The sequence below is a fragment of the Hippopotamus amphibius genome, chromosome 13, assembly GCF_030028045.1.
Source record: "Hippopotamus amphibius kiboko isolate mHipAmp2 chromosome 13, mHipAmp2.hap2, whole genome shotgun sequence".
NCBI lineage: Eukaryota > Metazoa > Chordata > Mammalia > Artiodactyla > Hippopotamidae > Hippopotamus > Hippopotamus amphibius.
The window spans coordinates 51,073,933-51,199,587 of NC_080198.1; the positions used below are offsets into that span (position 1 = coordinate 51,073,933).

Consider the following 125,655-nt stretch of genomic DNA (forward strand, 5'->3'; position numbering starts at 1 on the left):
GGCTTCTCTTGTTGCAAAGCATGGGCTCTAGGCACATGGGCTTCAGTAGTTGTGGCACATGGGCTCAGTAGTTGAGGCTTGTGGGCTCTAGAGTGTAGGCTCAGTAGTTGCTGTGCCCTGGCTCAGCTGCTCCTCAACACGTGGGATCTTCCCGGACCAGGGATTGAACCTGTGTCCCTGCGTTGGCAGGCAGACTCTTAACCACTGCCCCACATGGAAGTCCTAAACACCCATCTTGTACTGCATTAAAAAGAAATTTTTTTTTAAACTTGTCAAACACACAATTTTATTTATTTATTTTTAACAAATTTATTTATTTATTTATTTATTTATTGGCTGCATTGGGTCTTCGTCACTGCACGCAGGCTTTCCCTAGTTGCTGTGAGCAGGGGTTACTCTTTGTTGCGATGTGCGGGCTTCTCAGTGTGGTGGCTTCTCTTGTTGCGGAGCACAGGCTCTAGGCTCACAGGCTTCAGTAGTTGCAGCACATGGGCGCAATAGTTGTGGCTCGCGGGCTCTAGAGCACAGGCTCAGTAGTTGTGTCACACGGGCTTAGTTGCTTCACGGCTCATGGGATCTTCCCAGACCAGGGCTCGAATCCGTGTCCCCTGCATCGACAGGCAGATTCTTAACCACTGCGCCACCAGGGAAGTCCGAAGAGAAATTATGCTATGAGAAAAATGTGAGTTTTTAGAGGTTATGGAACGTGTTCATAAGTTTGCCAGTCAGTAAATGCCAGTATAACAGTTCAATTACTTGTGTCTTGGTTTTGTTAAGGCTTTTAAGGGTTAAAAATTATAATATGTAATTAAAGCTACTAAAAATAAGAGAAGCATTTCAGTGTATAAGGCAAGTAGGATATGTGTTGTCAGCAAGAGAAGGTATAAAGAATGGAGATATGTTTTCTGAGGAAAAATGGTGATAATGATCTGTCCTGGTACTGTTTGTTTCTGGATGGCGAAAAATAAGGGACAAATCATATAGATGCAAAAAGTGATAAAACATTTGTGAAAAAGGGGAACTTTGAGAAAATTTGGTACGTTGTCAGGAGGGATTAAGATTAGATTGAATTAGGTAAATAAACTTTGTTACTAATAGTAAACTGGTACAAGACTGGAATTTGTGTTCGTTGTTTCGTTTTCTTCTTTTTTCTCTTGTCCAAGCAGGCTCCTTGGCCCTACTACTGACTGTGGCAACGAGAACCATGAGGTCCGAGGACTGGAAGGAGGCTCCTTTCTTTCTACCCTCCCACCCATGCCAGCTCTAAAAGCCCTATGTGAGCGGGACGTCCCCAAAGACCTGCTCCCTCCTGCAGATGGATCAACCCCCCACTCAGGACCGCTGTCCACCATGCGGCGTCTCACCAGATGTGGGTCAGGCATGAACAGCCGTGGCCGACCCCTTCTTACCACTGTGGCATTTCTCCCGATCCCAGCAGGTTTCCTCCAACCAGCACTTTGGCCATGGCCGTGGGTCTGCAAGCACTCCCCACGCCTCCCAGATCCTCCTCTTCTCAGTGCTCAGTGCTGATGAAAGACACAATCATTAAACCGCAATACGAAGTTGAGTTTCTCAACCCAGGAAGAGTGCCATTTTTAGAAAGGGAAATTTGGATGTCTTGGTGCTTTCCTTTTTGGGTTGTTTTGGGGCGTGGTGTGAGGATAGGGGTGTCGGAATCTCAACAGACAGGACAGCAAGAGCAAAACATTCAGGAAGCCAGGGTCCAGGCGTCTCAGGAGAGGTCCTTCAGCTGGGGGGAGGAGGTGTCAGGAATGAAAGCAACGGGCCCCCTCCTCACAAGCAGGCATGTAGTCGTCAACAATTGATCAGATAAATCCAGATGGAGGCAACTTCTCCAAGATCACGGCCTGGAGACCTCAAAGCTATCAATGTCACAAGTAACCGAAAAGCTTGGGGGAGTGTTCTGAATTAAAGAAGACTTAGCACAACCAGATGCAGTGCAGGATCCTGACGTGGAAAAACAGCAATAAAGGGCATTTTGGGGGTAGCTGAGAAAACTGAAATATGGACTGTGTATTATTAAGGACAATTGTTATGATAAAATTATTCTGGTTATGCAGAGAACGGACCTCTTAGAGACACAGGCTGAAGCATCAGTGGGGAAGTATCACGTCTGCAATTTACTCTCAAAAGTTCATTTGAAAAATAGAGAGAGAGAGGGAGACAGAGAGAGAGAGGAGAGGTGTATGTGTGTGCAGTGTGTGTCGGGGGGAGTGAGAGAGAGAGCGAGGGAGAAAGCTAAAGCAAATGATAGCAAAGCGCTAACTGGTGGATCTAGGCTACAACGGTGTTCACTAAACCACTTTTTCATCTTTTCCATAAATTTAATCTTTTTCAGAATAAAAGGTTGAGGGACGATAAGGTGAAAATTCAGAAATGCAATTCGTAGTGCTTTCCAGACAATTAATAGCAAATAAATAGTGACTCATTCTCCCCTTCCCTGAAATAGCCTAGGACACACACCATATTGCACAGGGTCTTGCGGGGTGGGGGGCAGGGGGGAGTGGTCACAAGCGTGATGGTCTCCACGGAACCAGAAGAACCAGAGCATCTGAGAGCTGAGACTTCTCTGACAAAGGATCCCTCGCCTACTTCAAATTACAGGCCACTCTCCCTCCAGCAGCTGAGACCTACCGCAGTGGGACAGGAAAACAAACAAACAAAACACCTTAGGAACGTCTTCCCTAGTTTTATTTGGAACATGTCCCCTATGGTCCAGTCACCGGTAGCTGTCTCCTGTCCCCTCCACCTGCCCACCTGAAGTGACACTTCCTCTATGAAGTTTGTTCGAATTCTTGGGTCCTTGTCTCCCACCCTCCTTTTGGCTTGGAGCCCTAGAGGCAGGTACCCAGAGCAGGTACCTTGATGGAGTTGAGATACGGATTGACCGGACATGCAGTGAGGGTTTCACATTGTGTCAGCTGGAGAAATGTTTATTAATGGGTTTCAGTGAACTCATTTCCCTGGCCCAATTATTATAAAAGTAATTATTACAAAAGTCCCTGACTTTCAGGTGCTTCCAAATTCATTGTGCAGATGAGACAAACACCCTGACTAATTAGCTGAGGTAGTATTCATTTTCACTATGTCTCAAAACTCAGAGGCAGGAAAATACATAAACCTCAGAATAGGATGAAAAAGATATCCCTCTTTTTCCCTTCACCCACAAATAAAGTAAGAGAAAATAAAAACAAATGAATTCATGAGATAAAATGAATAAAATAAAATCATACAGAGAAAATAAAACCAAAATAAATGCAAAATAAACGAAATTGTCATGAAATAAAATTAGTAAGACAAAATATGAAATGAAATAGTAACTCAAGTAAAAGAACGAAGTGGAATAAGCGAAATGAAAACGAAATAAAAGGAAATAAGTAAAATACATAAAAATAAGTAAAGGTAACACACTCAACATAAGAACATTAGTAAAATGAAAAGGAAGGTAATTAATCAAAGGAACACCATAACGATCGGGGGAAGCTGGGCATGTTTGCGGGGCAGGATCCCATTTTCCCGCCTGCATCGCAGGGCCCCCGGGGGTCGCCCTGAACCAGCGCTTGGCCCTGGGGGCGGCCGGGTCCCTCGTGCGCAGCGCCCTCGCGTGGGGTGGCTTGGCGAGCGGGAAACGCAGAGCCTCGCTGGGGAGGAGGGGTCCCCGGGCGGGCGCTGTCCCGGCTCCTCCGGGGCTGCGGCACCGCGCCGCCGCCGCCGCCGCCGCCGGCAGGAGGCGCTGCGAGCCCCGAGGCCCGCCTGCGGACCCGCTCCCTCCAGGACCGCGCGCGCCCCGCGCCTCTGCTGGCGGCCCGCCGGCCCCCCTTAACCCTCTGGACCTCCCCACCCCCACCCTCCGCCACCTGTGGCCTCTCAGCCGCGCCCTCGGAGGATGAGCCCCAGCAAAGTGCCACATCCAACGCAGGGTTCTTGCCACAAGAACATGAGTGTGCAAAGGGACTGCGGGATGGTTCACGCTTGATCTTCCTCGATGGAATAAACGGTGTCGTATAAAACAACTGAACGCGTGAAATAACATCTTGAAATCGGAGTAAAAAAAAAAAAATCACCTGCCTGGTGCCTCAGATATTCATTCAGAAAGCTCCAGAACAGCTACCTGTAGCTTTAGCAGGGATTCAGTGATGGAAGGGGACATCCTCAGGCGGCCTCTCCTCCGCCGATGCAGCCCCCAGGGAAGCCGTGCTGGAGGTGGGGGGCGTCGGGGGTGGGGACGGGGACCGGGCCGCTCACATGCAAATGCAGCTGTGACAATCCGGCCGGGCGCCTCCGCGCCTCCGGGAGGCCGAGGCTGGAACAAAGCATTAGCATTTTCTCCCTGTGAAAAGCCCGCATTCCTGGGCGGGGAGGCCGCGGGGGCGCCGTCCCCCTCCCCATTCACACGCCGGACCACACAGAGCGCCTCTCGCGCCAAATGTTCGAAGGTTCGCTCCAGCTTTTCTTTCCACTAGGGCGATGCATACGAAATGTAGATATTTCCCTAAACGCCGGCTTTGACATTTAATGCGATCCTAAGTAGCCAGAAATGTGGCCGGGATTAGGAGAAGGCTTGGGGCCCACAGGAACACTTGGCCAAATCCGCCTAAATCCTCCAGGACGATTGTTTGTCACCACACGGATCCCCTTTGCCCCAAAAGAAGGGGCTAATGAACTCTGCTGCCTCCCCCCGGGGCCCTCCCTCTCCCACCTCAGAGCCTGCACGTCGGTCTGGTTCCGCCCAGAGAGGACGGGAAGCCGAGTGTGTAAAGTGCTTGCTGTGTGTAGGTATGTTTGGTTACTTTCGGCTGGGCCGGCTGAGTGTGACCAGTAACCCACCCACCCTGGGTCACTATTTAACTCACTTGATGAGGTTCAGAGGGTCAAGGATGCTGAGGCCCCAGTGAACCCTGGGATTATGTTAATAAGCCGTCCCCACCTTGAAAGAAGTAGTCCCTCTGACACTGCCAGACTTGGAAAGAAAGCACCCAAAATTCTGTTCTACAGACTTTATTGTTTATCTAGAACAAGCCACACACTGTATAACGAACGCACAGCCCTGTCTTCAGCCCTGTCTTCAAAGTACTCACCATCCAGGAAGGGGAAGGAAACAGAGGACAAGGAATGTAACAGAGACTGAGCCTGAAGATCTGCCAGGTTACCATGGGGCTCCCCTGAAAAGCTCACCAGCCCAGAACACACCTCCAGTAAGCATGAGTGGATTGAATGAAGACTTGTGACATAACAGGTATCTCCTTGGGAGTTAGTGTGAGACGGCAGGATCTGTACACACTGAAACGGAACGAAGTTCTAGGGAGGGGAGGAGACTGAAGCAAAGTCCTAGGGATGGGAAATGGTGACTGCTTTTGGGAGAGGTCAGATTCCAGTCTGGATAACACATTCCAGTAAGGGAGGGATTGACAGAAGCTTAATAGAAAGAGGGGAATGGTTACCCTGAAGAGACCCCCGGTGGGAGTCAGGGCTGTGCTGCAGGCAGTCACAGGCCACAGGCCAAGGTGAGGAGGAAAGGGTGGGGAAGGGACCTCTTGTCGTCAAAGGATGAGGGCCTGGGCGAGGCAGGTAAGAATGGAATGAGAACATAGGATGCCAGTATCTACTGAACCACGCCGACGGCCCAGACAACTGGACGTATCCAGAGTGAAGGAGGTGGCTATTTCCCTGGAAGAGTCCCCCTGCTCTCTACCACCCAACTCTGCAGTGTCAGTGGCTCGGAAAAGTCTCTGCTTCGGTTATCCTTCATATTTCACAGTAAAAAAATTATAGAGTTCCCTTTTGAATATTTGCAGTTCATATCCAGCAACAACGTCCAGAACCTTAAAACCTCATTCCAAGCCTGTGAGGTAGGTACTGTTAGTGTCCTCCATTTACAGATGAAGAAACCAAGGCACAAAGAAGCAAAATAAGTTGTTCCACATCAAGCCTGCGTCAGTGAGAGCGCTGATTTGAAGCCAGTCCAAGAATCTGGCTCCAGGGTCCACAGTGTGACTGGTCACCTTTCTCCAGGTGGCTTCCAAGAAGGGGGCTGGGTGGGACCCTGAGAGAGGCGAGGCTGAGGTGAAGGCAGTGTTGAAGGTGACTGGGCTGAGCAGGTCCTTTGGGCAACAGGAGGGTAAGTGAATTCACCTGTAGTCAATGTCCACCGGGTTACCTTTGCATTCATCGTCTCGTTTTAACTTCCACACGAGGCCTTGAGGAAAGTTAGCCTCATTGTGCAAACCGGTCAAAAATCTCAAGAGCGATCAAGTCACTTGGGTTGCACAAGGGTCAGAGCTCTTGGCTAACTTGTCAGTAAGAGGCTCTGTGGGAGGCTTTGTGGGTTAAGGGCTGGGGCAAAATGAAAGACTGCTCCAGCTCTTCTGAGGGTTCATGCCTTGCAGTTTGGGGGATACCCACAATCATGTCCTCTCCGGGTCTGTGAAGGGACCCATGCAGTGAATTTTGCCCCATTTTGCTGGTGATGGAGCTTGAACAGAAGCTAACGAGGCTCGTCCCAGAATTCACAACCCCATCAGATAGGACACCGCCCTCCCCTCCGAGCACCTGTACCTGTTACACTACAGAATACCATATACCATAGAAGAAAAGGTATGATCAAGAGACATAAAGGTGGGGGAGAAACTGGGACAGCTAGGAAAAACTTCAGGGATGTGGTATCCAAAGCCTCTCAGCACAGTTAGGGTTACCTCCATTAGCAGAGGCGGTAGTAATGGATTGGGGCAGGAGAAACGGGTGGGAGAAGCCATCTGGCTGACGGACTCAGTGTGACAAGTCACAGAGGTGAAGCGCTCACACATGCTGTGCTCGGACTTGCCGAGGGCCACGGCGGAAGGCAAAGCTGGGCCGCTGGGACCGTAATTGACAACACATCAGATACAGAGTGCTCTGGCTGTGAAGATACTTCACTGGCCCCCCTGTAAGATGTGCAGGACTGTCCCTGCATCTGCAGCTAAGGACGGCTACGTGACTTCACCTATAAAGGAGATGGAAGCCGAGGTCTGCTGGGGGTTTCTGGGAAGACTTGTTCCTGATGGTCTCCTATCACTACAGGCTGCCTTTGCTTTCTTCTTGCCTTCAGTGCAGATGTAATGCTGGCACATCCTGTGACCGTGGGGACAAAAGCCCAAATGCTGGAGACAGTGGTGTGGGAAAAACAGAGCCGAGTCCTTGACGGCATCACTGAATACGAGCGCCGAGGCCACCAGCTGCCTACGTACCCATTTCTCAAGTGAGAAAAACCACCTCCGTTTAAATCGTGGATCCATTTTGTGTTACTCCTAGCCAGAGCATTCTCATTTAACATAGCAAGGTGGTGCCTAATCTGCCTCATATTCCTGCTTTCCCCCCAAACCAACCAGCAAGCGGGGATAGTTCTAACTTCTTGAGATTTCTCCTCAAGTACAATTACAGGCCTTCCACTACCATATGCCACCCAAGACCCTGTGGGTTACCTGCAATTTATGAAGCGTGTGGACTCTGTCCAGAAAATGCCCTGGCTAAGCGACACGGCTACCATCATGCAGCACACGAGTGGGTCCCACGGTGCTGCTGCCTGTCCTGGGGTTGGGAAAGCAGCACCTGCAGACTTGGACCAACACAGCGCAGCTAACCGGGTCCTACTCCCACCCCACTTGGAAAAGGCTTTGAGAAGCCCGAGGGAGCTGGCTGTTTCCTGTCTCCTCCTGGAAAGAATCTACTCTGTATATAAAACATCTGCAATGTGCCAAAAGAGCAGTCGAGCCCTTTGCACATCCACCCCATGTTCAAGTGAAAGAATTGCGCCCCTTCTCCGGGTCATTTGTGGGCAATGTCTAGTCACATCACAAATACTCAGTTCTGCTGTAGATCCTTGAGTAAACTCTGATTTCAGCAACAGAATAATTCAGATAAAGTTTCGGATAAACTCATATGCTTATCCGAACACTCCCCGCTCCAGTTTGAAACCAAGGAACTGCACAGATTCAGCTAGTGTGTTTCCCTCTCTGAACTTGGTCTCCGAAGTCGGGAGCTGAAGAGATGTCGACAGCGAGGGATGACCCTGAACGGCAAGCTTTGATGAATCTACCAAAAGCGATGTTAACTAGGGGTCACCCCGTTTTCCTAAAGCAAGTCTGTAGTATGTTTTCTTTTTCCTACTTAGTGTATCGAACCCATGGACAAATTTTGGCCATGTCAATCTTGCAACACACACCTGTCTTGGAAAGAAGCTTTTAAGTTCTTGTTTGCATTTGCACTGCATTTCATTACCAATGAACCTTGAACTCCCTGCTAAAAGACTCCAGAACCAGTGCTTCTGCCTATGGCTACGGGGGTGAACAAGACCAGTGTCCTGAACCCTGTTTGTCTTCCTCTGTAACTTTTTAAAAAAAATAAATTTATTTATTGGCTGTGTTGGGTCTTCGTTGCTGCACACGGGCTTTCTCTAGCTGCGGCGAGCAGGGGCTACTCTTCCTTGTGGTGCGTGAGCTTCTCTTTGCAGTGGCTTCTCTTGTTGCAGAGCACAGGCTCTAGGTGCATGGGCTTCAGTAGCTGCGGCACATGGGCTCAACAGTTGTGGCTCGCAGGCTCTAGAGAGCAGGCTCAACAGTTGTGGTGCACGGGCTTAGCTGCTCCGTGGAACATGGCATCTTCCTGAGGCAGGGATTGAACCCATGTCCCCTGCGTTGGCAGGAGGATTCTCAACCACTGCACCACCTAGGAAATCCCTTCATCTGTAACTTTTAAGCAAACAGTTCATTCCTATCATATCAGTCATCTCTTAACCCAATTTCACTAAACCTATAGATTTTATTAGAAGTTCTCTGGCCCTTTTAGTCCTAACTAGGCATATAACACACCAACCTCCCCTCCCCTCTGCCCTGGTCAGCTTTTGGACTGGCTACTCATCTCCTGCTCATGCCGTTCTCTCCATTTTTAAAAATTCAAATCTCAGATGCCAAAGTACTCTAACCGTTGCAAGAAAGACAAAATGTATTGTACAGGCTGTTCTGATATGACTGTATTTTAATCGCCTATGACAGATATATCACATAATGGCTCAAAGTTAATAGTCTAGCAAAGATTAAAGAAAAACAGATGAAAATGAGCTTGTGAATCCTTAATTGTACATAAGCTTCCGGCAAAAGAAAAAATTAGGGGTTAGAATTATTTCAAAATTGTGTCTTCAAAACTAGCACCCTTCACCATCTGTCTTTTATTCATTTTGCTGTGATACGACTAAAAAGGCCTGTAAACACTCCCCTGGGTCTCAGGTAACAGTTTTCCAAGAGCAAAATATCACTTTCTCTGTACAGTAAATGCTGGCATTTGGATGGGCTGGATCGGGTGGACAGGCTGGAACACTGGCTTCTTTCTCATTTCAGAGAGCGTTTTCACTGCAGGGAGAAGCTGATTCCTTTTGATGATCTGTAAGGCCAGCTGGGTATTACCTATAAAAACACTTCCCGTTACAAAAAAAGCATATACCAATACCACCACATACAAGCAAGCCATCAGAATTCCGCAAGGGGGTAAAAGGTGATGGAGAAGAGCTGTGGTCTGCAACCTCTGCTATACACTGGAATCACATAATGCCAGCTGCATCATCCCCAGAAATTCTGACTGAAGAAATTTTGTGTGTGACCTTGGTCACGGGATTTTTAAAAGCTCTGCACTGATTCTAAGGTAGAGCCTGGTTTGAGAACGTGTCTATTGGTGGACTGCACGGAAGAAGGGCTCTAAGACCATGCACTAACCCTGCCATGCCTCTCAGGAGGACATGGCCTGTTGGGTGCCTGGCACTTAATGCCCCTTCTTCAGCTATAAAAAGAGGGGAGCCCTGGAAGGATTTCCACGATCAGCAAGGGGGTATGACTAAGAACTCTTAATATTCTGTCTCCTCTCATTTCTCCCATTCAGCTCTCCTTTTCTACTTCATGCCTTCTCATATGTAGGGCCCAGAGCCTCTCTTCCAGTAAGTCACATCCTGGAGGCTGTAAATGCCCCAGAGGCATCACCTGGATTTAGGTCTGAATAAAAAATTCTCAGCAGGAACTGACTTACTGTAAAACTCATTAACAACACCTATGTTTAAAACACTAAGGTATACAATTCGAACCACTGCGTTCTGACTCAGGTTCTCAGAGTCACTTGGATGCCTAAAAGAAAGGTTAATTAGTAAAGATTAATTATAATCGTCAGAAGTAATGCTATTCTGCATTTTCACAGATAAAAGGAAATATGTTTAACCCGCAAGAAGTAGGAATTTTCAAGATACCAAAAACTCCCTCGCTACATTTTTGTTTAGAAGAACTTGATGGGTAATATCTCTTCAATTTCGAAGAGAAAAAGCAGACACCAAAAACCCTGGGCTCTTTGCAGGGCTCTGGTCCTAACTCAAGGGAAGAATCACTCACCATTCTGTAGCTCAAGGTAGACAGCCAGCAGGATGGCTTCAGGGGGCACCTCTTTAGGATGGATCATTGAGGCCGCCTTTGCTCAAAACAAAAAAGAGACTCATGAAAAACCGACAGCTTAAGATACAAACTCCAAGTAATGTCAAAAAAAAAAAAAAAAAAAAAAGGAACGTCACCCTACCAATGACAAGTTAGCAAACTTAACATCATTGGGACACTACAGTTCTGCTCAGATGGTCCTCAGCTGTCTCTGTCTTGATCCCTCCCAATTAAACTAGACATGTTATTTTTAGTTAAATATTTATTTTCCCTTGCCTCATCCATAACGAGTTCTTAATAGGAGAAAGCTTTCCTTCCCTCTTGGTTTTCTTCTATCTCTTGGTTGTGTTTAGTTCTGAGATGGGTGATCAGACATTCCTGTCACCTGTGCAGGTCTGCCGGTAGTTCTTCACCAGACACAGTTGTACCTCCATCCAAATCTGCAATGTCTGTCTGTTTTCCTAAGTAACAACTCAGTACTGTAAGCTGCAAGTTTCAATGTAAGGAATAAGAATTCAAACTTAAAAGACTGGAAATATAGAAAATATATACCACTAAGCATGTTCAATGTCTCCATGCTTAAGGACTGAAACAGTACAATTTAGTCAAACAAAATTATTTGTTTAGGCCACATGCTGTCCTTTCCTCGATGTGAGAGCCGCAGCACCAGCCAGCAGTTTTCTCTCTGATTTGGTCCTATTCTGGTCAAAGGCGCTGAGATTGTAGGTTTATTCCCTCAGTCTGGGCTCCTCTGGGCCGCAGCCTCTTCCTCATCGTACCATCAACTGGTATTTCCCCATCCAGGTTCAGGTGCTTTGCTTCTTCCCTTAATCTAATCAGAAAGTGTCCTTTCCAATATTTATTGACCAGAGGTGGATGTGAAGGGAGACAAGGACTTTCACTGATGATAAACAAGCATGCAAATAACCAACAGTAATCCAAACAAATTTACTGTCAGGGAGAGAGGAAGTGAATGTGCTATGGAATACGAAGAGAGAGAAGAGTTTCCTTTGAATGGAGAGCTTTTGGCCTCTGTCCTCGAAGGGTGGACACCTGAGAGGCAGAAGGAGGAGAAGCATGGCGCTGCAGGCCACGGGGTGAGGGTGGGAGACATCTGGGCGACCAGAAACGGGCACAAGGTTGGATCCGGGCGACATCAGAAGAAATCTCAGACTAGTGGGGGTTCTCACCCAGAGCACACGCTCCCAAGCTCCTTGCCAATGACGCAGGGGGGTTTTTCTTCCTCCTACCACATCACTGATATACCACAACTCAATCCAGAAAATGAGATTTTATACTTTTGGCCTAGCTTTAAACAGGCAAGCCCACTTTTACATCATTTTGTGGAAATTAAAATCTCCATTTTCCCTCCAACTGGTTAGTTAACAAAGATCAACTACTGTTATTTGCACTGACTGCAGCCTTTTCTAAAATACAAGAACTCATGGCAACAACTTCACAAGAGAATAGTATTTTGCTTACTGGCGGTTCAGAATGGTTAGTGGTGGGCAGGCAACCTCGGAAACCTCTACTTGAGCCCTTTCCGACTCTTCACACATCATTGTTCTCCCTCCCAGGCACGGTGGGCCTCCCAATTAACAAGGTCCAGCCACTGGATTAACCTAAAAACCAAGGGACCGAAACAAACCCCCCTCCAGACCCGGAGCCAGGCCTGACCCCATCTGTTTCTCGCAGCGTGGCTGCCACCATGGCCACCTGCTGCACAAGAACCTGGGCTAGAGCATACATGCTGCAACTTCACATCGAAAGCCTGTGTGCTGCAGGCCTTGGGGTCCATGGGCACTTTCCAAAGGGCAGTTCAAGAGTCCAGCCTTGCCATGGAGAACAGTGCAGCATATTCACTCTTCCCATTAAACTCTTGCACTGTTCCCTGGACAGTCCATCACTTCACTTTGCTGATTTGGATCAGAAATGCTGACCAGATGCCACGAAGTTGATTAAATATCACTCATGGTTATTTTCCACATGGTAAATCTTCACTTCCAGACAGAAGGTCACCTTCATAGGAAAGAAATTTCCAGAAGCCGCCTTACCTCCTGAGAATAGGTGTAATTTCAGTTTCAGTTACTCTGGCAAACATATGGGGACCTGGCACAAACTTTCTGGATTATAAGTCATAAAATTCTGCATAACCTCTGGTCTTGCAACTCCCTTTTTAGGAAAACATCTCCTAACTGTAAGGCAGCATTGTATTACATCCACTTACTTACTGTCTTTATCCCTTTGCTTAGCCCAGAAGTACGTGTGCTGAATTAATATCCTTCTTTTCCCCCTAATTTTTTTTAGGAGATCTTATTTTTGTGTGTGTGGGATCTTAGTTCCCAGACCAGGGATCAAACCGGCACCCTCTGCAGTGGAAGCGTGGCGTCTTAACCAATGGACTGCCCAGGAAGTCCTGAATTAATATCCTTCTGAGGAATTACCCCTTTCTAACCCTGTGAAACTCCTCTGGGGCTGCCCATGGCAGTACCTGTTCCCCTACCACAGGTATGGGTCCCTGCCCATGATCAGTCCAGGGATGGGCAGACGACCTAAGGAGGCCCAATCAGAGCCTTCCCTAGACCTGCTGATGAGGCCCCTCTCAGTGGCAGAAGTCAGAGGTCTACTTTAGTTACACATTGCCAGAAGCTTTCTCTATGGTGTGTGGAGTTTCTTTGGTACTGACTTTGGAACCCTTCTTTCTAAAAGGTGTGTCTGTAATTTAACTTTTTGAGTGGACAGAGATTCAAATAATTGAAAACTAAAAAGCATACGACCATCCAGTGAAAAGGCCCCCATTTCAGCACTCCCCCTACACAGCACTTATCTTGCCAGCCCTGCAGCCAATGTTAGCAGTTTGTGTGTTCATTTGGAGATCTTTTATGCATATACAGGATTATATAAAAACTGTTTTGCAACTTGTTCTTTTCACTTACTATGTCTTGGATATGTTATCATTTTAGTATCTAGGGTTTATAGCTGCATTGTGTTCAACTATATGGACACAGCATTATTAATTTAAGTGAGCCCTTATTTAGATGCTTTCCAATCTTTTGAAATTTTAATGATTAAAATCTTCAGCAAAACTCCCCATTAGGTGCCTAGGTTCATCTGCAACAACAATCAGTTGTGCACCTTGCAAGAATATGTCTGGAGGAGTAATATTCCAACGTGTAACAAACTGATCAGAAGCCTCACACCAAACAGCAGCGCCCAGAAGGTCCACACCCTCTGCGGGCGGCTTCACGGACGGCCTGGCAGTGGCCCAGCCTCACCTGGTGGAGACACTTCCGGGCTTTGTCATACTCGCTCCTCAGGCAGTAGGCGCTGCCCAGGTTGAACAGCATCACAGTCCGTGCGGAGCTGACAGAACTGGGGTAGCACTGAGGGGCCCGCTTCCCGGCTGGGGAGAAGACCAGACACATGTGAAGAGGCCAGGCCAAGGGCCAGGGAGCAACCCCCTCTGCCGCCCGAGGAGCTGCCCAGAATCAAGCCCAGCTCGACTCCTCAGGCAGACGAAGGAAGGACACAGAGGCTTGAGGGTGAGGCTTTGAGAAGCAGGCCAGGCTACATAAGTCTTTACAAAACGTCTTACTTACAGGATTCCATTGCTTCATTTTCACCTTTGTCTGATCCTACAAAGACATGAAAATAAATCTGAGGGGGCTGACCACCGAGTATATTTTCTAAAAGCCTATTTTTCTCTATGAAATGGAAATCTAATATTAAAGCAATCTGTCACCGTATTTCCTTTTCATGTAGTGGAGGTTCTAATAAAAGATACGAGAACGCTGCCTACTATCCCCCACCACCATGGCTTGACAAGTAACCTTGAATAAAGTGAATGCTAGTCTCACGCCCTCAAAACCTTAGCCAGGATTGAAAACTGACTTTTGAATGCGATACCTTTACTTTCCCCTGGATTGTGGAATCCCTCCGAAGAGAAAAATATAGTATGAGAATCAAAATGAATTGCTCTAACACTACCAGCCTTTCAAAAGTTAGAATTTAGATCATGAGATAATCAACTCCTAGGTCTCCTTAGCAAACAATTAGTACAAAGTAAGTATAGCCAAAACTGTAGAGTGCCGACCTACAACTCCCTTCCCTTTATAACTATGCCCTTAAATTTCCACACATTCTGAGTTACAACGCAAAGGCAGTGGAAATGGTGAAGAGTTCTGGTCAAATGTGTCCTCATTAACCTTGGTCCTGCTCATTTGAAGAGATCCCTAAGGAGACATCAGTGACATTCTCCGGGTTCAAGTGAGTAATAGCATCAGAGATTCTGTCCAGAGAGATGAGGGCTTCTGCAGCATATAAATGGCCCAGAAACCTAAAATGAAAAACAAAAAACAAAAACAAACAAAAAAAACAGATTCCAAAGGTAGGTTATCATAAAAATACCCAAGTATAATAAAATTTGGTGTATATATGTTTCACATATTTCACATCTTTGAATTGAAATCTAAGTTTATAAATGGATTAATTGAGGGTCACAAACTTTATCTCTTTAAAAATATCTTAAATATACAATAATTTTTATGTTAGCTAAGTAGGAACAAATGACACATCAATTAAGAGAGCAGTTTAAGAGAGCAGTCAATAAAAATTTAAAGTTGGCAAATGTATGCTGTTCTGTTTATACAGAAAATAACATAACAAGGTAATGAAGTTCTAAAATAAGAGGCAGATCTGAGGATGGATGCCCTAGGAGTAGAGGATCAGAATTAGGGCCCTTCAGGGAGTTCCCTGGTGGCCTAGTGGTTAGGATTCTAGGCTTTCACAGCTGTGCTCGAGTTCAATCCCTGGTTGGGGAACTGAGTTCCTGAAGCTGCATGGTGCAGCCAAAAACAAACAAACAAACAAAACACAAACGGAAGGAAGGGAGGGAGGGAGGGGAGGGAGGGAGGAGGGAGGAAGAAAAAAGAATTAGGGTCCCCCAGCCTCTGCTGCTGGAAGAGTCAAAAGGCACCAGGACTCCAGGCCAGATCTGGGTTGCATCAGCTTTACTTCTGTTCCAAAGGTATCCTTCTTTTCACATCATCTATTTTATGCCCCTAATGGTGGGCAGATGTGCTTTCCCCAGGTTTACAACAGCCTACTTCTTACAGTGTCTTACTCTGAGCCATTTTCCCCATGATCATCTGATTGATTTTTCAAAATTAATATAGCCTCAGACATATTACCACCCTTGCTCAAAATCTTAATGACTTTTTCTACCTGAGAACAAAATAAAACACAGCCAAACTTTTATAGATTTAAAGCTCTCCACAATTTGGTTCCACTTTCCTGTACTCAGCCAACACTTTCACTCCCCTCAAGATTCCTCTGTTGCCACCAGACACAGTGTCCTGGGCAGGACGCCCCACTGTGTTCCCTACAGCCTTGTCTCCTGGGGTGCAAAGCCAGGCCAAAATCCAACTCCTTTTAAAGGCCAGCTCAGCTCTCACCTCCTTTAGTTGTCCTGTCCTGACAGTGTGTTCACATGGATCCTTGGTCCTCAAATCTTAGGCTCTTTCCAATTTGACCATTTTCTGGGATTTATGCACATTAATCACTCAAGAGCTATTTCTCTATTAAGCAATTTTTTCCTTAACTAGCAGGAGCTGTAATGCCCTTTTATTTTGCTTCCCCACCAAATATCCTAACAGAAATGACAACTTTTTAAAAAATCAGTAACCTCAAATATATTTTGAAATAAGATTTTTTTAAAATTTCATTAAAGCAATATCCATAAGCCAACAATCACTACAAAACAAATTCACAGACCTACTTCAAATTCTTTTCTGTGAATTTACTTAAAAATTTTTTTAAACCAAATTAAATGCTTTCGTGGCACTCAGAGCCCAGAAACACAGACAAGGTAGATGGGAGGCAACAAGCAGCGAGGTAAAGCTGCTGTGGTATCCGGGCTGGAAAGACAATGGGCTGGCCAGTAATTAGAAACCAGTGCTTAGGAAAGAAGAGTTCAGAGCATTAAAGATGAAGCTGTCAGACATGGCTTGGCCAACCCCTTAAGGAAGTCTGCTCTACTAGTGGCCATGCACACCACATCTGAGCGGTGCGTGTCCAGTGGGGTGCAGGCTAAGGTTCCTGGCTGGTATTTCAAGTGGCTGGGCCACAGGAAGGAGGGAGGGTGCCTTAGAGGCGACCCGACCACCCTGACCTCGAGCTCGGGACCCTCCAGGCCTGGATATTGGACAAGGTTTACTCAACAGGCGAGCAGGGGCTCTCATATTTGAATTGTGACAAAGTCCCTTATGTTCCTGGGTGCTCTTTTAATTATCACTATTTTTTAACACAAGGGATGAAAAAAAAGAACCCCAAAACAAACAAAAAATAATAAAACACAAGGCATGTTTGGGGAACACTGACCTGAAACAACCATAATCAATGTTAATTTTAGATGCTTGTATAAAGTAATACCTTTTTAAAAGACAAAAATAATTAAACGTTTATAGGACTGTTCCTCAGAGTATGATCTCACAGTTCTAAGTGTTGCATGTTATAAACAAAGGGTACTAAAAGACAAAAGAACATATTTTGGAAATTATAACTGTATACCCACAGGATGAATGAAAAAACAACTGTCCTCATGCTGTGCAGAGCACTTGTGGTCTTGGATAAAATTTCTAGCATCAGCGTCATACAAAGATTCAAAGAATGCTGCATCTTACTCAGTTTCCATAAGAGAAAAGATAATGTGCTTTAGAAAAGTCTTAGAATGACGATGATACTAACATGGAGGAGGCACCTGAAGGCTTTAAGTAAAACTCATGTACTCAGGAAATGGTACTGTAGTTTGGAAAAATATTTTACAATTCTTAGTTGTCTACTTTAATTGCATTCTTCAAAGCAGACTTATCCTGTTGACCAACTCCTGTGTGCGTGGGTCTTCTCCCTGAGGACTCGGCTTGTTTGGGAGCCGATAAGTGACAACACGCTCGGTCACACCCAGCAGTGGACACTACAGAGCCCAAAGTTTCTGTCTCCTAATGCTCAGCATGGCTAATGCCAATTCCAATAACCCTCGATGTGCAGCAAATGAAAAACTTTCACTACCAAACACACAATTACCAAATTAAGAAACGTCTGGCTTCCCTAAGATAACGTATATTCCGCTGGGGGAGTAAAAGAAGCAAGAGGCACCACAAACGAACCGAAACCCTCCAAACAAAACAAACCAGGGGCACACAGGGCAAGTCACACTTACTTGAGGGATCCTGACAGCTTGGGCTGCTGAAGAAGTTTATCTGCGTGATTCAAAGCCATGAGGTTATCACCCAAAGCCAGAGCCACGTAAGCACTACAGGCGAGAATGGAGCATCTGCAACAGAAAAGGCAAGGGCTGAAGACCTGAGCTACAGGGACAATGATGATATTCGTTAAACAGGAAAGAACGCCCTAATTAGAGCTGTGGCGACCTGGACACCAGGCAAGGAGAGAGGAAGCCACAGTACTAATGGCAAGACTTAGAATGATATATAAACTACCTTCTGAGGCTCCGCTTAGCTATTTACCTAAATCATCTACAGCTTCCATCCCATGTCCAACAAAATAACCACATGGAGTTACAATATGTATTTAGCCAGTAAAAAAATAATGTAGTTAATGGCCTGTGAGCACTTACTTCCATAGAACATTTCTTTTAACACCCTAGAAATAAAGCTACGGTAGCACATTTTGTGACTGCCAAGAAACACAATTAACTTACTAAAAAATCCATTTGGCTCAGCTTACTGTAAAGTGTTCTTCTCTGAAACTATTAAGAAGTCTATAACTCTTGGGGGCTTCCTAGGTGGTGCAGTGGTTAAGAATCCGCCTGCCAATGCAGGGGACACAGGTTCGAGCCCTGCCCCAGGAAGATCTCACATGCCACGGAGCACCTAAGCCCATGTGCCACAACTATCGAGCCTGCGCTTTAGAGCCCGTGAGCCACAACTATTGAGCTCATGTGCCACAACTACTGAAGCCCATGCGCCTAGAGCCTGTGCTCCACAACAATAGAGGCCACAGCAATGAGAAGCCCACACACCACAACAAAGAGTAGCCCCTGCTCGCCACAACTAGAGAAAGCCCGTGTGCAGCAATGAAGACCCAACACAACCAATAAATAAATAAATAAATAAAAGTCTATAACTCTTGCTAAGCAACAGTATCAAGAATAACTAAAAGAGGGACTTCCTAGGTGGCACAGTGGTAAAGAATCTGCCTGCCAATGCAGGGGACACGGGTTCGAGCCCTGCCCTGGGAGGATTCCACATGCCACGGAGTGGCTAGGGCCGTGCGCCACAGCTGTTGAGCCTATGCTCTAGAGCCCATGAGCCACAACTACTGAGCCCATGTGCTGCAACTATTGAAGCCCACGCACCTAGGGCCCGTGCTCCATAACAGAAGAGGCCACTACAGTGAGGAGCCCGCGCACCGCAATGAAGAGTAGCCCCCGCTCGCAGCAACTAGAGAGAGCCTGTGTGCAGCAATGAAGACCCAACACAGCCAATAAATAAAATAAAATAAAATAAATTAAAAAAAAATTAAAAAAAAAAAAGAATAACTAAAAGAATTTCATTCACATAGGTACTATTATCTTAAATGAATATTCAAGGAAAAAAACAGGCTGAATAAATACATGTGCAGATAAAAAATTTAAGTTACACTGATTTTGCTAGCTTGGGTTGGAAACCTAAATTTCTGTTTGGTTTTCTACTTAAGGGGCAGCTCATTTAAACAAGTCTAGCTAAAGACTTGACACTAATAGATCATTTGAATGTTAAACAACCGCTCCACAAAGCAATCTTAAAATAAACCCTTGTCAAATAGAAATGAAGTCTGAATGGTCGACCACAAATGACCTGACTTAGATACAGGGTTTTGAGTTATGTTTACAAATTAGAATACATATGTATATCATGAAGTGCACTTGGGTTGTAATTTCAGTCTAAGGAAGAATGTAACCATCCTGGCAACCAGAGCTTTCTAACGCTCTGAAATCCTCTGACTAGAAATGCCCGTTTCCTCCTGTTTCCTCCTCGCTGACTCACTCCTGGTTGCCGGAACCTTAGAAAAGTACCCACTAAAGGAAAAGTAACCCCTCAACTCCTAACAACACGGAAAAGTCGACAGGCAAAAGGAAACTGATATTTATGGCCTTAGGTTATGAGTATAAAGGCTAGAAGACTGCCCAGTATGGGTCCTTGTTTTGTATCAATGTAGAAACTGAGATCCAAAGTGATTAAATATATTCTCTAGCTTAGAATGTGTGATTAAAGTCAGGACTAACAGTCAACACTGTGGACTCCCAATTCAGTTTTTCCCATCCTATCACACTGCTTCTCTGTCAATTCATAAGACTGCCATAAAAATAAAGTAGAAAGAAAAGATTATATTACGATTTTTCCAATGCATACACAACTATGCACACATATGTAATCTGTCCTTTTAAAAAGGAAGAAAGAATTTAATTGAAACATTACAAGTTTAAATTTTGTTACTGAGCACATAATGTAAAATCTGAACCCTGTTCATAGGAGACAGTAATTTAAGAGCTGGCAAGTAGTGTCATTTCCAAAGGGATTTTCCTGACAAGCTGACTATCATCTCTGTCTTCAAGAGCTGTCTTCACTAGCAAGACTACCCTGAAGTCACGGCCCCCTGGAGGGAGTCCTCTCCCTGATGGAAGACTCCAGGGCCCACATGAGGGAGGCACTGCCTAGTTATCTCCCATTTTACACTTCGGTGCTTAGCTCTCTGTGGTGAGATTAGGGTGACAATTTCCTCATCTGGTTTATTTGTAGTTTTATTTTTAAATGGCAATAAACATTCATTCATCAGCCAGATATACATTATGAAGAAAAAGAACGACTTTTAAAGACCTAGGTCTCCGGACACCCAAGACCATCATCAGCTCATGGCCGACATAAATCACAGTCATACAATTTAACATCCGTTTTCATCTATGACTTTGCCGAAGGCCAGGGCAAAATACAAGCTCCTTAAAAGCAGAAGCCTGCATCTTTTATTCCCTACACAAAGACGAGAGCAACTTCTCAGCATCTGCAGTAGGTGTTTAACAGGTAATCACTGAAGACCACAGCTTTCAACATTTTAGATTTACTTCTCTAGGCACCCAGACCCCCACCTGTCCTGCTGGCAGGCCACCTTGCTGACAAGGCCAACTCCTTCCCGGCTCCCAAACACAGGGGACTTACCCTGCATGCTCTAGGTCCTAGAGTCTAGGACAGGCCTCACCTCAGGCAGGCTCGCTGGGAAAGGCCTGCCCTGGCCTCTCCTGACAGTAGGGGGCTATTACTGCTCCAGCCCACTGTCAAGCCCACTTTGGGTCCAGAAATCAGTCATGTAAGATTTGCTGCAGGATTCTGTTTCCCAAACGATAATTATAAACAAGGTAAAAATCTGTTTTCCTTAGCTCTTACCTCTTTCCCCATAGATACCATATCAAATTAGAACAGGGTGAAAGATTCTACTAATAAAACAACATTCCTATTAGAAAACACCTGAATATGTGAATGCAAAACTTTGGGGCTGGCAGTCTGATCAAGAGTCACTGCATCAAGCAAGTTTCACTGCATGAAACAAAAAGTAACAGTTATGCTCCTCTTCTCAGAGTGCCTTCCAATCCACCCTAACTCATCTCTCACCAGCCTCTCACTCATTCTCGTCCTCTTAGAAAACAGCACTCCACTCTGCACAATTCCTCCAGACTAGTCACACTAGAAACACGCACGGCTCTCTCTGCTGAGCCTCTGGAGAAATTACTTTCCTTCTGATAGCTGCTACTTAAAATATTGGACCCTTCCCCCGCCCCCCAATCTGCCCCCCTACTTCCTCGAGTCACTGTCCAATCTGCTTTACCAACCACTCAGTGGATCTGACAGTTCATCAGACTGGAAGAACTATACCTCAAGGGAAGGGACACACTCGCTACACACCCCTCCCCCGCCCTGGCCCGTGGGGCATCTGACACAACCCCACCCTCTCCTCCACATGCTGGAGAAGCTGGCTTTAGGTCCACAGAATGCCAACCCTTGGAAAAGAAAGCAACAAAAAAGATGAAGAGAGAAATGGGGAAAAAATTTTCCTTAAAGGAGCAAACTATAGCAATAAGCTATGTAAGACTGGGCATTAAAGTTTGTCAAGCCATATATTCTGTGAGTAAAATCAATCTAAACCAAGTGTCAAAAATAGCTCAACCCATATCAAAAGAGGCTAAAATGGGGGGTAAATCCAGCCAGTCACCATTTGTCAAAGGAAAATAAATTCACAAGGTAACTTCATGGCAAACGTTATTTGAAAAACTGGCTCAAAAAATCATACGAAGAATTTCTTCCAATAAACTGAATATGGTACTGGATTAAAAAAAACATTTCAAGCTGTTCCCATTTATCTATAAAAATTTAGAAAATGTTAAACTGGTCGACTTCCAATTCAAGAAAATTTAAAAGTTAAATTAGATAAGTTTTTCACTTCATGTCTTCTGTAAACACTTTGGTTTCTTTCTTTCTTTTTTTTTTTTAACATTTTGCTTTCTAATAACACTTCTGTGCAAAAAGAACCTTACCAACAAACACATCCCAAATCCAACACTAATATAAGCCCAGTTCAAAGAAGCTGAAGAAGTTTTCCTTCTCAACCAAATCTAGCATCTCAAGGAAGCCAGTCTACCCCAGGGTGGCAAATAAAATGCAACAGTCACAGACAATGAATTTTATACATGGACAGGACCTTAAGATCACTCAATCCAATCTGACAGAAAAGGAATGAAAGGCCCGAAGGGGATAAATGATGTGTTCGATGTCAGCAGGAGCCCTGTGGGGTTTCTCCAGAGTGGGAGACCACTGAAGAGTTATCCTAACCTTGGCTTGTGATCAATCTGATCACCAGTTCATCTAAACGGGGTCCTGGGACTCAGATGTGAATCACGCCTATGGGAACACAAACTGCTGATAAGGTGAAGGATACGTCACACAGGCAGGTTCCCTTTCTGGTACAGCTTATTAAATGAAAAAGTTTCAGTAGGACCAGACTTAGTTATAAGACTGAAATGGGCTAGAGTCTCTAGCAGGAGCAATACGAGATTCAAAAGCTTATTAGCCATAATCCTGTTTTAGGTATGTCTCATGAGCTACAATAGAACCACTTGTGTAAGGCCAAAAGAAATAGGATTCCTTAAGTACACTAAAACTGCCTGTAATACTTATGTTATCAACCATTTGTCTGACTCATCTTCTTCTATAAACACTGGGCCATGGGAGGTCCCTTTTAACTGAATGGGAAATAATTCACTGAATGTCACATCAGAGTCTAAAAGAACTAATTAAGCTTCCATAATTTATACTTATGGAATAACTGGGCCTAATTAAATTTGGTCTGAACATTTCCTTTTATCCATTTTGAGCCTCATTTTAAAAAGGACAAATTGAAATTTCATTTTCATTTTGCACGCTTTGATTTTAAGTCTGGCCCCAATGTTATTTCCTACTCTTTTCTAGTTCTGTTATACTCTTGCCCAGTTTCTAGAGAAGCCTCCAATTTAGTTTTAGAAATTAAAAGTTCACTAATATCACAATCTCAGAATGAATAACAAAGATTTCCTATACTGTGCAACATAAAAGACTTCGTACATACCCATGACAGTTATTAAAAGACTATATGCAACAATGAATTTTCTTTTTTTTTTGGTTGTGCCACTTGGCTTGCAGGATCATAGTTCCCCAACTGGGGACTGAACCTGGGCCACAGCAGTGAGAGTGCTGAGTCCTAGCCACTGGACCACCAGGGAATCCCTGAAATGTTAACATGTGACTAACCCTATGAACTTATTCCTTTACCATAAGATACTTCTAGTAGGCAAAAGAATTAGTAAGTTGAGCCCTTACCTCATGCAATATACAAAAATTAACTCAAAATGGATCAAAGACCTAAATGTAGGTGCTAAAATCATAAAACTCTTAGATGAAAACATAGGGGTACACTTCATGACCTTGGATTTGGCAGTGGATTCTCAGATAGGACACAAAAAGCACGACCAATAAAAGAATAAAACATAAATTGAACTTCATCAAAATGAAAAACATTTGCAATTCAAGGGCACCTCCAAAAAAGTGAAAAGACAACCGACAGAATGGGAGAAAATATTTGTAAGTCATATATCTGATAAAGAGTCTCAAATCTAGGATATATAAGTAACTCTTACAACTCAATACTAAAAAAGATAAATAAGCCATTTAAAAAATAGGCAGGACTTCCTAGGTGGCGCAGTGGGTAAGAATCCGCCTGCCAATGCAGGGGACACAGGTTCGAGCCCTGCCCCAGGAAGATACCACATGCCGCAGAGCAACTAAGCCCGTGAGCCACAACTATTGAACCTGTGCTCTAGAGCCCATGAGCCACAACTATTGAGCTCATGTGCCACAACTACTGAAGCCCATGCGCCTGGAGCCCATGCTCTGCAACGAGAGGCCACTGCAATGAGAAGCCCGCACACCACAAGGAAGAGTAGCCCCGCTCGCCGCAACCAGAGAAAGCCCGTGTACAGCAACGAAGACACAACACAGCCAATAAAATAAATAAATTTATAAAAAAAATAAAAATAAGCAAAGGATCTCAATAAACATTTCTCTAAAGGAAGAGATACAAATGTCCGATAAGCACAGGAAAAGATGCTTGACATCATTAGTCTTCAGGGAAATGCGAATCAAAGCCACAGTGAGATATCACTTCATACCCACTACAGTGTATAATCAAAAAGATGAATAACAAGTGTTGGTGAGGATGTGAAGAAACTGCAACTCTCCTACACTGTTGGTGGGATTGTAAAATGGTGCAGCCACTTTACAAAACAGTCTGGTAATTCCTCAAATGATTAAATAGTTACCATGGGACCCAGCAATTCTACTTCCAGGTACACACCCAAGAAAAATAAAAACTATATCTCCACAAAAACTTGTACATGAATGTTTATAGCAGCATTATTCTTAATAGCCTAAAGATGGAAACAATCCAAATGTCTATCAATCAATGAATGGATAGACAAAACGTAGTATATACATACAATGGGATATTATTCAGCAATAAAAAGGAATGAAGTACTGATACAGACTACAACTTGGATGAATCTTGAAAACATTATCCTAAGTGAAAGAAGTCAGTCATAAAAGCCTACATATTATATGATCCCATTCACAAGAAAGTCCCAAACAGGGAGATCTATAGAGAAAGAAAGTAGATTAACTAAGGCTGGGGAGTGGACTTGGGATAAAGGGGTCACAGCTAAAGAGTGCAGGGTTTCTTTCCGAGGTGATGAAAATGTTCTAAAATTGACTGTGATGATGACTGTACAATGCTGTGAATATACTGAAAAACACTGGGGGCTTCCCTGGTGGTGCAGTGGTTAAGAATCTGCCTGCCAATGAAAGGGACATGGGTTCAAGCCCTGGGCCTGGGCCCGGAAGATCCCACATGCCTCGGAGCAACTAAGCCCGTGTGCCACAACTACTGAGCCTGAGCTCTAGAGCCTGTGAGCTACAACTATGGAGCCCACGTGCTGCAACTACCAAAGCCCGCACACCTAGAGCCTGTGATCCGCAACAAGAGAAGCCACCACAATGAAGAGTAGCCCCTGCTCACCACAACTAGAGAGAGACCATGTGCAGCAATGAAGACCCAATGCAGCCAATAAATAAATAAATAAATTTATTAAAAAAAAGTTGTTATGAAATTCTTGCATGTACAAGTTTTCATTTCTCAGACAAAAAACTAGAAATAGAATCACCTTTTATTTAAAAAATTTAAAGTTAAATAAAGCATTTACTTAACTCAAGGCTGCAGTGTGTGTGTGTGTGTGTGTGTTTCCTTTTTTTCTTTTTTTGGGCCACTCTGTGTGGCATGTGAGATCTTAGTTCCCTGACCAAGGATTGAACCCATGCCCCCTGCAGTGGAAGTGCACAGTCGTAACCACTGGACTGCCAGGGAAGTGCCTGTTTTCTTAACTGAATGAAACTGATGGCTTTGCAGAGCTTTGGTGGTTCAGGAACTAAGGCAATATTCTCACAGTGTCATTACATACAGTATATGCTTTTCTTGATCCATTATATCAGTATCTCTAAGTTCATATGAGCCTCACAATTAAACTATTTAGTTGATTTCTGAGACACTTTCCTGTTTGGGGGATAAATTTCCGTTTTAATTGTCAGAATATTTTTCTGAAAGTCACATTGATATTAATATAGAACCTCACAATTGCTTCAGGTGGCCTATGCCTTCTGAAAACGTACTTGTAACTTGGTTAAAATGAATATTTTTGGTCCCATCTTCTTTTACATACAAATGAAAAAAAAGAAAAAAGAAAACAGTCAAGAAGCTCTGAACCCATATGGTAAAAAATGCCATTAGAACAGTCATGATAATTTATTGCATATTAGTTAAGCTGGAAATAGGAAATGAGGTTTGCATTGGTGTCTTGGGTATTATCAACCAGAGGGGTCAAATATAATAGTTCATAAAAACTGAACTATACACTAGTCACACATTTCCAGTCACACAGAAGAATCCAGGTCAGCAATGGGTGAAATCTCTGAGAATTCCCGGATCTCATGCAGAACCGCTGTGCCCAGACCCCTTCTGTAGAAGACGGCTGGCTCCTGCCGTGGAACTGCCCTTTAACACACCCAGCTGCGCTGGCAGCTCTCAGAGCTTTGAAAATTAAGACACAAACCTTTTACGACTCCTTCCCCCACACCATGTGTCTCCACATCACCCTTACTACCGTCCTGTGGAGCGGTTCCTTTTATAAATCTACCCTAAGGCTCCTTCCATCGTGTTCCATTTCCCTTCTCCCATCTGCTCCATAAGAGAAAAAGGTTAACATATACCAGCAAACCCATCTTGACCTTACTTTACGAAGATGGAATTCCCTATGGAGACCCTTATGCCCCTTTCCACAAAACTAGAGAAGTAATTTTATTTTCTCTGAAAACCACCAATCCTCCTACTAGGGTGTGTGGAAAGCAAACAGTTGTGAAAGGCACAAAACTCTGAGAGGAGGTGTGCCACCCTGCTCAGACCCTTCTCTTTAATGCCACTCACAGAAGGTAAAGTTAAACCACACAGCCCTGCAGCTGTTCAACCAGTGTGGAATCATAAACTTCTCAAATTCTGTATGCATACATAAAGCAACCCTAAGCTTAGTATTCATTCAAATAAATTTGCAAAAATTAAATTAAGCTTAAATATCGTTTCAAATACCTTCATCAGTAAGGATTCCCTTTAAAAACTGTGTACAATGATATATATACCTTGTGGCATTATTTGCAATAGCAAAGACTGAAAACATTATAAACAGCTAAATATAAATCAATGTTAAATAAACTGTCATATCCATATAATGCAATTCTATGCACCCATTAGAAAGAATGAAACAGAGCTCTGTGCTGATATATTCGGTTGGCCAAAAAAGTTCACTTGGGTTTTTCCATAACATCTTACGGAAAAACCAGAACACACTTTCTGGCCAACTCAGTAGAACAATTTCTAAACACATACTGTCAAACGTGAAAAGTAAGGTACAGAGCGGTGGTGCACCTCAGCAGCTGTAGTGTAAAGATCCCAATTATATATATGCTGGGATGATAATGAGAAATCTCCCTGGAAGGACACACAGAAAGCTGGTCCATGGTTGCGCCTCAAGGAAGAGGAAGCTGAGCACTGGGACTGGCCAAGATTCACTCTACACTGCAGGACCTTTTGTCTTACAAGGATGTTACCATGTAAGATAACCTGCTATGGATAGATGAACCCTGAGATAATTATGAAATGCAGGTGGCTCCATAACCAGAGGCATGTAGAGAAAACATTAGGCATATTGGGGGGAAATGGTACATTTTTCGGGCAAATAAAAGCATTTTCTCAAATACGGTCCTGGCTGAAATTTATAATCCACCCCTTCCCATCAGCTCACTTTATACCAAACCCAGTTTAGCTTTACTTAATTTGCTTTACTCTTACACATTTCCTCTCAGGAAGAAAATCTAGCACAGTGAGTTTATTTTAGTTATATGGTTGGAATTTGATTTTTTTTTCCTTTGGCTGTGCCATGTGGCATGTGGGATCTTAGTTCCTGCCCGATTAGGGATCGAACCTGTTGTGCCCCCTGCAGTGGAAGGGAGGAGTCCTAACCACTGGACTGCCAGGGAACCTCCAAATTTGATTTTTTTTAAAAATTCCATTTTATTTTACTCCACAGCAATATTCTTTTGTATGTTTTGTTTATGCCATTGTTTCACCAGTAATTTGTCACAGTATTTTTCATTTTCTTCTATCTTATGACTCATACATGAAATAAGAATTCAAGAAATTTTAATATAACTGAAGATTATTGAAAAAACCCACACAATTACCTTCGTCAAGTTAAAAAAAATCAAAACACTGCTTTCAAAATCTTAAGTGACCAACTCCTCATTTCTAATTAAATTTCAGATTTTAGATTTTTCTCCATATAATCAGAAGATTAATGCTTTCCTCCTGACAACAGGATACAGTGGGAATATATACATACGTAAAATCCAGGAAAGGGAGGCTATTACTGCAAAGTGGGAATTAGACAGAATAAAAGAAGATTGATAAATATGATGCTTAATAAATGAAATTCTGCTTTACAACTAAATACCAGAGGGACTTCCCGGTAGTTGAGTGGTTAAGACTCCACAATCCTAATGTAGGGGGCCCAGGTTTGATCCCTGTTTGGGGAACTAAGCTCCCACATACTGCAACTAAGCTCGTGCACTGCAACTACTGAGCCCACGCACTGCTACTAGAGAAGCCCTCGTGCCACACCAAAGACCCAGCACAGCCAAAACAAAAACAGAAGACCCTAAATATCAGAAACAATGTTACAAGATAAATGATAAAAGCCAATTTCTTTTCTTTCTTTCTTTTTTTTTTAAGATTTACTTTATTATTTATTTATATTTGGCTGTACTGGGTCTTCGTTGCTGCACACCGGCTTTCTCTAGTTGTGTGTGGCGGTGGGGGGGGGGGGGGGGGGGGCTACTCTTCCTTGTGGTGCATGGGCCTCTCATTGCCGTAGCTTTTCTTGCTGTGGAGCGCGGGCTGTAGGCACGTGGGCTCAGTAGTTGTGGCTTGCAGGCTCTACAGAGCAGGCTAAGTAGTTGTGGCACACGGACTTAGTTGCTCCACAGCATGTGGGATCTTCCAGGCCCAGGGATCGAACCCGTGTCCCCTGCATTGGTAGGCGGATTCTTAACCACTGTGCTACCAGGGAAGCCCCAAAACCAATTTCTTTAATATAGAAAAACTCTTATAAGAACGAAAAGGAACCCAATACGAAAATGGTAAATCCTAAAAACAGGAGGTTCACAGGAAAAGTAACATAAGTGATCAATAAACCTTGGCATCAGATTGAGCACCTTGAATGGACTGAAAGAAATGCAAAATTTTAAAGTGAGGTCATTTTCCACTTATCACGGTGATCAAATTATCACAAGAAGAAAAGATACACCCCAAATCTTAATACTTAATAGCTTATCTACTAAGTAGTATCATTTTCTCCTAAGTGTTTGCCATCTGCTTTTGAGGGCAGTGCTTTTTCTTTTACCTCTGATTCCCCTGCAACTAGCACAAGACTAGCACTAATGTTTGTTGGAAAAAACATGAATAGACAAAATGCTTTCCAAAACTACCTGTCAGTTTACAATGCTACCTGCAATATATAAATGTCTTAACTATACTCCTGTCAATTTTTGCAACTTAATAGGTGAAAACATAAGGAATGACGGCTTTCTTTCCATTTTAATTTGCAGTCCTATTATTGAAGTAATTCGTAAAAGTAATGTTGAACCATTAATCCTACTTCCAAATATGAAAAAATCATGGTCAAAATATCCCAAATTTGTTGAAAGATAAATTTACAGACTTAAGAAAGTCACCTAAGGGACTTCCCTGGTTGCACAGTGTTTAAGAATCCGCCTGCCAATGCAGGGGACACGGGCTTGATCCCTGGTCCAGGAAGGTCCACATGCCATGGAGCAACTAAGCCCGTGTGTCACAACTACTGAGCCTGTGCTTTAGATCCCGGGAGCCACAACTATTGAGCCCAAGTGCCACAACTACTGAAGCCTGCGTGCCCATGCTCTGCAATGAGGAGCCCGTGCACTGCAATCAAGAGTAGCCCCCCTCCATACAACTGGAGAAAGCCCGTGCACAGCAACAAAGACCCAACGCAGCCAATAAATACATAAATAAATAAATTTAAAAAAAGGAAGTCAGATAACCCCAAAGAAGATTAGAGACAAAGAAAATCATGCTTAGACTCATCATGGTCTAACTGCTGAAAAACAAAGACAATCTATGTTGACAGAAAAATGGCACCTACAATACAACAGCTGTGGATCAAACAGTGGAGGCCAGAAGATAATGCAGTGACATCTTGAAAGAGCTGACTGAAAAGAGAACAAAAACAAAACCTAAAGTACTATATTCAGTGAAAACATCCTCCAAGAATGAAGATGAATTAAAGACAATTTTAGATTTAAAAAGGAAAAAAACAAAAACAAAAAAACACAATACCTTAGGAAAACGAAGACTTGTGCTATTATAAATGCTGAAGGGAGATCTTCAGACTGAAGGGAAATGACATCATATAAAATCATCAGGAAATGGTACTCATGTGGCTAAACATAAAAGACTACTCTGTTCATTTTAACATATATAGGGCTGTTCAAAGCAAAAATAATGGAGCTTATAATTTACATAGATGAAAATATAACTGATCCAAACTGACACAGATGAAATAGAAAATCTGAATAGCACTCATCGATTGAAGAGCTTGAATTCATTATTGAAGCTTCCCCACAAAGAAGTCGCTAGGCCAGATGGCTTCACTGGTGAATTCTATCAAACATTTGAGGAAGGAGCAATACCTATCTTACACAAACTCTTTCAGAAAACAGAGGGCAGAAGCACTTCCCAACTTATTCATGTGTTCAGCATCACTCAGAAACCAAAACCTAACCAAGATACCTTAAGGAAAGAAAAGCACAGACCACCTTTCCACATGAACATGGAAGCAAATATTCCTCACAAAAATATTAACAGATACAATCCAACAATTTATAAAAAAGGTAATACATCCTGACTAGTATGGTTTACTCACGAGATTGAAAGGTTGGTTTAACATCTGACATTTAATTAATGTAATTCAGGGACTTCCTAGATGGTGCAGTAGTTAAGAACCCGCCTGCCAATGCAGGGGACACAGGTTTGATCCTTGCTCCAGGAAGATCCCACATGCCGCGGAGCAACTAAGCCTGTGAGCCACATCTATTGAGCCTATGTGCCACAACTACTAAAGCCTGCGCACCTAGAGCCTGTGCTCCATAACAAGAGAAGCCACCACAACGAGAAGCCTGCACACAATGAAGAATAGCCCCCGCTCATTGCAACTAGAGAAAGCTCGTGTGCAGCATCGAAGACCCAACATAACCAATCAATCAATAAAATTTTAAAAAATCAATGTAATTCATAATATTAAAATAAAGGAGATAAGCAATGTGGTCACTTCAGTAGAGGTAATGTTAATTTTGTGTAGATACTCACTTTAAGTTTTCTAATTCCTGTTTTCTCAGTGGGGAAGAAGGTGGAGCTGGAATGCACTTATCTCCATCGTGGCTTTTACTGCTAAAATAAAAACAGGCTCCTAATTATGAAGAGCACAAATAAATAATTAAAGGTAAAATTCTGTTTCCCTATACCCACTTCGAAGCAACTTTTCATGAAAAAAGTGTAAAAAACCAAAACACTGAAAAATGCTTAGTAACTTGGTATTGCTAATATGTTAAAGCTACACTATATATTAGTTTCTTTTTCCCAGTACATGATACCACTTTAAAAAGTCTCTAACAGAAAAAATATCTCTACTATACAAAGGAAACCACTCCAGTATTCTCACACATTTCTCATTCTTCTGTCTTTTACCAAGCATAATCCCTTGATGGAGGAAAAAAAATTCCACAATTTTGTTTCAGATTTTCTATAATAAACATGTATTTTTATTATAATCAAGAAAAAATGCTGAGATGGAAGACTTGAGTTTAAAGGTGCCATGTGTAAAAAGAACTCTCTACATGTAATGGTGTTTATTATCAGATAAACTCCCCCAATTTCTATAGATTGGCATAATGGTTAATTTATAGTAGGAAACCAGAAATATATAGAAATATTCTGGAAGCCAGTGGTTTATAGTATGTTAGGAGAAAGGGCAGAAGATAGTAAGAGAAGAGAAGTTTTAGAGATTTAAATATTTATTTTAATAAAAGTAAAAAAAAAAAAAAAAAAAAAAGAGCCATCTCCAACAGCAACAGGATTTCTTGCAATGATTCCTCCTGGCAGTGAAAAGCTGTGACTTTCAACTTTTCTCGTTTAAGGTTCTCTCCCCTCTTAGCCTCACCTTATTTCTCTCTTCCAGAAATACTTAAACATTCATACTTTCCTTTCTTATTACTCAAAACAGAGAACTTGGAAATTGAGGCTGCAGGTTTCATCAAGGGAGGTCAAAGGGGTTGAATACCTGCAAGTGTCGCTGCTCTCGCTGCTCTCTGTGTTGCCACCTAATTGATTACTATTTTTAGACCCATTTTCCTGCTTTGGATCTTGCTGTTCTTCAGGTAACAGCAATAAGGCATTTCTGAGACAAATGGCTGCAAACTCCATACTGGCTACAGGAATAGCTGAAGACTGTCCATCACTTAAAAGAACAAAACCAAGTTAGCTAAGAAAACAAAAAACAATAAATAAGACTTCTCTATTATCAGGAATAAAACCAATATAACTGTATATTAAAAACTTTGCCCTCTGATAGGCAGAAATTTTAATATAGGTAGTTAAATCTAGTTACAAAGTGGCTCCTCCTATGAAGTAATTCCTAAGCGTATTTTTATATACATTATTATGAAATAGTATTAAATACATACACTTTCTTATTGCAAAATACTTACTTATATACAGTATTTTGTATGGACTGTGATGCCAGAACTATTTTACGATGATAGCCTTGACCAACAATAGACTGTACAATTCCTTTTTTACTTGGAAGACCTTTAGTTTCTTGTTCAGAAGTCTACAAAATACAAATAATTTCCAATTAATTTAATGGAATTGCAAGACAGGATATGAAAAATAATCCAGTACCTTTCACAATTACTCTGAGAAAATTCTTAAGATCCATCAATGTAGAGTTTTGGGTGATACAGGAAATGCTTGGTGGTGAAGAGAAGAGTACATGAGGCTGAAAGTCTGTGACATACACTACACTTTATTAGTATAAGGTTTGAGGTAATTCTGAAAGAAAAAAGCAATTCAAGAATGACTCAGGTGGAATTCCGTGCTTCCACTGCAGGGAATGAGGGTTCGATCCCTGCTCAGGGAACTAAGACCCCACATGCCACACAGTATGTTCAAAAACAAACAAAAAGAATGACTCGATTAACAAGGTCCTACGTATAGCACAGAGAACCGCATTCAATATCCTATGATAAACCATAATGGAAAAGAATACATAAAAAAAAATGTATTTAAAAAAAAAAGAATGACTCAAGCATTTATTCAGAATAATTTATGTGGACCATTCTGTGCCCCGGGCACCACGCTGCATATGACAGGCACTTCGATGTCAGAGTAAGGAAAATAAGAGCCACAAAAACACAGTGACCAAGAGAAGGGAAGCAGCTCCACTTCCTAAATCGCAGATCCTTTCCTTCTTTTTTTTTTTAAAATAAATTTATTTATTTATTTAATTGGCTGTGTTGGGTCTTCGTTGCTGCACACGGACTTTCTCTAGTTGTGGTTAGCGGGGGCTACTCTTTGTTGTGGTGCGGGGGCATCTCATTGCAGTGGCCTCTCTTGTTGCAGAGCATGGGCTCTAGGCACATGGGCTTCAGCAGTTGCAGCACATGGGCTCTAGAGCGCAGGCTCAGCAGTTGTGGCGCACAGGCTTAGTTGCTCCACGGCATGTGGTATCTTCCTGGGGCAGGGATCGAACCTGTGTCCCCTGCACTGGCAGGCGGATTCTTACCCACTGCGCCACCTAGTAAGTCCAAGATCCTCTCCTTCTTAATTGAAAGTATTAAAGTGTCAACAACATAAATACACAAACAAGCTATATATGTCAAAATTTACATGGGCACAATTCTTACCTTCTAGGAAATTAAAATCCTAAAGCCCTGTCAACATTAAACTGAAAACAGTAAAAAGCTATTTGCGCACACACAGTTTTTTCTTTTTATATTTTGCCACGATACATTATCTCACTACAGGAGCTTAGTGGTGCCAATTTCCTTTATCTTCCCCTTTCACTCTAAGTCTCCAATGTACCTGTATTTTTTTTTTTTCCTTTTTTTTTTTTTTTTGGCACATGGGCTTAGTTGCTCCGCGGCATGTGGGATCTTCCTGGAGCTGGGATCAAACCCATGACCTCTGCATTGGCAGGTGGATTCTTAACCACTGCGCCACCTAGGAAGCCCGTACCTGCATTTTATTAAGGCCTGCAGATTCTCATACACAGGAACAAACTGGAGCCAATTCCCAAAAGAAACATGTACCATAATGTTTATTGCAGCACTATTTACAATAGCCAGTACATGGTGATTTTTTAAGTAGCCTTCTCTTAAGTACTCTAGTTGAGTCTATGTTTTTTATTTAGCACACCTTTTCTTATATATCATACACTGCCCAGGTAAACATAAACCCTGCATCTATCAGAAGAGGTCTGAAATAGCATGCATCAGATTATAAGGACAAAATGACCTCCTAGATATCACCAATTTTATAATTAAATTGGTTCTGTTTAGTAAAAAATGAATTTATTTTGGAAGATATAAACCACTTTGTTCAGCATCCCTTTTGTCCTGAGTAAATAAATGTTACAAAATTTTATTTGGAGTTTATAATTTCTCCTGTTGGGATTTTCCTCTCTGATTTTATTCAAGAGTACTTTGGGGTTGTTTTTACGGTCTTTTAGGTCACCTCAGGTTTTATTTTATTTTTCTCAGTCCTTAATGTTTTTTTTGGCCATGCTGTCCACGGCTTGTGGGCTGTTAGTTTCCCAACCAGGGACTGAAACTGGGCCTTTGGCAGTGAAAACACTGGACCGCCAGGGAGTTCCCCACCTCAGGTTTAAGAAGAGGAGAAGCACAAAGATAAATAGATAATTATTTATGGCAAATTTCCTGTTAGTAGCACAGACTGTGAGTGTTCTGGTATCCACCAAGTTATGGCAACCAAGTAATCTTTACCATTTTTTAAAGTTACAAATTTAGAACTTTCCAGGAAAAAAAAGGAGAGAGAAAAACATCAGAATGAAATCCACAGAAGAAAGACAACCATAAAAGTATTATTTCTAAAAATAAGTAATTTTATTTTATTTATTTTTTTAAGCTCTTTATTGGAATATAATTGCTTTACACTCTTGTACCAGTTTTTGAGGTACACCAAAGTCAATCAGCTGTATTTATACACATATCCCCATTTTCCCTCCCTCCCGCGACTCCCTCCCACCCTCCCCGTCCTGGCCCTCGATGGCATCATGCATCATCGAGTTGATCTCCCTTTGTTATACAGCAACTTCCCACTGGCTATCTATGTTACAGTTGGTAGTATATATATGTCTATGCTACTCTCTCCGTCTCAGCTTCCCCTTCGCCCCCCGCTCCCCCAACCTCGTGTCCTCCAGTCCATTCTCTGCATCTGCATCCTTATTCTTGTCTTGTCACTGGGTTCATCAGTACCATTTTTTTTTTTTTTAGATTCTGTATATATGTGTTAGCATACTATATTTGTTTTTCTCTTTCTGGCTTACTTCACTCTGTATGACAGACTCTAGGTCTATCCACCTCATTACATATAGCTCCATTTCATTCCCTTTTATAGCTGAGTAATCCATTGTGTATATATGTCACATCTTCTTTAGCCATTCATTTGCTGATGGGCATTTAGGTTGCTTCCATGTCCTGGCTATTGTAAATAGTGCTGCAATAAACATTACGGTACATGTTTCTTTTTGGATTATGGTTTCCTCTGGGTATATGCCCAGCAGTGCGATTACTGGATCATATGGTAGTTCTATTTTTAGTTTAAAAATAAGTAATTTTAAAAGAAAATATTAAACCTTACTAACGCCTCCAACACTGATTAAATTCATCGCATTAACGAGAATAAGCACTTTCTAGAGATCCTTTTGTTTTAAAAAAAAAGTATAAATTCTGCCTAGAGTTGTTTATCAGTTAACTTAAGAATTATCCAATAAGAAAGTTGTCCCTTAAAAGGAAAAGTACAATGAAATAAACCACTGAAGCCTTTCAAAGACAACATTCATCTGTCCCCCAGGGGTGTACTCAAATCATAAACTACTTAAGTATTAAGTGTGAAAACTGCCAGGCAAACACACCTCTTTAATCCCTTTAGTTCCTGTAGTTGCTTTTCAGGAAGTGCTATCACCTATGGCAAGCATGCCAGGCAAAACCTCATGATGCCATACCCTCCACTTTCACAGACCCGATGAGCCTGAGTCTGGCAAGGGTGGGGGGTGGGTGGCTAGGAAATGGGGTGGTCCAGATAGCTGGTGATTCTGATACAACCTGTCTTTCCCTTACCTCCCACTGACCTCTCCCCACTGGAACTTGAGGTTCAAAAGGCCTTCACCAACTGCAATTTGGAGATAATCTAGGCACGGACACTAGCGCAAACTGGCCTATTTCTCACAGCCACTGTGGATGAAAACGTGTCAGAGAGAAACAGCCTGGTAATCCACTAACTTCACAGCATTTACTGAATCAAAAGTAAACCCACACGCCCTGGAGGAAATGCAGCGTAACACAGTTCTTTCCTCACTCAGTGTGCTATCAGCAGCCCTCCCTTTAATCTCTGGGCGCATGCACCACTCCCACAGCAGCTGACAGCGTGGCCCCTGCCCCAGCAGCTAGCAGACCACTGTTCCAAAAGATATGACCTTCTTAATGGCTTCAGCTTTTCAACGTGACTGCTGACACATGTTGCCCTACTCACCAAGAGCCAGAGAGTGAACACAAGTGACTCCACGAAACGAGATTTTGTCCAACTGATAAAGAAGACAATCTTTACAAATTCCCTGAGAGTTAAACAGGGGGGGAGGTCTTTACGTTTCCAAGTATTTTTTGCCCTCCAGGCAACACGTAGCAGTGGGGGTTCATAAAGACAGAGACTCACCCCCTTATTGGCAGCGATGCAGCACTCAGCCAGCCGTAGCCAGAGGCGGGGATTCGCGTGATAGACCTGCACAGCTTCAATCAGACACTCAAATGCTGCAAGAGGCCTTCCAATGTGAAGCAGCTGAATCCCACAGTTATATAGCAACTCATACCGCTTGTTGGTTAGCAATGTACACATGGGTCTTCCTGAAAATTTTTTGCCTGACGATAAAAAGCAGAGGAGAGTAAATGATCAGATTTAAAATAATAGCTCCACCAAAAACATTTATGCCACTAAGTACTCAATTACTACCTTTTTGACACCAATGACCCCAGTCCCCAATCTGAAGCTGTAAACAGCTCTCACCACAATGACGATCTCCATCCCCAACCTGTGTTCCTGGGGCCAGAAGATGTGTCTTCTCATCTGCCAGCTCCAGGAAGGTAAAGCCCCACTCTCACTCCACTGAACCTTACACTATCTTTCCACACTTTTAGAGCCTGCAAGAAGATTCCACTCTTCTTCACTTTTAGTTCAGTCAACCATTTTAGCATCATGTGTTTTCTTAACCAGAAGCATTCAGTTAACGTTAGGGTGTTTAGGGAACTTTACTACAGAAATAAAAACTAATGTACTCTACCTAAAACAACTATTATTCACTAACTTATCCTGTCACAGTTCATAATAAAATGAGACTAGGGAATTCCCTGGTGGTCCGCTGGCTAAGACTCGGCAATTTCACTGCTGGGGCCCAGCTTTGATCCTTGGTTGGGGAACTAAGATCCCATAAGCCAAGTGGTGTGGCCACAAAAAAGGAAAAAAAAAAGAAGAGAGAGAGACTACTTGTGATTTTTGGATACATTTTTCATCAGTTAAATAGTCTTTAAAATATTTTAAAAAGTGGGACTTCCCTGGTGGTCCAGTGGTTTAGATTCTGTGCTCCCAATGTAGGGGCCCTGGGTTTGATCCCTGGTCAGGGAACTAGATCCCACGTGCTGCAACTAAGACCTGGTGCAGCCAAATAAATAAATAAGTAAATATTTAAAATAAATAGTTTTTTAAAATTAAAAAAAAATTAAAATATTTTAAAAAGCCTGATTTTAAGCATTTCAGATCAAGGATCCACCTACTATGAACATTAAAGGAATAAACTTCAGGAATTTGCTTAAAGATTGTCAGGTGCTGCCAAGAGTATCACATGGGAAACTCTGAAAAGAAGCTAAAATAAAATTAGTTTGGTGCAGTCAAGAAATCTTACCAAAATATTTTGCTTTATAACATTACCATATAGGATTACTGACTTTCAAATCCATGAAAAAGTGAATGTAATTTAAACTTCTTTGATTATTACTCAAAGTAGCAACATCTACTAAAAATCCCCAGAGTCAAATTTTGGGGCAGGATCAGTGTTAAGTGTATGTAAGAACATATGGCATGCATTTTAACCAGATGCTTGCTCTTTAAAATCATGTTTTCCTCAAGCAGTAAAATATAAACTGTCCCCCATCAATGGGCTTACCCGGATCAGTGCTACCTGCACTGAGCTGTGCACAGACGTTGTCATTCTCCTGCAGAGCCTTTTTAAAGTAGAAAATTCCCAAATTGTGCTTGCTCATAGCAAAATGGATACAACCAAGATTATTCCAGAACATGCACCTCAAACATTCACCTGAGAAAAACACAAATAAATTTATCCACAGACAAATTTTATTGTTGATACATACTATACAAGAATCAGGCTTATCAAGCATGAGTTAATTGTATGTGCAACTCTACTTAGTCCCTATAGAACAGTTTACAAGGTGTTAGAATTTGTGTGTGTGTGTGTGTGTGGCTGTATTGGGTCTCTATTGCTGCTTGCAGGCTTTCTCTAGCTGTGGAGAGCGGGGGCTACTCTTCATTGCGGTGCTCGGGCTTCTCAGTGTGGTGGCTTCTCTTGTTGTGGAACAAAGGGTCTAGGTACACGGGCTTCAGTAGTTGTGGCTCACAGGCTCTGGAGCGCAGGCTCAGTAGTTGTGGTGCATGGGCTTAGTTGCTCTGCGGCATGTGGGATCTTCCCAGACTAGGAATCGAACCCACATCCCCTGCCTTGACAGGCGGATTCTTAACCACTGTGCTACCAGGGAAGCTGTCTCCTTTTTTTTTTTTTTTTTAATATATATTTTCTCACATTCTGTGGGTTATCATTTCATTTTTTTTTTTTTAAAGATTGATTGATTGATTTATGGCTGCACTGGGTGTTTGTTGCTGAGCACGCGGCTTTCTCTAGTTGTGGCAAGCAGGGGCTACCCTTTGTTGCGGTGCATGGGCTTCTCAGTGTGGTGGCTTCTCTTGTTGCAGAGCACAGGCTCTAGGTGCACAGGCTTCAGTAGTTCTGGCGCACGGGCTTAGTTGCTCCAAGGCATGTGGGAATCTTCCCAGACCAGGGCTCGAACCTGTGTCCCTTGCATTGGCAGGTGGATTCTTAACCACTGCACCACCAGGGAAGTCGTGGGCATCTGTATTTCTTATCCTGTACACTTACCTCTTCCTGCTCTCTACCCACTTAAAAAATCTGGTCACAGATGTTTTGCCTATTGGTTACCTGCTAGTGTGTATGTTATAGAAACCTTCTGTCACATTTGTTTCAAGTATTTTCCCCCATTGCCAGTTTGTCATCTGTCTTGTGCCTTGGTTCAGAGTGTGTGTATGTGTGTATATGCTTATGTTTTTAATCATAAAGAGTTTTACATTTTTATGTGGTCAAATTTAGTAATCTTTTCTAAGCTGTATGGTTCCTGGATTTTGGATAATGTCTAATCAAGGCTTCCTGACCACAAAAATAAAATATTCACCCAAATTTCCTTTTGATGCTTTTACAATTTTATTTTTACATTTTAATCCTTCATCTCTCCGGATTTTATTTTGGTGTAATGAAAGCAATCCAAGTTTTTCTAAATGCTTTCTTTTTCTAAATGGTTTCCCAAACACTCCAAAACAATTTACTGATAGTCTATCTTTTTCTTGATTTGATAAAACATCCAACTAGATTGATAAAATTAGTAATGAGAATATTCATTCAATGCTTAATGCTAAAAACTAAAGGTTGGCCTCTGATATATTTTATTTTATCTATTTATTTTTTAAAAAGATTTACTTATTTATTTATATTGGCTGCATTGGGTCTTGGCTGCTCTGCACGGGCTTCCTCTAGTTGTGGTGAGCAGGGGCTACTCTTCGTTGTCGTGTGTGGGCTTCTCAGTGTGATGGCTTCTCTTGTTGTAGAGCACGGGCTCTAGGTGCATGGGCTTCAGTAGTTGTGGCACATGGGCTCAGCAGTTGTGGTGCATGGGGCTTAGTTGCTCCGCAGCATGTGGGATCTTCCTGGACTGGGGATTAAACCCATTGTCCCCTGCATTGGCAGGTGGATTCTTAACCACTGCGCCACCAGGAAGTCCCTCTGATATATTATAAAATTAAGCAATGAGGGACTTCCCTGGTGGCGTGGTCCAACGCAGGGGACATTTAGTTAAGAATCCTCCTGCCAAGACTTCCCTGGTGGTGTACTGGTTAAAAATCTGCCTGCCAATGCAGGGGACACGGGTTCGATCCCCGGTCAAGTAAGATCTCACATGCCGTGGTGCAACTAACCCCATGCACCACAACTACTGAAGCCCGAATGTGCCCTAGAGCCCGTGCTCCGCAACCAGAGAAGCTATCGCAATGAGAAGCCCGTGCACTGCAGTGAAGAGTAGCCCCTGCTCACCACACCCTAGAAAGCCCATGCGTAGCAACAAAGACCCAATGCAAACATACAAAAAAAGAAATACATTAATATGTTTTACAGGAGGTTGTTTCTGGCGAGTGGCATTATGAAAAATTTAAGAAAAATTCTAGTCCCAAATCTTCTCTAAAAAGCCTAGTTTACCAGCAGCAAATACTGAATTTTACATATGGGAAGCAAATTAAATATTTTAAAATTAATACTATGAAAAATACCAATACATTAAAGTATACAACTATATATAAAATCTTTCCTATTAGATTATCACAACTACTGACTAGTCAACTACACGTCCTGTTCCATTTTAAAGACTGACAATATCAATTTTGAAACCTGTGTCAAGGCAATTCTAAGTAAGATTTCTGAAATGTATATTACCTTTTCAGTTCAAGAGACTGTTTCAGTTTGAGTGTTAGAGGGTCTCTGAGGGGAAACGATGATAATAAAAACATGAAAAATAAAAATTTAGCAGAATCAGAAATGGGTACTCAGAACAAACAGAGTACCCAGGAGAATTATGATGGAACAACCTGCCCTTCTCCATCCTCTATGACTCCACTGAGCTGAAGGGGTGAATGGGGGAAGGGGTGAGTATGTGTGCATGTGTGTTCTGTGCACTGGTCTGAATAGACTCTCAAATAAAACTAACACTATATTCATCCTTTGCATTCTGAACTTGGTACAAAATATTTTCAATAGTTTAACCTCATTTCTTGAATAAACTGATTTTTCTCCTTCTTCTCCATAAAACAGCAATGATATGAACCCAAATGACAGCTGCAAATTTTATCTTTCATATTATTCAGTGCTTTTATGGGAGAGAAGGGAAGGGGGAAAGTAAAAACATTATCATCTTCTTTCCTTAAAAGGTCTCATTTCACAGAGCAAAAGCCCAAGGACCTTATGCCCTGGACATAATTTCTAAGCTGGTATTAAAACCAAAATGATAGAAAGAGCATGTGAAGTAAAAGAAAAGAAGAAGTGAGGCTTCTTTTAAAATGGAAACAAGTAATAAAATAAAATTTCAGTAATTTTCTGCAGCAGAAATAATAAAATATTTTCATTTAAAAAATTAGCAAAAATAACTCTGAAGAGCAGTCTAGGAAAAAAGCCAAGCAATAAGGCGTAGAAGGGTCAGGAAGAAAATGCCAAAACTTCACAAATTTCTTTTACCTGTTTTCATGAATCCTGGATGCTCAGCAATGTTTGAACTGTTCAACAGCTTCACAGCTTTTCGATAATTGCCTCTTAAGTACTCAAAATTGCTTTTAAGAAACAGGGAGGGTGCAGACTGTAAAGAAAATATAAGTTTCTTACAGTCTGTCTTCAGATGCCTAATGTGAGACTGTAATCAGACTGCTGCACTGGGATGTGGTCAAGAATATACATGAATCACTTAAGCCATAGTCACAAAAACTATGGTCTCTGAGTTTTCCATCGTTCTCACAATCTAAATGAAACCTGGCAGAGAGCACTTTACAAACTGAATTATCAAAGGTTTACTTAAAAAAGTACATACAACATATATGAATAAGAATACAGTCTGCAAAGTATCCACTGACTGTCTTCATCTATTACACTATTAACTGAAAGCCAATTTAACAGCACAAACTAGGTCCTTCATTTTAATGGTTATTACAGAGACTGGTGATCTTCCTTATTTTTTTCAGGATACAAACATGTCTACATCAGAACGCAAAGAAGTACAAATAGTCAAATGCTTTTCCAAGTGGGGGAAAAAAGTGTCGTTTTATGAATGGAAAAATTCCCTCACACAATGTCTTATTTTCAAGGGCTAATCTTCCCGTTACAAAAATCATGTTTTGGATCACAGACACCTTTTGCTTCTCCTAAAACTTCCTCCTGAAGTTTTCCTGATTTGGGTACGACTAACAATTACTTTATTCTCTTGTTTGTCTCTCCCCACTGACTATGGCATCCTTTAAGAAAGGGAATCATGTCTTTTCTCCCAAAAAATGTTTAATATTGGCTGGCTGGCTATGTAAGCCTTTCCCTCTTAGCCTCAAGTCTACCCCTTAGGTCGAGGCTACAACTGTTCTCAAAAATCACATAATTAGCCATTGACCCAGTGGCTAACCTGGATCCTGCCTGAGACTTCCAGAGTCATTTTCCGGAACTATTCTTACTATAAACTGTATGATTTCACATTTTTAATTAACAGCTTTCCTAAAACTACCTGTCTTTTCCCTCTACTGTCTTAAAAAAATTACTTATCAGTGGAGGGATGGAGTGGAAGGAAAGAAAGGAGTAATTATAACTCAACTACTAAGGCACTAATCAAATTGATGGTACTGTCAAGCCAAAGGTCATTTGCAAGGGGCAGGTTTGGGCTACAATCAAACTGTTTATCTTTAATAAATGTTTTGAGTATAACCTAAAAGAATCCTAAAGAAAATGTTTACATGAATTGTGATAAACCACTCACGGAATTCTGGACAGCTATTTAAAATGGTGGTTTTTGAAGACTACATACCAACGGGAAATGCTTGTTATAGTTTTAAGCGAGAAAACTATTACGTTAAATTATAGACACAGTATGATCACTACTTCACAACTCAATATAAAGGTTTATAGCTGTCAGTATATATACACCATAATAGATGATGATAAATTATTTAAAACTGACAAATACCTCTTGTCCAAATCAGAAAATTTAGGACATAAAAGCTACTAATTGAATAAAAAAAGAGAAAAGTCAAGAAGAAACTTACATTCCCAGCTGTGTTCATGACAGACTTGATTTCCCTTTTGCATGCCTTCAGGGACTTCATTTGGATATACGCTCTTACTTTATACTGTCAAAGGAAAAACGCTACTATGTAGGAACTGTGGTGGATTTACAGGTGCTGAAGCAGTTTTACTTTCTAGTTAAGAAAATTAAACCCAATCTATTCACAACACAGTTATACCAGTTACTTGCAAAAGCGAGTTTAAAATTATCTTAAATAATCTATTTTTACCATATTCTTGGAATATACTTTTAAAAACTAAAACATGGTAGAAATTTATATCTAAGTTCCAAGCAAAAATCCTATTAATCCTTAACTGCATATGTCTAACTCAGGGGTCCCCAGCCCCTGGTACTGGTCAGTGGCCTTTTAGGAACCAGGCCGCACAGCAGGAGGTGAGAGGCCAGCGGGTGAGTGAGCGAAACTTCATCTGTATTTATAGCTGCTCCCCACTGCTCGTGTTACTGCCTGAGCTCCGCCTCCTGCCAGCATCATGGTGAGTTGTGTAATTATGTCACTGTATATTACAATGTAATAATAGAAATAAAATGCACAATAAATGTAATGCACTTGAATCATCCCCAAAACCCCTTTCTGTGGAAAAAAAGTCTTCCACGAAACTGGTCCCTGGTGCCAGAAGGACTGGGGACCGCTGGGCTACCTAACAGTGAATTTTAAATTCTACAAACTGACTTTTATCATCCAATACACTCCCAGGTCATTTCTCTCAATTTTCTACAGAGAATTAAAAGAAATGATACTGCATTACTGTCTTGAGCAAGATATATTTAGAAGGATAAATGTGCTTCTAAACTGTGATACTCAAATAAACATACACACCTTGAATTATTCACTGTTCTCAATTATCTATCACATTCTTCATCACTCATAACTACAAGTAAATACATGTCATGTATAACTTCTCTTAAAACTTACGCTACCTGATGTATCTTTGACTTTGCAGCTTCTATCAGAGCTCCACTTTCCGCTTTATGATTAGAACCATCTTTGTTGGTGTTATTACCAGTCTGTAGGGTGGTGAGACAAAGTTAACCAAAATTAAATATTTTTGACCATAAGTGAAATCACTGATTTCCATGTAAGACAATCTGAATCACCTAGAGAACATTTTCAAAATTCTGAATTCCAGGTCCCAAGATTCAGGTTTAGTAGTTTGGAGTGGGTCACAGATGTAGAGAACAAACTTATGGTTGCCAAGGTGGGAAGCAGTGGGGGACGAATTGGGAGACTGGGACTGCCATATATACACATCACTGTATAAAATACACAATGAATGAGAACCTACTGTTTAGCACAGGGAACTCTACTCAATGTTCTGTGGTGACCTAAATGGGAAGGAAATCTAAAAAAGAGTGGAATATGTATACGTATAACTGATTCACTTTACTGTACAGCAGAAACTAACATAACATTGTAAAGCAACTATACTCCAATAAAAATTAAAAAAAAAAAAGTTTGGGGTGAGTGACAAGAAACTCTGCTTATAAGAAGCACACAGTTGAGTATAATGATGGGCTAGGTTTAAAAAGCCTGGATATTACTTGGGCAGAACTCAGATTATCTTTCTAAAACCTAGAACAGATCATGTCATTTCCTCTTGAAAAACTTTCTCTGGTATCAACACTGCCAACAACATCATACCCTAAATCCCTAGAAAAGTATTCAAAGTCCTTCACAATCTGACCCATATTTGAGCTGCTAATCTCACTTCGATGATCTCCATCACATCCCTCAGGTCAGATTACCAGAAATCCTTCCCACACGCCACGCTCACAGCTTCTGTGCTCTCTGCTCTGCCAAGATGATCACCCTGCTCCATCTTTCCTCTTCTGACTTGCTGAACTGTTACATCTTTTAAGGCTCAAATCAAACATCCAGACTGCTTTGAAACGTTCCCTAACTTCCTTCCTGCCTGTCATAAACAGATGTTGTTCCACCTTTCTCTTCCCACAGACCTGAGTTTCTTGAAAAGCAACAACTGCAGTGTTTTCATTTCTGTCACCTTAGTAATTCACAGAGCACACAGCATCTGCTGAAATGAGTTATATTTCATCAACTATTACAAGTACTGAATATAAAAATGAAATATTTTACTACACAACAATGTTTGGGAATAATGCGAAGATTATTTAACTGAACTCTCATATATACACACTTCAAAAAAGTAATGCTAGATATTTTTTTTAAACCTCAAAAACTTAGGCAGAAAGAAATGTATTGATTATTTTCTACAAATACTCCTTTTTAAACAAAGGAGTAGGAACAGGAAGAAAGGACTGTCCCTTGGCAGCCAGAAGCACAAGCAAAATGAAAAACAGGAGAACGAAGGTGTATTCTTAATTTACGCCAAGTGTCTCCGGAACATGGTGAAGCTTAATTGTCATAAATGTGTCCTCTTTTTGAAAAACTTTACGGATTAAAATTTCCCAGATTATGGAATTTTGTTGTCTTCATTCTAATCTTCACATTCTGTAAAACTAATATCTCACACATGAAAAGATGTGAGCATACATCCTTAGTCATTAAGGAAATCAAAACTATTATGAGGTACTACTTCACACCTATTAGGATGGTTACAATTTTTAAAAGACAGATAAGGGCTAGTGAGAATGTGGAGAAACTGGAACCCTCAAAAATTGCTGGTAGGAATATAAAATAGTGCAGCTACTTTGGAAAACAGTCTGGTAGTTCCTCTGAAAGTTAAACACAGAGTTACCAAATGATCCAGTAATTCCACTCTTAAATATACACCCAAGAGAATTGAAAGCATATTCCCCCACAAAAATTTGTACACCAGTGTTCACAGCAGCATTATTTATAACAGCCAAAAGAGGAAAACAGAATAGATAAAGAAAATGTGGCACATATATACAATCGAATTATTACTCAGCCATAAAAACGAATGAAACTAAAAAAAAAAAGGAATGAAACTGAGTTATTTGTAGTGAGGTGGATGGACCTAGAGTCTGTCATACAGAGTGAAGTAAACCAGAAAGAGAAAAACAAATACTGTATGCTAAATCATATATATGGAATCTAAAAAAATGGTACTGATGAACCCAGGGACAGGGCAAGAACAAAGATGCAGATGCAGGGAACGGACCCGAGGTAAGGCGGGTGGGGGAGGCACGGGGCGCGGGAAGCTGGGACGAAGTGAGAGAGTAGCACTGACATATACACTACCAAATGTAAATAGATATATCCCATAGATAGCTAGTGGGAAGATGCTGCATAACACAGGGAGATCAAGTCGATGATGGGTGATGACTTAGAGGGCTGAGATAGGGAGGGTAGGAGGGAGTTACGGGAGGGAGGGGATATGGGGATATACGTATAAATACAGCTGATTAACTTTGGTGTACAGCAAAAACTGGCACAACAGTGTGAAGCAATTACATTCCAATAAAGAGCATTTAAAAAAAAAAGAGGAAAACAACCCAATGTTCATCAGCTGATGAATGGATAAAAAAATGTGGCATATCCACATAAAGGAATATTATTTGGCCATAAAAAGGAATGAAATACATGAAAAAAGAATGCTACAGGCTACAACATGGCAAACTGAAAATAATACACTAAGTGAAAGAGGCCAATCACAAAAGGTCACACAGCTTATAATTCCATTTATATGAAATGTCCACAACAGGCAAATCCAGAGATAGAAAGTGAACTAGTGGTTGCCAGAGGCAGAGGGAAGGAGGGAAAGGGAATCACTGCTAACAGGTACAGGGTTTCTTGCTGGAGTGATGAAATTAGATAGTGGTAATGGCTGCACAACTCTGTGAGTATACTAAAAACCACTGAATTGTACACTTGAAAATGATAAATTTTGTGTATGTAAATATTTCAATAAACCTGTTATAATATTTAATAATCATAAATATTAATCATACTTTACATTTTAGTCTGATCACCTTAGAACACTCACCTCATTCTTTCCATTTTTGTTATTGTTGCCCTGTGAAATCATTTTTTCCAGAACAGCAAGAAGATGTAAAGCTTTCTCAGCTTGGTAGGTTAATATATACAGGTCTACAAGCAAAAAACACACTGCTTGGGCAAATTTTTCTTCTGCAGGGAAGAAAAAAATGGGAAAAGAAAAGTCACAATCCAAAGTGAAGCAAATATCTCAGACCACTCCCCTCAGAAAAAGCTCTAAAAAGTAAAGCCTGAGTCTTGACTTAAAGGAATGTTCATTACCTAGAGCCATGGTTGGAAGCCACGATGTCATTCCATTAGGCGTCTCAAGGCCTCTCATATGAGGGATTCTACTCTCTGAAATTCCTTTGGAAAAATACCTACCAAATACCAGCGCATGAAATGAGAAGTATGACTTTAGGTGGAAGGAAACCCTAATTCTGGTGCGTACTTAACTTAATAGATGTGCAGCCTCTGCACGTCACCGAACTACTTAGACCTCAGTTGGCTGACCTGTAAAATGGGGAGAATACTTCACACACCCGAAGGCAGGGGGTGGACCAGGTGATCCCTTGCGACTCCTTCTAATTCCAAAAAGGGTTATGACTCCAAGAAAAAGACTTCCTTTCTAAGGCACAGAGATGCGGAAAAGAAACAAGGTGATTACAGACAGAAAAGAAACAAGGTATGGACTGGAGTATACCAGAAAACTGAAACAGCCAAGAGGAAAATATAAAGACAAAAAATTCAAAGGAAGAAGAGCCCAGTGAAGAGAAGAGGGATAACCTGGTATATGACATAACACTATTTTCCTTTCCTTTCAAAAGAGAAGTAAAATGGAAAGGGTCTAAAAAAAGGCTGCTATACTCAAGGACTGAATACTTCAAAGCCCTTAAAAGCCTCCTAACAAGTCTTCCTAATTCCATTCTTGCTCTTACACAGCAGCCACAGTGGAATCCATTCAGAAGTAAAATCAGTGCAGTTGATGTGTACGGGTCGCACATCTCCGACGGCTGCCCATCACACGTGAAAAACAGTGAGCCCTCACCTAGGCTAAAATGCTGTACCTGTGCTCCCAACCTTGCTCCAGTGACCACGGACAGCATGCTGCTGCTCCTCAGATCCTCTGCAGACACTATTACCTCTGCCTGTGATGCTTTCCCCAGTCATAAGGCTCACCTCCCTCTTCATTCAAGCCTCTTTTCAAATACTGTCTTATCCCAGGCCTTCCTCAATTGCCTTATCTAAAAATAACACCCCCAGGACTTGGCTGGGGGCGCAGTGGTTATGAATCCACCTGCCAATGTAGGGGACACGGGTTTGAGCCCTGGGTAGGGAAGATCTCACATGCCACGGAGCAACTAAGCCCGTGTGCTACAACTACTGAGCCTGCGTGCTACAACTACTGAAGCCCACATGCCTAGAGCCTGTGCTGTACAACAACAGAAGCCACCACAATGAGAAGCCAGGCACTGCAACAGAGTAGCTCCTGCTCACAGCAACTAGAGAAAGCCCACGAGCAGCAACAAAGACCCAATGCAGTCAATAAATAAAATAAATTTATAAAAATAAAGAAAACAAACAAAATCCCCAGTCAATCCTCTTACCCACTTTTAGCCTTTCTTTGCAGCATTTAACTACCTCACAATATGTATTTATTCTATTGCCTCTCTCTGCCATTAGAACATAAGTTTAATGAGGGTAAAGACTTTATTTCATTCACTGCATTATCTTCAGACCCCAGAACAGTGTCTGGTCCATAGTGGATGCTCAATAAATTTATGTTGTATGAAGAACCAAGTAACAAAGTTAAAAAAAAAATTCAAACAAGGAGGAAAAATGGATCTCAATACTGACTAGCTGCTTGCTATACTCTGCTCAGCCATAGTACAGATGAACAGGATTTCATCAACTGTTCTGGAAATTCTAAACACCAGCTTTCTAGCAAAAGCCCATCTGTGCCATCCTAGAAGTATAACTGTGATTTCCAGCTTTACAGGAGAAAGGAACGGGTCCCTAGTCACACCATCTTTCACCACTGCTGTCTCCTGCCTAGTCTGTCAGCCACCGTGTCCTCAGGGCTGAGGGGCAGGAGAAGAGCACCCAGAAAAGGCCTCCCTGGAGCCATAGTGAGAGCCGTCCAGCCCGCCATGACTACAAGGGATCCTGGAACCTTACCAAAGCACCAGAGCAGCACCTGCTCCCCGCCGTCCTGTGCAGACCATAACAGCAATAAGGGGTTTATGAGTCAGGAATTCGCACTCGTGTTTTGAATTTAAAAGAAAGGAGCCACGGAGAAAAGACAAAAAATGAAATCTTCTGCTCACAGGCTTGAAGCCAACGGCCCTCTCACATCTCCTGGGTCCAGCTCTGCTGCTTTATTTGCTCCGTCTTCTTTTTTTTGTCCTTATTTTTCTTACTACTCTTCCTTGAGGCTAGTAATTGTAAGCTGGTTAACAAAAAAAGCTAACTGTTCTATGCTATCTACTCTATGTTTACCCACAAAAATTTCATTTAGGCAATATACAAAATAAAATACAACACTGTCCCCTAACATTCCAAAACACCCCTTCCTTAATACACACCTCAAGAAAGAAAGGATCAGGTACACTGAGGTGGTGTTTAAACAGCAAAGAAAAAAAACCACTAAATCTTTTCAACTAGAAACAGCATTTCTAATAGCTATCGTCAAAAACTGGGGTGGGGGTAATAGCAGGATGTTAAAGGAAAACCTAGATTCATCTAAAAGTGATATAATTTTTATTTTTCCTAACTATTAAGAAAACCTGACATACTCACATGTGCATCTTTAAACACTCACATGTAATTCTGATATAGGTTATTATCTAGGTAAAAGTATCAGAGACCTTCACAAGTATAAGACAGGCAAATTTCTGACTTGACAGATAACATACCAAAAGGTTCTATGAACTGATAAAGTTTTTCACCAACGGATATGGCTTCTGTATACTGCCGGAGATGATATAAGATGACTGCCTGATTGTAATACAACATACTGTTTTCAACATCATCTAATCCATCCATTTCTTCAACAGCCGAGTGCACCTATGAAACAATCAACAGGGGTTATGTTCCAACAAAGAGCAAAGTGAAAGAATCTAAATGAATAAACATTTCTTACTCTAAAATTTTCCACATTTTCAACAGGACCTCTAGATTTTAATTACTCTCACATATTAAAAATTATTTTATTCATAATAAAATTCTGTTAAATAAAACTTTTTTTTTTTTTTTTTGGCACACGGGCTTAGTTGCTCCGCGGCATGTGGGATCTTCCTGGAGCTGGGATCGAACCCGTGACCTCTGCATTGGCAGGTGGATTCTTAACCACTGCGCCACCTAGGAAGCCCTAAATAAAACATTTTGATGGGACTCTTATTAAGTACCTTGCCCAAGGCAAGGCGAGTCTCTTCCTTGCCACTGGGAAGGTGTCCTCAATGCTTTTTAACAGCCAGTGTGGCCTTCGAGTTGGATCCCCACTTTCCAGCCTCACACAGCAAGAGGCTACATAGGGAGTGGGCAAAACTCAAGATGACCTTTCCTATGAGAATGTGATGCGCTACATATACATGTTTGATTCCATTTTGTAAAAACCAAAGTAAATTTAAACATTAACAAATTACACTATTTAACTCTGTGCCAGGCCTGCCGCATTAAATCCTTTACAGAGAATACCTCATTTAATCCTTCCTGTACCTCAAGGACATAGATATCATCATTTCCATTTTATAAATAAGGAAACCAGCACAAAAAACTTAATTATCTTGTCATATGGCTAGAAAGTATATTTCCTGATTTCCCTATCACGTTCAGGTTTTATTCTCACAATTTAAAAAAAGGTTTTTCAAAGCAATGAACAACAAAAACACACTTTGTCACACATGGTGGTGAAAACAGGCCTTTAATGGCTTTACTAGAACCCTAATATCCAGAACTGATATCAAAAGAAAAAAGGTCACAACAATTTGCATTTTAAAACTAATGACTATCTTATACCCGCTTTCTGTAATAGACTTTAAAATTTTAATCAAGCTTTACAACCATTCTGTAATTCCACAGAACACATTAAAATGGAATTCTACCTGTATTAAGACTTATCTTTCTTTGCCACCACGAAGATGGCAATAAATTACTGAAGAATGTTAAGTAATTAATTCTAAGACTGACGTTTTCCTAAATTAAGCAGTGGAACTTGGACATACAGCGGGCCCTCTGTATCCACGGGTTCCACATCTGTGGATTCATCCAACTGCAGATTGAAAACACTTGGGGAAAAAATTCCAAGAAGTTCCAAAAAGCAAAATTTGAATTTGCTGTGTGCTGGCAACTATTTACATAGCATTTACATTGTATTAGGTATTATAAATAATCTAGAGATGATTTAAAGTATACAGGAAGATAGGAAGATATGTGTAGATTGTAGCAAAATATTATGCCATTTTATATAAGGGACTTGAATAACTGTGGATTTTGCTATTGCAGTGCGGGTGGGGGTGGGTCCCAGAACCAGCCCCCTGTAGACCCCCAGGGATGACTGTACAGGGACTTAACAACCTTGGTCCGGCTAATGGCAAGAAACAGAAAGTTCATCATACATAGTGATTTGTAATCAGATTCTGCAGACTTCAATCACCCATCTGGTGAGCCTGACAGGGGGGTTCAATTGTTAACAACTGGTCCCAGCTAACTAACAGCACGTGTATCTCAATGAGTTTGGGGGTCTTTATAATTTTCACTTACCCAGTCTATATCTTCAAGTGATTAAAAATAATCTCTTTAAATAGAGAAAACTCAATTTCCAAAGAAACTGGTAGTCATGCAATGAAGAGAAAATGAGCTAAGAAAGGGATAATTCTTAGCCAGAGAAAGGGGTTTTGGATAAACTAAGGAGTTTTGGTTCAGCAACAGTTGAACTTACAATATGAATACCTTGGCCACATTTTCTATGATTCACCAAAATAATCCAGTAATTGCTCTAGCCAGAACAAAAACTACTCACTACATGAGATAAAAAGTCACTGAAAGTGGAATAGATTGAAGAGGTGTGTCACTATGCCCAGAACATGTGACTAAACAGAAGTACGCCTTAGAGAAAGCAAGGAGACACAAGTATAAACACTTGTAGGAAACTCAAGAGAGTTGGAAGGCATGGGGGCGGGGGCAGTGGGGTTATTGAACCAATCTTATTAAGCATAAAGGCTGATGAAAGGATTTCAGAAAGCAGTTGTCTTGGCTTAACAGGAAGTCTGCAGGAGCCTCTTATTCTAAAAAAAAATTCTTCAGGGTGAACTTGTACTCAAAGACCAAATAAATGTTCCCTGCAAGAAACTCTCTATGGGGTTGCAGGGCACATGTACTAGACATGAGCAAACATCATCTTTCCTTTGGTTCTGGAGCTCCAGATAAATCATGGTTAATAATACTAGAGCAATGCTATAATGTGATGACATATATGTTTACAAAGGCTGAGGCAGTTATGAGAACAGGCTCAAGAGTCAGAAGGTCTAGTTCAAATCCTGCTCCTCCCCTTCCTAGCTGTAAAAATTAAAACAGTAGGCTCTCTAAACCTCTATTTAAAAGTGAGATAACAAACACCTACCTCAGGGATTATATGAGGTATAAAAGCACTTAATATGAAATATGGAATCAAGTACTATGCATTTAATAAATGTTGGCTGTTATTTTCATTTTCATTGAATTTTAACAGGGTTGAAAAATTACTTTACTCCTATAAAGAATCAAGAAGAGCCTGAAGGGGTCTCTTATTTCTAACCGTGTCACATTTTAGTTGATAACTCCACAGTATGGTGGTATTCTTGAACCCAGGACAGGGGCTCAAAAAGGTCTCAAGACCTTGGACAGCATGAAGCAGTAATTAAAAACACAAACAGAACTGGGTTCACGTAGCTCTTATTACTTAAAAACTTTGTGTCTTTGGACAATTTACACAAACCACCTGTACTTCAGCTTTCCTATCTGTAAAATGAGAAAAAATATAGTAGCTACTTCATAGGGCTACGGGGAAGAATAAGTGAGATGTTCTACACGAGGTTCTTAGTTATATAAGGTCTTGTTACACAGTGAGCACTAAAGGTCTGCTATCAGTTCTCTTGAATATCAAAGGTCTAACCTTTGATGCTGTTATGACCAATGACCAAGGCAAGTCCCAAACCACATATAAATCAGAATATCTTCTATTTAATCAATTAATCATCTCCTGACCCAAAATGCTAAAGCAATTTCACATTACTATTAATAATCAGATCTTTGCAGTTATAAATAAGATATAATCTCAGCAGCTACTCTTTTCATATATTTCTATTTTAATTCTTTCTCAAAACTCCAAAGCTCATTCAAATTTGATATATTAGCTTATTCTGTTCAAGTTCAAAACTCAATAGAAAATAAAATCACAAAACATACCTTTCATTTTCTGGAATAAGAAGTTTTTACAAATAAAATTCATACCAACACATGTTTCAGATACATTAGAAACTGTGCTATTAATATCAGAAATCACATTAATTTTACCTAACTTTATTTCACCATTTAGAGAGTACCACAATATTTTTATAATGAAATTCATTTATGTATCACCTGATTCTTCAGCTGGTTAAGTGTTTGTCTCAAACTATCTGTTGTTGTCTGGTTACTTTTAAAAAACTCAGCTACTGCTGTATTCAAAATTATTTTATAATCATCTTTGTTTATATCTTGCAGGCAGGCAAGATGCTGCAGACAGACATCATAATTTCCAGCCTAAAACAAAAACACACAAACAAAATTACATACCAACTTTAAGAACTATACATTCATTTCCAAATATATTTCATTCGTCTTTATTTAAAAATTCTTACAGATAGATATAATTCCCCTAAAATATACTAATTAGTCACTAGATGAAGTAATAGTTGCATCAATTAAGAAATTGTGATATGTTCTTTATATCTCAAAAAAACTGAAAAAAAATTGTGGATATTTATTTCCTAGGAATCAAACTCTAACAGTGATACATGTGCATTATATCTACAAGCCACACACATACACATATATGGGTATATAATATACCTACATATAATATATATTATAACTAGATATAATATATATTAGTATATATTGCTAGCAAGGTACAACAGCCAAGGCAAGCCAAGAAAGGTAATATGATAAATTACTCCAAATTTTAATTTCTAGTATACTTGGAATACCCAAGCATCAAGTTCTTCCACTTACATGTATGTAACTTGATAATCGAATAATGTCTTCTTTCATATTGTTTAATGTTAGAAAAGTTAAAGTTTTGACAATAAACTTTTGGGGTTCCATTTTAAAGCACAGTCAAGGAAGAGAATTGAAGAGAGTAGTGAAATGAAAAGACTGACCCACATATTTACAAATCTAAATTTAAGAAACTTGAAAACAACACTGTGACAGTTAAAACATGTTTATGGAAACATAAGAACTTGGGAATGGCTCAAATTACTCCCATTCCTATCACCATATTTAAACTCTAAAATTAAAAAAAAAAATTTAAAACCTATGCCTGTTCTCTAAACTTAACTCTTAAATTAGTACAGAACAAAAATTATAAATTAAAAAATTCACTGTGAAAAGATTCATGCTTGACAGATCCTAAAAATGGAACAGATTAAGAGAAACTATTTCTTACTGTGAAAGCTTGGAAAGCATTGGTGGACAACTCCTTCTCTTGATCGGTGATCCCAGAGGACTGACCTGTCACTTCATGTTTCTCTGCTCCCTGATCTGCAAACACACAAATTTTACAGTTCTTCAGAAATAACAGTAATGTAGTGAATGTATCCCTAGTTTTCTTCTTGTCTTCTTCCTAATGAAGCTGCCAAAGTATGACCTCTTTCAACCACAATGGCTAATTAGTGTTACTAAGTGAGGAAGAAGCCATTCCTTCGAAAACTTAAGAAATGTTCCCCTTTGCTGTGGAAATCCTTCTATAAGGATTACAGTTTTGTCCATCAGGACATTCAGGCTGAGAATATTGTGTTCTCTTAAAAACATATTAGCGGGGAGGGTTGGGGGGGAATGAATTGGGAGACTGGAATTGCCACATATACATTACTAATAAGAAAAAAAAACCAAATTGTACACTCTAAATAGATGCAGTTTATTGTATGTTAACTGTATCTCTAAATGTTCTTAAAAAAATAAAATTAGATCTGCCCCCCAGCAATATACCCCAAATCCCACATATTCAAGAAACTATGCCAGGCCCTGCAGACACAAGGAGATTATAAATACATACACAATGCTTTCCACAAGTTTATAATCCAGTTGAAACACAGTAACATTTAACAATGAGAAAACTACATTGATAAGAACTCATAGGTAATTTCCAGGCAAGAAATCCAAAAGCCAAGATTAACACATTTAAAAAGCTTCCTTAACAGACCTGTCCGTATACATTCTAAGATTCACAATTTCTGCCAAATTTACTATTTTAAAAATTAAATTTTTTTAATTAAAAAAAAGAATCCTAAAATGAACATAAAAATCTCAGCTGAACCAAGTCTTAAACCACTCAAGAACAACACCTGTTGAGTCTGAGTGTAAACTGGTAAGATCTCCTGGGAAGTAACTGCACATAGCCTTGACCAAACAACCCCACTTTTAGGTATTCACTCTATACATACACAAAGATGCTCACTGCAGCACAATTTATAACAGTGAACATCTAGAAATAACTTAAATATCCTCCAGTTAAGAAAATTGCTAACTATATACTCCAATTTTTAAAAAAATCACTAACTAAAGCACTACAGAAATACAATGGCACACTAAACAACTGTTGAAGTTGTTTACATGTGTTGACATGGAAAAATATCTTTAACATCTTAAATAAAAGCAACAGACTGCAAACAGTTTTATACAACTCAACTTCATGTTTTGTAACGATATATACATAGATGTGTACTTCTCAATATGTACAGAATAAAATTTGAAAGGATATACATCAAACTCTTAGTGGTTACCTTCAGGGAGTGGGATGGAAGAGGGAGAGATTTTACTTTCCTTCCTATTCCTCTTAATTGTGAAACCAAGCAGGACTGTATCTGTGGAGCCCTCCTGGATACAAAAGCCTTTCCAACCGCCCACCCCCACCCCCACCCCCTGCTTCTTGTTTGTAGGAAAAAGCTTTAGCCTCCTAGACCTTCCCTGAGTTCCAAAGGGCAGATTCAAACAGTAATTAGGGAAGGGAGAGAATGCAGAAACAAAGGTAGAGCAGTTAACAAACAACAGTGCAGGGTCCTGGTTCCTCCTCAAGGAATATATATAATACATCTCTGAGTTCTTCTGCAGGAACTCAGGCCCCCTTCCAGGTGGAGGGTGGTAACTTCAGGCTGAGCACAAGATTCCTGGACACCACCCTGCTGCCTCACTTCCAACCAATCAGAAGAAAGCCACACACCCTGTAGTCCGCATCCCAAATTTTGCCTATAAAAGTTTTTTTCCCAAACCCATTGGAGAGTTCAGGTTTTTGGAGCACAAGCCCCCAGCCTCCTTGCTTGGCCCTCTGATAAGCCTTTCTCTGCTCCAGACTCTGGAATTTTGGTTTGTTTGGCCTCACTGTGCCTCAGGAACACGAACTTACAGTTGACAACTGTTTAAATTTTTATAGTTAACATTGGTTACTTTTTTTTAAGTTTTATTTTTAAATGCCTGCCTAAAACTGATACAAGGTTTTAGAATTCAGATAAGGGGGAATTCCCTGGTGGTGCAGTGGGTAAGAATCTGCCTGCCAATGCAGGGGACATGGTTCGATCCCTGGGCCGGAAAGATCCCACATGCCTTGGAACAACTAAGCTGATGCGCCACAACAACTGAGCCTGTGCTCTAGAGCCCGAGAGCCACAACTACTGAGCTCACATGCTGCAACTACTGAAGCCCATGCGCCTAGAGTTGGTGCTCTGCAACAAGAGAAGCCCCCGCACCACAATGAAGAGTAGCCCTCAGTTGCCACAACTAGAGAAAGCCCTCCTGCAGCAACAAAGACCCAACGCAGGCAATAAATAAATAAATTAATTAAAAGAAAAATAATTCAGATAAGGGGTTACCTTCAGGAGTCTAGCGACTGCAAGATGCATGGGGTGGAGAGTGCAGGGTGCTTCTGGGTGTGTGAGAATTCCTTAAACTGTATGTATGTATGTGAGCATTTTTTGATAACTGCCTAGAAACCTGTTTTCCAGGAGCATTTCAATGAATGAGCCCTCAGTAGAGCTGACTTTAGGAAGCCCTGGCCTGACACGTATCAGCAGTCAGTAAAGACTTCTAATTCCCCTCTGTCAAGATGCATCATTGTACAATGAAAACACACATCTTGGAATCAGTCACATCTTCAGTCTAGTCTTCCCTTGGCCATCTAACGCTTTGCTTAGAGATGCTAACTAAATATTAGCTTCCTTCCCCCTTTCCTTTTGACAGAACAACTAAGGATTCCACTGTGTTTTGTATGTGTGTGTTTGTTTTTTTACAAAATACTTATCGGCACGTTAAACATACAAATAAACAATGAAATAAGATTTAGTGTAAACAGCTCTTTAGATCACTGCAAAACCCCTATTATTAGAATACTCTTGAGAATCACCACTTATACTTAAAAACAAAATATAACTTGTGCTTAAGTGAACTTATCTAAGACTTAGATCTGCCCTACAAAAAAAGGTATTCTGGTGTTTGGGCTTATTTGAAGTGTTACTTCTAATAATTAAAGTTAGATAAATTAGTATTTCATTTCCACTTCTGCATACAGATAAATAAGAACTGAGTCCTAACAAGGAGGAGGAAAAACTAATAGTTTAATAGAGAAAGCTCACTGGTTTAAGAGGACCCTGTCAAATAGCTTTTTCTTTAGAAAGCCAGTAACAATGAGTTAGTTAACTAAATTGTTTACACAATACACCTGTTTCGCAAAACTTTCAGGTGCACAATAACGGTAAGGACCATTATCTTTAAAATGTATAAAAATGGGGACACAGGATTTCAGGACCCCAGAAAGCAAAGTATGAGTTTAGATTCAGACAGAACCTCAACTCTAGGTATATTCATCATAAAATTTTAACAATGAACATAAATACTTTAAAATTTTTTAGGAAACCTAAAGTGTTTAAAAATTTTCTCTCTCCCCTCATAAAGTACACTAAATTTAAACCAAATGCCCCAAATTCTTAGTTTGCCATCAAGTTATCTCCATAGCTTCTGCTAAAATATAGCCTCTCTAAATCAGATGACATTCTTTTTTTTTAAAAATATAAATGTATTTATTTATTTATTTATTTATTTATTTATTGGCTGCATTGGGTCTTTGTTGCTGCACATGAGCCTTCTCTAGTTGCGGCGAGCAGGGGCTACTCTTTGTTGTGGTGCGCAGGCTCCTCATTGCCGTGGTTTCTCCTGTTGCGGAGCACGGGTTCTAGGCTCATGGGCTTCAATAGTTGTGGCTCATGGTCTCTAGAGCACAGGCTCAATAGTTGTGGCGCACAGGCTTAGCTGCTCCACAATATGCGGGATCTTCCCGGAGCAGGGATCGAACCCATGTCCCCTGCAGCAGGTGGATTCTTAACCACTGTGTCATCTAGGAAGTCCCTAGATGAAATTCTTTAATGGGACTTCTGGGCCCAATTGTCATTTATAAATTGTGATTTATAAATACAGGGCTGGGACTTCCTAGGTGGTACAGTGGTTTAAGAAACCACCTGCCACTGCAGGGGACACGGATTCGAGCCCTGCTCCAAGATGATCCCACATGCCTCGGAACAACTAAGCATGTGCACCACAACTACTGACCCTACGTTCTAGAGCCTGTGAGCCACAACTATTGAGCCCGTGTGCTGCAAATACTGAAGCCCACACGCCTAAAGCCTGTGCTCCACAACAAGAGAAGCCACTACAAAGAGGAGCCTGCACACCACAATGAAGAGCAGCCCCCGCTCGCTGCAAATAGAGAAAGCCCATGTGCAGCAATGAAGACCCAACACAGCCAATAAATAAGTTAATTAAAAAAAGAGATTTCAATAAAATAACATTAAAAAAAAATACAGGGCAGAGGGAAACACCCAACAATTCACCAAGGCACTGAAAGAGTTTAAGCTTCCACTTCCCATCAGAAGCAGAATGGCTTATGTGGCCACTACTATTACTATCTTCTAGGAACTGTAAAAGTCTCCTAAAATCTCCCAAATAAGGAGAAGCCAACTTTAATAAGCTAGACTCTAAGGCTGACAAGTGACTCTGAAGTAGACATTTTAGAGAACTGAGCTCAATAAACAGCCTTTTTTTACATGTTACCCAGCCATTATCTTACTTACATCCTTTTACTTCAAGATAAAAACTTAGGGGCAAAAAACTCCACTCCAATAGGATTACTATTTCTATTTTCCTTAACTTTCTGCACTTTTCAAGTTTTCTGCAAGGAACAGGTATTATTTTCGCAATCAGTCTTTAAAACATTCATCTTTTGGATAACTACTGACTTCTTACCAGAAAGAGTCTGCACATATTTCCACAATGTGTCTTTATTTGCCCAAAAATAGTCTCCATTGCCAATTGAAAGAGTATATGACTGTTCATCCATAAGCTTGACCTTCCTTCTACTCTGGCCTAATGAACAGGACTGACCATCTAGGCAAACAGAGCTCTTCGGCGCACAAACCTTGATGCTTTTAAAGTCAACAGGCTTCATTTCTAACCAAACAATTCGGTTTAAACTAAGTAGAAAAGAAATAGGAAGCTTTTCCAAAACTGAAAAAAGTCAGTTAACTGTAAGCCCAGACACATTCCAACACAGAATGTTAACAATTCAAACCTGATTGGAGGATTTTCCACACAAGCTACACTTCTCAAGATACAGCTCCAATGATGTTTGAGAAGAGAAAAATTTCCCCAAAATAAAAGAAATGCAGGCCTAAGGAAATCTACTGCTACTCCTGCAAAACAGTTTTGATGCCTTTGTGAAGGAAAATTTTAAATAAGGAGGATGCCATTTCAAAGAAAAAGAATTCAGGTTTACCAAAGCTGCCATCCAGCCAAGGTTCACACACCTCACGTGTGTTTTTCTATCACTTGACCAAGTACACCTGCCTTAGCAAAGCCCTACATACAATGGCTGATTGCTCCACAGCTCAGAGGGCTAACATGTGACCAGCAATGCTATAGAATTGAGCACCGGAGCCAGCACTGCAGAAATAAAGAACACAATACCAAGCTTCAAAAATATCAGCACACTTTGGGGAACACCAGCAAAGCAGAACATTACCAGTGCTGATTGCTTTTATTTTCATATCTGAGAGTAGTTTTTATACATAGAGAAGATATTTACTCTAGTTTTCAAATATATCAATACTTATTAATTTACAAGTTCAGAAAGCCTAGATTTTCCTCAAACTTTTACATTCAACATTTATTTATTTATTTATGGCTGTGTTGGGTCTTCGTTGCTTCGCACAGGCTTTCTCTAGTTGGGGCGAGTAGGGGCTACTCTTCGGTGTGATGCGCAGGCTTCTCATTGCGGTGGCTTCTCCTGTTGCGGAGCACAAGCTCTAGGCACTCGAGCTTCAGTAGCTGTGGCTCACAGGGCTTAGTTGCTACGGGGCTTAATTGCTCCACGGCATGTGGGATCTTCCCAGACCAGGGATCGAACCCGTGTCCCGAGCATTGGCAGGCAGATTCTTAACCAGTGAGCCACCAGAGAAGTCCCTGCATTCAACTTAGACATCTTACTCTACTTGGAGTTTTCATTTTACAGGGCTGTGATGACTGTTTGATTTTATACCTTCAAACATAAATTTTAACTACTTTAAATAATTTAATATATTCCATTTTAACTACAACCTTAAAACATTTTAAGTACAACCTTTGACTTAAAAAGACAAAATTTTCTGAGAACTCCAATAACTTATAAACCTAAAAAACTGAGCTTATGAAAACAGTGACTCTTTAATGTCTATGCAATAACACAGTAAGGCTTCAACTTATATGCACAAATATAAATCAATTATTCACTCAATTACACATCTCAAATTGGAATCATAAGACTAAATTCTTAAACGTTAAAAACACTTAAAATATCCAATGTAGGTCACTTAGAGAAGGTAATTTATGTACAGACTCCATTAACTATACTTTAATTAAAAAACCGCAGATTCCTTACTGGACCTTGAAAAAAGCAAATGGCAAGACAGTATTGCACAGTTTATTTCCTCACCTGCGTATGTGTGTGGGTGCTTGCGTGTATATATATTTACATATATCTATTTTTAAGTCAATGTGAGCTTGGGTAGGCATAAAATGTCTGGAAGAACACACTAACTTAGTTACCTAGACAGTGAGACTGGGTGGGTAGAAGTGATAGAGGACTTCATTTTTTTTTTTAAATCAATTTATTTATTTATTTTATTGGCTGTGTTGGGTCTTTTTTGCTGTGCGCGGGCTTTCTTTAGTTGCTGTTAGTGGGGGCTACTCTTCATTGTGGTGCACAGGCTCCTCGCTGCCGTGGCTTCTTGTTGCAGAGCACGGGCTCTAGGCGCGTGGGCTTCAGTAGTTGCAGCACATGGGCTCAACACTTGTGGCTCACGGGCTCTAAAGCACAGACTCAATAGTTGTGGCACAAGGGCTTAGCTGCTCTGTGGCATGCGGGATCTTCCTGGAGCAGGGATCAAACCCGTGCCCCCTGCATTGGCAGGCGGATTCTCAACCACTGCGCCACCTAGGAAGCCCAGACTTCATATTTTTTACTTCATACACTTAATAACAATAAAAAGGTTGGGGTGTTTTAAATAAAATAAAGTACTCTTCTCCTGATTTCATATTACTCATCTGGTCCTGTCTTTCCCTTATTCAAAATGTCATCACCCTTTTCCTATTTAGCCTACTACTGCCATCCTCATAGTCCAAATTCTCAGATAAAATCAAATCTAGGATTTTGCATCCAAACTCCAGCCACTTTCTCCTTTCAAATAACTATCAAAAGTAAAGTCAAATAAATCACCCTAAAATATTGCTGATGTTTCCCACCACTTCTATGTGACATAGGGACATGAACCCTGGACATTTCCACTGCCCCTTCGATGATTACCTTTGAATTGTAAAGGGAGGATGGGATTGCGGTGGATGGGCCTACCCCTCCCGTTATGACTTGGCTGAAACACAAATTAGGCTGTGCAAACTGCTGGCTGATCAGTCGCTAAGAAGCCACACGACCTAGAAGCACAGGTACATTAGTTCTCCAGGAGGTGAGTCTTGACCAACTGGAAACAGGAAATGGGAGAAAGCTGGACAAATAAATCGTCCCTTCTTTCTCTCTCACATGGAATATTCTGAAGCGTAGGTTCTCCTTGAAAACCTTACAGAAAAGTCCCATAGGCAAACGGCCTGCTACACCGCTTCACAGGCCATGGGCATCAGTAGCCAGGGCTGCAGCGAGTGCATCTTCCTTTGCCTTCCTTCTCTCCCTCACCTTCACTGTCCTCAGCTTGCACCTTTCAAAAAGTGAGTGCCTTAATCGGGTTCTGCTTCCCAGAGGCTGTGGGCTAAAACATACACCTCACCTCACCTGATCCTCACAAGCTACAACCTGGTGAGGTAAATAAATTAGAAAGCTCATAGGAACCCAAGTTTACAAATGAAGAAACTGAGGCTCAACTCAGAACCGTTCCCAAGGAGCAAGACTTTGTCCTCACCTACTATCCCCAATCAGTCACAAATTCTGCCAATTTTACTCCCTCAACAATTCTCACACCTGCCTCTCCTCTCCAGCAACTTCTACCCTAAATAACAGCCAGCACTTTTTAAAAAACCAAGGCCTAAGTTGAGCTCATTTAACCCTTTTCCAACGCTATGAGGTAGATATAATTATCATTCTCACTCCCTACACAGGAAAGCTGAGGCTTAAAAAATGGCTTCTTAAACTTTGCCCAAGGTCAGTCACACAAATACCAAGTGGTACAAGTAGGATCAACCTAGGCTGTCTGATTTCAAACCCCATGCTCCTAACTCTTCATCACTTCTTACCTGGTTCAGTTAAAACATGAACTAAATCGCAAGATGCCCTGCTAAAATCTCCCAATGGCTCCCTATTAGCTGGAAAGAAATTCCACCTTCTTCGATGGCCCATACAAGGCGTGGCATAAGCTGTCCCTTGACACAACCCTGACTTTGCCTCCTGCCGTGCTTCCTCTGCTCACTATGCTATAAACATGCTGAGCGGTCTGATATGCCAGCAGTTGGTCTAGGTGCTGGAGGCAGCACACGACTAACACAGACAGAAGTGCCTGTCCTCAAGGTGCTTATACTCCAGGGGTCTTCCTGTCGTCCAAGGGGTCTGTACAGTGGATGCTCCTCCCATCTGCATCATTCTTCCCCCACACGGCTGGCTCTTTTGGGTCTTTGTTCAAATGTCACCTCTAAGAGAGCGCTTCCTTCTCTTACCAATCCACTCAAGGTAGGGTCTCTGCTCTCAGTCATCCTCTATCCTTTTATTTGCTTTTTCTTTTCTTCACAATATTTATCACAGCTTGAAATACAAAACTATTTCTTACTTAGTCTACATGTTTATCTGCCTCCCATACTACATGACAAGCTCCATGAGGATAGAGGCTTCCCAGTGTCTGGCAGAGCAGGCTATTGGTGAGTATTTACTGAATACATTAATATCACAATGTAGCTGGTCTCAGCTAGTTTCTGAGCTCCCACTCTTGTTTCATTTACGTCACGGAACTGAGCCTGTGCTCTAGAGCCTGTGAGCCACAACTACTGAAGCCTGTGTGCCTAGATAGAGCCCTTGCTCTGCAACAAGAGCAGCCACCTCAATGAGAAGCCCACACACCGCAACAAAGAGTAGCCCCCACTCTCCACAACTAGAGAAAGCCCACCCACAGCAACAAAGACCCAATGCAGCCAATAAACAGACAAACAAACAAACAAAATCCATGCTTGGACTTCCCTGGTGGTACCGTGGGTAAGACACCATGCTTCCATTGCAATGGGCATGGGTTTGATCCCTGATTGGGGAACTAAGATCCCACAGGCCAGGCAGTGAGGCCAAAAAAAAAAAAAGCATCCTCTACCACAGCCAGTATGATCAGGTCACTTACCTTCTTAAATCCTTTCTAAATATTTATTTATTTGGTTGCACTGGGTCTTAGTTGCAGCACATGGGCTCCTTAGTTGAGCCATGCATGTGGGATCTAGCTCCCTGACCAGGGATTGAACCCAGGCCCCCTGCATAGGGATGGTGGAGTCTTAACCACTGGAAGTCCCCCTCTTTCTTTTTCTTTTTTTTTTTTTAAATAAATAGTTTTTCCTTTTTTTTTTTTAATTTTATTTATTTATTTATTTTATTGGCTGTGTTGGGTCTTTTTTGCTGGGCGCGGGCTTTCTTTAGTTGCGGTGAGCGGGGGCTACTCTTCGTTGTGGTGCGCGGGCTCCTCATTGCCGTGGCTTCTCTTGTTGCGGAGCACGGGCTCTAGGTGCATGGGCTTCAGTAGTTGCAGCACATGGGCTCAACAGTTGTGGCTCACGGGCTCTAAAGCGCAGGCTCAATAGTTGTGGCACACAGGCTTAGTTGCTCCTCGCCATGTGGGATCTGCCTGGGGCAGGGATCAAACCCGTGTCCCCTGCACTGGCAGGTGGATTCTTAACCACTGTGCCACCTAGGAAGCCCCCCCTCTTTCTTATCTAATGAACAACAAGCTCCATGACAAGGGCCTTGGGCTCAGGAGCTCAGAGTTGAAGCAGTATATAAACTAGATTTTGAATGAGGAGCATGTTCACCAGATAGAGAAGAGGAAGAAAGGTATTACTGCTCAGAAGCTCGAAAGAACATGATACTTTCTAAGAGTCATTTCTGGTGAGAGGAGCTAGATGTGATGATATAGAAGTGTCAGATGGAAAAAGACTGTGAAGAGCCTCACAAATGACACTGAGTGGGGATCTCATGCACAAGAAATGGTATAGTCTTAGAAAGTTTACAAGCAGGGGAATGGTATGATCTAAATAGTTTTACAAATAAAGTGAAAACGCTGCAAAGAGAATGGACTGGATAGGAAAAGACAAAACCATTCAGAAGAATGCTCAATGTGAAATAGACCACATCAAGAGATAAAGGCCAGATGTATACATATAGCCTATCCACTCCGCTGTACAGCAGAAACTAACAAAACACTGTAAGGCAATGAAAAAAAAAAAAAACAGAGAGAGAGAGATAAAGGCCAAAACTATAGCACTTTAAATGGAGATGGAAAGGAGGAGCAGAGAGATTCAAGGGAGCCACACTAAACACTCATCTACTCAATACAAATTCAACCTTATTATCTCGGTAGGAAGTTTCCCACAATGTGGCCTATAAGCTTAAACCAAGGAAATAGGTCCCAAATCACTCTGGACCTTATTCTTCTACTGCATATATTACATAGCTCTTCCCAAATGGGAGTGCCACTATAACAGGGCTGTCTCTAACAGACTGAAGAGCAGGTCTTCAAAAGCAGGCAGTGCGTCATATCCATTTCTTTAAGATCGAAGTCAGTGCCTGGCACTCCATTTTTTTGTGAACGAATGAGTGAATAAGTAGAAGAATGCTTTATGACTGAGGGAGGACTTGAAAACTAGATAGGTTTTAGGCCTAAAGAGGTCATTCCAGGCAAGTGCAATGGTACCGGCAATTAGAAATGGTAGACCTGGGGGAGAGATAATGTCCGAAATTAAGACGGAATATGTTGGTCCTCTTGGTCCAGTCTTGGACAGGCCATGCTTAGTCCCTGCCTGGAACTTTCTCCTATCCACTCCTCTCCACTCCAAACGGCTCACCCCTTCATTTCACTGGGGTGTCTACTAAAGTACCACCTCACCAGAGGCTTTCCCTGACCAGCCTACCGAAAATTCTCTAGCGCCCTCTAAAGACAGCCTCACTTTCTAAACCTTTTCTCTTAGTAGATTACTGAAGAGATGCTCTAACGTTTTCATTCATCTGTACATGTTATAGGATTGGCTCACCTTAATTTCAAATCAAGTTTGTCAGTTATTGGGATCAGGACCTAAGAAAAACCTTCTTTTCCTTCAAAAAATTAATTTTACTGTAACAAGTCTAAGTGTTGATAACTTCTAAGTCCTGTCATTTCAGTTCCTTCCAACAAAACCTGGATGTGGATGCCACAGAGAACATTATTTTCTTACAGGAAACACACGCCAGACCGTCCCAGAGGTAGGCAGGGAAGGATTTTCTATTCCTCAGTGGAGAAGATTCTAAGAATGGAGCAGTAATCCACAAAGAAAATCGTCGAGGTTAACTTTGAGGGGGAAAAAACCTTCTAAACGCACAGGCCGAAGTGAGACACGATCATGTTATGTCTTATCTCCATAAGCTGTTTTTACAACGCCAATTAATCACACAAGACGTCGCTGACCACAGGCAGGCTGATGTGCCCGAAACCACCCAGGTGAATCGTAGCCCGAGCCAGGGGGCATCACGGCAGCTGCGTCTCCGGGATGAACTTCCCTTGCTCTGCCTTCCCCAGTGGGAAGTCCAAAAGTCTGAGAAGCGGTTTCTTGAACCAGAGATATTCCGGAGAACGCGGCAAAGACGGCCAGAAGCGGCTTCACGCTGCGCTTCGTAAGAAACTATCGGCCCTGGGGCCCAAAGTCTCACAGTAGCGACGGCCGAGGGAGGGCCTGGGGGGAGAAAGGCTCGCCCCAGTTACTGTCGCCCGGAGTCCCCACCCGGGGCCCCGCCGCCGCAGCTTAGGGCCCGCCCGCCCCCGCGGGTCCCGCCGCTCCAGCGCGCGGGGCGCGGGCACCTCACCTGCAGTCTTGTCTGCGGCCATCTTCCCGCCTCGGCTCGGGTTCTTCCCCGCAGGTGGCGTGGCCTCCACTCCCGCTGCCCTGCTGGCCGCTGTCCTGGACCTAGGAGGACGAGCCTGCGCCCACCCCGGCTCTGGGCCCCTGGGTTCCGGCCTGGGGAGTGGGCAGACGGCGGGCTGAGGAAGTGACGAAGGCTGGTTCGCGTCGTCTAGCAACAGCAGCAGCGTCTCCGCCCCGGGCGGCGCCGGCGCCTCCAGCCAGGCACGGCTTCCGCCCTGCCATGTCCCCTGACACACTACTTCCGGGGGCCGCGGCCGGCGTGGGAACCGCGGGTGGCCCCGCCCCACGCTGGCGTCGCCGGCGCCCCGCCCCTTGCGACGTGAGCGCGCGCCCGCCCGGACGTGCGCTCACCCGCGCTGGGCGGGAGCTGCGCGCCACCGCCTTGTGCTTATCCTGAGTAGACTTCGTAAGTATCCGAACTCTTGTCCCTCGTTTTACGTAAAACCACGATAACTACATCTGACATCTGTGTGTTAAGCATTGAGCCTTGCACTTGGCTTGTACACTTTTAATAATTTCTCACGGCTCTGTGAGAAGGCACAGCCGCAGTTTCCCGTTTGAAAACAAAACATTTTGTTTTCGAAGTTTTAGATTTACAGAAAAATTTCAAAACTGATACATGGAGCTCTTGTATACTCCTCATCTAGTTCCCCCTGCTGTGAGCATCTTGAATAATTATTACATTACTGTGGTACATCCGTTACATCTAAGAAACCACTTTGGTTGGTACGTTACTGTTAACTAAATACAACATTAAAAAAATTTTTTTTAAATTTTCTTTTCAAGCAATGTCACTTTTCTGTTCTAGGATCATGTCCAAGATACCACATTAAATTTATTCATGTCTCCTTAGGCTTTTTTTCTTTTCTTTTTTCCTCCTTGGCTGTGCCACGTGGCTTGCAGGATCTTATTTCCCCCACAAGGGATCCAAATCCCTGCCAGCATCCAAGTCCTAAACACTGGACTGCCAAGGAATTCATTCCTTAGGCTATTCTTGACTGTGATCACGTCTCAGATTTTTCTTGTTTTTGATGACTTTGACAGCTATGAAGAGTACCGGTCAGGATTTTTAAAAACTAATTAATTAATTAATTTTATTGGTTGCTGTTAGGTCTTGGTTCCTGCACACAGGCTTTCTGTAGTTGCGGCCAGCGGGGCCTACTCTTCATTGTAGTGCTGGGGTTCCTCATTGCGATGGCTTCTCTTGTTGTGCAGCACAGGCTCTAGATGAGTGGGCTTCAGTAGTTGCGGCACACAGGCTCAACAGTTGTGGCTCATGGGCTCTAGAGCGCAGGCTCAGTAGCTGTGGATTGAACCTGTGTCCCCTGCATTGGCAGGTGGATTCTTAACCACTGCACCACCTAGGAAGTCCCTGGTTAGGATTTTTGAAGAATGGACCTGGATTTGGTTTCTTTAGCGTTTTTCATGGTTAGTCTAGCGTTATAGGTTTTTAGGAGAAAGACCACGGAGGTGACTTGCCGTTCTCATCACATCAGATCAAGAGTAGGTGCTATCAAGATGAGTTATTGATGATGTTGACCTTGATAACCTAGCTCAGGTAGTGTTTGCCAGGCTTCTCCACTCTTAAGTCACCTCCACACTCTACTCTTTGGAATCATTAAGTGTAGGTCACGGTTGAATGGTAGGGGGTGTTAAGCTCTACCTCCTGCCATGGGGAGTTTGTACATAAATTATCTTCTCTGAGGGAGATTCGTTTCTTCTCCTCCATTTAGTTGCTTATTCAATTTATATACAGTATTTATGTCTGTGTGGACTTATGGATGTTTATTTTTTTAAATTGAAGTATACTTGATTTACAATGTTGTGTTAGTTTCTGGTGTACAGCAGAGTGATTCAGTTATCCATATACATATTCTTTCTCATTATGGTTTATTACAGGATATTGAATATAGTTCCTTGTGCTATACAGTAGGGCCTTGCTTTTTATCTATTTTATACATAGTAGTTTGTATCTGCTAATCCCAAACTCCTATTTTATCCTTCCTCTGCTATCCCCATAAGTTTGTTTTCTATGTCTGTGAATCTGTTTCTGTTTTGTAAATAACTTCATTTGTATCATATTTTCGATTCCACATATAAGTGATATCATATGATATTTGTCTTTTTCTGACAATTCACTTAGTATGACAATCTCTAGGTCCATCCATGTTGCTGCCAGTGGCATGATTTCATTCTTTTTTTATGGCCGAGTAGTATTCCATTGCATATATACACCACATCTTCTTTACATGGACATTTATTTTATATTGTGGTGATAATCCAATACTACATTATTTTGTTGCTCAAATTGTTTCAGCTTTGTCAATTGGGAACTTTTCCAGGTTTGCTCCTATGTCCCTTTGACATCGTTGCTCATTTAAAAAAAAAAAAAACCTTCTAAAAAATTCATATTAACGTATGCACAGAAAAGTACACAAAGCATAAACAGAATTTCTTGAATGTTCATCAACTCACCATATCCACACAACTAGCACCCAGAGAAAGGACAACACATTACCCGCATGCAGAAGCCCCCTCGTCTCCTCCCATCCCTCCACAAGGGTAATCGCTAACCCATGGCAAATACCATGGATTAGTTTCACCTGTTTTCAAACTTAATAAAAGTGGATCACACCGTATTTTCTTTCGAGTCTAGCTTATTTGCCGAACCTTAAGGTGCATTCATGTTGTTGAGTGAAGTTAGTTTCTCATTATATAATGTTCCGTGATAAGAATGTACCATAATTTATGTATTCATTTTATTGTTGAGTAGTTGGGTATGTTGAATAGTTGAGTATGTTGAGTAGTTGGATATGTTGTCTATATTGAATAAGCCCAATATGAATATTCTAGTATGCCTTTTGTTGAGTATGTTAGAGCCCACACAAAAAGACATCTGAAGTGTTGATTGATCTTGCTGCCGTAAGGAGCCTCTTGATAAAAAAGGAATTAGGAGGAAATTGATAGAATTTGGGCTTTTGCTGGATGATTTTTTTTTTTGAGATACAGTTAGTAGACAATAAACAGCATATATTTAGAGTGTACAATTTGGTATCCCAATCTCCCAGTTCATTCTCCCCAACCCTCCCCACTTTCCCCACTTGGTGTCTATATGTTTGTTCTCTACATCTGTGTCTCTCTTTCTGCCTTGCATTTCCTCTTTCGTAGTTGTTAGCGTTTGCTTTATGTATTGAGGTGCTCCTATATTGGGTGCGCACATATTTATGATTGTTATCTCTTCTTCTTGGAGTGATCCCTTGATCTTTATGTAATGTCCTTTCTTGTCTCTTGTAACATTTTTTATTTGAAAGTCTATTTTACCTGATGTGACTATTGCTACTCCAGCTTTCTTTTGATTTTCATTTGCATGGAATATCTTTTTCCATCCCCTCACTTTCCGTCTGTATGTGTCCCTAGGTCTGAAGTGGGTCTCTTGTAGACAGCATATATATGGGTCTTGTTTTTGTATCCATTCAGCCAGTCCGTGTCTTCTGGTTGGTGCATTTAGTCCATTTACATTCAAGGTAATTATCAATATGTATGCTCCTAGTACCATTTTCTTAATTGTTTTGTTTTTGTTTTTGTAGGTCCTTTTCTTCTCTTATGTTTCCCGCTTAGAGACGTTCCTTTAGCATTTGTTGTAGGGCTGGTTTGGTGGTGCTGAATTCTCTTAGCTGTTGCTTGTCTGTAAAGCTTTTGATTTCTCCATCGAATCTGAATGAGATCCTTGCTGGGTAGAGTATTCTTGGTTGTAGGTTCTTCCCTTTCATCACTTTAAATATATGGTGCCACTCCCTTCTGGCCTGCAGAGTTTCTGCTGAGAAATCAGCTGTTACCCTTATGGGAGTTCCCTTGTATGTTATTTGTCGTTTTTCCCTTGTTGCTTTTAATAACATTTCTCTGTCTTTAATTTTTGTCAGTTTGACTACTAAATGTCTTGGCGTGTTTCTCCTTGGGTTTATCCTGCCTGGGACTCTCTACGCTTCCTGCACTTGGGTAGCTATTTCCTTTCCCATATTAGGGAAGTTTTCAACTAGAATCTCTTCCAGTATTTTCTCGGGTCCTTTCTCTCTCTCTTCTCCTTCTGGAACCCCCATAATGCAAATGTTGGTGCATTTAACATTGTCCCAGAGGTCTCTTAGGCTGTCTTCAGTTCTTTTCATTCTTTTTTCTTTATTCTTTTCCACATCAGTGATTATCACCATTCTGTCTTCCAGCTCACTTATTCGCCCTTCTGCCTCAGTGAATCTGCTATTGGTTCCTTCTAGTGTATTTTTCATTTCAGTTATTGTGTTGCATATCTCTGTTTGTTTGCTCTTTAATTTGTCTAGGTCTTTGGTAAATTTTTTAATCTTTGCATCCAATCTTTTTTCAAAGTCCTGGATCATCTTCACCATCATTATTTGAATTCTTTTTCTGGAAGGGTGCCTATCTCTTCTTCATTTATTTGTTTTTCTGGGGTTTTATCCTGTCCCTTCATCTGGTACAAAGTCCTCTGCTTGTTCATTTTCTCTATCTTTCTGTGGCTGTGGTTTTCAGTTCCACAAGACGAAATACTGCTGATCCTGCTTGATCCTGCTGTCTGCCCTCTTGTCTTTTGCTGGATGAGTTTAAAGAGGGATTAGCGAAGTTGGGGGTTGGCAGTTTTGGATTGGAGGCAGTCAGAAAACAGACATTTCAGTGACTGAGTGTCTTAATTTTTATCTAGGAGGCAGGAGGATTAAAGCAACTCTGTTTTGAGGGTTACCATTGGCCAAGTAGCAGCATCACTCATGTTGGAAGAAGGAGGTGCTCCCTCATTGTTGTACTTGTGGAGGGCTTCGTTTCTGTCTTGTTCCAAATGCCATCATGGTGTGACCTTCTCTGAACATGTTCGTATGCTGCGAGTGTTGTGTGTGTCCAGCTGGGAATGTTCTGCTAGCAGAATTGTTTTTCACTTTCTTAGTCTCCAGGCTTGTAAGCAGAGCCATTTTTCACTTTCTCACACATGGTCCCACCTCATGTGGGACCTTATTTTCCTTCTATGTCCCTTATTTCACATATAAGGAAAATGAGGCACAGGTGTTAACCCACTTTCCCAGGTAACAAGACTAGTAAGCGACTATTATCTTCACCACTACATTCAGCGTTAAAGGTTCTAGAATTCGCCTATATGGAAAACATTTTGACTTTTCCTTCTTCTCACCTTCCATATCGGCAGCTCTCCCTCATTTACAGGAAGGGAGAAGAGTTAATTCAGAAGTGGGAGGTGGAAAATCTTAGTGGGACTCTGCTCAGTCACCAACCATGGCGAGTCAGTTTGCATCCAGCTAGTGATGGTACCCACAATGCCCCAAACTGGATGTGGTCCTTGCCACTTGTGAAACCCTGTCTCCAAGGATGGTTGTGAACAGTTCCTCCCATCCCAGTATGAACATTGCTGCTCTTCTCCTTCCTTTGAATTTGAGTTGTGACTTGCTCTGACCAACAGAATGCAAAGTGATGCTGAGCCCATTTTGTTTCCAGCCCTTGAAAGACGTGGCAGTATCCACTTTTCCTCTCTTGTACTCAGCTACCATGCTGTAAGGCTGTTCTGCTGGAAAGAGACCATGAGAAGGAGATCCAAGATGCCCCAACTGACAGCCAGCACCAAGGTTCCAAACATAAGAATGAAGCCTTCTTGAACCTTCCAGCCCAACCGAACTGCTGGCTCAATGTAGTCACATGAGTGATCCTAGCTAACATCGTATAAAGCAGAAAAACTGCTCAGTCAACCCCCAGAATAGTGAAAAATAATGTCATTTTTATTGGAGTTTTTTAGTATCTAATTTAAAAAATTGAGATATAAGCACATATGCAATTCACTGTTTTAAATTATATAATCCCATGGTTTATAGTATATTAACAAAGTTGTGCAGACATTACCAATATCTAATGATGTGTCAGACTGCCAAAGTAGAACGGTTTTGTTTGTTTGGGTTTTTTTGTTTTGTTTACTTTTTTGGCTATACCTCGAGGCATACGGGATCTTTCCTGACTAGGGATCGGACCTGTGCCCCCTGCAGTGGAAGCGTGACGTCTTAACCACTGCACCACCAGTCCTGTTTTTTTCTTTTAATATATTTTATTTATTTATTTTTGGCTGTATTGGTTATTCGTTGCTGCACACAGGCTTTCTCTAGTTGTGGTGAGCGGGGGCTACTCTTCATTGCAGTGCACGGGTTTTTCATTGCGGTGGCTTCTCATGTTGTACAACATGGCCTCTAGGCACATGTGGGCTTCAGTAGTTGTAGCTCACGGGCTCTAGAGCACAGGCTCAGTAGTTTAGGCTCACGGGCTTCAGTAGTTGTGGTACACAGGCTCAATAGTTGTGGCTCGCAGGCTCTAGAGTGCATGCTCAGTAGTTGCGGTGCACGGGCTTAGCTGCTCCGCAACATGTGGGATCTTCCCGGCCCAGGGCTCAAACCCATGTCCCCTGCATTGGCAGGCGGGTTCTTAACCACTGAGCCACCAGGGAAGCCCTGTTTGTTTGTTTTTTTTAAATGACTCATTGGTGCCTTCTCCTTGAGGACATTTCTAATTTACAAGTGAAGAAAAAAAAATATGTATGTTAAACATATTTTTAATACTCTCTAAAACCTGAATTCTAAAACCTGAAGATTATTCAACTATAAATATGGGAAAACAGAATTAAAATTTTATCGTCATCGTGATAAAATATTTGAGAACACAGAAAAAAAAGTACAGAATATATCATGCCAAGTTTATTTACCACTCAGATTTGACAAATGTCAGTGTTCACCATATTTGCTTCAGATCTTTCTTTTGAAAACCATTACTGGTGCAGATAAGTCAGCTTATATTCCCTTCCTGATTGCATTTCCCTCCCCCTCTTCCCAGAGGTAGCCGCTTCTCTGAAGATGGTATGTGTCCTTGTAGTCCACATTTAAAACATAATATACCCATACACAACTTTTATTATTATTCATTCAACTTTACGTAAGTATCACACTGACAGTATCACTCTGAAACTTGATTTTTTATTTAAAAAAAAATTGAAAAGGGACTTCCCTGGTGGTACAGTGGTTACAGCTCGGCACTCCCAATGCAGGGGGCCAGGTTCAATCCCTGGTCAGGGAGCTAGATCTGACATGCTGCAGCTAAGAGTCCACATGCTGCAATTAAAGATCCCTTATGCGGCAGCAAAGATCCCGCGTGCTGCAACTAAGCCTGGGTGCAGCCAAATAAGTAAATAAATAAAAATTTAAAAAATAAAAATAAAATTAAATGTTTAAAAAATTTTAAAAATTAAAAAAAAAGTTTTTGGCCACACTGTGTGGCTTGTGGGATCTTAGTTCCTTGACCAGGGATTGAACCCAGGCCACGGCAGTGAAAGCGCCAAAGTCCTAACCACTGGACTGCCTGGAAATTCCCTGAAATTTGCTTTTGCAACTCAATGCTACATTTTTGAGATTGAAATATATAGTCATAATATATAATATTTTAAATATATAGTATATTTATATAGAACATTGTAAATGTATTACATATATATTAAACAACATATATAGTTTATAGTTTTCCACTAAATGATGATCACTTAGGTATACTTTTGTAACATGATTCCCTACACAGAAGTCTCATAGGGACTTCCCTGGCTGTCCAGTGGTTAAGACCTCACACTTCCAATGCAAGGGGCGTGGGTTCAGTCCCTGGTCGGGGAACTAAGGTCCCAACTACCATGCAGTGCAACCAAAAATAACAAAAGTCTCATAAGTAACAAAGGCATTAATTATCTCACTGATGAGAAATCTGCAGGTAGACGGTTCCATCGCTAAGTCAGTGACTTAGTGATGTCAGGATGCAATTTGGCATCCCTGGCATTCTGTCTTCCTCTTGTAGTCCCAAGATAACTGCCATAGCTCTGAGAATCATACCCTTGCCTGTTGCAGTATCCAAAGCAGGAAGGGAGGAAAGAATTTTCCTTTTCTAGCCTTATTCTCTAACAGATAGGTACCACACTTCATCAAAGTAATTGATGCTATCAATTTACTACTAAAAATAGTGCCAACAATTAAACTGGCTTAATGCTTTCTTATCCCTTAGAATTTTTATTTTATACTTAAAAAAATAACTCTTTGAGACCTAGACATCAAATTTTAAAAATTATATATTAATCTTGAGTAAATAAAAGAAGAGAATGGAAATGAAATACATTGGTTAAGGTATTTTCAGAATGTCTTCCCACCAGAATTCCACTCTAAATTACTTTTCAATTCAGTGCCTTCCCTGTCTGTGTTCATCACCCTCTGTGCCCTCAGGAACACGGGCAGGACAGCAGTCTCCTCACAGAATCACCACGGTTGTCTCAGGAAGGTCCATTCTGCAGGTTTTAATTCTGGCACTTTCTGGATCTTACCAGAAGATGTCACAAATGGTAGGTTTTCAGATCAGGTTCACGGGCACACGGGAAATGACAGACACGCTACAGCAGCCATCTGACAGTGACTGTGAGAAGCCTGCCAATTTCAGAAATGAAAGAAAGGGTGTGTCTTAGAATCAATGAAGTACAGTGCATCTTTCCCAGAAGCCTCTCACCAAAATCTCTGCTTAGTTCTTCTTGATGAAATTGGTTACCTGCCCACCACTGGATCAATTACTGGCAAAAGAAATTCCAACTTATGTCTTGGATTCATCACAATGCATCTGTAAAACGTTTACGCAGGGGATAAATAAAATCAGGATTTTATTAACCAGGAGGAGCAGGAAATGACAGCTGAAAGGACAGTCTCTTATCACTTTATCACTATTTGTCTCTTATTGACAGACTCAAGTTATGTCCGATTTTCATTTCACAAACACAGCTGCAGAACCACCATTGGACGTGTGCACCATTATGAGAGCTTCTCTAGGATACACACTGTAAGGTAGAATTGAGCTGAAAGTATAACAAATCCTATGTGTCTATCCCCTAGCTTCACTTCATCATGGACTTGTTTCATCTCCCCTGTCCCCTTATGTTTTTGTTGCTGGAATATTTTAAAGCAAGTCCCAGACATCATCCCATTCACTTCTAAACATTTCAGTATGCAACCCTGAAAGGAATATCCAAATACTTTCTTGCATAACCACAATACCATTATCACATCTAACAAAATTCTAAATAATTCCTTAATATCATTCAATGACTAAGCCATACTCAAATTTCCTCTGTTGTATAAAAATATTCTTTTTGTAATTTCTGTTTAGAATCAGAATCAAACAAGGTCCCGTTTACTTGGTTATGTCTCTCGTGTTTCTTATAAGTCTTTTAAGTCTTATGTTTCTCTTAATCTAGAACAGTCCCCTCCCCTTTTATTTTTTCTTTCATTGACTGGTTGATGAAATTATAGTCCAATATAAGATCCCTCCTTTGAGATCTGGTATACTGCTTCCCTGTGGACTGCATCCTTTATGCTCAGCATTTCTTTTGGACTAGAGATCAGTTTGAAAGGCTTAATTTTATTATGATTCAAAAAAATTTTTCCCTGAGAATCTTTTCTAGATGGTGTTGTGTACTTTTTGCATCACGTCTGGAAGCATGTGATATTTGCTGTCTCACTTTTTTTTTTTTTAATTTTGCCTCACTACCCATTTGTTGTTGTTTTTTTAAAATGCCAATTTCATTTTATTTTTTAATTGAAACATTTTAAAATTATTTTTTTAAATTTATATTTGGGCTGTGTTGCTGCACACGGGCTTTTCCTAGTTGCAGTGATCAGGGGCTACTCTTCATTGCAGTGCATGGACTTCTTATTGTGGTGGCTTCTTTTGTTGCAGAGCATGGGCTCTAGGTGCACAGGCTTCAGTAGTTGCAGCACTCAGGCTCAGTAGTTGTGGCTTGCAGGCTTTGGAGGGCAGGCTCAGTAGTTGTGGTGTATGGGCTTAGCTGCTCTGCAGCATGTGGGATCTTGCCAGACCAGGGATCGAACCTGTGTCCCCTACATTGGCAGGTGGATTCTTAACCACTGTGCCACCAGGGAATTTATGCTGTCTCATTTTTTTTTTTTGTGACTTTAAGATTGATCCTTGGGTTCAGATAGTGACAGTCTGATTTTTATACATTTCCTATCAGCCTCTCTCCTAGTGGCTTTAGAAGCACTAGTGACCACTGCCTTAATCAGTTATTTCACTAATAGTTGAAACAGTTTTCGAATTTGGACACTCCTGCATCTGTTAACTAGAATCAGGGCTGAGAGCCTCCATAAATTTTATACACCAGGCATTTCCCTTGCCTTCCTTAGTCCTAGCCTTAGCTGGAATTCTACCGCGCTGAAAAGCTTTCCCTTGTCCACAGGGATATTCGGTTACAGTGAAATTCAGTTTATATCAGAAAGGCAGGATGAATGCTTAGTTCTTTCCCTATAATTATCAATTTTCCAAGGAGTAAGTGGATGTCCCAACAATCTCTAGGACTATTTCTTTTCTAAAAAATTATTCTGAACTCATTTTTTTTAATGTATGTGGTCAATATGTTTTAATCAACTGCAGTCCTTAATCTTTTTGAAATTAAAAGTATTCCATGTGTGCCTGTGGGAGCACAGAAGCCCGATGATTGTCCATTATTGTACTTCTACCATGCTCTTAATCCCCCACTTTAGCTGTTCTTGTGTGTGTGTTTTAGATATACCCTATGTTCATCAGTTTCTTTGCTTATCCTTCTTTTAAAAAATAGCTATGTTGAGATTGTAATCCGTATACCATACAGTCCATCCATTTAAAGCATATGGTTTGGTGACTTTTAGTGTATTCACAGAGTTGTGTGGCCACCCCCACCATCTAATTCTAGAACAAACCCAAAAGAAGCCCTCTACCCTTTACTAGTCATTCCCAATTCCTCCCAACCCGCGTTACTCTGATTCTACCACAGAAAGGCATTCTCAGAGAAGGGTAGCCCTATCCTCACTTGCACTCCCTGCTCCCATTAGCCTCTCTTTTTACCCTTTTCCACCCACCCACCTGCGGTAACTAACTTATTAAGTTCCTGAGAATGGCACGTCTCCCCACCTTTTAAAAATATGTAAAATGCAAACATGTTTGAAGTAGAGACGCTTAACCACCTACCCCAAATGTGTTCGTCTTCCAAAGTCATACAGTCAGTGGTGGGGAGAGGGACAAATTGGGAGATTGGGATTGAGACATGCACACTACTCTATATAAAATAGGTAACTAATAAGGACCTGCTGTAGAGCACAGGGAACTCTACTCAATACTCTGTAATGACCTATGTGGGAAAAGAATCTAAAGAAGAGTGGATATATGTATTCACTTTGCTGTACAGCAGAAACTAACACACATTGTAAATAAACTATACTCCAATAAAAAAATAAAGCATCAAGTATTTAAAAAAGTCATATAGTCTATAATTTTTGCTTATCAAAAGCTCCCTTCTCCGACTCTCCCTGGCAACTAGGTATAGCCACAGGACTATTATTTTAATTTATTTTATTTATTTATTTTAAAATTTTATTTATTTATTGGTTGCACTGGGTCTTTGTTGCTGCACGTAGGCTTTCTCTAGTTGCGGCGAGTGGGGGCTACTCTTCATTGTGGTGCAGGGGCTCCTCACTGGGGTGGCTTCTCTTGTTGTGGAGCACAGGCTCTAGGCATGTGGGCTTCAGTAGTTGCAGCACATGGGCTCAACAGTTGTGGCTCAAGGCTCTAGAGTGTGAGCTCAGTAGTTGTGGTGCATGGGCTTAGTTGCTCTGTGGCGTGTGGGATCTTCCTGGAGCAGGGATCAAACCCCTGCTACTCTTCATTGTGGTGCGTGGGCTCCTTATTGTGGTGGCTTCTCTTTGTTGTGGAGCATGGGCTTTAGGCTCACGGGCTTCAGTAGTTGTGGCACACAGGCTCAATAGTTGTGGCTCGCAGGCTCTAGAGTGCATGCTCAGTAGTTGTGGTGCACGGGCTTAGTTGCTCCGAGGCATGTGGATCTCCCGAGACCGGGGCTCGAATCTGTGTCCCCTACACTGGCAGGCAGATTCTTAACCACTGCGCCACCAGGGAAGCCCCATATATTTTTGGAATATATTTTCTCTACCTTTTCCTTAATGGTTATTTAGTATTCCATGATGTAGATGTGTCTTGATTTATATAACTAATCCTCCATGATGATTATTGAGATATTTTCTAATTTTTTGCTATTTCAGACAGTGTTATAACCAACATCTTTAGCATGCACCTTCTCTTCCATTGCATGATAGTTGTGCAAACACAGTTTGTCAGTGGAAGGGAAGAAAAAGCCAATGTAGACACCCTTTAGGTAAATTATATACGACTTCTCTCTTATGGTCATTTTTCTTTCCAGAACCTACTGTCTCTCACTCCAGGCCAGCCTCCTTTGGGAAAACCCAGTATACTAGGTAGGTCGTACCTATAAATCCCTATTATGAATGGTTTCAAGTTCCTTCTTTGTGTAGGACTGCTCAGCCATTGCCAGTTAAGAGGTAAGGGTAAGCAACTGTTTTATTCTTTTTTTAATTTTTATTTTATTTTTTTAATTGAGAGGCATGTGGGATCTTTGGGATCTTAGTTCCCAGACCAGGGATTGAACCTGCGCCCCCTGCCTTGGAAGATGGAGTCCTAACCACTGGACCACTGGAGAAGTCCCTACGATGGAGGAGAGGCTGTTCTCCCCACAGCACGTAGGAGTTTCTAGAGCCTCACGTCCTCGCCGGGGCTTGTCAGCTGTATTGATGAATGTTGGTGATTGGCTCCAAGGGAAGGAAAGCCAGTCACCGCCTTGGGTAAATCAATTTTACATACCTAGGGGATCCAGAAGGAAACGAGCAGTCAGAAAACAAGTCGATCAGCAGCATTCTTTGGGATAGAGAGAAGTGTAAGCTTCAGTACCTAAACAGTCTCACCATAGATGTGTGTGTGCTGGTGGTGGGGTGAGGTGCAGATGGGAACGTCCGGGTATCCAGGGTCACAGTCAGCCTCCAGGAAGCTCAACTGCCCCCTCCTAGGCCCAGACTTCTTTGTGTATGTATCAACCTGGTATGTGCTGGACCAGGTGACCGTCACCAATCCTTGGGCTAAACACTATGGAGTTTCACTGTGGGGCACCATTTACGTACCCTCAGCCTGACTGGTCATCACCCTGCCCGACCACAAGTAAACCACCTGGTCCACAGCGTTCCTGAACTCAGAGCTCCTGAACTCAGAGCTGTGGACGCAGGACATGGCTCAGTGCCTCGGGGTCTCTGGGATCGTCCAGCAGCTCCGTAGACCAGATGCACTGCCTGGCTGCAGGCATTCAGGGCCAAGACCTGGAAGCATCTTTCACCGTCCATTCTTGGGAAATGCCTCTCACAACCTTTGCCCATTTCCACAGCCACTGCTGCACCTGTTTCAAGACTTCATCCTGCTAAGCCTCCGAATTGGCCTTGGACATGGCCTTCATGGTCCCCGGCTCTCCACACACCTCCCACATACGTGGCCGTCATTACACGTGTTTTAGCGTGAGTTTAGACCTTTGGGATTGGTGTGTATAGCTACACCCCTAACCTGAAAACATAAATTTACCAGTGACCGCTAGGTGGCACCCCACCACAAGGTACACATTTAGGCTCCGCATTTTAAGACTGCTTGCTTTGAGAATGTGTGATCTGACCAAAATAATACCTCCCTTTGGAGTGTCAAGTTTAAACATGGTGGGTCCAGTTCCAATATGAATTTCAAGAGCTTGACTGAATGATAGACACAAGTAACCACATAGGGAGACTGGTTGTGATGTCTCACGCTGCTCCTCCGTCCAGTCTGTATTTGCTGAAAGGATGGATTTGTTGCATGGGTTACCCACTGTCTTTTTTTTTTTTTTTTTTTAAGAAATTTTGTTGTGGTGAGAACTCTTAGGATTTACTCTCTCTTTTTTTAAAGTTAATTAATTAATTAATTAATTAATTAGCTGCATTGGGTCTTCTTTACCGCACACGGGCTTTCTCTAGTTGCAGTGAGCAGGGGCTACTCTACATTGCAGTGCGCAGGCTTCTCACTGTGGTGGCTTCTCTTATTGCAGAGCATGGGCTCTAGGCACATGGGCTTCAGTAGTTGTGGCACACGGCTTAGTAGTTGTGGTGTGCAGGCTTAGTTGCTCCGCGTCATGCGGGATCTTCCTGGAGCAGGGATCGAACCCACGTCCCCTGCATTGGCACGCAGATTCTTAACCACTGTGCCACCAGGGAAGCCCCCAGCCACTGTCTTTAAGTTAGAAACGTCTCCTCCATGACTTGTTTCTCTCTGGAGCACCAGACGCCCTGGAGCACGCCAATCTCATGTCTCTCCTCCTCAGTCCAGCTGGTTTCATCTCAGAGCTTTGCCGAGTGGGAGTACGCCTTCCAGCTTTGCCCTTTCGTTTATCCATAAAACAGGAGGAAGAACTATAGGAGCACAAATCCCTCTCCTTAGGCGGTGCAAGCAGGCCGAGGCCGCACTGTTTACAGCAAGTAATGCAAATGGAAATAAATCAAGGTGTTTTCTCCTGTGGGTAACTTTGATTGTTCCGGCTCCTGGCTACTGTTTAGTTTCCTTTGGTGATTGTAGGTTTCTTTTATAAACCCTGCCTGCAGCTGGATCTCGCTCAATTGCAGCAGATGCTGGGAAATCAGACCCAGCCCTCTCTCTATGTATCTTGTCCTGTGCACCTGCAAACGGACAAGGCTTGCTATGTGATTTCCTGTCATGACAATTTTGCTTTATTTCATGTCCCTACCATTAAATTTTTTTTTTAATTGAAGTATTGTTGATTTACAATGTTGATTTCAATGTTAGTTTCAGGTGTACAACATAGTGATTTAAAATTTTTATAGATTATACTCCATTTAAAGTTATAAAATATTGGCTATATTCCCTGTGCTATATACAATATATCCTTGTGGCTTATGTATTTTATACACAGTAGTTTGTATCTCTTCATCTCCTACCCCTTCTTGCCTCCTCCCTCTCACCTCTCCCCACTGGTAACCACTAGTTGGTTCTGTGTACCTGTGAGTCTGCTTCTGTTTTGTTACATTCACTAGCTTGTTTTGCTTTTAGATTTCACATAGAAGTGATGACATACAGTATTTATCTTTCTTTGCCTGACATTTCTCTTAGCATAATGCCCTCCAGATCCATCCATATTGTTGCAAATGGCAGAATTTCTTTCTTTTCCTTATGGCTGAGTAGTATCCTATTGTGTGTACGTACACCAGATCTTCATGCATTCATCTGTTTGCGGACCCTTGGGTTGCTTCCATATCTTGGCTGTCATGCTGCTATGAACATTGGGGTACATGTATCTTTTTGAATTAGTGTTTTCATTTTTTTGGATATATACTCAGGAGTGGAATTGCTGGATCATGTGGTAGTTCTTATTTATTTCTTTAGGCACACTGTGCAGCATGTGGGATCTTAGTTCCCCAACCAGGGATGGAACCCATGTCCCCTGCAATAGAAGCTCGGAGTCTTAACCACTGGACCGCCAGGGAGGTCCCTGGTAGTTCTATTTTTAGCTTTCGAGGAACCTCCATGCTGCTTCCACAGTGGCTGCACCAATTTACATTCCCATCAACAGTGCAGGAGGATTTCAGGTTTGCTCCACATCCTGGCCAACATGTGTTGTTTATGGTCTTTTTGATGATGGCCGTTCTGACGGGTGTGAGGTGACATCTCACTGTGGTTTTGATTTGCATTTCGTGTCCCTGCCATGCATGATTTCAGCCTGCAGTATGTGTCAAGGCTCTGTTTGTACCGTACACTGGCCACTCTGTGAAGGACTTTGCCCCCGGACAGGGTATTATAAGAGGCAGAGGACTTTAAAGTAGGGAAGGGGGAGGGAAGGATTGCAGCTCGATTGGTTTCAGTGAGAGACAGCAGTCCTGCTAACTGCTGTGGGCATCCCCTGCTGGTTGGTATTCTGTTTAACTATTTTGAGAGAAAACAGAAAGTGAGAAACCAGCAAGGTGTGAAAAGATACTGAAGGCTAACCTACTTTTGGTTTGTGGGATTAAAAACAATTCTTGTTTTCTGACATAAACCTCAGGCTTATCTGTAGATAGTAATTTGTATATACACAATACAGAAATGATATAAGGATTTGGCTTTATCCAGAGTTTGGCAAATAAAATGACAGTGGCTGAGCTTAGCTATGTGACGTCACCAGGCAAACTAGGCTGTCATCCAGACCCATCAATTAACCAGCCTCCTGGTTAAAAGATGAAAAGGAACAGGTCAATGGGAGGGGTCAGAGTCTGTGCAGAAGTAAAGGAACACAGTGACGAAAGGAGGCTCTGAGGAGGTCAGAAGCACAGGTCCAGCACTGCCTGGAGAAGCCAGTGCTTCCAACAAGATTGCCCTTCTGGACTTCAACTCGAGGATGGATGATGCCTTAGAGGACTGGGATGGGGAGGGTGGGGGGGAGTCGAGGGAGGGAGGGAATACAGGAACATGTGTATAAATACAGATGATTGAACTTGGTGTACCTCAAAAAGAATAAAAAAAAAAAAAGATTGCCCTTCTTTGTGGCAAATATATTATAGCAACTGCTATTTTCATCTAGGCCTCCTTTTCTTTTTCTTTTTAAAATTATTTTTCATTGAGACAATTTTTTTTAATTAAAAAAAATTTTTTGGCTGTATAACACAGCTTGCAGGATCTTAGTCCCTCAACCAAGGATTGAACCCCGGGCCACGGCAGTGAAAGTGCCAGGTCCTAACCACTGGACCACCAGGGAGCTCCCCTGAGGCATAGTTGATTTATGTTAGATAAGTTTCAGGTGTACAATACAGTGATTCACAATTTTTAAAGGTTATGCTCCATTTATAGTTATTACAAATATTGGCAATATTCCCTGTGCTGTACAATATATTCTTTTTTTTTCCCCGATTGTGTTATTTTGTTTATGTCTTTTTTTTTTCCCACTCTTTATTGGAATATAATTGCTTTACACTGTTGTGCCAGTTTTTGCTGTACAACAAAGTGAATCAGCTGTGTTTATGTACAATGTATTCTTGAAGCTTATTTATTTTATACATAGTAGTTTGTATCTCTTAATCCCCTACGGTATCTTTTTTTTTTAATTTATTTATTTGTTTATTTTATTGGCTGTGTTGGGTCTTTTTTGCTGGGCACGGGCTTTCTTTTAGTTGTGGTGAGTGGGGGCTACTCTTCATTGTGGTGCGCAGGCTCCTCATTGCCGTGGCTTCTCTTATTGTGGAGCACGGGCTCTAGGTGCATGGGCTCCAATAGTTGCAGCACATGGGCTCAATAGTTGTGGCTCACGGGCTCTAAAGCGCAGGCTCAATAGTTGTGGTGCACGGGCTTAGTTGCTCCGCAGCATGTGGGATCTTCCTGGAGCAGGGCTCGAACCCGTGTCCCCTGCATTGGCAGGCAGATTCTTAACCACTGCACCACCTAGGAAGCCCCCCCTACTGTATCTTGCTCCTTCCCTCTTCCCTCTCCCCACTGGTAACCACTAGTTTGTTCTCTGTATCTGTGAGTCTGTTTAGGCCTCCTTTTCTTTATCTGTGAAATAAGGAGGTTAAACTAGACGATGTAGAGGAAACCGTGATAGACATTGAAGTGTCTACAGTGGAAAAATAGGCAGACGTGATCTGAATACACCCTGCTGGGTTGTCTAATTCTATTGAGTATCTGTGCCTTTCCTTGTCTCTGAGCTCTTTTGTAAATCTGTAAATTGTACATAACTGATGGCAATACAAATGATTTTTTTTAATTTATTTTATTTTTGGCTGTGTTGGGTCTTCGTTGCTGCGCGTGGGCTTTCTCTAGCTGTGGCGAGCAGAGGCTACTCTTTGTCACGATGCACAGACTTCTCATTACGGTGGCTTCTCTTGTTGCGGAGCATGGGCTCTAGGTGCACGAGCTTCAGTAGTTGTGGCACGTGGGCTCAGTAGTTGTGGCATTTAGTTGCTTTGCAGCATGCGGAATATTCCTGGACCAGGGCTCGAACCAAAACAAATGATTCTTGTCCATAGGCTTGCAAGTAAAGTTTGACAGGTGGAAACACAATGGAATTCCTTTTCTCCCTGTGTTCTTACAATTGTGTATCAATTTGTAAGTTCATTATTACCAATTGCTTACATACGTGGTTCTTTGTATTATCCTTTGACCCAACTCTATCTTATTAGTCCTCTGATTTATTAACGAGTTAAATAAAATCTTTGACCTTTTATAATTTTATATTTTTATGAGTGTCACGATTTTACCCTGTTTAAAAAACTATCCTTTGATGACAATTGCTCAAAAATCCAATGATCACGAAATTATTTGGTCAGAAAACTATAGTTTTTTAGTAGGATACTGTAGTGAAAGTGATGAATTGCTTCCGAAATTGCTTTATTTAGCCCTTGTTATAATTATACACCAGGAAGATATAGATTAGAAAGATGAAATGCTTGCTGTACACCTGAAACTAACACAACATTGTAAATCAACTGTACTTCAATTAAAGAAAAAAAAAGATCAAATGCTGGAGAGTAATGGATTTACCAGATATCCTAGGTGTATGCCTAAGTCATGTGGAAGCTAGTGGTTCAAGGTGTTTTCTGAACAGAAATTTTATTGGCCAGGTTTGTACCTGAGATTATTCAGAGTAGAGACTCTTCCAACCACAGGAGTCCTTTGCCTCGGCCATATTTTGGTAACTATGCTTTTGTCATGTGCCATCTGTGTCCATTTGGGGCTCTCTGCTGACAGAAGTAGCTACAGCTTACTACACTGGGGTGATTTCAAGCAAGACCATTGTGCAAGAAATGACAGTGGTGTGAGATTTGGGGTGGGCAGCTTTGAGAGGAAATATACATATGGGAGAAGAAATTCTGGAAGGGATCTTCACAAGTCAGTTAACACTTGTGCCGACATATCTGTAAACCAGGTATGAGCTTTTCCTTTCTCCAGACCCGGTCCTGGGAAACTCTCCACGAGGCCATGGTACGATCGATGGAGGTACGGCAATGTAGCAGGACTGGGTGTCAACGGAGAAGCAGGTGTTGAATGAGTCCTAGCCATCTGCTTACACACCCTGCATATGCCTTTTAGACCTGCTCCAATCTGCTGTCGTGTGTGCGTGTACCGCCACCATCTGAGGATGCATATGCCTGACGTCAGGACTTGGCAGATCAGAGAGCACCCAGTCTCGAGAGTTACCAGATTTCTCATAGTCAAGCATTCGGTCCTGTCAGGGCTTAGTAACAAACCAGAAACTTTTTCTCAAAAGTAGAAGAGTTAAGAGCAGAAGAGGGCATGGCTTTGCTCCAAAACTGTACCCATTTAGGCTATGATTTTCCCACTGGGGCTCACCAGAAGCTTTATTTGGTACTTTTATTTACCAAAAACATTCACGTGCTATGCTGTGTCAAAAGACCCAAGTGGCAGGGTGGCTTGTACTGCAGCCTGGATTCACTGCACAGGGTTTTATTGCTCTGGGACCCCACTTAACACTGGCTTCTTTAAGGCAAGTGGTCTGGAGCAGCACATTCAAATGTATAATTTTGCCTTCAAAATCCAAAGAAGCTAAAACTATAAAACTTAGGAGAAAACATGTGTGTAAATCTTTGTGACCTTGGATTAGGCATTAATTTCTTACATACATATGTGGTTTAAGATATGCTGCTTAAAGTACAGCAGCCAAAGAAAAAACAAATATGTTGGGCTTTGTCAAAATTAAGAAGTTTTGTGCATCAAAAGACACTATCAAGAAAATGAAAAGATCACTCACGGAGTGGGAAGAAATATTTGCAATTACGTATCTGGTAAAAGTCTAGTATCCAGAATATAAAAAGAACTCTTACGACTCAACAATAAGACAACCCAATTTAAAAATGGACATAGGATCTGAACAGAAGTGCCTCCAAAAATATCCAAATGGCCAGTAAGCACATGAAAAGATGCTCAACATCACCAAGCATTAGAGATGCAAGTCAAACTATAACAAGATACCATTTCACACCACCAGGATGGCTATAATAAAAAAGATAGGTAATAGAAAATGTTGGTGAGGATGTGGAGAAATTGGAACACATATTGTTGGTGAAAATGTAAAATAGTGTAGCCACTTCCGAAAGCAGTTTGGCAGTTCAAAAACTTAAAACACAGAGTTACCATAGACCCAGCAATTCCATTCCTAGATAGATTACCCAAGAGAATTGAAAACAAATGTTCCCACAAATACTCGTACTTATACATAAATGTTCATAGCAGCATTATTCATAATATCCAAAAAAAAAAAAAAGGAAACAACCTGTCAGCTGATGCATGGATAAACAAAATGTGGTATATCTTATACAATGTAATGTCATTCGGCCACAAAAAGGAAAAAAGTACTAACACATGCTACAACATGAAAGAAGCCAGTCACAAAAGACCATGTGTTATATGATTCTGTTCATACGAAATGTCCAGGGCAGGCAAATCCACAGATACAGAAACTAGATCAATGGTTTCAGGGCTGAGGGAAGGGAGATGGGGAGTGACTGCTAATGAGTTTGGGGGTTTCTTTGGGGGATGATGAAAAAGTCCTGGAATCAGAGAGTAATGAGGATTGCACACCTCTGAGAATGAACGAAAATCCACTCAATTGTACTTCATGCTTCTTTAATCTGAAAACAGTTCTTCAGTCTGTCTTTGTCTTCCATGGCATTGATGCCTTCGAGGAATACAGGCCAGTTATTTTGTAAACTGTCCCTCAATTTGAGCTTATCTGTAGTTCCTTCATGTTTAGATTCAGATCATGCATTTTGGGGCAGAAATGATGTTGTCTTTCTCAGTGCCTTATTTCAGGAGGCGCTGGTGTCGGTTTTCCTGGTGTTATTTCGTCTCAGTACTGTGATGTGAACTTGGATCACTTGATAAAGCTGCTGTCTGGCAGATCTTACCACTGTCCAGTTACTATTTTTTTTTTAATATTTATTTATTTATTTGGCTGCATTGGGTCTTTGTTGTGGTACACGGGCTCCGTAGTTGTGGCGCACGGGCTTAGTTGCCCCATGACATGTGGGATCTTAGTTCCCTGACCAGGGATCGAACCTGTGTTCCCTGCATTGGAAGACAGATTCTTAACCACTGGACCACCAAGGAAGTCCCTCAACCATCAATTGCCCCTTTATAATCAATATGTAATTTGTGGGGAGATACTCTGACATTACGTAAAAAATCTATTCCTCGTGGAACTCTCACTCACTACCTTTAGCATCCATTCATGGTTTTCTGAATTCTCTAAGGTTTATAATGACTTGTTTCTACGCAGATTAGAGGCTGTTTAAGTATATTGTTGTTTTACTCCTAAATTAATACCAATTCCTCTACAAAAAGGGTTTTGTTTTGTTTTGTTTTTGTTTTAATCCTGATACTCTGGACTTCCTAGGTGGCACAATGGTTAAGAATCCACCTGCCAATGCAGGGAACACGGGTTCAATCCCTGCCCCAGGAAGATACCACATGCCTTGGAGCAACTAAGCTGTGCCACAACTATTGAGCCCATGTGCCACAACTACTGAGGCCCATGCACCTAGAGTCCATGCTCTGCAACAAGAGAAGCCACCATGATGAGGAGCCCACACACCACAATGAAGAGTAGCCCCTGCTTGCTGCAACTAGAGAAAGCCCATGTGCAGCAACGAAGACCCAATGCAGCCAATAAAAAAAATAATGTAAAAAATAAAATTAAAAAAAAAAAAATCCTGATACTCTGAATATATATCTCCTGATCACAAGAATAGCTTCCAGGCAAAGAAGAAGTTTGACACAAAGAATTAAAAAACAGCAGGGTGCTTTCCTTTTTCTCTTCTCTTTTGTTTTCAAATGCAAGCTCTATGTCTAGACATGGAAATAAACACACAATTGTTCAGTGTAATTATATCTATTGTTTAGGGGGCTGAGTCAGGCTGGTGGGGGAGGACTGACTAATGAAGAGGTTAATACTTTTTTCCTTCCCACTCAGTGCTGATTGGAACAAGTACAGCTTTGGAAATGTAAAATAATGTTTTTGATGTCTTGTTAAGCCCCTCATTTGATTTCCTTTTATGGTCGTCTTGGTGATGGTGGGTGCAGCTATTGGGGAAGCTAGTGGCTCAGGAGATCTTCTGGAAATAAAATGCTGCAGGAACAAGTGATCAGAATCCACTGCTGCCTATCTCAGCACACTGCTTCTAAGCCTCAGTTTCCTCACCTGAAAAATTGGGGGGGGGGGTAATAATAGTACCCAACTAATTGTTTAGCTGCTTAAATGAGATAATACATGTGAAGCGCTTGGTGTGGGGTTGACACCTCATTAAGTGCTCTGTAGTATTTGTTATTATTATCATTATTCAGCCCTCTTAACTGGGTGGGGGTTATTGCAGTGACTGCTTTAGGAGGAAGAGTAAGTTGCCAGGCTGGACACTCAAGCCTAAAATCTTAATACCACTGCCTACTGATTTCATCAATGTAGCTTCAGCCTGTTTGGGCTTGGAAGGCCTTTGTGGCTCCAGGTGTTGCCAGTTAAAAGGCAAAGGCCTGAGGACATGCTCACCTCCTGTGCTGCCTTAGAGAGCAGAGCCCTGGCGGGAACAGGGATGCAGGCCGGGAAACCGCAGCTCTCGAAGGATCGTAAGGGAGGGGGTGTGGCATCAAAATACCTGGGTTAAAATCTCACCTCCTAGGAACCAGCAATGTGAGTATTTTTTTCTTTTAACTTTTTTTAATCTAAGTGGAGTTGATTTATAATGTTGTGTTAATTTCTGCTATACAGCATAGTGACTCATTTATACACATATATATGCATATATATATTCTTTTCCATTATGGTTTGTCACAGGATATTGAATATAGTTCCCTGTGCTATACAGTAGGACCTTGTTATTTATCCATTCTCAATGTAGTAGTTTACATCTACCAACCCCAAACTCCCAGTCCCTCCCTCTCCCTCCCCCCATCCTTGGCAACTCCCTCTCTATGTCTGTGATTCTGTCTCTGTTTTCTAGGTAGGTTCATTTGTGCCATTTTTTAGATTCCACATATAAATGATATCATATGGTATTTGTCTTTCTCTTTCTGACTTACTTCACTTAGTATGATCATCTCTAGTTGCATCCATGTTGCTGCAAATGGCATTATTTTGTTCTTTTTAATGGCTGAGTGGTATTCCATTGCATATATTTGCCACATCTTCTTCCATTCATTTGTCGATGGACATTTAGGTTGTTTCCACGTCTTGGCTATTGTGAATAGTGCCTCTATGAACGTAGGGGTGCATATATCTTTTTGAATTATAGTTTTGTCCGGGTATATTCCTAGGAATGGGATGCTGGATCATATGGTAATTTTGTTTTTAGTTTTCTGAGGAACCTCCATACTGTTTTCCGTAGTGACTGCACCAACTTACATTCACACCAGCAGTGTAGCAGGATTCCATTTTCTCCACACCCTCTCCAGCATTTGTTATTTGTAGATTTTTTAATAATGCCCATTCCAGGGACTTCCCTGGTGGCGCAGTGGTTAAGAATCCACCTGCCAATGCTGGGGATGCGAGTTTGATCCCTGGTCCAGGAAGATCCCACATGCCACAGAGCAACTAAGCCCTGTGTGCCACAACTACTGAGCCTGCACTCTAGAGCCCATGAGTCACAACTACTGAGCCTGTGTGCTGCAACTACTGAAGCCCACCCACCTAAAGCTCGTGCTCTGCAACAAGAGAAACCACCACAATGAGAAGGCCGCATACTGAAACAAGGAGTAGCCCCGGCTCACCACAGCTAGAGAAAGCCTGTGCACAGCAACGAATACCCAATATAGTCACAAATAAAATAAATAAATAAAATAAAAACTATAAAAAAAAAGAAAAAAAGGATCCACCTGCCAATTCAGGGGACACAGGTTAGATCCCTGGTCTGGGAAGATCCCACATGCTGTGGAGCAACTAAGCCCGTGTGCCACAACTACTGAGCCTGCACTCTGGAGCATGCAAGCCACAACTATTGAGCCCAGGTGCCACAACTACTGAAGCCCGCATGCCTAGAGCCTGTGCTCTGCAACAAGGGAAGCCACTACAATGAGAAGCCCGCACACCATAATAAAGACCCAACACAGCCAGTAAGTAAATAAATAAATGATGACCATTCTGACCAGTGTGAGGTGGTACCTCATTGTAGTTTTGATTTGCATTTCTCTAATAATTAGTGATGTTGAGCATCTTTTCATGTGCCTATTGGCCATCTGTATGTCTTCTTTGGAAAAATGTCTATTTAGGTCTTTTGCCTATTTTTTCACTTGGGTTGTATTTTTTGTTGTTGAGTTGTATGAGCTGCTTGCATACTTTGGAAATTAAGCCCTTGTTGGTCGCATCATTTGCAAATACTTTCTCCCATTCCATAGGCTGTCTTTTTGGGGTGTTTGTTTTTATGGTTTGCTTTGCTATGCAAAAGCTTTTAAGTTTGATTAGGTCCCATTTGGTTATTTTTGTTTTTATTCCTATTGCCTTGGGAGACTGACTGGTATGATTTATGTCAGAGAAAGCTTTGAGTTTCATTATTTACATCATTCTTTGGTTCATCAGTTTCCCCATTTGTAAAAAAAAGGAATAATATTATTTATTATTCCTTTTTTTATTCCTTATTTTGAAAGAAATAATAGTATTTATTTCATGTTGCCCTGTGAGGAATTTGAAAAAGACAACAGCTTTTGGCTTTGTTAAATCCTCAGGAGCTGAACACACAGTTTTCCCTCCCATCCAAGGAGGGCAGCTGGATTGGATTGTGTATGTGCACAACTTGGAACTAGATTTTTACCAAAGGCAGTTGGTGTTGATAGATATAAAATAGATCTGGCTTAATCTGGACCAAGAAGCAGAAATTCCAAGTGGCCTTGATAATAATGGCCAGTATTTTTTCACAGCCCTTACTCAGTGCCAGGCACTGTTTAAATACACCACCAAGTCATGACTCTTCACCAAAAACCTGTAATATGGCTTGTGTTTTGATCTCTGTCTTAGAGACTTGATGTCTCAGGCACAGAGTGGTCACAGCTAGTAAGGGGTGGGGCCTTTTCAAACTCAGGCAAGTCCATGCTTTTCATCAAAATACCCAGAAACACAGGAAGGTAGGATCCAATGTCACTAAAGAGCAAGCTCATCACAGATGGTCAGCAGACACTTATGTCTTGGTTTATGAAGCCAGGACCTTGCTCAAGGGGCCTGGTGTCCTGGGAATTCATCAACTGCCTTGGAGAGTTTGTCCAAGCGGGAGCCTCTGTGCAGATATAACACATCATTGCTCTCTCTGTGAGGGTTTGTACACGCAGAGGAATAAAGCTTCTTCGTGTTTTTTATAGAAAACAAAAGCCTTAAAAATCCATGGCTCTGAGTACATTCTTGGGGGTGAAAACAAGCTCACCTCAATTTGCTAAATCTGGCAACCCCAGGCAGTGGCTGCCCTGATTTCCCCCTCCCCACCCATCTTTTCTTCCAGCGGTTGCTACAGACACCCGCTGAGAGCAAGTGTAGCCTGACAGCACCTTGCTTCAGCTGCCCTGTGTCTCTCTTGTTTTCTGCCTGGGGGCAGCTGCTTGGGGCGCCGCTGTGGTGTTTTTTTTTTTTTTTTCCTTAATTTTTAAATTTATTTAATTTATTTATTTATTGGCTGCACTAGGTCTTCATTGCTGCTCGAGGGCTTTCTCTAGTTGTGAGCGGGGGCTACTCTTTGTTGTGGTGCGTGGGCTTCTACATCCCCATGGCTTCTCTTGTTGAGGAGCATGAGTTCTAGGTGTGTGGGCTTCCGTAGTCGCTGCACATGGGCTCAGCAGTTGTGGCTCATGGACTTAGTTGCTCCGTGGCATGTGGAATCTTCCCGGAGCAGTGATGGAACCCGTGTCCCCTGCATTGGCAGGCAGGTTCTTAACCACTGTGCCACCAGGGAAGTCCCTCCGCTGTGTTTTGTGTTTCCACTCCCACAGATTGTGTCCCATTATCTGTCAACACAAACTAGACTATGATAAACACTCTCTCCTGGTTCCCAAATGGGCCGGGATGAAAAATCCTTTGAGACATATAACCAGGGATATGTGCTGTGGCGCAGGGTGTGTATATTCTTATGCCACTAAGAAATGCCTGATTGCTCTCCAGAATGTCTGCACCCTTCCTGCCAGTGGGACCTGTGCCCCCAATCCCAGTCAACACGTGGCATTATCCATCTTTCTAATTTTTGCCAGTCTAAAAAGTATAATGTGAACCCTCAGTGCTATTTCCTTTTGTATTTCTCTGGTTACTAGAACTTGAGCTTGAGCATTCCAGCATAGGCTTGTTCACCTTTTGGCTTTGTCTCCTATAAATTGCTCATTCTTATTGATTTACAAGTCTCTTATACCATCAGAGATATTAGCCACCTGTCAGTTTTAGACATTACAAATGTCTTCTCCTATTTTTGTTATTTGTTAACTTTTTCCATAGTGTTCTTCATTGAACATAAATAGGTCATCAGGTTTTTTTGGTTTGTTTCTTGTTTTTTTAAATATTTGGTTATTTATTATTTTATTTTTGGCTGTGTTAGGTCTTCATTGCTGCACACGGGCTTTAGTTGTGGCGAGCTGGTGCTACTCTTTGTTGTGGTGCATGGGCTTCTCGTTGTGGTGGCTTCTCTTGTTACAGAGCACAGGCTCTAGTTGTGGCATGTGGGCTCAGTAGTTGTGGCTCGTGGGCTTAGTTGCTCTGCAGCATGTGGGATCTTCCTGGACCAGGGATCGAACATGTGTCCCCTGCATTGGCAGGCAGACTCCCAACCACTGCGCCACCAGGGAAGTCTCGGTCATCAGTTCTATCAATTTTTTCCTATGGCGTGTGCTTTTGAGTTTCATTAAGGTCCTTCTCTGTTTCACAGACAATCTCTCACATTTTCTCATTTTAAATTTATATGTTTATCTTCACATTTAGGTTTTTAATCCATCTGGAGCTCACTTTTGTATGTGGTGTTAGGTAGGGATCCAGTTTTTTTTTTTCTCCAAAACTTGAGCCTTTTTTGGAGGGGGGGGGTACTTTTCACTAAATAACCACCCTTTCCCCATTGCTTTGTGTTGCCAGAAGGTGCCATGTTTGTCCTGTTCCCTCTTGAGGTTAGCAAACCAGAAGAAGGCAAACTGAGTGCGTGACAAAGGGGAGAGATGCCATGGTTTGGGCTCCAGGTATTTCTACAGCCAGAAACCCTCCCACCCTGACCCTGCCTTATTTTTGCTTTAGTTTTTGTCATTTGCAACTGAAGTGACTATTACAACTGTGATGGCTTAATCTAGATTCTATCTAAAAGAGCCTCTTGACTAAGGCTGCCTGGGTTCCAATCCCAGCTCCACCACTAAGTGGCTGTGTGACTTTGTATAAGTTACACGATCTCTCTGGGCATCCGTTTCTCCATCTGATAAAATCAGGGTAATAATAGTAATAGTACTTACTATTAAGTAATAGTACTTAAGTCACAGGATTATGGTGAGGATTAGATGAAATAATACTTTAAAGCAGAACAGTGCCTGGAATGTGGTAAATGATAAATGTTACTCACTTGCATAACCGTATGTTCCCAATTAGCTGTAAATCATGTATGATTTTGATCTTTCTGGTTATCTTCTGATTACACCTGAGAGGCCATTTAGGATGTCGTTTAGAAAAATTTAAATTACCTCCTAATCCATATGTTTAAAAAGTCCTTTTCGGGACTTCCCTGATGGTCCAGTGGTTAACATTCCTCGCTTCCACTGCAGGGGGTGCGGGTTCCATCCCTGGTGGGGGAGCCTGGATTCCGCATGCCACACAGCACGAGACCAAAAAAAAAAAAAAAAAGGAACTATGACAATTGCCGTCACTAGGTGGCACCTGAGTAGACTCCGGGAGCGTGAAACAAGGGACCTTAAAGAGCATCTGACCCAGGGTCAGCTCACCATGTGCAAGATGGATTCATAGGTGAGGTTAACTTGGCCTGCAAGGCATTCACAAAATGTTTTAGAATGTATTTGCTAACATTAAAAAATCAGGAGATTCTGTATAAAAACCCGACTTCCAGTCTCTGGATAAATAGCAAGGCCTGGCAAGCCGGGGCCTGTAGTGGTGCCTCCTTGAGGCTGGGTGGGCTCCTCGGGTCCAGCATGGCCCCGTTTGTTCCTGTCATCTGTCCCTCCCTGGGTCCTCTAGGCATCTGAGTTCCTAACCCCTAATTAGCCAGGTCCTTCCCTTTGCAGATTGGAGGCTGAGGTCCTACAGTGAAGTGAAGGGCTGGAACTGGAATCTTACCCTTCAGACCAGGGCTTTTTTTTTTCTTCTTTTTCTTTTTTCTTTCTGTCTGCTCTTTGCGGCTTGCAGGATCTTGTTCCCCCACCAGAGCTTGAACCTGGGCCTAGCATTGAAAGCACATGGTCCTAGCCACTGGACTACCAGGGAAGTCCTCGGGGCCCTTTTTTATGCCCGTGTTGTTTCTCAGAGACTGACTCAAAAGTGGATAAGACATAGTGGGAGAACTGAAATTTGGGAATTTGAGGGCACTAGTTAAGAGGATTAAAATAAGCTGTGGGAAAAAGTAGAGGTCAGTAGGATTCTTTTTCTTTTCTTTGTGGAAAATAACTTCATTGCTTTTGGGGGGAATAATATGTGTTCAGTGCAAAAGATTCAAACAATACAGAAAGATACAAAGAAGAGGGTAAAGATTCCCCCAAATTCCACTCTCCATTTATAACTCTCATTCATTTTGGCATCTCTGTTTCCAGCCCCCTCTCTGTATGTTTATAGATACACTTAATACAGGCACTGTCTGGGCCGAGGAGTACCTGGGAGCATGGAGCTTGAGAGTTGCCATGCCGTCTTCATCAGCCTCCCTCCAGCTAATTCTTTGAGATGGCCCATTGGGAGTTTGTCAGTTATATTAAAGTGGTATAAAAATGAAATGTCAAAACTTTTTGCTCACCCTGACTCTCTTCCAATCAGATTGCTGTCCGGCCCACCTATATAGAAATTCTATGTGGAAATCCTGGAGCGGCCGGTGCACATTTCACATTTCCCTAAATGAGAACATACTAGTTGTTCTGTAAACTGATTATCTAGAATATCTGTCCCTAGTTTATAAACACAGACTTTGGAAATGAATAAACAAATCTCACCCTCAGGAATACCCTCAGCATCGTCAGGACAAGCCAGTTGGCCTCCTAATCAGACTTTGCTCCACCTGATTGATGACTGGAAAGATGGGCACCAGCTAATTGGAACCCAGCTCGCAGTAGGCACTGGTAGGAACAATCTTGATGATTGTATTAGTCAGGTTTCACTGTAATAATATTACATACATAGCAGTCAACTTCCAAATGTCAGTGATTTATGACCACAAAGGTTTATTTTCCTCTCGCTGGTCTTGGGGGTGGCCAGGCTTGCCCTGGTCTTTGATTTGCATTGTCTCCATGTGTTTCTCATTCCAGGACCCAGGCTGAAGGGGCAGTGGCTATGCAGGGCATTCTCTCCTCATGGCAAATGGCAGAGATGCAGGAGGTCAAGCCAAATTTCACAAATGCATATAGATCCTCTGATCAGACATGACATTTGTTCCATTCACCCACATTCTACAGACAAAGCCCAAAGAGAGTTGAGTTGGAGAGGTGTGCTCTGTCCGTAGTGAGCCATGGCGAGGGTGGGGAGGGAAGAAAGAACCATGAACAAAATTACTGTCTACCACAGGGACCAACCAGATTGGGGGGTTAAAATGAAGTTTAGACTGAGACCTATCGTTAAGCCTTATAAATGCAGTTTGAACCCACACCGCTTGCGAACCACAACTGATTCAATCCAGTGTGTCCCTAAATCAAAGACCCTTTGTCCTCAAAGGGTCTTAATGAAGGTTCCCCTCTGACCGTACTCACTCTTCCTTTGTGTTTTATGTGCTTTATGCTTTTGTATAGTATACGCGTTTTATGCTCTTTAAAGCTATGAAGACTTCACGTGGGTCTTTAAAACAAGAAAAAGGTTAAACTGCCCATCAATTGTTGATTGCTGAGAGAACTAGCGTCTCCTTTCCCTGCCACAGTTACACCATCAGCAAAAATAAATTTCCCTGCGAGTAAAAACAAGGAGGATTGTTGCCAGGCAACAAATGAGAGCATTATTTTTATGTTTTTTGGAAGGTGTAGCATCTTGCTCCACTGTTTCCATGGAGAATCCCAATTGTCAAGTTTAATCAAATGCTGGAAAATTGAAATTTATGCAGAGAGACTAGTTTAGTAAGCAGTTACCTTTGCTGAGGGACAGCTAGGAGAAATATTTTGATGAAACCACTTACCACAAATCAAGCATTATCCTTTGGTATCAGTTGACTCAAGTTAACATGTGTGTCAACATGTCAACTGCTTTTCTAAAGCTGTGGCAATAGTATTTCAGCAAAATCACAAACTGTGTGTACACCGCTTCCAGTATAAATCACCATGGATGTTTGGAACGCATATGAACTGCATTAGAATACAGTAAGGAATACATAAAGAATGGTTGTAAACAGAGAATTCCCTGGCGGCCCAGTGGTTAGGACTCAGCACTTTCACTGCTGTGGGCCTGGGTTCAATCCCTGGTCGGGGAACTAAAGTCCTGCAAGCTGCACGCCAAAAAATAAATTAAAAAGAATGGTTGTAAACAAAGGTGTCTATTTTGTTAGCAGGGTAATGTGTCAGTTTCTAAAGTTCTTCCCAATAAATTAATAAGAGAAAATACTCAACATAATTCAGAAAAAGTAAAAGAAATGGAGGGAGGGTGGAGTTCAGAGAGTAGTCCTATCAGATATTAAAACATACAGCCTTTCTGGCGGTGATGACCTCCCCACGAGAATATGTCTCTCGCAAAGGATTTTCTTCATCCCTCTCCAGAAGAGAAGAGGAAACACAAGAATCGCCTGGTGCAGAGACCCAATTCCTATTTCATGGATGTGAAATGCCCAGGATGCTGTAACTCACCACCGTCTTTAGTCATGCACAAACAGTAGTTTTTTGTGTTAGCTGCTCTACTGTCCTCTGCCAGCCTACAGGAGGAAAAGCAAGGCTTACAGAAGGATGCTTCTTCAGACAGAAAAAGCACCAGTAGCACCTTGAATCAAGATGAGTGGGAAACCATCCCAATAAACACATTTTGGATTAAAAAAAAAAAGATACTAAAACATACAGGGTAAAAAAGAAAGGTATGGTTCTGATAAAAGAATAGACAGCTAAATGGACTAGCATGGTGAGGTATTATAAAACATATGATCTATTTCTATACACCCCAAATAATCAAAAATTAGGACTTGAACAAATATTTGTACACTGAAATTCATAGCAGCATTATTCACAATAGCCAAAAGGTGGAAACAATCCAATATCCATCAACAAATGAATGGATAAACAAAATGTGGTATATACATACCATAGAATATTATTCAGCCTTACAAAGGAAGGAAATTCTGACAGACTATAGATGAACCTTGAAGACATTATACTAAGTGAAATAAATGAGACAGAAAAGAACCTGAATATAATTTTAAAGATCCTAAATGCTGCTGTTGTATTATTGCAATATTTATTACAATTATGGGCTTTGTTTTTCTCTTCTCCAGTCAAGTTCTGCTCCTCACAAACTGAAGACTTTTCTCTCTTACTAGAGTTAAGTGATGTTTGGAAGGTGAAATCAGATAATTATCTGAACTGTTTGGAAACTGGGGAGAGTTATGCTGACTGGGACATGAGATCCAATATACCTGTTAGAAATATACATGAATTAAAACCAAACCAAAACAAACAAAATGGAATCCAGCAAGTTGTATAAGGGGTCCTGTCCCTGTGAAATGAAAAGGAGAGGTGGTCTAATACCAGCCCAGGCAGCTGGCTATGAACCACAGTGCTTTGGGGAGAGGAAGTTCCAAGAATAAAACCTTCAACTGTAGGCAGCCCTCCTTACCACTGGGAAGCCACAAGAAAAGGGAATCTACATCAAGGTCAGGGTCCTTCTTATGGGAGTCAGTGAAGGCCAATCACAGGGAGCAGGCAACACAATACATTCTGGGCATTCAAGAGGAATGACCCTGTGTGAACAACACATGGCACAATAGCCCAGAGCAGAAAGTGAAAACTTTGATGTCCAGAGGGATCCACTGATGGAGGAAAAGGAAGGGCTTGAGACTTAACTAAGGTGGGACTGGAAGGAACCAGCTCTAGATGGCCCTCTACGACACTCCCTGCCACATGTGATGGGCCAGATTCTGCTCTAAAGGTAAACAGAAAACTGAGACAGAGTTCTAGGTTGTCTCAAAATATATGCACCATAGGCTCACTGGAGCGATTTAATGGAAGATCCAGAGGGACTCAAATGGCTTTTCTAGACAATCTGCAATTATTTTACCTGCTGGCTTCTTCTTGGGCTAACAAATGAACACTGAAGGTTGAGTATTAGCGAGTTAGCTGTTGACACCACTTTCTGAGGATCAGTTTGAACAACTTGTTTTCCTAAATTTGAGTTGGGATTCAGTGAGGGGGTGAGAGTTTTAAAGGGCAAGGAGAAGGTAGGGCAAGGAAAAGGGAGGGAGGGAGGAAAGATGTTCAGAGAAGGAGGTGTGAGAATAGGACCAGGAAGGAAGTTAGGAAGAAGAAAAGGCAAGATGAGCAAGGGAAAGGGAGGGGCAAAAGAAAAAAAGTGTACCCACAAGATTTTTGTTCAAATGGACCTGCCTTACAGCCCTCACACAGCAAGAATATCATTCAAACCTTGACTTTGTGTCCACCGTGTTAGACTTGCCATAGTGTCTAGAATTATGTCTAAAAATTATAGAAAATGGATTTCTGTGTCTTCTGTTTAGACAAATATTTCAGCCTATAAATGTATTGTTTTCACTTGCATGATACAAAAAAATCTAAAACAAAAATTCTTGTTTGACTTAATTTTTTTTTCATGAACTAAGTGTAGTTCCACAAAGACCCAGATATGTCTCTTTCTATTTAGAGGAATAATGCCTTGTTTGGAGGTCTGGCATTATTCCAAATAATATCCTCATGGCTGGAGGCCGTAATGGTCCAGAAACAGTCACAAACCTGGCTAACAGCAGAAATTGGCTTTGGAGCTAAAGGGAAATACTTGCCCTGAAGAGCCAAAATAATCTTGAAAAAGATTGGAGGCTTCAAACTTCCTGACTTCAAAACAAACTACAAAGCTACAGTAACCAAAATAGTGTGGTATTGGCATAAGGATAGGCCGATGGAATAGAGAGTCCAGAAATAAACCCACATATTTATGGACAACTGATTTTTGACAAAGGTATAAACACCATTCAATGGAGGAAAGAATAGTCTCGTCAACAAAGGGTGCTGGGGGGAATTCCCTGGTGGTCCAGTGGTTAGGAGTTGGTGCTTTCCCTGTTGGGGCCTGGGTTCCATCCCTGGTCAGGGAACTAAGATCCTGCAAGATGCAGTGTGATGGGGAAAAACAAAAACAAATGCTGTGACAACTGGATATCCACATGCAACTGGGTCCCTACCTCACACCATATGCAAACATTTTCTCAAAATGAATCCACAATCTAAATATAAGAGCTAAGCTTTAAGACCCTTACAATATTACTTCTGTTTTATGTTTTGGTTTTTTGGTGGCGAGGCATGTGGGATCTTAGCTCCTTGATCAGGGATCAAAGCCTCACCCCCTGCATTGGAAGATGAAGTCTTAACCACTGGATGGCCAGGGAAGTCCCCTAAAATATAAGGCCCGTAAAAGAAAACATAGGCTGAGTTTTCATGACCTTGAATTTGACAATGGATTCTTAAATATGACCTCAAAAGCATGAGCAACAACAACAAAATAGATAAATTGGATTCATCAAAATTAAAAACTGTGCATCAAAGCACATTATTAAGAAAATGAAAAGACAGTGTAGAGAATGGGAGAAAGTATTTTGTGGTAAGGGGCTAATATCCAGAATATATAATGAACTCTTACAATTCCACAACAAGAAGACCATCCAGTTTTAAAATGGGCAAAGGTCTTGGGTAGATATTCTTCCAAAGAAGACATACAAATGGCCAACTACATGAAATGATGCTCATTAGTTATTAGGGAAAAGCAGATTTTATACACACACACACACACACACACACACATTTCCATCTCTTTATGTTTTGGAGGGTTGAAAACTGTCTTCTGTTATTTGTTCATATGTCAGATGAATGCATTTCCAAAACAGTTGGAGCACAATCACAGCTAGTCAATCAAGCAAATCAAGAAATTCAGTTCCGAGACTGTTTCAGTTGCTATGTTCAAGGGAGGCAAAGATGAGTTAGAGCTAGTGCTAGAGATTACAGTATGAGGGAGACAGGGGTGAATGGGGATTGGGGAAAGACAGGCTAGTGAACTAAGGAGGATGGGCACACATCAGCAAAGCAAGGTCTCAACCACCCCACCCCCTGCTCCGCCTCCTTTTTGCAGGGAGACAACCCATGCAGATCCAGGGACTCCAGTGTTATTTTAATGTTCATATAATCTTTACTAGAGTTTTTTTCCCCATCTTCTCTGACCACTGCATAATTACAGCCAGGTAAACCAGTGCTCCACCCAGAACCATTAGGGAGGAGGCAGCCTAGAGTCATCTTGGAAAAGAAATAAATGTATGGGACTTCTTAGGTGGTGCAGTGATGAAGAATCTGCCTGCCAATGCAGGGGACACGGCTTCGAGCCCTGCCCTGGGAAGATTCCACGTGCCATGGAGCAACTAAGCCCATGCGCCACAACTATTGAGCCTGTGCTCTAGAGCCCGTGAGCCACAGCTACTGAGCCCATGTGCCACAACTATTGAGGCCTGTGTGCCTAGGGCCCGTACTCCACAACAAGAGAAGCCACTACAATGAGGAGCCTGTGCACCACAATGAGTAGTAGCCCCTGCTCGCAGCAACTAGAGAAAGCCGGTGTGCAGCAATGAAGACCCAATGCAACCAATAAATAAATAAAATAAATTAATTTAAAAAACAAAAAAACAAAAAAACAAGGTGTTCTGCTTTAAAAAAAAAAAAAGAAAGAAAGAAATGTATGATTCAAGCTAGATGAGAGCCATACTCACCTCTGGGCAAAATATGAGATGATGGTTTAGATGAGATTAGAAACAAAAGATCAGAATAAGCACTTCTTTAATCCCTTATGAGAAGAAGAATTTTGAGCCTCTCCCTGGAACTTTCTACCTGGTCAGCTATATATATACACATCAAAAAAATAAAATCATATTAAAAAGTCCAAAATCTCCCCTCCTTGTCCTTCAGTCCTATTCTCTAGGAGCAACTGCATTTAATACTTTAATTTGTTTATTCTTTTATTGGTTGCATATTTCTAAATAATTACATTAATATTTTATTGATCAAATTTTGACATAATTTATGGCTTTCTGAATTAGTCAGATTCAAGTCAGAAAAATGAAACCCTCATCATATTATTTAGTAGAGAAAATGTAATAAAAGGGTTGAAACTAGTTCTCAATTGGGGGTAATTTTGCTTTCCAGGGAACATCTGCCAATGTTCTGACAATGTCTGGAGACATTTTTGTTGTCAAAACTGGGTGGAGGCTTCTGGTGTCTAGTGGGTATATGTATGTGGGTATACATATATGTATTTGGCCATTCTATTACCATGTGTAATCAAGAGAGAGGCTCAAAATACATGTTCTTATAAGAACATTATATATAATATTCTTGTATATATAATGTCATATGTAAACCTATAATACTATATAATATATAACAAATTATACATTGCATATAAAATATATATATTATATAGAAACCGAGACAGAGAGAGATGTGTCTCCCAGATTTTATACGTTTATATTTAGGTCACTGAATGTAGAAATATTTAATGTTGTCAGTCATAATTTAATGAGTAATGTTTATTTGCATTGTAAATGTTGTTAATCATATTTGTGTTTCTTTTCTTGTACAACTTTTTGTTTTTCTTGGAATTAACAGTAGCCTCTTTTTTGTTTGCTTACTTTTCTATGTATATATCACTGATTATTCTCAAATTCCCTGTTAGGTCTGTAAGGCTTCTTTAATATATTTTTTTCCAATGCATTCCTTCAAATGCATTAGTTTCTTTTCTGTTTTTTTTCAGTGATCTCCTTTCTGTAACTCTCTCTCCTTTAGTGTCAGTCCTTTGACTATATCCATACGTTTCATTATCTTTTTCTTTTTAAATGGTTTATTTTTGTGAAGGAGCTGTTATTATCCTCTAGAACTACTTAGAGAAGTGATGAAACACTTAACACTGTGCCTCCTCCAGTAAGACCTAAGGAGGCTTATTAGGTAGATCAGCAGGAGAAGAGTTAGAAGTGATTTTCGGAAAAAACTCTATACCAGGCTAAGGATATTTTTGACACCGGAACCACCAAAAGAAAGTTAAATATTCCCCTTGTAGTTGAGTAGGGAGACCAAGATGAAGTTAAAGTGGTAATTAATGGCCTAAGAGGATAAGATGAAACAATACTTAATTTGAAGACAGACGCTTATTTCTCTTAATATTGTTCTATATTGTTCTGCCTTGTTTTATCTCATAATTAAGAATTGCTAGTTATATTGACAAAGAGTTATGTTTTGTAGGGAAGTGTGTAAGAGGTTTGAGGTACATTTCTATTTCATTCCGATAATTCGTGTGCTAGATCTTGGGGCAAGCTGTATCATTCGCCTGGTGAAGGCTGATACTTTATTTATTTATTTTTTAATTTTATTGGAGTATAGTCGATTTACAATGTTCATTTACAGTGTGTTAGTTTCAGGTGTACAGCAAAGTGATTCAGTTATACATATATACATATTCTTTTTTTTTTTCAAATTCTGTTCCCATATAGGTTATTACAGAGTTCCCTGTGCTATACAGCAGGTCCTTGGTGATTACCTATTTTATATATAGTAGTGAGTGTATGTTAATCCCAAGCTCCTAATATGTCTCTCCCCCCACATGTTTCCCCTTTGGTAACCATAAGTTTGGTTTTGAAATCTGTGAGTTTGTTTCTGTTTTGTAAATAAGTTCATTTATATCATTTAAAAAAAATGAGAGTCCACATATGAGTGATATCATGCATTTGTCTTTATCTCTGTCTGAGTTACTTCACTTAGTATGATCATCTCCAGGTCCATTCATGATGCTGCCAGTGGCACTATTTCATTCTTTTTATGGCTGAGTAATATCCCGTTGTGTATATGTACCACATCTTCTTTATCCATTCCTCTGTCGATGGACATTTTGGTTACTTCCAGGACTTGGGTATTGTAAATAGTGCTGCAGTGAACATTGGGGTGCAAGTGTCTTTTTGAATTATGGTTTTCTCTGGATATAGGCCCAGGAGTGGGATTGCCAGATTGTACAGAAGCTTTATTTTTTGTTTTTTAAGGACCCTCCACACTATTCTCTACAGTGTTAATACCAATTTACATTCCCACCAACAGTGTAGGAGGGTTCCCTTTTCTCTAAACCCTCTCCAGCATTTATTGGTTGTTTTTGTTTTAATATTATATTAATTATATTATAATGATATTAATTTCTTAAATATTATATTTCTTTTAAAAATTAATTAGTTAATTAATTGATTGATTTTGGCTGCACTGGGCCTTAGTTGTGACATGTGGGATCTTTAGTTGCAGCATGCGAACTCTTAGTTGCGACATGCATCGGGATCTAGTTCCCCAACCAGGGATCGAACCTGGGCCCTCTGTATTGGGAGTGTGGAGTCTTACCCACTGGATCACCAGGGAAGTCTCCAGCATTTACTGTTTGTAGACTTAAAAAAATTTTTTTTAAATCTTTTTTTAAAGTTGTTTTGGTTATGATTGGTCTTCATTGCTGCATGTAGGCTTTCTCTAGTTGTGGCAAGCGGGGGCTACTCTTTGTTGCGGTGCTCAGGCTTCTCATTGTGGTGGCCTCTCTTGTCGCGGAGCATGGGCTCTAGGCATGTGGGCTCAGTAGATGTGGCGCATAGGCTCTAGGGTGCATGGGCTTCAGTAGTTGTGGCTCATGGTCTCTAGAGCGCAGGCTCAGTAGTTGTGGCTCACAGGCTTAGTTGCTCTGCAGCATGTGGGATCTTCCCAGCCCAGGTCTTGAACCCATGTCCCCTGCATTGGCAGGTGGATTCGTAACCACTGTGCCACCAGAGAAGTCCTATCGTTTGTAGAGTTTTTGATGATGACCGGTGTGAGGTGATTGTTGTTTTTTTTTTTTAATAACTTTTTTTTTTTAAAGTGTTAAGATCTTTGTTTTTTACTGATTTATTTATTTTGGGCACGCTGTGTGGCGTTCGAGATCTTAGTTCCCCAACCTGGGATGGAACCCGTGCCCCCTGCAATGGAAGCGCAGCCTCCCAACCCCTGGACCACCAGGGCAGTCCCCTCATTGCAGTTCTGATTTGCATTTCTCTGATAATTAGTGATGTTGAGCATCTTTTCATGTGCCTTTTGGCCATCCGTATGTTTTTGGAGAAATGTCTATTTAGATCTTCTGCCCATTTTTTGGATTGCGTTGTCATTATCTTTTGCTTTTAAAGACATTTTCCCCTCTTCTTACTCTGTCTGTTGGTATCTTTCTGTTAATTACATTATTTTCCCCAATGAGACAGTCACACAATAATTGATCCCTTTCATCTGATCTGTTTCAGAATTAATGGCAGTCCCAGGATTATTACAACAGTCAACAGATGGGGAGCCCTGGATTTACTGAATCAAATCCAACTACCTTGCCTTTATTTTTGTGGTTGTAGTAGACACAGCTGGTGCCCTGACCTGATCCCCTTTACTGTGCTAGTGCCCCATCCCAGCTATTCTAAGTGTTCCTGCCAATGGCTCCAGCTTATACCCTTCTCTGGAGAATTATCCTCGGCGGCGGGGGAGCCACTTTATTGGGAAATGCCTGGGAGATGCTATTTCCCCTCAGGGCATCATGCAGCCAATGCCTGACTGATGTGAGGATACAAAACCGAGCCCCCTTGCCTCAAAGGGGACAACTCTGTGGTGTCATTCATACCCCAGAACTGGGATCAGGCGGAAATTAGACCTCAACTGAAACCTCGTCTTTGTTTAGTCTCTTCCCCTGCTCTATCCTGCTTCCCTTACCTTCTTACAGGTTTCCCTTGAAAGCGCAACTTCAGGGTGTCTCTTGTACGAGAATCCCTGCCTCAGTCTCTGCTTCTGGGAACCCAACGAAGACAATAGTGAATGTTTTTTGACTTCTTAGCATCCGTTCTCCCTTCTTAATAGCACCAGAGTTTCTTTCTGGGAAATAACCTTCCCATCACCTTACATTCTTGATGTGACTAAATCTAGGTACCTGTCCTTCCATCTTGGAGGCTGAAGGGGTTTGTGGAGGGTCCTTCCAGTATATTCTTCCTCTCACTGATTTGAAACAGCAGGCTCGGGCTTTTGACCTAAACTCTGCCAATGTGACGTTCTCTCCGGGGATTGTGAGTGTTGAGTGAGCAATACAAAGATATTTGAAGTTCCTTTATCTCATCAGGAGCTCCTGCTAGCCTGTTTCTCCTTCTCGGCCTTTCTGTGATTCCTGCCTCTTAACTTCCAGCACCTTGGTTCCTGCCCACGCCCAAGCTATTTGGTTAGCCTTTTGTGAGCTATCCCAATCCTTCCAATAGTTTCTCTTTTTTGTAAGGTCTCTCACTCGGGTTCTCTTGCTTATAAGCAAAAGAATCATTAGCGATGCAGTTACCTTACTCTCTTTCATCTAAGTGCAGAGAGGAAAAAGATCTGGGACCACATCACTAATTCAGAAGAGGGGAGACTTAGGGCTTCTGAGCTTGGAGAGTAAGAGCCTACCTGGACAGCCCTTCTTGCTCCAACGAAGAGGTGGGAGTTGCAAAGCATCTTTCAACTGGGTAAATTATACTTTGATCTTAGGTGAGATTCTGAATTAATTTCTTCTCTTAGAAAGCTGGTGTCTGGCTTTCAGCCTTAAAACATACATCTCTGTCTGAAACCTCCTCTCAGTTGACATTTTTCCTTTTGTTACGTGTTCGTGCATTTTTCCTTTCCTTTTCTTATATGTGCATGTAGCTGTCCTGAAAATAGAGCAATTCAACTGCGTGAAGATAGCTGTGCTTCTTAAAAATATCTTCTGGAGGAAAAGAGACTTTCTTATGAGTGGAATTCCCGCCCCCTCACCCCCCCCCCCACCCGCCACCATTGTTCAGTTTGGGGATTGTAAAAAAGGAAGTGAGCTCAACAGAAAAACCAAAATAGGTGCACACGAGTCCAGAGGAATCTAAAGACAACCCCCTGTTCTGCGTTACCAGGCAACTGTTTCTCCAAGGATGCCGTCATTTTGATTTTATAGAATAATCGGGTGCCTGAATTTCTGCCTCAAGAGATTTGGGGATAATGATGAGTTCATCTTTTATGATTTAAAAAAAGTATGAGGAGAACTCTCTCTCTTGCTTGACACACGTTTCACTCTTTTTCTTTCAGTTTCTTTGTTGTGTGTCTTCAAAGCAAACACGTTTTCATCTGTTTGGGATTTAAAAAAAAATTATTTTATTTAGGTATAGTTGATTTACAGTGTTGTATTAATTTCTGCTGTACAGCAAAGTGATTCAGTTATACCCACACACACACACACACATACACATACACATTCTTTTTCATATTCTTTTCCATTATAGTTTATCACAGGTTACTGAATACAGTTCCCTGTGCTATACAGTAGGACCTTATTGTTTATCCATTCTGTATATAATTGTTTGCATCTGCTAATCTGTTTGGGATGTTTTTGTTGGGTCCTGCTGAGAGTGAAGATCACTCATGATGTTGATTTTTAGCTGCTTCAGATTCTTATGTTATGGTTACTAAGTTGTTTTATCCACAAGGAACAAAAGAAAAAATTATGTGTAAATATCGTCTAAAACAATAGTCCTGGGAAGCTCAGCTTTATGCCTAGAAACCAGGTCACTGCACACAGGTAAACAAACTATTATTGGGTAAAGAGGGACTTCCCTGGTGGTGCAGAGTTAAGACTCACGCACCCAATGTAGGGGGCCTGGCTTCAATCCCTGGTCAGGGAACTAGATCCCACATGCATGCTGCAACCAAGAGTTCACAAGCCGCAACTAAGGAGCATACGTGTCTCAACTAAGGGGCAGGCAAGCTTCAACTAAGGAGCACGCCTGCCGCAACTAAGACATGGCATGACCAAATAAATTAACTAATTAATTTAAAAAAAACTATTTTGCAGGGACTTCCCTGGTGGCACAATGGTTAAGAATCCACCTGCCAATGCAGGGGACAAGGGTTCAATCCCTGTTCTGGGAAGATCCCACATGCCACGGAGCAACTAAGCCCATGCACCACAACTACTGAGCCCATGCACCACAACTACTGAAGGCCGTGTGCCTAGAGCCTGTGCTTTGCAACAACAGAAGCCACTGAAATAAGAAACCCACGCACTGCGACAAAGAGCATCCCCCGCTCGCTGCAACTAGAGAAAGCCCATGCGCAGCAACGAAGACACAACTCAGCCAATAAAAATAAATTTAAAAAAAAACCTATTATTGGATAAATAGCTGGACAAAGAAACTGGCACATAGACAAGTCTTTTCATCAGTATTTGAAAAAAAAATCCTCGCAGAAACACAGTTGTTTCAGGCAGTTGTGTATAAAATCTCAGAATAGAGTTTTCGAAACAATCACATGGCTAACTTTCCAGTTTCTTTTTGTGTATACCATGATTTGTTACTTTCTATTCATTTGTTTATTAGTGAAAGCCTAAATTGTGCAAAGGTCTTTGCTGGACATGAGTCGACTCCAGTGGAAGAGTCCAGAGTCCCAGGCTTCAAGGCATCTACTCTCTAGAAATGGGAAGAGACAGGCCAACAACTCTTGAGCAATGATAGAGAATGGAAACTAATGAAACAGAAAGAGAATGTAGGAGAAGGACGTCAGGGGAACCAAGAGTGTACAGCCAGGTGTGAAAAGGTGCAGCCTCAGGGGCTCCAGGAGGCCATGCATCGGGAACCCCAACAGAGGCCACACTCCAGAAGAGTGTAGTCAGCAAGCTCCTGCTGCCTGCAAGGAGTGACCTCCAAACTGTCCTCTCTTTCAGGTGTCATTCACTCCAAATTCCAGATTCTAGGAGAAAGCAGCCAGCTGGTCCAGAGGTCCAGACCCTCTCTCTGTGTGGAAGCTAACCAGGGAGGACCTTCCTTTTAGGAAGCTGCCTCGACTTTCCACTAAGACCACACATGTGGGGGCCTCCCCCAAACAGAGATCAGCAAATAGGAAAGTGAGGTTAGATTCTAGAAACAAAGGAAAGAAGCCAAGTGTCCACTGCATGTATTATTTATCTTTGAATCTCAAGATCTAGGCACAATCCAGACATCTCTTAATGTTATTAGGGAAGAAATTATCTATAGAAGATTGGAAGTAAAATCATCTACCGCAACCTTTTTAGTTTAGAGTTTAGGGAACCAGTGCCTTAGATGACTGTGACCTACTGTCATCCAGCCAGTTGAAGAGACTGGATTACTACTCTCTGATTGCCGTACTCTGCATTGTTTTTAGGGCTGACATCCAGCTGGCACACACCTGATTGGCTGCACTGGTTGTTAAAATGTTGAAATACTTCTGAGAGGGTTGGTACGCAGCCACTGCCCCAATCCCACTGGTATAGACGGCGCCAGGGCTCTATCCTCCACCTCACTGTCTGGGTGGTTTCACCTCCAGCACCTGTTGCTCTGCAGCAGCTGCTCAGCCAAGGCATAGAGAGCCAGACGTGCTTGGAGGGGGAGATCCCTGCCCGCCACAGCCATGAAACAGTGACCAAGGGGTGCTGAGATACAAGCGGCTGGCTCTCTTGCCTGTGGGTTGGGAGAAATCTTCAGCGTGTTTCCCTCCAGAACTTCATTTGTTTATCTGTGAAAGCCTAAGCTGTGCAGAGGTCTCTGCTGGACGTGACTCTACTCCAGTGGAAGAGTCCGCAGTCCCAGGCTGTGGCATCTGGGATGAGGCATCCCTGAGGGCATCTGTGATGGTTAATTTTAAGCGTCACCTTGACTGGGACACAGGGGGTCCAGATATTGGGTTGAACGTTATTCTTGGTGTATCCAGATGAGACTTGATTTGAATAGGTAGACTGAGCAAAGCAGATGGTCCTCCCCAGTGTGTGTGGGCCTCGCACAACCTGCTGAGGACCTGAATAGAACAAAGGAAGGGCAAACAAAGAGACAGAGGAAGGCAAAATTCGATCTCTGTCTGATTGCTTGAGCTAGAACATCAGTCTTCTCCTGCCCAAGAACTGGGCCTTACACCATCAGTGGTCCTTGTGTCCGGGCCTTTGGACTTTGACTAGAGGTTATACCACCCGTTCTCCTGATTCTCAGGTCTTCAGACTGACTGTAAATGGCTTTTCTGGGTCTCCAGCTTGCAGGCAGCAGATGGTGGGACTTCTCAGTTTCCATAATCATGTTAGCCAATTCCATATCTCTATATATGGAATTGCGTATATATATTCATTCCTCCCTCAGTATCCAGGAGCCCTCGCATACACCAAAATCTGCAGATGCTCAAGTCCCATAGTCAGCCCTGTGGTTCTGCATCTGCGGATTCACCCAACCCCTGATTGTGTAGTACTATATATATTTATTGCAAACATCTGCATATAAGTGGACCTGTGCTGTTCAAACCCATGTTGTTCGAGGGTCAGCTGTACATGTGTATTCTACTGGTTCTGTTTCTCTGGAGAACCCCAATATAGCACCCTTGCTTGGCTTTCTCTCCTCCCCTGTTCTGCTTCATCCACTTCCTCAATGGCCTTCCCTGGGAGCATTTCCTTAATAAATCACTTCCACGTAAATCAGCATCTTGGAATTTACTTTCCTGACGTTCTAGGAAGGTTCCCCAAAGCCCCACCTCTCCAGGGCCACCCTGGCCTCTTCCACAGTATGCCCCATACCTCCCCATGACCTAGTAACTACCAGGTTAATGCCTGACCCAGCAAGGACCCTCCTGGACCCTGTTTCTAGGCTACAACCAGCATTGCTCAGGCTAGTCACTGCCTGGGTCATAACAGTTGTTAAATATTTTGAATATAACCCTGAACCTATTGAAATGTTAGGGCTACAAAATATAGAAACTACCTAGAGTGTCTGCTTTATTCACAAAATCTTTCAGTTTCTGGGAAGACTCAGATATGTTGAGGCAGGTTTAAGCCACAAGAGCCTGCCATTCTGGCTGTGGCTGATTGGACCAGGAATAGACACAGCACCCAAGCTGAGCCAATGGGTTTCTCTCTTTAGAAACCTGAACTGAAAGACACAGCGGTTGGGACTTGTTCGGATTCAGTCACCATAATGACATCATTGCCCAAAGGGGAAGGTCCATGAGTTCCTGGTCCTGCCCTACCCAGGGCTTAGTGTTTAACGTTTCCAGTAGTAGCTTTCCAATAAATTCCCATTTGTGCTTACATTTGCTAGAGTAGCTGTTTCTTATAACCGGAAGACTCTTAACTAATATCCTGTATTAGCATGTGGAAGGACGACTACTCGTTTGTCTTGTTCACAGCCTCCAGCTCCTAGCATAGCGCCCAGCGTGGATTAGACACTCAAGAAATATTTGCTGCTCCAATAAACAGCTCTCTGTAGGGAGGAGACGAGCACCTTGAATCGATCGATCGATCGGTCTGATTTAGGTAAATACACAGGCTTGAAAATGGGGAAATTTCATCCACGTTGCTTGAGTATGTTTGGTCTCTGGAGGAAAAACAAATTTACACGCCCCTTGCTTTCGTGCGTATTTTGTTTCCTCATCAAAGTTTCCTCCCAACTAATTAGCTATCTTATTGCCTACCTTTATTTCTTAAATGGAAAACATTTAATGTACTAATCAGTGTCACATAGCCTTAAGGTAAAAATCTTAATTTGACTTGAATTTAGGAGCTTTCTGAAATATGTATCATGTTGGTGAATACAGTCCCAGCTAGTGAAGTAAACCACTGGGGCACCATCTTCCATGTCCCTACGTCAAATCACTATCCATTGATAGTGACTTACTCCATTGATTGCCTTTCTTTCCTAACAGCTCTAAACTGTACACCTCCCACTGCCCAGTTTTGATCTCTTAAGTTAGAAGGTAGAGCAGCTGCAGTTGAGGAATTTTGCTTAAATGAAGAGAAAATGTGGTCGCGATATAGTCTTTATTTATTTTTTGCGCTGGTAAAACAAACTAGTTTTTAACTAAGGAGAAATAAATTTGGGGATATAAGGTAATGAATGAACCATACAGCTGTATGCTCTTCCCAGGCATCTTGAGAGAGACAGCTAGAAATTTCACCTCCAGAAATCAGGTTGTCGCCATCATCATAGAAAATCAGCTCAGCTGAAGGCTGTTCTCTGGCACAAAACAACTGGTTTTGCTGGTGGTGGTTTCTGTTGAATCATCAGTAAAAGTTAGACAGCATGTGGGTGTAAACTGCAACAGTCAAAACAGGCAGAAACCCAGAGAAAGAAATCTCCGCTTGTCAGCAGAGCAGACTCTCCTTACTGCAAAGCAATGTGAAGCTTTGCACAGAGTAAGTAAGTTCTTTGAAGGATTTGCAGGCATTGCCGCTTAATGAGGATGTCTGGGAAATCCAGAGGCTTGGAAATGGGGCACACAGACTCAAAGAAAATGCTTTTGTGTGTATAGGAGAAGAAAATGGACTTGAGACCGTAAGAACTGTGAGATGTTTTCATTTCCTGCCGCTGGAGAAGGATCTGTGTGTGACACAGGTGTCACATGAACTTAGTAACAGAAAACAGTCTAAACCTTCACATCGGAGGGTGTGACAGCTCATGAGAAAGAGGCCTTCTCTTCGTGACTCCAGAACATTACTTCATCTTGCCCTGGGGCGGCTCAAGGGTACCCATCAAAGCAGAGCAGCCGGCCGAGCGCTGGGAGCACGCCCACGAACACTGCTGTTTATTAATGTGGGACCTGTGAAGACAAAGCCACGTCCCCGCTTGGAACGTGGAAAAGCTGAAGACATCGAGCTCTTGCTTAGGTTCTTGATTCCGCCCTTGCAATAGTGAGACCCGGTGCCGGTTACTGAGGACTTAGGTGTGCCAGGCACTCAGCTGGGCCATCCTACACACTGTGTCTCAGAATCTCCCGGATAATTCACTGGGGCAGGTATGAACCTCACCCCCTTCTTTACAAAAGAGGGAACTGAGTCTCAGAGAGGTTAAGTCACTTGCCCAAGACCACCCAGTGGGTGGAGAGCTCTATCTGTCTGCAAAGCCCAGGATCTTTGTTGCAAGGCAATGCCTGGGGAAATTGAGGGCTGCTTAGTGCCTCTCGGAGTTGGGGGAAGATGTCCCTAGCTCCTCTCCCACCTTCCTTGCCACTCGGTAGCAGTTCCTGGCTAAGTGTGGTTCCCAGATCATCAGCAGCAGCATCTTCTGGAAGCATCTTAGACATGCAGAAACTTAGGCTCCCCCTCCCCACCCCCAAACCTGCCCTCTGAGGTTGGAGGAGAACTGATCACCGTCTTCACTGTACATTCATTTCAGGCCCTTGATAAAGTGCTCATTATCCTGTGAGTTATCTCAGAGCAACTCTGAGAAACAGTTTCTGTGTCCTTCACCAAATCTTTGACTTTCAAAGTGTGTTCCTTCTACTGAAAAAGGGGTCTCACTTCTGCTGACATCTTGCCAGAACAGAAATCTCCATCAAACAGGCAGGGGAAAGGAGCAAGGGAAGCATTTCAAAAGGTTCCCTGATGAGGCTGTGAGGAGCTGCATTTACCGGCACCTGGGTATTACCAGGTAAGGCTAAATATTAACACCTAAGAAGATTAGTGGAGATTGCAAGAGGGGGACTCTCATTGGGTTAAAGGTCATTTGCTATCAAATCTCTCCTTGGGGAGGAGCCTCACAGTGGAAGTGACAAGGCAGGAGGCCAGGAGAAAGGGCACAGTTATGGGGACGAGGCTTAAAGGGATTTCTCTCCTAGAGGGCAAAGTGGATGCCCATGGGAAGGTCCTCTTGTGGCTCCAGGTTTTCAGATAGAACAAGGGGTTACTAGGCCGAGGAAATTAGTCAACAAGAGAGATAAGAAGAGAAGGACTAAACTTAAAATACAGCCAAGAGGTTGGCAAATAGAAGAAAGTAGTAATTCAAGACAGAAGAGACAGAAGAAATTCTTCACCCATGGAACTGTACTGGAATCATCGTATTTTGTGGGTTTTTTTGAGTTTCCAACTTCTGATTCCTTGAAAGTCTAGAGCCCTCCCAAAGATTTCTTCAGATCACCAGGAACTTGTTTTCTCATGGCTCTATCAAGTTTATGGTTTGCACATCTTTCTAATGCTTGAGTTCCTCCTGTGAAACCCCAGGCAGTATAATATATGTTTTTCTTATTCAATGCATAGAATGGTTCTGCCCAGAAGGAATTATATCCTGGTTATTTTATAGATAAGGAAGGTAACGGTGGCTCAGAGAAGTGTAGAAATTAGGCCAAGGAAATATAGCTACAAGCCGAGGAGCCAGGATTTGAGTTCATATCCACGTGACTCATTGGTGCCACCGGTAACCCATGCCTCCTGGTGTCCGTGCCCCGTGTGGTCCCTTCCCCTCGAGTCTGGGCTGGGCCTCTGATGTGCTGTGGCCAAGAGGATGCAGGTAGACTTCCAGGAACACGCTCCTGGGAGCCTGCAGTCATGCAGGAAGTCCGACCACCCTGCTGGAGAGACCACGTGGAGAGGGAAAAGCTCTGAGACCACACGGAAGAGAAGCCAGGCACCGGCAGCCAGAGTAAGCCTAAAGCCTCAGACGCCTGATCCCAATGTACCCCTTCCTGTTCACCCCCAGCCTTGCCAGGGGTCCGAGCCGAGGCATCGAACTTGAACATTGTGCTCCAACAGACATCACATGGGGCAGAGATGATGGGACTGAGCCTGCTCAAATCCCTGACCCACACAACTGTTGAAAAATGATCAAAATGGTTGTTTTCCGTCAGTGAGTACTGGGAGTTTGTTGTGTAGCAAAAAGTCACCAAGATACAGCCTGCTGTCCCGTGGCTGAGGAGAAAGAGACGGTGATGGGCTCACGAGGTCCTCAAACAAGAGGAAAGGAGAGGCAGGGGAAGAGTGGGTTAAACACGATTGTCAGGGTGGAGAGAGGGGAAAAAAGGGCATGATTATGCAGACCTTTCAGCAGGGGAAACAAGAAGTAAAGGAATCCTTAGGTTACCTTTACCAGCCAGCATTTCTGCTCTAGAGCATATGTTCACAATAGAATTAATGCAAAGAAAATAAAAAACCAAGATACAGACTATCTTCAACAGGAAGGTAATAGACCAAAGTGTTTAGAGTGGCTGTCTCTGGGTGGTGGGATTGCAAATAATGTGTTGTTAGTTTTGCATTGTTTCCAGTTTTTCCATATTTTCTACAATAACCTTTTAAAATTTAACTTAAAAAAATTTTTAATAACAAAGAAACAGGGCTTCCTAGGTGGTGCAGTGGTTAAGAATCCGCCTGCCAATGCAGAAGTCACAGGTTCCATCCCAGCTCAAGGAAGATCCCACATGCCGCGGAGCAACTAAGCCCGTGTGCCAAAACAAACAAACAAACAAAACAAAAAACAAAAAAAAACCAAAGAAACAAAAGTATATGCATTTAAAAAATTTCCATAGATACGAGTGCCGCAGTAAAGCACTTGCCCTCTGTCCCATCTTTTCTTTCCCATCTTGAACCCTGCAGGCAACTCCTTTGACTATTTCTAGTTTACTACTTTGAGTGGTTAAGTCCACATCCCTAAATAATGTGCTTGTGCTTCTGTTACTTGGTTTATTAAGTGAGGCATCTATTGGTTCCCTGTCTCAAAAGTCTTATTATTTTATTCAACAAATGTGTTGAATACGATGTGCAAGTGTTACCAAGCAAGGGCCCTTGTGCCCGTGGCTCAGAAAGCCAACTCTGACAGTGGGTGTTCGTAGCAAATAAGGGTTTATTGCAGGCACCAAGCAAGGAGAAAGGGCAGCTCATGCTCAGAAGACCCAAATTCCCTGATGGCTTCCAGGCAAAGTTGTTTTTTTTTAATTAATTAATTTTTCTTTATTGGCTGCATTGAGTCTTCATTGCTGTGTGCAGACTTTCTGTAGTTGCAGAGAGTGGGGGCTACTCTTCGTTGCGGTGTGCAGGCTTCTCATTGCACTGGCTTCTCTTGTGGAGCACAGGCTCTAGGCACATGGGCTTTAGTAGTTGCAGAGTGTGGGCTCATTAGTTGTGGCTTGTGGGCTCTAGAGCGCAGGCTCAATGGTTGTGGTGCATGGGCTTAGTTGTTCCATGGCATATGGGGTCTTCCCAGAGCAGGGCTCAAACCTGTGTCCCCTGTATTGACAGGTGGATTCTTAACCACTGTACTACCAGGGAAGCCCTGAGGCAAAGGTTTTTAAAGACAGTGTTAGGGGAGAGGGTGGGAGGAGGCATGATTAGCTTGTTGACTTTCTTCTGATTGGTTGGTGGTGAGGTAACAGGGTTAAGTTTCAGGAATCTCAGCCTTCAGGTTCCAGTCAGTCTGGGGTCTGTGTGCCTGTGGTCAGCATGTAGTCACCATCCTCCACTTGTGTGGGGTCTTAGTTTCTGCAGAAGAACTCCAAGATATGCACCAGATTGTTAAGTATATCCCTTCAGGAGGAGCTAGGAGTCCTGCGACTCTGTTGTCCTGATCATTAACTGCTTGAGCTTGCTCTTTGGAACTTGGGGAAGGCCTACGAGACTAAAGTGTTTTTTCCTATGAACAAGAAGTGGCAGACATGGAGGGACCTTTTTTACCTGGGAAGACCCCACAGGGTCCTGCTTGGTTTCAATCCTCTACTTTCTTTGCGATTCCTCAATCCTGAGGGGAACAGGGGCAGGACAAGAAAGGGAACAAAGTTTTGGTTAGAGAGATTAATCATACGTAAACTCAGGGGAATTCAGTTTTAGGGGGACGCAGTTTCACAGGCACCATTCAGATACTGGTAAGAGGACAGAGAATAATAAAGAGAGGATTTGTGCCCTTTCAGAGCACATATTCTAGTAAAGGGTGATGGGTAATCAAAAGCAAAGAAAGAAAATAATACCCAATAATAAAGAGCACCATGGAAAAAACCACATGGGGTATGGACAATATGGCCGAGTGTATTTTCCAGAAATCAGCTGCAATAATATCTCCCATTCCACATGCTCATCTAGGTTCTTATCATTCACCTATCAAGAGGTAGAGTGTATTTTCCTTACCCTTGAATTAGGGTGGTTTGTGATTTATTTACACCCAACAGAACATGGCAGAAGCAATGCTGTGTGATTTCCAAGGCTAGGTCCTAAAAGACAATGAAGTTTCCCCTGTTTGCTGGAATACTTTCTTGGGACTGTCAGCTGCCATGGGAGCAGTCCAGCTGCCCTGAAGCTGCCCTGCTATGAGGAAGCTCACACCAGCACACAAAGAGAAACCAAGCGGAGAAGCCCTGAGACTGTAAGAGAAAGAGGTGCCCAGCCCGCCCTCAAGTGTTCCAGCCTGTCCCCTCTAGCCACCATCTGACAGCTAGCTTGAACCGTGAGAGAGAGCCAGACTTGCAAAGATGCAGAGGTGAAGTGGTCCAGGCAGAGGAAACAGCAAGTGAAAAAGACCTGAGTTAAGAATGAGATTCACACACACACAAAGAAATGAGATTTACACAAAAAGACAAAGATGAGAATTTTCACAGCAACTTTATTCACAATAGCCCCAAACTGGAAACAACCCAAAAGTCTATCAACAGAAAAATGAATACACTGGTGTAATCATACAGTGGAGTATCATTGGGTCATTAATGCAATCAGTTTACTACACTTACACTCCCAGTTGCTCAAAATCATGCTGTGATTTTTCATTGCTTCATACATCTTGTACATGTATTTTCTAGTGTTTCTAATTCGTTCTTTTTTGCTGTTGAAAGAAGAAATATATGCTTTCTTTACTACATGACTAATCTCATTTAGCTTCTTCCTTTTTCTTATTGTTTAAAATGTATTCCATGTTTTTAAAAAATATTCTTGTGAGAGCTCACTGAGTCTTTGATCTAAGGTGAATCAATTGTATTCAGGCTGCTTAAACAGCTGAAAAGCTGGAGTTTCTTTTCATAGCACTCCTTGGGGAGTTCCACTGTGTCCTATACACCACATCTTCCTTTGGCAGAAAGGATACTTGAGAGACAAAATTTCTAAGCCCTTTCATGTCTGATAATAAGACAGATGCCTTAATCTTTTCCTTTATTTGTGACCTGTTGATTCTTACCTTCCTAGGAAGATTTAGGGTCTTCTCTTAATCCATGATGTTTTGAAATTTCCCTTTAGTACCTAGACTTAGGTTTTTTAAACAAACAAACAATTATACCAGGAACTTAGAAGTCTCTTTCAAAGGAAGGGCATATGTCTTTGTAGGAAATTTTGTTCTACAGTTCTTTAATCATTTCCTTCCTTTGGCTTCTACCTTCTCTCTTTACTGACTTCCTACTATTTATTTATTTATTTATTTATTTATTTTTTTCCCTAGTTGTTAGCATTTGCCTTATGTATGGAGGTGCTCCTATATTGGGTGCATATATATTTATAATTGTTATCTCCTCTTCTTGGATGGATCCCTCGATCTTTATGTAGTGTCCTTTCTTGTCTCTTGTAACATTTTTTATTTGAAAGTCTATTTTATCTGATATGAGTATCACTACTCCAGCTTTCTTTTGATTTACATTTGCATGGAATATTTTTTTCCATCCCCTAACTTTCAGTCTGTTTGTGTCCTTAGGTCTGAAGTGAGTCTCTTGTAGACAGCATATATATGGTTCTTGTTTTTGTATCCATTCAGCCAGTCCGTGTCTTCTGGTTGGTGCATTTAGTCCATTTACCTTCAAGGTAATTATTGACATGTATGTTCCTATTACCATTTTCTTAATTGTTTTGTTTTTGTTTTTGTAGATCCTTTTCTTCTCTTATGTTTCCTGCTTAGAGACGTTCCTTTAGCATTTGCTGTAGGGCTGGTTTGGTGGTGCTGAATTCTCTTAGTTGTGGCTTGTCTGTAAAGCTTTTGATTTCTCCATCGAATCTGAATGAGATCCTTGCTGGGTAGAGGATTCTTGGTTGTAGGTTCTTCCCTTTCATCACTTTAAATATATGGTGCCACTCCCTTCTGGCCTGCAGAGTTTCTGCTGAGAAATCAGCTGTTACCCTTATGGGAGTTCCCTTGTATATTATTTGTCATTTCTCCCTTGTTGCTTTTAATAACTTTTCTCTGTCTTTAATTTTTGTCAGTTTGACTACTATATGTCTTGGCGTGTTTCTCCTTGGGTTTATCCTGCCTGGGACTCACTGTGCTTCCTGGACTTGGGTAGCTATTTCCTTTCCCATGTTAGGGAAGTTTTCAACTAGAATCTCTTCCAGTATTTTCTCGGGTCCTTTCTCTCTCTCTTCTCCTTCTGGGACCCCTATAATGCGGATGTTGGTGCGTTTAACGTTGTCCCAGAGGTCTCTTAGGCTGTCTTCAGTTCTTATCATTCTTTTTTCTTTATTCTTTTCCACATCAGTGATTATCACCATTCTGTCTTCCCAGTCACTTTTTTGCCCTTCTGCCTCAGTTAATCTGCTGTTGGTTCCTTCTAGTGTATTTTTCATTTCAGTATTGTGTTGCATATCTCTGTTTGTTTGCTCTTTAATTCTTCTAGGTCTTTGGTAAACTTTTCAATCTTTGCATCCAGTCTTTTTTCAAAGTCCTGGATCATCTTCACCATCATTATTCTGAGTTCTTTTTCTGGAAGGGTGCCTATCTGGAAGGGTGTTTTTCTGGGGTTTTAATTTGTCCCTTCATCTGGTACAAAGTCCTCTGCTTGTTCATTTTCTCTATCTTTCTGTGACTGTGGTTTTCAGTTCCACAGAAGGAAATACTGCTGATCCTGCTTGATTCTGCTGTCTCCCCTCTTGTGGAGGAAGCTGTCTAGGAGGCTCCTGTGTGCTCTCTGATGGGAGGGACTGGTGGTCCCTACTATTCAGATGTTGAACTTCCTAGGGTGGTTTCCTATCTTCATTATCTCTTCTGTTTTTCATTGCTTGGATTTAGTTCCATTTCCTGAAAGTGTCCTTTTCTTTCAAACTCACTGTTAAATTTTTCATATTTGCCATTATACGTCCAAAGATTTTTCTTGTACTGTTGACTTTTTTCCCCCACAGTATTCTGTTCTTGTTTTACAAATATAATATCTTCTCAAATCTCTTTGAAGTCACTTAAGTTTTTTTTTTTTTTTAATTATGCTTTGTTCTGTTCTCTAATTTATTTCCATTTCCTCTGGGGTTAATTGTTCCTTTGACTTGATTTTTCTTTTTCATGTTTCACATTTTCTTAATGTTTTTGGTAGCCCTTTGTTAACTGTGCATACCCGAGAGTAAGAGACTGGATAGATTTTTCATGGTGGTTGGTACTGAATCTCTCTGCTGGTATATGTCACGCTCTTTCTTTTGCTCTTGTCCTGAACTGAGAGGTGAGGTGGGCAGGGCTTCTTTATAGGCAGACTTTGCTCTAGAATGAACAAGAAGGGAGTAGGCCCTGAGTTGATAAGATCTCAAGATTCCAGAATGGGTAGGCTTCATTCCAGGAGCCCTCCAGGCAGTTTATTCCGTTTCTTTAGAGTCTATGGTAGATCGTTAACAGGATGGTTCCCATTGCATCAAACCTCCCTGTGTCCATGCCTCTTTAACAGTGGCTTTGCAGCTCCTCCATCAAAAGATGAAGTCTGTTTCTTACCTGTTAAACCTGGTCTGGCCTTGTGACATGCTTTGGCTAATTGAATGCAGCAGAAGTGACATTATCATGTTCTTGGGCCTCAGTCTCCAAAGGCCTTGCAGCTTCTAGCTTCTCTCTCTTGGAAGCATGAGCTAGACTACTGAAGTGATGAGAGACCATACGGAGAGGGGCCCAAATGACAGTCAGAACCAAGGCCCCAGGCCATCTTAGACACCCCCAGACCGGGCGGAGCTGCCAGTTGACTGCACCAACCCATAAAATTGTGAGAAATGAGAAATGAATGTTATTTTATGCCACTAAATCTGGAGTGGTTTTTTTAAATTAATTTGTTTTATTTTTTATTTATTGGCTGCATTTGGTTGCTGCATTTGGGCTTTCTGTAGTTGCAGAGAGTGGGGAGCTACTCTTCATTGTAGTGCACAGACTTCTTATTGCAGCGGCTTCTCTTGTTTCTGGAGCACAGGCTCTAGGCCCATGGGCTTCAGTAGTTGTGGCACACGGGCTTAGTTGCTCCGTGGCATGTGGGATCTTCCCAGACCAGGGCTTGAACCCATGTCCCCTGCATTGGCAGGTGGATTCTTAACCACTGCACCACCAGGGAAGCCCTGGAGTGTTTTGTTATGCAGCCATGATAACCGATACAGAGCTTTAAAACATTTTTTGTCTGGATTGCCTGTGTTCCACATGTGTGAGGTTGATACAAAGTGGAGATCTAAGTGGTTTGTTTATTCTGAAAACAAACATTCAACTAAGCCCTGTTTTCTATCCTTCCTATTCAGCCCTCTGCACCAAACACCTCTAAGCCCTGGATCTTCTAAGGCAGAGAGGGCTAGTTATCTGACCCAACAGCCCATTTTTTCCTCCTTACTAAGTAGCATCACTCTGATTTTTGCAGCTAAGACTGTATAATCCTAAGGTTCCCTTGCAGCTAGAGGCTGCCACATGAAGAAGTTCTAGACAACGGGATCTAAGTTGAAGAGTTCTGTGAGATTTCCAGACAGACTGCTTAAATGGAATTAACCTTCTAGGAAGGGTCCCTTTTGCTCTTCTGCTCTTCCTTCTTTCTGTTGCCTAGAATGTGGATGTAATGGCTGGAGCTCTAGCTGCCACCTTGGGCCATGAGAGGATGAAAGCTATACACAAAGGATAGTAGGGTGGAAAGACCAGACTGAATCTGAAGGCACAGTGCAGCTGCCCTTTCAGTTATGCAGTGTCTACCTGCAGATTTCTTTTACATGAGAGAGGAATAGGCTTCTCTCTCACTTAAGGTACTGCTAATTACCACCCAGACCCTGTTTTATGTATCTGAACCTAATCCTAGCTAATCTGACCTCTGCCTGTCAGCCTAGGATCCTCTTCCACTGTCGATGTTTATCTTGGGTTGGTTTCCTTTCTCTATTTCATCTCTAGAAGTTCCATTGGACTTTAAAATATCTTCCATGTCTCATCTTATTATGCTCCATTTTTCCTCTAACTTTTTGAAAATGCAAAACACAGTTATAATAATGAATAATTTTAATGTCCTTGTCTGCCAATTTTAACATCTGTATCAGTTTGTGTCTACTCCACTGATTGAAGTTTCTCATATCAGGGTTTCCTAGAGTTAATTCTCAAGGGGCTACATTTTCTTAGGTTGGGTTCCCCTAGAAGGAGACACAGACACAAGGATTTGAGTTGGGGGTGGTGCCAGGAGAACTGAAAGTAAAACCGAAGGAAGACCAACCAATGCAGGGTATGTTAATGAGCAGGTTACCGATGTGGGTGTCTGGGACCCACTCGCAATGAGACTTGTGTGAGATGGTAGAGAACAAAGATGTCCTACCCACAAGGCAAGGAAACAGGGATTTTTAAACACTAACTCCCATTGGTCATTGGTTGAGGGTTGCTCCAGGAGATGGCTTCCTGCACTTCTAGCATGCCTGTCCAGATGGGCCTGAGCAAGGCTCCTGCAACCAGAGAAAGCCCTCTGGTAACACTTCTCAGGTGCTTGTAGTAGGAAGTGGTTGGTATATCTGGGACCAGTGTGTGCTGAGGGAATATGAGCAGGACTCTGACAATGTCTGCAATCCACACCATATCTGGAGTCCAACTCTTCATTCAACAAACAAGGAAAGAATGAGCTGTTCTCATGAAAGTCTTTGCCTTTCCCAGTGTGGGTTTCATTGACTCTGACCCAATGCATTGTGTTCCTTCTGATTTATTTTTGCTCCTAGGCACTCCACCAAACCTCAGAGTTTTTCCAAATGAAGGAAGCGATATTTCATCCTGTTATGTGTAGTCAGCTGATGGGGAAGGAGGTACCCTTTCAGGCTCTCAAGCACTAGAAGAACATAGCCTTCCTTCTGGCTGGACAGCCAGCCGCCTGGCCATTCTATCTTCTGTGTCATGACGTAATTTAATTTCTAAAAACAATCCAAGTCCAGAGCCTGATGGACTGGCCAAGTCTGGTCCATCTGGGCTGCTCTCAGAGAGGCTTATTGAGGGCTTACACATATGCCAGGAGTGGTAGATAATGGCCAAAAATTGCAAGTGACTTAACCTCTTGGGGACTCAGTTTCCTATCTGAAAAACAACAAAGAGGGTGTGGGAGGAGGCCATCTCTAGGGTTGCTGCAATCTCGAGGACTCTGCCTGGCCTGCAGCTCCACAGCCGGGAGAATCATCTCTGTCACAGATTCTCGCCAGGGGCTGCTGGGCGGAGGCTGCCCCTTCGCTCAGCCCCCAGACTCTTGGCCTCATTCCCTTTGACTCTGTAATCCCACACCTGAGAGTACATCCCGACAAAATCCCAGAAGTCAGATGGTCAGCACGGAGGTGTTCACTACAAATTCATAGAAGAATGGCCAAATGGCTTATGGCACATCCGGGTGATGGAATAGGATTCAGATGCCAGAGACGTTGTGAATTTGTCAGCAGCATACAGATTCACACGGCCCATGATACGCTTTATGAAAAACAGGATACAAAGTCACGTGTGTGAAAGGATCCCAACTGGCTCTAATATGTGATTCTATTATGAAAGATGTGACTTTTCTTTATATATAGATTTGTCTGTTTTGTTTATGTACTTATACAAGATCAGAACATGAATTAGAGTTGATTTTTTCCCCTTCTTTACCTTATTCTGTATTTTCTGTTTTCTACAATTACCAGAAGTATGTTATTATTTTTATGAACAAAAAGAAAAGTATTTAAAACAGTACATATTTGGGCCTTCACATTTGTCTGCAAGAGCTCCGGTGTAGGCACCAGGCATCCAAGGGCCATCTTTGACTCGGCGGGCTTCACTGTCCGGGCCCTCATAGGCATTTAGCATTGTTCCCTGCATTGTCTGGATGCAAACGATGGAGTCTGGGTGCCTGTTCTTTCCCGTCTCTCGCAAATGCTGCTGTCTTGGTTTTCAGCTGAGAGTCAAGGGCGTCATCTTCTGCCCAGACTTGTGCTGACTCCAAAGGGAGAGGGTGACCTCATTTACTTTGGGTGGAGCTGGAGACGGGGGATGGGAACTGCAAGCGGTGAAGGCTTCAGTTCCAGTTTGCTTTCGCTCCACAGCCAGTACCTACAGCTGAATTCTCTGCCTCTTTGCTTAAAAGCAAATAGAACTTGCAAGGCAAAAATGGTCATTCAGATGCCCATACTCTGTGTGTGTGTGTGTGTGTGTGTGTGTGTGTGTGTACTTATGTATTTATCGACGGAGAGGCCTGTGGGGTCTTAGTTCCCCAACCAGGGATGGAACCCAGGCCCGCATCAGTGAAAGTACAGCATCCCAACCACCAGGGAAGTCACCATACTGTTTATTTTAAATGTGGGTCACATGGCTTATCTACGAATCAGACTCTGACCCTTGTCACAGATGCTGTCAGTGTCCCACTTACTTATCCTTTGCCTTCCTGGAGGACTTCCTAGTCTCTCTGTCCAAGACAGTCTCTGACCCTGGGAAGTGGGGCTGCTTAGTCCGTTCTAGGGCAGGCCAGAGGCGCCACACAGTTAGTGCCCAGGCTCAGCCCTTAGTCCCTGAGGGAGGAGGGTGGGTGTATAGACACTCCACCCCTCCGCCCTCCGTGGGACGGCTTTGAGGCACGTTCCAGGACCTTCAGAGTCCTCAGAGGATGAAGCCCCAGGGGCCACGACGGAGACCCACTGATGAGCATCTACTTCCTGGTCTCTCCACCCTCATTTCTCCTCTCCCTCACTGTGCTCCTCAGTAAACCTCTGCACCAAAATCCTTGCCTCACTCCATGTGAACCTGACCACACTCTGGGCCATCTGGGACAAAAGACATTAATTACCTTTATCCTCCCCAGACCAAGGTGGAATTGGGGATATCAAGTTCATTTGCCGCGTAGGCCGCAAAGCAGGAAGGTACCCTAAATTCCAATGGTTTGAAACTCTCGCAGTTGGATATGAGCAGTGAATCGTTTGCTGTTACTACAGAGAAAGAACTCATTCTGGACACGGGCTGGAAAAGAAAAGAGAACCTACTTCACCTCCCTAAGGCGCTGGAGACATTTCCTCCCAGGCCAGCAAGAAATTACCAGGTGGTAAAAATAACCTTCTCACTTCTGAATAGGTTACAAAAACTGAAATGGTGGGTTATTTTCATCCATCCCCAGCGCAGCTGCTTGGAACTCCAAGTGTCAGAGGGGATTATGCAATGACTTAGTGCTGTCTTCCCCTTGGCAAAGCAAGTCACTGCTCTGTGATGGGCTTTCAAAGTAATGCAATAGGACACGTGAGGATCCACGCAAGGGGGGAAGGAAAGGCATGAAGAGTGGGGAAAACGAAGAGAGGGTTAGAAAGGGGATCACATCGGGGCCTGACTGCCTT

The 125,655-nt window shown here is 42.0% G+C and overlaps 1 protein-coding gene and 1 pseudogene across 4 annotated transcripts; one reads left to right on the top strand and one right to left on the bottom strand.

The window, feature by feature from the left end:
• Window positions 1-9,010: 9,010 nt before the first annotated feature.
• On the bottom strand, window positions 9,011-67,304 carry CNOT10 (CCR4-NOT transcription complex subunit 10). 4 transcript variants are annotated; one of them, XM_057705991.1, is made up of 19 exons: window positions 67,009-67,304; window positions 54,856-54,950; window positions 53,787-53,948; window positions 50,084-50,234; window positions 47,179-47,321; window positions 44,171-44,257; window positions 43,212-43,295; window positions 41,653-41,770; window positions 38,236-38,385; window positions 36,735-36,937; window positions 32,492-32,613; window positions 32,065-32,241; window positions 31,095-31,172; window positions 17,677-17,790; window positions 14,666-14,796; window positions 14,060-14,095; window positions 13,736-13,863; window positions 10,422-10,497; window positions 9,011-9,455 (listed from the first exon to the last, which is right to left on the bottom strand). In XM_057705991.1, exons 1-19 carry the CDS (start codon window positions 67,028-67,030, stop codon window positions 9,304-9,306), a joined length of 2,229 nt encoding a protein of 742 aa, XP_057561974.1. In that variant the 5' UTR covers window positions 67,031-67,304; the 3' UTR covers window positions 9,011-9,303. The 4 variants fall into 4 exon arrangements, with proteins under 4 accessions (XP_057561974.1, XP_057561973.1, XP_057561976.1 ...); XM_057705990.1 differs by having other exon boundaries at window positions 31,095-31,175; XM_057705993.1 differs by lacking the exon at window positions 17,677-17,790.
• Window positions 67,305-97,891: 30,587 nt separating this feature from the next.
• On the top strand, window positions 97,892-98,142 carry LOC130834456 (40S ribosomal protein S27-like; annotated as a pseudogene).
• Window positions 98,143-125,655: the final 27,513 nt, after the last annotated feature.

Excerpts from the sequence above, each read along its gene's own strand:
- CNOT10 (XM_057705990.1), bottom strand. The coding sequence starts at position 67,030 with ATGGCCGCAGACAAGACTGCAG. Across the intron at positions 44,258-47,178 it reads ACAAAAATGGAAAGAATGAG|ACTGGTAATAACACCAACAA; the intron begins GTGAGTGTTCTA and ends ACCACCCTACAG. Across the intron at positions 43,296-44,170 it reads CAAAGTCAAAGATACATCAG|TATAAAGTAAGAGCGTATAT; the intron begins GTAGCGTAAGTT and ends TTCCTTTGACAG.